The sequence below is a fragment of the Dromiciops gliroides genome, chromosome 1 (assembly GCF_019393635.1).
Source record: "Dromiciops gliroides isolate mDroGli1 chromosome 1, mDroGli1.pri, whole genome shotgun sequence".
Taxonomy (NCBI): Eukaryota; Metazoa; Chordata; class Mammalia; order Microbiotheria; family Microbiotheriidae; genus Dromiciops; species Dromiciops gliroides.
The window spans coordinates 237984132-238104754 of NC_057861.1; the positions used below are offsets into that span (position 1 = coordinate 237984132).

A 120623-nucleotide genomic window follows, 5' to 3' on the forward strand; every position below is an offset into this window, starting at 1 on the left:
AACTCTGCCTCACTTAAATCCAATTCACTCTCAAGTCAAGACATCACCCTCCTGATGTCATTGGTCCTCTCAGAGAATAAAACAATTTCTTTTCCTGGAATATTCTCCCTCTGTCTCTGCCTCCTGGCTTCGCTCAGATCCCACCTAAGATACCAACTTCTACATGAAGCTTTTCCCAGTTTTCCTTGATGGTAGTTCCTTTCCTCTATTAACTGTCTATCATATATGTATGCATACATGTGTATATCCATATATTTAGGGAGAGATATACACACATATAGGGGTATTGTGTGTATATACATATACATACCCATATATACCTACACAAACATATATACCTACCTACATCTCTATACAAATATATATATATATGTATATGTATGTGTCTATAGATTTAAAATTTTGTACCTATTTGTTTCCAGTCTGACCCCACCCCCATCAGCCTGTGGGCTCCTTAAGAACAGGGACCGGCTGTCTTTTGCCTCTTTTTGTATCCCCTAGCACTTAGCACACAGTGCCTGGCATTGAGCAAGCCCTTAATAAATACTAGTTGTCATGACTGTTGTTATTGTTGTTTGTTACTGTTACTCGAGGGATGGGCTGTTATTGTTGTATCGTCCGTTGTTAGTTGCATCATTAACATTGTTATTAATCGATGCAGTTGTCCATGCCGGGATGGATTATTAGCTGTTCCCTGTTGTTATTGTTTTTAGTCGTTTTGTTATTATCATTGGCCTCATTATTGTTGTTGCTATTACATCGTTATTAGTTGCATCGTTGTTAATAGTATTGTTATTAATTGTATTATTATTATTAGTTGGTTTTGCTACTCCCGACGTCGGAGCTCCCTTGGGAGGGCCGCAGATCCCTCTATCGCACCCTGGGATTCCCGCCCTGAACGCACGAGGCGGCCTAATGGAGGTTAGGGCTGAAGCTCTGGGGGGGGGGAAGGCCCTAGTAGCGTGACGTCACGCCGCGTCTTGGGGGGAGCGCTCGGTGGGCCCCCCACCGCCTCCGCCGCTAGAGCGCTGCGGCCCTCGCCCTTTTAAGAGCGGAGGCGGCCAGGGTCACGTGGCGCAGAGGGGTGGGGCCGAGGCACCAGGAAGCGGCCTCCTGCTCCCGGAGCTGCCGCCGGGGGCCGCCGCCGCTGCCGCCGCCGCCTCCTCCCCTGCAGCCCCTCGCGCACTACCCCGTGTGTGCCGCGCTGCGCTCGAGCCTCGGGTTCCCCGGGGGCTCGGAGCGGAGCCGCCGCCCGCCGAGATGAGCGAAGAGGAGGACTATTATCTGGAGCTGTGTGAGCGGCCGGTGCACTTCGAAAAGGCGAATCCCGTCAACTGCGTCTTTTTCGATGAGGCCAACAAGCAGGTCCGGGCGGGGCGTGGGGGGGGGGGCCGAGCAGGGAGGGGAGGAGCCGCAGCCGCGGGCGGGGCGCGCGCCCGGCGGGGCGGCGGGGGGAGGGAGAGGCCGGGGCGCACAGGCAGGCTGGGGGCGGGGGGAGCCCCGGGCCGCGCGGGATCTTCACTCGCCACAACCCGAATTTAAATCCCAAGGGCTTCCCTTGCATGCTCTACACCCGGACCCTTCGAGGCCAGCAAGGGGACTTCAGGTGGGGAAACTGAGGCTCAGAGAGGCTAGGCGACTGGCCCGAGCCCGCACAGCCGAAACGCACGAACCTCAGGGACAGTCATCTCCATCGCTGACCCGGACCGGAGCCCCCATAGCGTCCTGTGCTCCTTGCAGCGTCAGCTTGAAGACCTCAAGGGACGGGGAGCTCACTACCTTTCGAAAAGCAGACCGGTCTACTTTGCGATGGCTTGGAAGTTTTTTCTCCCCGGAACTTAGCACCTGTTCCTTGTTCGGTGTGGGGCAAAGAGGAGCCAGGCTGATCCGCTTTCCATAGCCTTTCAAAGACTCGAAAACACCTCAATAGGATCCTAAACTTAAAGCAAAAGGGACTTTAGAAGTCATCATGTCCCAACCGATCTCATTCTACAAATGAGGAAACTGAGACTCAGGGGGGTTAAGCAATTTACCTAAGGTCTTACAACTACCGAGTGTCTGAGGCAGGACTTGAACTCACTTCTATCTACTCTGCTACCTACCTGTCTTCTAAAATAAAGGCAGTCTGGCCCCTTTTCCTGGGTAAACATCCAGTTCTTTTATCTGATCCTTACAGGACTTAAGCTTCCTTATAGACTCCCTCTAGTTTACCACTGCCCTTCCCAAAATGTGGCAACTGCAAGGGAATACAGTACTCCAGATATAGTCTGACTGGGTGTGAGCAAATGGATTATCACTTCCTTAGTCCTGCACACTACACTTCTGCTATTGGAGTTTAAAACTGCCATAGTTGTCTTGTTTGAACTTAAATGTTCACAACCCTTGTATTTTTCCAAACTATTTTTTCCCATTATGTACTTGTAAGGTTGATTATTTGAACCCAAACATAAGAATTTATATTTATTCCGTTTAGATTTTCATTTTACTAGATTTAGCTCAGCATTCTGGCTTCTTTTTGAATTTTGACTCATATCCTGTGTGAAACCCTGATCCTTTCTAGCTGTATACTGTCAGCAAAATGGGTAATCTGCTTTATCCAAGTCCCTGATAAAAATATCCTACATAGAAGGAAGAAGCAGAGATTCTTGGGACACTCCACTAGAGACTTCTTTGCAGGCTGACATCCAGCCATCGACTACTACACTTTGGCTTTGGCCATTCAGCCAGGTCTAAAGTTATCTTTCCTACATTTCTCTCTTTTCTGCACGAATAGCATGAAAGACTTTATTAAATGATTTGCCCAAATTTAGGTAAACTCTGGAATTAGTAGTCCTGTCAAAGAAGGAAATGAGTCTCAAAATCCACAGTGGCTTAAGTATGCTATCTGCCAGCTCTCTTGATGCCCCTGGACATAGTTGATCTAGGCCTGATGACTTGAACTCCTCAAGGATAGCTAGATACCTGCTTAGATTGGGCATTGTCTCCCTCTCGGCCACTTTTCTGCATACTAGTTGTCCCAGGCTTAACATTCCCTGCCCTCCAAAAATTCATGTTCTTTGGGAAGGAAACAACATGTTCATAGAAAGTGAAATAATTTGGGGGCAGCTAGGTGGCACAGTGGATAAAGCACCTGCCCTGGATTCAGGAGGACCGAGTTCAAATTCTGCCTCAGACACTTGACACTTACTAGCCTTGTGACCCTGGGCAAGTCACTTAACCCTTATTGCCCCACCAAAAAAACCCAACAAAAATAAAGTGAAATTATTTGACCCGGTTTGATTTTATTTATGTATTCAGAATATTACTCTTGAGAGCTTCCTATCCCCATGAGCTGACATCCCCTATAGAATTTCAGCCAGGGGGATCCTAATGGTTTTTTTTTCCCCCTGAACACCTTGAAATCTGCTCTCCTGAAATCTAGGGTGCATATTAGACTATTCCTAGTTTCATTTCCTTTTTTACAAACTATTAAGATGGAGTAGTTACCTCCTCTCAAAGTTTTCATCATTTCTACCCTTAGAATGAAACTGGAGTCTCTTGACAAGTCTAGGCTTGTTTCCACTGTATATAGTACTCCCAGATTTGCCAGTTAGTTGTTTGGGTCATGAATGTGGACATCAGTGGCTTTACTGATCTGAATTTGGGAGTGAGTTGAACAGCTTGGGAAGTTGAAGGAATGGGTAGCTGGATTGAGGGGGAGAGTCAGGGATCTGGCCTGGGCAGGAGTGAGAATAAGTACAGAAATGATGATGAGAAGAAAGTTGGAACAGCACTGGCCTAGACACAGTAGTTGGGTGCTGGAGTCTTAGACAAATACTATAGGAAGAATTGGTGCTACCACCCCCTAAGTCTGGGCCCTTCTATTCCACCTGCTCTTGACAAAGCTGCCTCGGTTTGGGTCAAACTAATAGATTGTGCTGAAAGGGATCTTGAAGATCATATAATATTAACCGATTCCTTATTTTACAAATTAAGAAACTGGATGATCAATACCACTTCTTAGTCTCTTGTTCTTCTCAAAGTCCTCAAACCCCTCTATTCTCATTGGGGGGAAAACCCCTAATAATTCCTTACTATTTGCCAGGAGGGGCCCAGAAGAGGCAGTACAGGAAGAAGCCTGAGCTTGAACATTTCTAGTTTCCTATATCCTGAACCTGCATGGCTCCATATTTTCCAGTGTCTAATATCAATTTATTTCTCCTAGTAAACAACTGGTGGAAAATAATGTTCTGTGCTAAGGGATCTAATTTCATCACTGTCCAAACTGAGCCAGTTCCGCAGACATGACTAACTCACTCTTCTTTTTTTGTAAGAGTGCTGCTTGCGTAGAAGTTAGAGAGGGGACTCAGCAGTAGTTTTTAGTTGTATGTTGTTAGTAGTGATGATATTTATGAGTTAAGTCCCACTTTGGTGTCTCTACATGGTAGAAATGTGACCCTCGGTACTCAGAGGAGATACTAGCAGAGAGCAAGCCCTGACAGGTCCAATCAAATCTGAAAGGTTTTGAGTACTGACTGGGTGATGGCCGAGGACCAACTAAATTAAGTTCAGATAGGCTTATCACCAAGTTGATGCTGAAACAATGATTTTTTTCTACCACAACTTCTGAAGACCAACCATTGCATCATCAAAGGGAGGCATCCGTGGAGAGAAGACCCACACCCATGTAATCATGGGTATCTGAAGTATGGAAATAATGGCTTTTAGTTAAACTCTCAATCAGGGTTTTTAGAAGTCAGACTTGTGAGATTGGAAGGTCCCAAGTGCCCATTGGTCGGCCTCGGAGGCCAATAGTAGGGAATAACGATTTTTCTGCCAAAACAATGGTTGTCAGGGTTACTTGTGGGTGGACTATAGGAGGATCAAGAAAACTTCTGTTTTCAGCTTTAATCAACTTCTCTGGGGGGTGGGTGGAGGAGACAGTGGTACCGTGGTTACGCCATTTCCTGGAACCAGTTCTTCCTCTTCCAGCTGATGATGACTTAAAGAGTTGCCATGATAATGTGGCCCATGAGGCCTCCGGCCTGCGGGGTGGGCAGGAAAGGAGAGGAAAGGCGCCGTGTCTCAATTTCTCTACAACAAAGATTTGAGCAACAGGGTTTAATTTGAGGAATAAAAATCAGAACAATCCCTTTCAAGTCCTCTCACCGTTGGAATTAACTCCAAGTTGGCCCAGTTATGAAAGAAACATTTAATAAAAGCAATTGATCCTAGGAAGGGGCAGGTTCAAATGATTGTACAGATGGCAAGCCAGCCAGGAGGTAACTAACCTGGTGGATCTCTTTAACCCCCCCCCCCCACTCCCTCCCTTATTTGACCAACCTCCCTTACTTTTAAAAGCTTCTGAAAGTCTTAAAAAAAAAAAAAGTCAGACATGTTCCATTATTAGTTTTACAAATGGAAACCAAGTCTAGTGAAATGTTATGCTGTGTTCCAAGTCTATAGGAGAAACCAGTGATGGATCATTCTCCATTTCCTCATCATCATGTGTAGTATGAGATGTTAACATGATAGTTCTGATTTTTTGAGCTGATGTACTCATTTCCCCAAAACACATTTGAAATCTCCCACCTATCAGTGTGTACGGTTTGTCTGGTGAGAAGCATTTTAGGTTAACTCTATCAGAAGCCTCAAACATGGTAAAAACATACACCTAAGACTACTAAGCATGGAATAAAACCAAAATAGTGCTTTTGGACTGTTGGAATATCCTTTGAAAAGTCAGACTACTAAAAATAACTTCAAACCTTTTTCAGGTTTTTGCTGTTCGATCTGGTGGGGCTACTGGAGTTGTTGTTAAAGGACCAGAGGATAGGAATCCCATCTCATTTAGGTAACAGTATGAACTGCATCATGGGCTTTTTCAAATGAATTTCAACACTTAAGGAAAATGTGGTGATTTCCTTTCCCACCATCCCACCTCCATTCTATAATAGAGTTAAAAATTTCTATCCCTATGTGTCTTCTCTTCAACTGAGACAACTTGTTGGGTTTGCAGCAGTCCTTGGGATGAGGGAGTAGGAAGGAGAATTTGAGTGCCCACTCAGTAATGCTGGAAATTAGTGTCCATGGGGACAACCGTTGGTGGGTTTGTTGACCTCCAAGAACCTCTTATCTCTGCTTCCTTATCTGGCTCAGGTCTTCCCTCAGTATTTGGTCTGTGAAGAATGTTGGCTGACATTTATATAGCAATTTACATTTCACAAAATGCTTTACATACATTATCTCCTCTGATTCTCACAGCTACCCTGTGAGATAGGTTGACAATTATTATTCCTGCTTTAGGAAACTCTGAAGGAGGTTTCTATGCCAGTGTTTCTTATGTCACAGTATAGTAAGGAAACGGTGATTCCTTCCTCCAACATTTGACTGTGGTTATTGTAGAAAAAAAAATGATTCTTACTCCACTTACTCTGGACCCTCAATCTGCCTCCTTGGGATAGAGATGGAAGACTTGGATCTAGGGGTGGGTTGTATAGATTAAAAATTTGAAGGCAGGAATCTTGTCTTCGAAAATGTTGGTTAGGATATAGGACATCCCTGAATATGGGTTGTATCTCTTTTTTTTTTTTTTTTTTTTGCGGGGCAATGGGGGTTAAGTGACTTGCCCAGGGTCACACAGCTAGTAAGTGTCAAGTGTCTGAGGCTGGATTTGAACTCAGGTACTCCTGAATCCAAGGCCGATGCTTTATCCACTGCGCCACCTAGCTGCCCCATGTATCTCTTTTTAAAAATTAATTTATTTAAAAATTTTTTTTCAATTACATGTAAAGATACTTTTTGTTCCAAACTTTTCTCCCACCTTCCCTTCCCTCCCCCCCGAAGCCAGTAAGCAATTTGATATGTTATACATTACAATCACATTAAGCATATTTCCGCATTAATCAGAACAAAAGAAAAAAAACACAAGAAAAAATAAACAAGAACAATAACAAAAAAGCAACAATGAAAATGAAATAGTATGCTTCCATCTGCATTTAGACTCCACAGTTCTTTTTCTGAACGTGGAGAGCATTTTCCACCATAAATCTTTTGGCATTGTCTTGGATCATTGCATTGCTGAGAAGAGCCAAGTCTATCACAGTTGCCCATCACACAATGTTGCTGTCACTGTGTACAGTGTTCTGGTTCTGCTCACTTCACTCAGCATCAGTCCATTTAAGTCTTTCAAGGTTTTTCTGAAATCTGCCTGCTCCATCATTTCTTACAGCACAATAGTATTCCATTACATTCATATGCCACAACTTGTTCAGCCATTCCCCTTAATTTCCAGTTCTTTGCCACCACAAAAAGAGTAACTAGGTTGTATCTCTTTTAAAGGAGAAACTACCTTTTATTAAGCACCATGTTCAGAAGTACTTATTAAGCACCTACTGTGTGCCAGGCACTGTGCTGACTGCTGAGGATACGGATAAAAAGAATGAAATAACTCTTTCTTGCAAGGGCTTATGTTTTAATGGAGTTATTAAAACAGGATCTTGATCCACTTGGGTTTTCTACAAATTAAAGTGGCGCCTTAGAGAGCAGCTAGGTGGCGCAGTGGATAAAGCACTGGCCCTGGATTCAGGAGGACCTGAGTTCAAAGCCAGCCTCAGACACTTGACACTTGCTAGCTGTGTGACCCTGGGCAAGTTACTTAACCATCATTGCCCTGCCCCACCCCCCCAAAAAAAAGCAAAGTAAAGTGGTGCCTTAGAAAATCTTACGTTGTATATCTGTTAATAGGAAATAGCTTCTAAATTAGATAGAAAAATTAACTTTCCTTTCTATTAGGTTCTGCTAATAATTGCACTAAGATGTTTAGATAGAATTACTTAGATATTTAAAAAAATACAATCTCAAATGTAATTTGCTATAGTTGTTTTGGAGTTTTATTGATGCCCTTTGTTTTTCATTCCCATGTCACTTCTCTGATAATAACCCTCCTGATAAAAGGTCTCAGTAGAAGCTTTTCTTGTCAAAACAAACAAAAATCAAACCGTTTACCAAAACCAGCTGATAGAGCAGCCATGTTTGACAGTATGTGCAACATCTCCCCAATTTCTCAGGGGAATGGAGTACATTTCATTATGTGCCCTCTGGAACCAAGATTGCTCATCACATTTCATCTGAGTGCATTTGCATTTTAGTGTTATTTTTATTCAAATTAATAAAGTCACTGTGGGTATTGTTTTAATGGCCCCTTTCCCCCTGTATAATGGCTCATTTAAGTCTTCCAACATTTCTCTGAATTTCTCACATTTCTCATTTCTTATGGTATGAAAATAGGACATTTCATTTATATACCACGATTTTTCAGCCATTCACCAACTGATGGACACCTATCTTGTTTCCAGTTTTTTTGCAACCACAGAAAGTGCTGCTACAAATATTTTAGTATATGCGGTACCCTTCTTTCTGTCTTTGATCTATGGTGTATATTACCAATAAGGAGATGTCTGGACCACAAGGAGTGAACAGTTTAGTGTCTTTTCTTTTTCTTTTTCTTTTCTTTTTTTTTCAGGGCAATAAGGGTTAAGTGACTTAGCCAGCATCACACAGCTAGTAAGTGTCAAGTGTCTGAAGCCGGATTTGAACTCAGGTCCTCCTGAATCCAGGGCTGGTGCTTTATTCACTGCACCCCCAACTGCCCTGTTGTCTTTTCTTACAGAATTCCAAATTGTTTTCTAGAACAATTTAGATCAATTCATAGGTCCGCCTATGTTATCCATGATGTGTTAGTGTGCCAGCCTTCCCATAATTCCTCTGACATAGACTGTTTCCATCTTTTATCTTTTTGGCCAGTTTGAAGGGCATGCAGTAAAATCTCAAAGTCATTTTAATTTGCTTTTTTTTTTTTTTAGTGACTTGAAGTATTTCTCCTCATGTTATTGATAATTTTCATTTTGGGGGGAAATTTCTTTATTCATGTCCTTTGACCATATATCTACTGGGGAATTGTTCTTAATCTTAGAGGTTTGTGATAATGCTCTCTACATACATAACCTAATAACATAGGTTATTAACTTTTTATTGGAGGTACTTGTTGCAAAGATTTGTCCCCACTCAGCAGCTTCATTTCCATCATAGCTGCATTGATTTTGTTCACACACAAGTTCTGATTTTATATAATCAAAATTATGTATTATCCTTTCTGATTTCTAATACCCTCTGCTTATGAATTCTCCACCTAACTATAGTTCTGAAAAGTGTCACCTTGATTTGTCTAATTTTTGTAATGATGTGACCTTTTCTATTTAGGCTTCTTGTCCATTTGGAGCTTACTGTGGTATATGTTGTGAAATGTTGGTCCAACCTTTATATCTGTGAAGTTGCTTTTCAGTTTTCCTATCACTTGTAGTATACAGGTTTATATTCAAGTACACAAGCTCATAAGAGTTTGAATTTGGGGGTTTATTGAATGCTGGGCTAAAGGGACCTTTTGCTTCTAGGTATTGTTTGTCTGATCTGTTGCATTGGTCTACTTTTCTATCTCCTCTATAATAGAATCTATTTCCACATTATTGCCAATTAGAGTTTTTGAAAAGTGATTCTACTGTGAATCTGTTGCTTGTCCTAAACATAATTTTAAATTTAAATTAAAGCACTATTCTTCCTGAATATCTCTAATATCCTCTGGAACAGTAATAATCCCAAGAATTCTCTGCTTCCACTGAAGTCTTCCTGTATTCTTTCTTTTCAAAGGATGGAAGACAAAGGGGAAGTGAAATGTATCAAGTTTTCCTTGGGAAATAAGATATTGGCTGTTCAAAGAACCTCAAAGACTGTGGTAGGAATCCTTCTTGAATTCTGTGTGAAGTAAGGTGCATTAGTGAAATGTTAGAATCATAAAAAAACGAATGTTGAGGGAACCCTTACCTTTTTGATGAAATATATATGTTCATGATGCATGATCTTAGATCCTATGAATCTTCTGGAGATTAGAGAGGCATTTGGTTAAACAGAATCCTATGGCCTAAATAATTTGTCATTTTGTGAAGTCTAGGCATTATTTTTTAATAATCTAGTCTTCCTGAATGTTATATCAGTCTGAATGTCACACATAAGCTTTTTCTAAGCTGACAGGAGATCCAAGTTAAGGGTACCTAATGGCACACACTTAATGGGGTAAAAACTCATAATTTGGAATAATAGGAAGAACTTCGAATTGATTTATAAATATCAATTCATTAACTTTGTTGTGTATGGCCATATACTACCTCTTATAGTAAATATCTACCAGAAGAAACTATTTTTCAGAACCAGGTTATTCCAAGTAGCAATGGGGTGATTGGATGAATATTATTTACTTGAATTGGGTGTTTGGGAATATATGTTTCCATATTATCTTCTTCATATATGAACCTTCTGAGTTTATTTTAATAGAGTCCATATAGTAATTAACAAAAAATGTGGTGATTTTTTCCCAAAGTTGAAAATATAGGTAAGTTCCTTCCACCTCCAAAATAACTGAGGTTAATCATTTGTTAAACATTTTCCATTAACATGCTGTAGAATATTAAAGAATAAATGTGATTGAAAAGTTATTTTATTTTCTCTTAAATGTTATCTGGAAAGAATGGATCTGTATTTTTTTCCCAAAATCTATAGTAATCTTAAACCATAATTCACTCCAGCAAGCATTTAAATGCCAAAACTACACTGTACAGTGAGGAGATCACTGACTTGGCATCAGAGGTCTTGGGTTCATATGCTGCCTCTGTCACTTACTACTTTTGTGACCTTGGGCACATCACTTAACCTCTCTTGGCCTTAGTTTCCATATCTATATAGTGAGATGGCTGGACCAGATGAGCTCTAGAGGTCCTTTTCAACCCTAAATCTGTGATTCTCTGAAATGCACCCTCTTTGTGAAAAGCCTTAGGATGAGGGAAATCCAAATATGAATAAGACACAGTCCCTGACATTGTGGAGTTTCTCACAGAATGGAGACTGTGCCACTCAGATTTCTGTTTTGTTTGCATTTTCTTGAATATAACACTGGCTTAGCTGCTGAGTAAGAGGTGTCAGCATTTTTCGGTATTTGACTTTATTATCGATGTTGTCATGTCATCTTTTTCTGTGTGTAGACAGTAAGAACACTTCTGACCTCGCTCTTACTGCTGGCACCCCCAGGATCCTGCTTCAGAGAATTAAGAGTGTGCATTTTTTCTCTTTTAGGATTTTTTGAACTTTATCCCTGATTGTCCTCAGCTGGAATACACACAAGAATGCAAGGTGAGTGAGTGTCTTCAGTTTGATAGCCTTGGGCATGATGGTTCCTTGAGTCTGCCTTTTTAGAGTGATCTGGGGTAAAACAGTCTTTATGACACAATCAGCTAGAAATTTTTAGCATGTATATTTCACCTGTGCCTCTACTCCTGCATTCTAGGTAACACTCCAGAAATTTAACTTTGGCTTTGTTTTCTTCTTCCTCTGGTTTTTGTTCACTTAGTCAGCTTCACTAGCTGGTAGCTGGGTTTAGTGGATTCTGACCCAGCAGTGGCAGTGTGGATGCATTGGGGGAGTTGGGGGGTGGGGAGGGGAGCGGGACGGTTACTTCCAGGAAAACTGACTGGGATTGGAGTTCCATTAGGGGCAAAGGAGGCTCTTCCCCCCCCCCCCCCCCCCCCCCCCGAGCATTTACTTCTTGAGTGAATCAACTCAGCCAAGTCCTCTGTAGAGGACCGAGAGCCTTTCTTTTCAAGACTAGACCCATTTAACTGTATTGATCCTATGGCACCTTTCTTTACCCCAGTTGAATTCTGATTCACTATTCATTTAATTTCTTTTTTTTTTAATGAGTTGCTAGACTAGATTAAGGAAATGTCACTGAAAGAGTGAATTTTTATTTTAGCAAAACATTTGACAAAAATCTTCCATGAGGTCCTATGAACAAGGTGATAAAATGTGTTAGATGATCCTACATTTAGGAAAAATTCATAACTAGTTGAGTGTGTCCCCAAGGAGTGTGGGGTCATTATTTCTAGTAGTGTGCCACAGAACTTTGTCATCAGCCCTGGACTACTCAGCTTTTGTTTTTTTAAATCTGCATGGATAAAGAAATAGACTGCTTATCCAATTCATGGTGGATAGCACAATTAGAAGGGATTGTGTGTGTGTGTCTATGTGTACACATACACATGGACATACACACGTATGTAAAATAGAATAAGGTTATAGAACAGGATTTCTTAATCCTTGTTGTATTGTGGATCTCTGTGACCTTCTGGGGAAGCCTATGGACTCAGTTAAAAGAATGGTTTTTTAAACATATAAGATAAAATACCTCTTATTACAAAGGAATCCAAAACTATGTTAAAATATAGTTATCAGAATACTTTAAAAAGTAAAGACCCCAAGTTAAGAATCCCTATTTGGAAAGACCTTCAAGGTCTAGAAGGCCTAGTCTAACAAGATGAAATTTAATCAGAAAATGTACAATCTTTTACTTGAAAATTTTAGTTGTACAGTCAGTTGAAAAGCACTTATTAAGCATCTGCTATCTGTTAGATATGGTGCTAAGCACCAAGAGTGACTCTGCCCTCAAGGAGTTTACATTATGCTGGAGAGATGCAGCATTTTCACCAATAAGTAAATACAGGATGCTCTCAATATTCAGCTGGATCATGGGTCTAAGTGATTTGGGCAGTCCCTTCAATGATACAGGACAGGGACAAATAGTTGTAAAGTGATGGGAGGAGTACGACTGACTTTGGGAATCAGAAGATGTGGCCCCTTGAATCAAGTAGCCCCTGAGCTGAGCCTGTCAAGCTAGGATTCTGCCTGACACATGATATACACTTAAAAAAATGCTTTTGTGAATATTTGGATGGATGAATAGAGCCTCTGCTCAAATAGTAACACAAACACCACGACAGTAATGACAGCTAACATGGATATAGACTTAATATGAGCCAGACACTTTACAGTTATGATCTCAGCCCAGCGCCTACAGAGAGCTAATACAGAACATTGTATGGGCAGTGTGTGAGAGCTGTACAAAGCACTTGGAGAATTTGGAGGAGGGAGAGAGATGACTCCTTGATACAGTGGCATCAGGAAAGTCTTCAGAGCAAAGGGGCGTCAACCTTGGGTTTTGGAGGTTTGGGCTTTGGTTCCATAAGTTAATAAATTACAAGTTAATGGGATTTTTTTTTAATAGCAAAAATTGAAGAGAGGGTTTTATGGGATTAAGAGGATAGCATAGAACAAAGACATTGGTGTTGAGAAAGGTCAGGGCCTTCTGGTGAGTTTAGGTGAACCAAAGAACAGTGGGTGGCAGAGTCAAGTAGAAACAACCTGCTGCTTAAGATTGACTTGGAAACCCACAAATTGACTTGATTTATTTTGTATTGTATTTTTAATTATTTCAACATTTCCCAATTATGTTTTCATTTGTTTTGGGGAGTGTGATGTTTAATCTGTTATAGAGTATATGAAGGGAAATGGTACAATATAAACTTAGGGAGGTAGGTTAAAGCAAGACTATAGGACTTTAAATGCCACATAAAAGGGTTCAGACTCTCTTCTGTTAACATCAAGGAGTCACTGAAACTCAGCAGCAGATCTGGACATTAGAGATTAATCTGGCTGAGGTGTGTGGGATAGATTGCTGCAGGGATGGAAGCATCATTGTGTAAACACAGTTGAGAGATGGGATGGGCCTGGCCTAGTGGCTGCGGGGATGGAAGAAGGGAAGAGGAAAAGATAGAGGATTTGGATGCAGAAAGGAAAGAATCCTAGGTTTTGAATCAGGGTCACTTGGACAGTAGTGGTACAGTGAACAGAAATAGGGACGTCAGAAGAAGGAGCAGGTTTTAAGGGGGAAAATGATTTAAAATATAAGCTTCTTGAGGGCAGAAACTTGTGTCTTTGTGTCCCCAGTGTCTAGCATAGTACCTTATACACAGGAGGTACTGAATAAGCATTTGTTTAAATATCGAGTTCTATTATGGCCACGGATATGGCCGTAGGAGTCTTTATTCTGGTTCCACAGTGGGCATCAAACATGGGGCCCTCCACACTTCTGTGTGGCCTGAATCAGATTAAAATGCATTTGGGAGGGGGCGGCTAGGTAGCGCAGTGGATAAAGCACCAGCCCTGGATTCAGGAGTACCTGAGTTCAAATCTGGCCTCAGACACTTGACACTTACTAGCTGTGTGACCCTGGGCAAGTCACTTAACCCCCATTGCCCTGCAAAAAACCAAACCAAAAATGTATTTGGGAAATATTTAACAAAATAAATAAAAAACCAGCAAAAGATGGATAATATTACATTTTATAAGTAAGATATGTGGCCCAAGGGGATCCCCATGTGTGGTTTAGTGCCACCTGTTTCTATTTGAATTTGATCCTGCTGCTCTGAAGCTTAGCAGATGTAGCGATGGTGATAACTCTAGTAGAAGTCAGGGTTATCACATTCTGCTCAGTCATCATCCAAAGGGTAGACATGTCCATGGTTATCACTGAAGAATCCAAGACTGATTTTGAAGATAAAAAAAATTATTACAAATAGTAAAAATGGTACAATAATTAGCAATTAAATTTAAGGTATTTTCGTGACATTATAGTACTGCTTCACTAAAGGGCCAGTGATAAACTATATACTGTTCTGAACCTTTGATAAAAGTTGTAAGTACATTTCTAGGCTTAATAGTTACATTTTATGGGAAGCTTTAAAATAAAATGTATTTAAGTTTTTTTAAATCTATTTTTAATCTGTTGTTTTATTAAGACGAAGAATGCCAACATCCTAGGATTCTGCTGGACCAGTTCTACTGAAATAGTCTTCATAACAGATCAAGGAATTGAATTTTATCAGGTAATAATGACTGTCGGTGAAAGGAAAAGTTTGGCAGCTTTGTTAAACTTAATCTTGGATCTGTTAAGATTCCAGAGTTACAGTATTAGCAATAAGTCTGTGGCTTAATTTTTAATTCAGATCAAATATTTTAAATCTTCCTCATGTTGGGCATTCTAATCATTTTAAAAATGAGATTTTATTGATGTCTTTTGTTTTTGTACATCACCATAGTTTCCTCCAGTACTCTTCCCTTTCCCTTTCCAAGACAGCCATCCTGTATAACAAATATTATTTTTAATGACAAATATGAAGAGGAAAAATATCAGCGTACCTAATCAATACATTGAAAAAAGTCAAAAAATGTGTGCAGTGTACACACTTTTTGGACCTTTTTCCTCTACAGAGGGGTTAAGTGAGGAGACCTTCTCATATGTCTACTTGGGAGGCATGTTTGTTTGTAATTTTTTTTTTTTTTGGTGGTTCTTTCTAATCATTTTCAGAATCTTATCTTGGGTAGTACTGTCAGATGAAGAGGAGGAAATAAACATTTATGTAGCGCTTACTATGTGCCAGGCGCCATATTAAACCTTTTTTACAAATATCTCATTTGATCCTTACAATAAACCTGACAGGCAGGTGCTATATTATCCCCATTTTACAGTTGAGAAAACTGAGGCAAACAGCTCGTGTCAGGACAGATTAGAACTAGGGGCTTCCTGATTCCACTGTACCACCAGTTGCTTCAAGAAAAAAGAAAGATTTTTTTTCACCTATGTGTCTATTATGGTATAGTTTTAGGAGAGATGGATTAGGACTCAGGAGCTTTGGGCATGAATCCTGATTGAATACTTCCTAACCTTATGACTGTGAGCAAGTCACTTAACTTATTAAACCAGAACTTTCCCCATGTCAGTATTGAGGGTATGGTAGTCAGATTGGCACTGTATACCTCACAGATTGTTGTGGGGATCTAATAAGATTATGTATGTGAAATAAATATTTTATGGACTATATAATATAATGATATATTATGGCATAACGTGTTATAGACTATATAACATTGTGGAATATATGATATAATATAGAATTATGCATTATGGAATATATGCTATAATTACATGTTATGGAATAATATATATTATATATGGAAGCATTTTATAACTATAAAGCTTTCTGGATAAGCTTTTATTATATAACCTGTATGTTTAACTTCCTGCTCTTTATCAATCTATTAAATCAGTCTTCTAATACTGAATGGTTCTTTAAAGGCAACTTTAATCCTTGAATTTTGTTTCAGGTCTTACCAGAGAAACGAAGCTTGAAACTCCTGAAAAGTCAGAATATCAATGTAAATTGGTACATGTATTGTCCTGAGAGTTCAGTCATTTTGCTGTCTACCACTGTCCTTGGAAATGTCCTCCAACCTTTTTATTTCCGAGTAAGCATGACATTGTGTTTTAGTTAATTTTTTAAAAAAATGAAAGGTTACAATTCCTCCCCTTCCCCAAATCACGTCCCAATGAAGCACCTTCTTTCAAAGGGTGTTTCTAGCCCAATCGCAGTATGACTTTGTGCCTCTAGGGGGCATCCTTCCAGCTGTGGTTTCCAGGAAAGCTTTCATTTACAGTTACTTACATTCCGCTGTGAGCACAGCACTGTAGCAGATGCCTTAGGGAGTTGCAAAGTAAGTGGAAGACACAATTAGTTATCTGTCCTTAAGAATCTTACAATAAGAGTGTTAAGATATAGGAGGTTTAAAAAACTTTTCTAAAAATTATTTGTGTTTTTCTAAAATAGGCTGGAACTATGTCGAAGCTATCCAAGTTTGAAATTGAATTGCCAGCAGCACCTAAGTCAACTAAACTCAGCCTTTCTGAAAGAGATATTGCAATGGCTACAATGTATGTCTGCCTGATGAGAATTCCTTTTTATAATTGTTTCTGGTGATTTAAATTATGGAAGAAGTACTCCCCTGCCGGGTGCTGAGCACCCAAGTGATTTTCAGATTCCAGCCCTGCCACATTTCTAGTTTCTGAGGGTAGCGTGCTCAGGAAAATACTTGCCAGATGTGTGACTAAGACCGTCACTTAACCTCTTGGAGTCTTGGTTTTCTCATCTCTAAAAGGGGTCTGTCACACTTTCACTACCAACCTCAAAGGGTTGTTGTGAGGATCAGTTGAAAAGAGGTCTCTAAAGTACTTTTCAGACTTCCGAATGCTCTGTTCTGTGTCATTTATGCTGCATCACCATTGCATAGTAGAAATAGCACAGGGGGCAGCTAGGTGGCTCAGTGGATAGAGCACCGGCCCTGGATTCAGGAGTAACTGAGTTCAAATCCGGCCTCAGACACTTAACACTTACTAGCTGTGCGACCCTGGGCAAGTTGCTTAACCCCAATTGCCTCGCTAAAAAAAAAAAAAAAAAAGAAATAGCACAGGACTTGGGAGTTAAGAGAACCTGGCTTGAAGTAAATAGTGGGCTTTAGAAAGATGTGAGCTCCCCCAGAGGCTGAGTCTGCTGCCTTATTGAGTCATGGAAGTGGCCCTGCATTCTGAAGGCCATGACAGGTCCTGTCACACTGGACCCAGGGGCAGACTTAGATGTCTCTTGTCTGAGGATTGATTTCTAAATGTAGAGCGTCTCCTCACCAGGTTAGCACAATATGATCAATTTTTTTGGCCAGAAAAGTTCTTGAAGATCGTCTTTTGAGTTGAAGAGGGGTGCTGGTGCTCCCGCATTGAGGAAATCCCAGGTCTTTGACATTTTATGATGATTCACAATAATCATTGTCTTGGTTATTATAATCATCTTGTGATTCCTTTATTCCCCTGTAAATATCACTGTTCTTTATAAATATGGAAAATGCTATTGTCTCTTCAAAACCATATGGTAATCTCAGAAATCTAAAAAAAAAAATACAAGGAGATGGGATAATGATTATTGTCATCATAAAAATAAGTATATCCATTATTCTTTTGAGTTTAAATATCGTGTTTAATTTTCACAAATAAGAAAGTAAACCAAGTTGTGTCACCTGTCATGGAAGAGAGCCATTCTCTATTTTTAAAAAGTCCTGACTTCCATTTCAAAAACCACCAACTACTCAGTTGGTTATTGTCTTTTCTCTAAGTTCTTTCTATACCAAACACTCAGTAATTCAAGAAAAGTTTGTGAAATGGGGGATTTCTCAAGTGTGAGATGTGCCTGACAGTTTTCTCACTCTTCCCTGACCAGCTACGGGCAGCTTCACGTGCTTTTCCTGAGGCATCACTCCCGGACCTCGAACAGCGCGGGTGCAGAGGTGGTGCTATATCACCTGCCACGGTGAGATGCCAGCGCCTCCTGCCCTCCTCTCTACTTTGGTTTTTAAACTATGGGGAGAAAAAAAGAGTCTGTTGATCTAATTTTTTCCTTCTGTTGTTCCATAGAGAAGGTGTCTGTAAAAAGACCCATATATTGAAGCTGAATAGAACAGGGAAGTTTGCATTGAATGTGGTGGATAACCTGGTGGTGGTTCATCATCAGGATACCGAGGTAGGATGTGGATGCCATGGAAACGTGACTTTAACTTGGGCTTCTAATAGCTAGTGCTGGATTTTTTTGTGCTTGAAAAAGCTTTGAATGTGTTTGTGGTGGGTAAATAGTCATTAAAAAAAAATTTCTTTTGCTTAAGTGCACTAAAACCATCCTTATGTTAAAAGAGTTTGACTTTACAGATATAAATTTGGGGTGTGTGGTTTGATTACCCCCTCTGTGGAGTAGAAGGAAATAATAACTTTTTCATAAAATGATACGTATGAACTTAAATATATAAGATACTGTGATATAGCTATTCGGTTTGGGTTCTTAGATGGTCAAGTGGCATAGTGAAAAGGGTGCTGGACTTAGAATCAAGAAGACCTGAGTTCAAATTCTGCCTCAGATACTTGCCAGCTGTATGACACTGGGCAAAGCACTCAACTGCTATCTGCCTCGTTTTCCTTATCTGTAAAATGTTCATTTTACACAGTCATAACACCAACTCCCAGGGTGCTTGTGAGGATCAAATGAAATAATATCTGTAGAGTGCTTTGCAAACTTTAAAGTGCTGTATAAACGTTGGCGACTATGAAAATGATGAGGGCTGTCATCTCTCATGGGAACACTATGTTTCTGAAACATTAAACTGTGAAGAGAACTCTTCAGATTGAATACACATCTTCAGATTGAATACACATAATGATTATGAAGCAGTCCTGAGCAGGCTTAGCACATTAAGCATGAGTGCTGAGTCCTATTTGGTCATTGACTAATGGGGGGAGGGCTTCAGACACTCGATTTCTTTTTCCCCATTTTCCTCATTTCTAAGATGTGCATGATAATCCCAGTACTTTTTTCTTGCCAAGGATGCTATGAATGATATACAGGACAATGCATTGAGGTCTTCTGAGGACGATGTGTACAAATGCAAGATACATTATTGATGAGAGCAGTGAATAATTAAAATTAAGCCTTTAGATTCTAGTTCCCTATATATTTTATTTTATTTTGCAGGGCAATGATGGTTAAGTGATTTGCTCAGGGTCACACAGCTAGTAAGTGTCAAGTGTCTGAGGCCATATTTGAACTAAGGTCCTCCCGAATCCAGGGCCAGTGCTTTATCTACTGTACCACCTAGCTCCAAGCCTTTAGATTCTAGAAAGACAGCCATCTTCTCTAGTCTATCATATTGTCACTAATTCTTAAATCAGAACCAACTTAATTTGAGGGTAGAATGCTTGTACTCGTGTCAATGGTCTTCAAGCCTCATGGTAATAGTATTCATTGAAGTGTGTCTAGGTGGTGTAGAATAGTACAGGCAGCTTCCAGCTGTATCTATTTTGGTGTCAACAATCTTCTTTTTCCCCTTCCCACTTTAGACATCTGTAATATTCGACATCAAGCTAAGAGGAGAATTTGATGGCACAATTACCCTGCATCACCCTGTGCTTCCAGCTCGATCAATACAGCCCTATCAGATCCCTATGACAGGTAGAATTATTTAAATACTGTAGAGAAGCATTTCATATTTCACCAAAGATTGTGTATGGTTGTATTAGAGCCGATGTTATATGTTTACCTTAATCCCTTCAGGTGCTTAGTCAAGGTGGTAATGTATATTTATACATTGCCAATCTTTTTTTTTTTTTTTTTTACTGGGCAATGGGGGTTAAGTGACCTGCCCAGGGTTACACAGTTAGTAAGTGTAAAGTGTCTGAGGCCGGATTTGAACTCAGGTACTCCTGACTCCAGGGCTGGTGCTCTATCCACTTCGCCACCTAGCTGCCCCATTGCCAATCTTATTAGGTTTGCATGCAAGGGTTTTTTATCCTTCTTTAAAAACATTAGTTCTAGGGGCAGCTAGGTGGCGCAGTGGATAAAGCACTGGCCTTGGATTCAGGAGTACCCGAGTTCAAATCCGGCCTCAGACACTTGACACTTACTAGCTGTGTGACCCTGGGCAGGCCACTTAACCCCCATTGCCCCGCAAAAAACCCCAAAAAACCAACCAAACAAAAACCATCAGTTCTGTATTTGCCAAAGTATAAGGGTCTCTAATGAACCAGGTGAGAATCCTATTGTACTTAGACCATTTATCCCCACTCTCAACTCCTTTTTTCATTTCTTAGTGCCATGGTTTTTTGTTGTTTTTGTTTTTTCTTGTATGGGGCAATGAGGGTTAAGTGACTTGCCCAGGGTCACACAGCTAGTAAGTGTCAAGTGTCTGAGGCTGGATTTGAACTCAGGTCCTCCTGAATCCAGGGCCAGTGCTTCATCCACTGTGCCATTTAGCTTCCCCCTAGTGCTGTGGGGTTTTTTTGTTTGTTTGTTTGTTTTGGTTTTGGTTTGGTTTTTTTTCGGGGCAATGGGGGTTAAGTGACTTGCCCAGGGTCACACAGCTAGTAAGTATTAAGTGTCCGAGGCCGGATTTGAACTCAGGTACTCCTGAATCCAGGGCCAGTGCTTTATCCACTGTGCCACCTAGTTGCCCCCTAGTACTGTGTTTTAAGAGGAATGTTGTGGGGGAAGCTAGGTGGCACAGTGGATAAAGCACTGGCCCTGGATTCAGGAGTACCTGAGTTCAAATCCGGCCTCAGACACTTAATACTTACTAGCTGTGTGACCTTGGGCAAGTCACTTAACCCCAATTGCCTCACTAAAAAAAACACAAAAAACCCCACAAAAAAACCCAAAGAGGAATGTTGTCAAAGCCTGGAGGATGAGGGGACTGGAAACCATTTTTCATGAAGAGCAATGTTGGGGAAAAGTTGGACTTTTTATCTGGAGAAGAGGTAACTAGAGAAGCTTGCTTTCTTTTAAAGATCTCTTTATTTATTTTGTTAAATAGTTCCCAATTATTTGAAAAACATTTTTTTAACATTCATTTAAAAAAAAATTTTGAGTTCCAAATTTTGTCCCACCCTCTGACCCCATCCCCATCTACTGAGGCTAGCAATACATCAGTCATACATGTGAAACCATCTAAAACATTTCCATATTAGCCATGTTGCAAAAGAAAACAAACACACACACACACACACACACACACACACACACACACACCTCCCTTTTCCCTCTACCCCAAATAAGGAAGGTTTAAAAAGTATGCTTCACAGTCCATCAGTTCTCTGCAAAGGTAGATGGCATTTTCAACATGGTCCTTTTAAATTGGAAGCCAGACAACTTTCTTTATATATTCAAAGAACTAACCTATGGAAAGATTGGGCTTCTTACTCTTTTCTTTCTGTAAATGCCACCCTTTGGAGTTATACATCTCCCTTTTGCAAGCAGATTAAATCTCAGGATAGGAAATAACTTCCTAATGATTAGAGCTCTCCACAAGTTGAACAGAATACCTCATTGGAGAATCTTCATTAGGCATAGCTAGGTGGTACATTGGATAGAGTACTGGCCCTGGAGTCAGGAGGACCTGAGTTCAAATCCGGCCTCAGACACTCTGCACTAGCTGTGTGACCCTGGGCAAGTCACTTAACCCCAATTGCCTCACCAAAAAAAAAGAGGGAGAGAGAGTCTTCATTGCTAGAGGTACCCACACTGAGTTGGTTGTCAGAGATATTGCAGATGTATAAGCTATATCATATTGCTTGCCGTCTTGGGTTGGGGGAGAAAAATTTGGAACTCAAAAGCTTTATAAAAATGAATGTTGAAAACTACTTTAAAAATAAAATGCAATTTACAGAATACATCTATATTACAGCAGGGATCCCTGCATCAGGGAAGGGATCAGACTTGGTGGGTGTCGAAGGTTCCTTTTACTGTCTCCATTGTCTTGTGATTCTCCATGTATGGAGTGTCAGACCTTCTTAGGGCCAAGCTGTCTGCTCTCTTTATTGTAGGTGATTCAGCTCTCCACAGCTTCTCAGTTTTCTTGAACACATTTATCCTGCTAGTTGCTTGCATCTTTGGCTAACATCAGAGAGCTTGACTGCACAGTTGGACCAGAAATGGGGGGAGGGGTGGAGTTCTCCTTTCAGGAATTGTCTTTCCCAGTTCCCAGAGACTTGTGTTAATGCTGTAGGAGGAGTAAAACTGCTGCTTTGGGTTCCTTGGCACATTACTGAGCTATAGGAGAAAAGGGCATAAGGAGTGAAGCCAACCCACGGTCATGGGGGCAATTATTTAGATAATTCAGTCCACAGAACTCTCACTTTTCTGTCCAAATCATCAACAATATCTAAACTGGGTTTCTCTGGTTCATTTTCTCAGTCCTCTTCATGTGTTTTATAGGACATGTAAATGCTGCTTTGTTAAGTTTCATATATAGTAAACATACCATAGCAGCTTTGAGCTGTTTTTCTAATGGTACAGAAAAATATGCCTTAATCGGTGCTCATTCTGCTCTGTTCTGCTCACATGTCTTTAACCTTGACTAAGTGCCATTGTGTATTTAGGAACCATGTTTTCAGCTTTTCTGTGTTTTTTCTTTCAAAAATACAGGTCCTGCTTCTGTGACCAGCCAATCTCCTGTTCCCTGTAAACTCTGTATCCTTTGAAAAGAGCAGTTGACCAAGGGACCCTGACCCTGGAAGTGAAGTATTTCTCTTTTTGTCTCTCTGCTTCATCTCCCTGCTTAAATTAGCCAACATATAACCTCCCCAAATGATAGGAATCTTTGTAAAAAGCTTTCATTACAACAAGATGAGGAATCCTCTTTGAGCTCTCAGGTGTGCGGGGGTTGGGGGGGGGGGTGCCTGTTTTTAAACATAGACAAGGGGTAGATGTGTGATAGTTGTTCAGTGACTCAAAAAGCACATACTTAGTGCTTACCATGTACACACTGTGCTAAGTCCTGAGGACATAGATAGAAAATCAACAAGACTGTGTTACCCTGGGCAAGTCACTTAACCCTCATTGCCCTGCAAAAAAAAAGAAGAAGAAAATCAACAGGCCCTGCCCTCAAGGGGCTCGAATTTTAAATGGGAGAGACAACACATCTGGGAGGGTTCCACTCCAAGACAGGTGAAAAGGTGCAGAGGGCCCAAGGGTGCAGTGATTGGCAGGTAGACAGGCCCAGGTCACCTTAGGGTATATCAGTGGGTCAGGTAGCAGCACATGGGGGCCTGTGGATAATAAGACAGCCCAGAAGATTTTAGGGTACCCTTGCACAATAGACACTAAGGCCTGCTGACCGTCTTGGTAGCTCCCTGCTCATCCAAAGACTGTGAACCTCCTCACAGTGGCAGTGAGTGCATCGGGACCTGGCGCACAGCCGCTGGTGAGGGGGGTCAGAAGCAGTGTGCATTCCTTCACTTTTTGGAACTTCCCTTGACATTCAGATTCATCATCCTGGATTGTCTTTCAGCCTGACATCATCATCAGTGCAAGTCAGGGTAGGTCAAAAGGCACAGTCATTCGTTATGATGTGTGTGGATTTGACTCAGACACTTGACACTTACTAGCTGTGTGACTCTGGGCAAGTCACTTAACCCTCATTGCCCCCACAAAAAAAAAAAAGAACAAATGAAAGAAATGTCCAGATCAATCTCTTTACTTACTGTGAAATCTTCATGAGGTTTTTCCAGAGCTACCTTGTTAGAGTCATAGTGGGAGGAGAGATACCAAAACATATTATCTGGGATTAGTGCTATTTGTCAAGGACTTTCTCAAATCTCCAGGCCCTTCCCTGGATAGCGTTCAGTAGGTGATGGGAAACTGAAGCTATGATTGACTGAGTGCTACCCAGCCCCCTTGTTCAGAAAAAGAGTACCAATAGTATACAGAGTATAGAAGCATTCATTCCTACTTAACCTTTCTGCAGTCAACGGGGTTGGGTTTTGCTTGACCTAGTTTTAGGAATTGTCAAAACATTTAGAAGTAGGGGCAGCTAGGTGGCGCAGTAGATAGAGCACCGGCCCTGGAGTCAGGAGTACCTGAGTTCAAATTCGGCCTCAGACACTTAACACTTACTAGCTGTGTGACCCTGGGCAAGTCACTTAACCCCAATTGCCTCACTAAAAAAAAAAAAAAATTTAGAAGTAGGTCATGTATGCTGTGCTAAAGTTTAAGCCCTAAGGTCAATAGGTATTGCCCTGGGCAGCTAGGTGGCACAGTGGATAGAGCACCGGCCTGGAGTCAGGAGTACCTGAGTTCAAATCCGGCCTTAGACACTTAACACTTACTAGCTGTGTGACCCTGGGCAAGTCACTTAACCCCAATTGCCTCACTAAAAAAAAAAAAATAGGTATTGCCCTGAATAACTGAGATAGCTCTTTCAATGAAAAAAACCCAACATGGTAACCATTGTGATTTTGAGGATCTACCACAAGAATTCAGTGAAATCAAGTTGTGTTTGTTGCTTTAGCCCTGGTTCAGATCAAATCATTAAGCCGTTTCTTAAATCTAGGCTACCTCTGGACTCTTCAGGTAAAGCTGCAGCCTGTAGTCAATCTCTTGCTAGATAAAGGAAGGCTGATGGACTTTCTTCTCCAGAGAAAAGACTGCAAGATGGTCATTTTGTCTGTGTGTTCACAGAGTAAGTTTGTGCTTACTAATTTCTTCAAAGGCTTTAAATTCTAGACATAGTACTGCATGATGAGATGCAGGGGTTGGAGACTGAGATGAGCTTGGGGAATAGCAGATAGCCTGATTTGTGCAGAATATTGAAGGGGAGTGTTATCACAAAAGGGAGCCAGGCTGCAGAGGGCTTGCAGGCAGTGAGCAATCCAAGAATTGGGAAAGACAATGAAGTCAGATTTGAATATGGCAGGGAGGGGGATGTTAGTATCATATTCATGTGGGGCAGCTAGATGGCGCAGTGGATAGAGCACTGGCCCTGGAGTCAGGAGTACCTGAGTTCAAATGCAGCCTCACTTAACACTTACTAGCTGTGTGACCCTGGGCAAGTCACTTAACCCCAATTACCTCACTAAAAAAAAAAAAAAAGGTACCATATTCATTAGTCCATTCTTCTCATCCCAGAATTGAGGTCTTTGCCACCTGCCACCCATATTTGGATCCTGGGCCACATTTTTGTACCTTGTCACCCCTTAGCAGTAAAGGCACAGAAGAGACTTCACAGAGTTACTTGGTTTTAGAGTAGTTAAGAAGGAACCAACTAGGATGGTTCTGAAATCAGAAGAGTAAGGGAAGTCTGAATTTGGGTACGTCTGCTGTAGTGAACTCTTATCTGTTGTTCAACTCTAAAACAATAAGACCCTCTCTCTCTCTCTCTCTCTCTCTCTCTCTCTCTCTCTCTCTCTCTCTCATATATATATATATATATATATATATATATTTATTCTCCAATCCCCTTGTGGCAAAGAGAGTGGATAGCTCATCAAGTACACTTGATGAATCTTCTTTGGATTATATTTCAGTTACCCACTCTCTTTGCTATGAGGGGATTGGAGAATTTTAAAATATCATGAGTGTGGCTAGTCTTTAAGATTAGATTTATATTTGTTTGGTTTAAAGAGTTTACATTCTAAAGAATATTTTTATGTATATATGAATGTGCATCTCTTCTAGTGTTAAGTGAATCAGACAGAGGAACATTGCCTGTGATTGCCACTGTTTTTGATAAACTCAATCATGAGTATAAAAAGTACTTGGAAGCCGAGCAGAGTTACACAATGGTAAGTTATTTATACTGTGGTGAAGAGATTTCCCCCATTAAATATGCCCATGTCTCATTTAAATAAAATTCACAAATCAATGCTCTTTAAATATATTTAATCAAGTTTAAATTAATGAAATACAATTATCTTGACTTTTCTGATACTTCTTACATGCCATCTTACTTTATGTAAAAATGTGTGATTCTGTAAAGTCATTCCTGTATCTAAACCAAAGGAGAAGGCCCTGGATTCAGGAGAACCTGAGTTCAAATCCGGCCTCAGATACTTGACACTTACTAGCTGTGTGACCCTGGGCAAGTCATTTAATCCTCATAGCCCCACACCAAAAACAAAAACAAAAAATCTATTCAAAGGAGAAAGCTATTATCAATAATAGTCTGAGGAGGCTAAAACACCCAAGGATTTAAATGAATTCAATCTATTTTGTTTTGAATATGTTTGTGACTTTGTGAATACTATCTTTTACCAAATAAAAGTTGTAACAAAAAATTAAATTATTTTTGTCCACCAAACTGGAGAGTTATGAGCCTGGCCCAGCATAGATCCTTGAAATTAAAGTGGATCTCATTTTATTTAGTAACCTCTCCACTTCTAGATTTCTTATGTAGTTATCTATTATTCTGATTTTATAGAACATAAAGCTGAAATTTTGATTCTTTTATCATAGTGTGCCTCTATCTTCCAAGGCCAAAATGGATGGATATTAGAAAAATTAGAAAATAAATGATCACATTTTCCCTCACTCCTATTTTCAGTTGATAATCTATTAAAATAAAGGGGTGAGGGCAGGGAATGGTCAGTGCTAAGGTGCAAGACATAGTATCACGTGAGAAACCGGAAGGCCATAGGGGGAAAATATATATATGTATGTATATGTATATATATATATATATATAAAATATAGACTATAGAATAAAGGGAAGGGGGTAGTAATTGGTATAATGACTGAAAATGTCGGTTGGGTAGAGATGATGAAAAGCTCTAAAGGCCAAACAGAGTGTTGTAGATTTGATCTTAGGGGAATTTATTGAGCATAGGGAGGTGACACAGTCAGATCTGCATTTTCAGAAAGCTGTGTGGCTTGGAGAGAGTGGGCAAGAGGCCGGGTAAGAGGTGCTGAGGGAACTAGGGTCGGAACTGTTCAAGCAGAGACAGATGTGAGACCAGTCCTGGAAACAAATGACAAGAGGTGACATCTGATCAGGTATATGTAGGGTGAAGGAGAGTGACACAGGATAATGCTAGAATTGTAAACCTGGACAGAAATAGGGAAATTTGAGATGGGGGGGGGGGGCGGGGAGCAGGATTGAGTTCTTTTCCAGACACATACATATGGGATATTAATTTTGAAATCTCTAATAGGCAGCTGGAGATGTGCAAATGGAGCTCAAAATAGATCTGGGAAATATATATATAGGGATAATTGAACCCATGGGAGAGCTGATGAGGTGACCAAGCAAGAGAATGGAAGAGGGCCCAATACAGAGCCTTAGGGTACACTCACTGTTATCAGGGGAATGATGTGGATAATGAGCTAGCAAAGCCATCATGGGGGTAGGAGAAGAGAGCAGATGTTAGCTCAGATAATAGCTCCCCAATATGAATTTTTCAGTGGTTTCATTAGAATTCCTAGTCCCAGAATCTTTTCAGAGAGAGAATATACATGATAGCAAATACACAAAATTGATGAACTCCAAGATCAGGTGGTGGCCACCTAAAAGAAAGAACTCAGAGATCAAATTGTCACATTGTTGGCCAGTGTTACCAGTAGCCACTGTGCTGGAGGAATGTGGGAGAGCCAGGGTGGTCCTCATTAAAGGGTCAGATCAGAGCACTTCCATGGAACCTAGCTAGAGGAACAGACAGCTGAGCTCCAGTGAGGGCAAGGCTGAGGAGGGGTGAGTGGGTGTCCTCTTCAGAGTTTTGGAAGGCCTGTGCTGAGGTGCCACCACACAGGTGGCATTAGTAGGAGGGAAAGAGACCATTGGAGACCTGAACAGCTTCAGGCTGGGAATGGGTTTATTCCACACTAATATTAACTACCCAGAAGTGAAGGACCACAGTGAAATCTTCAGGTTTAGGGATGTTGCCACTGAGGCAATTATTCAGTCTATAGATTGCGATTGTAAAACAATTGAGAACTTATAATCAGCCCTTGAAAATCTGCCTCACTATTTAATGTCTTACATCCATCCCCACCTCCTAGTCTTGCTGCCTAGAACAAACAAGTCTCACCTGACTATTGCAATAGCCTCCTAAAACAGGTCCTTCCCACCCTCTCCCTCCTCTGACTATCCTTCCCACTTACACCTGTTTACTTTTTTTAATCTCTACTTCTGGTCCTGCTTTGGCTCAGAGTACTTAAGCAGTTCCTCATTGCCTACATAGGGAATAGGGATTGGACTTGTGATTTTATTGGCACAGAGTACTCTCAGGTCAGGGAGACCCCTCTCCTGGTGGAGGTTAGCACCTTCTCTGCTTTGAGTTACCTGGAGTAATGAGCAGTTAAAGTAACTTGTCCAGGATCATAGAATCAGTATGCTTCAAAAGCAAGATTGGAATTCTGCTCTGACAGCTTCAAGGCCAGCTGTCTCCTGTGTCTTGTTGCTTACCCACAAAATACAAAGATGTGCCTGGAGGGGCAGCTAGGTGGCGCAGTGGATAGAGCACCGGCCCTGGATTCAGGAGGACCTGAGTTCAAATGCGGCCTCAGACACTTAACACTTACTAGCTGTGTGACCCTGGGCAAGTCACGTAACCCCAATTGCCTCACAAAAAAAAAAAAATGTACCTGGTATTCCAGGTCTTCCACTCTAGCCCTAACCCACCTTCCCAACCTCACCTCACACCCTTACCATGTGTAAACTTGATGGTCATCTTTCACAAAGCTTTCCCTGATCCAGTCAGTACCGAATGACCTTACCCCCTAGGACCTCCCACTTTTCCTACAGTATTTTTCTGATAGTCCTGTCATATTAAGAGACCTGATTGAGGGCAGGAAATCTTAGCTACGTTTTGGACCTAAGGCTTCATTTCAGGAGACATAGTTAGTGTTGCTTTTTGAAATCTGATATAGAGCTGGGAGGGACCTTCAGAGGTCACCTATCTAGTTTGGCCCTCTCTTGTGAGGGAGCAGTTCCAGGGAAGCTCAGTGATTCACTCAGTGTCCCCCAGTCAGGAGGTATTGATGGGAGGAGGACGGAAGCCTAGCAGGCACATCCTGACTCCAGCCTTCTTCCCACTCCACCAGGCTGCCCCCAGTCATAGGGCCCCCAGCATATTCTCTTTGTCTTTGCATCTTGAGCTTATTGTGGGTAGGGTCTCTTGCTTTGATTAGTGGGCTGGTTACAAACTCTTCTTTTCCTTCTACTTTAGGTAGTAGAAACAGGGCAGAGCCGCAGCAATCCCCTTTTAAAGAGACCTGTTCGGACCCAAGCTGTTATTGATCAGTCTGATATGTACACTCATGTTCTTTCAGTATTCACAGAAAAGAAGGTTGGTACATAAATTTTTTATTTAGTCTGTCCTTTGCTCAGGAAATAGTATTCCCAGAAATAAAAGAATTAAGGAAGCAGGTCAATTTGGTAATATAATGTTTCCAGTACCTTCAGTTAATCACAAGAGAGCATTTGGAGTGGTTTCCATATACAGGGTGATTTAGCAGAAATAGGTCTCCTCACAAAAAGGTCACTTGTGTTGACCCACTCTTTGGTGGGGTGAGGGGAATGGAGTCCTGGTCAATAATCTTGAGTAGCAAAACCCAGATCTGAATTGTTAGACTCCAGTAAAGAAGATGACGCTATTAATTCCCTCCTTATTTTATATTGATCCAGACCTATAATTTTACAGCTCCTCCCATAGTTCTATTAACATGAAATCCACTCTAGTAAATTTTTGTTCTTTTTTCTTTACAGGAGATACCTCATAAGTTTGTGATAGCAGTCCTAATGGAATATATTCGCTCTCTTAACCAGTTTCAGATCCCTGTTCAGGTATTTTTGAAGCAATATTTATTGCCAAATTAAATATATAGATTTTTTTATAACTTTAAGTGCCACAATTAAAAATTAAGACTGTTAGTCTTAAACAGTCCTTTTATCCCTTCTGGGTGTACTAAAGGAGCAAGAATGCTAAGACCACTTTCCTAAAAAGAGCAGGGCCTTCTCTCCGGCCTCAGTCTGTTCTTTTGTAGTCAGTCATTGTCTCGTGCAAGGCAAGCTGCTGTCTCTCCCCTCCTCCCCAGGGAGAACAGCCCCTGACCTCTTTCTCTTCCTCAGCATTACCTACATGAACTCGTCATCAAGACACTGGTTCAACACAACCTCTTTTACATGCTCCATCAGTTCCTGCAGTACCACGTCCTCAGTGACTCAAAGCCTTTGGTAGGTGTCCTGTAACCTAATGACTTTGTTGTTAACTTTTGATTTCAACTATTTCTTAGTCACATTTGTGTTTAAGTTGAAAATTATCTGAAAAACTTTCTTCCAGGCCTGTCTGTTGCTGTCCCTAGAGAGTATTTATCCCCCTGCTCATCAGTTGTCTCTGGACATGCTGAAGGTAAGGGTGATTGATAGTGTGGTTGAAGATTACAGCCAGGAATAAAGATCTGCTTGCATTTCTGCTGCCTCTTTTCTCCTTTCAGAGGCTTTCCACTGCCAACGATGAAATAGTAGAAGTTCTTCTTTCTAAGCACCAGGTGTTAGCTGCCCTAAGGTTTATCCGAGGTATTGGGGGACATGACAACATCTCTGCTCGAAAGTTTCTAGATGCTGCAAAACAAACTGAAGATAATATGCTTTTCTATACCATATTCCGCTTTTTTGAACAACGAAATCAGCGTTTACGAGGGAGCCCAAATTTCACACCAGGTAAGAGTAATGAAAAGCAACAGAAAATGAACAAATTCCTTTGGGAACTCACTGTTTGAGAAATTATATATACACTATATCTCTTTTTTTTTTTTAAACGGGCCAATGGGGGTTAAGTGACTTGCCCAGGGTCACACAGCTAGTAAGTGTCAAGTGTCTGAGGCCGGATTTGAACTCAGGGACTCCTGAATCCAGGGCCGGTGTTTTATCCACTTTGCCACCTAGCCACCCCTACACTGTATCTCTTAACAAAAGAAAAAAGGCCTCCTTGAAAATTAATTAGTAGCCAAGTTTTAGTCCCATTCTCTTGTGAGATAAGTCTCCATCTAATAAATCTATCTAAGGCTTAGCCAGTGATTCACTTAAAAAAATTATTTTAATCCAATAAAGTAAAAGCTTATGGAACCAGTTGTAAGGAGAATTGAATAATGGATTTTTTTTTTAATGGGCCCAAGAAATTCAGCTAAACTAATATTAGCATCTCTACCAGTTATACCAAACACGAACTTCAAGAAGATGGTTAGAACGGTATATTGTGGGGTGGTCTGTTTCCTTAGTTCTGATTGATTGCTCCAACTTCAGCCTGTTTCCTTTAGTTCCTCAGTGGTACTCAGTAGTAAACAGCTTCTCTGTACACAGAGCTGAAAACTCTCTTCCCTTAGGCCCTTCAACATTTCTGACTCATAGCTTTTACCTTGGTTCACAAGCCTATGAACCTGTGATCAGTAACATTCTAGGTTAACTTCTGAAAATCAACTGTTAAGCCTTCACTATTCTCTTTTACTTGCAAGTCAAGGCAGAAAATTAAAAGTAAGCGTGCTTTTTTGGTAGTGACAGGTTAGTCGTACATTTCTCCTTTCCTCTCCAAATAGAAAGAAGGATTATCTACTTACCTAGTTGTTTCTATTGACAAAGTTTTTCTATTAAGTAGTTGTGAAGTTACATTGAACATACTAGTGTCTTGTACAGAAAAGGAAGCTCAAAGCTTAAGAAAAACATAGCATTTTATTAAAGAAAATAAGTTAAAACCCCTCATACATACGTACCAACTGTAAGTGTTCATTCTAGTGTCATTTTCCCCCATCTATTTTTAATTTGTGAAATCCCTCCAAATAGTGACCTAACAGTATTTTTTTTTCCCTTTACAGGAGAACACTGTGATGAACATGTTGCTTTTTTCAAACAGGTTTTTGGAGACCAAGCTCTAATGAAGCCTACAACTTTTTGAAGTCATTTGCTAGTTTTTACAAAAATTGTACAAAGTTAATTTATTGCATTAATAAAGCTCTTTGAACTACAAAATGTTATAAAGTGTATATATGTATGTGTATGTACACATATATATACAATATTCTGGAAGGTTACTAAAAATATGGTACAGAATTTGTATGAATGGCTTTTTCCCTAAAAGTAGAGGGAGACAAACTTGCATTGATTTGTTTTTTCTTTAAAAAAAAAAAAGTGGCAGTGAGCAGTCTATTCTCATACCCACCAATATTGGCCATCCCTTTTGGCTTGCTGAGAAGTTAGATATTTCTTCTAGCTTCTCCAAAATGTCTTAGTGTCCTACTGATGCGTCAGATTTAGTAATGGTGCTTCACAAGTCCACGTTGAGCATTCCTGAGTTTCCAATCCACATCTGAAGCTGTTGGTGTGAAATGGTGGTGATGTTCAGTGATGTCAGTTCCCAGAACACCATACACCATGATGTCCCACACTAAACCACATGACCTTTCTCAGCCACCCAGAGGGCTAGAAGTTGAGGAGCCGTTCTCGTTCCGTGCCTCTGTTTCGTTCTTGAGCAGCTTGACTTCTAGCTTTATTTACTGATGGCCCTATAGAGGGGAAGGAAAATATGTTACAGTTACTGGGCTGTCAGCCGAGTCTGTTTCTTCTTGGAAAGTAGAACCATTTTAATAATATGAGCTAAGTGCTATTATTATCCCCATTTTACAGATGAGGAAAGTGAAGCAAAAAGAGGTGAAGTCACTTGCCCAGGATCACACAGCTAGTAAGTGTCTTGAGGCCAAATCTGAACTTGGGCCTGGAATGCTAAGGCCACAGGGTTCTGAGTTGACTAATTTCATCTCTTGTTCTGAACCTGGACTTTAACTCCCTGGTTACTAGGCAGCTGAACATAACTTAACAGAAGGTGAAGAAGAACATGTCAGTAGAAGCTAACTTGTCTTCTAGCCCCATTTTAGTCTTTAGGAAAATGCTATCAAGTAAAACTAGTAATCTTCCTTTTCATCCTCTTCAGTCATGCTTTGCTGAGGCTGGTTCACACAGTGAATTGGTCCAAACTCAGTTGACTCCCACTAGGAAAACAATGACTCAGTTTAAGCCCCTACACCTGAAAAGAGTTAAAGGGTAAGGATTGGGAGTCATGGCAGAGAGGCCTCTACATCAATGTTGTTCTTCTCATCTCCCCAAAGTAAAAAGGCAAAAGGGGTGGAGAGGGGCACATTAATACCATTACAGCATTTGTGGCACCATGAATGATATGTCTGCATATTTATTCTTCACCAGTAATTTATTCAAGAATGTTAAATGTTAGAGACCAGTTGGTGCAGAGTCACATTTAACCAGAATTTGATGAATATTTCATCTAGGGTCATTCTTGATTTAAGACCATGTAGAATTACTGGGGTTTGGCCTTGTAACAAGTAACAGTTGTGGCAACAAATCCCTCATGTAAAAATGAGAATTCCTTAAAGTGAATACTAAATAGCAAATATATATATATATATATATATATATATTTTAAATGCTTTTGTAACAGCAAGTTTTTCTAATTTTAAACCCATAAAAACAATTTCAGGACCCTTACCTATGTAACTAAGTAAGACTGGAAGGAATATTAAGCCATGGGCGGCTCCCAACAAGACCATAGCTAAATACATCCGAAAGTAAAATATCTGGAAAATTTGAGATCTGGCAAAGGCCAACACCACGATCCCTCCAAATTTTGTTAGTGTAATTCCACTGAAAACCTAAGAGGAAACAGAGAAATGTTAGAAGCAATTTATCAATGTAAACAACTGCATACCCCTTCTCCAGCCTCAAATGCACATATCCCATAGGAGTAATAATTTAAGAGTAAGAGGTCAATTTAACATTTTACTCAATGATCAAAGGCAAGGGGGCAAGAATGACGTAAGCATTTACAAACCACTGATAATCCCAACTCTCATTTAAGCCATTAGTTTTAAATCTGCCCCCTACCCTCAGTCAAAACCACCAAAGTAATGTCACAGACTGAAAGCACAGACTGATTTACTATGTATCCACCTTCAGTACTTAAGGAGCACTGGAATAGATGATATGACAGAATTGAAAGTCAAAAGAAACACAAAGCATCAATGATGTGCAGTTGCTTTGTACTAGGTATACAAGGATAAAACAGTCCTTAGTACCCAAAAGCAAAACCTAATACTGTATACTTAGGGGGTGCAGAAGAGGAGAGTAGCAAGTGATACAAACAATACAAGTCAAAACTAAGTAAGTGCACAGAAGAGTTAAAACTGGTATGAATGAATCCAGAGGGGAGAGTTTAGGGAGTACTTTATGGAAAAGGAGACACATGAAATCTTCCCTTTCTCCAACTCAATAGGCAGCAACCTAGAGTAGAGCACCCAGGCATGAGAAACGGTGTACACAGGCGTGCAGATGGGAAAAGGCAGCTGTGCTGGTATGGCCGGGGTTTTGAGTGAGGCTGCCCATGAGACAGAGACCTAGAAGGAACCTTGAGGGGCTGTCTGCTCTCCAACCCCAACGTCTGACAGATGAGGAAACTGAAACCCAGAGGTAAGAGCTGATTTGCCCAGGATCACACAAGGCATGATCAACTGAGTAGTAGTGTTGGAACTTGAACCCAAGTCCTATGACTGCATTAAAATAGGTAAAAGGAAGTGAAAGAGGCTGTGGGGTTCAATGGGAAGAACACGGAGTGGAGTCAGAAGACATGCGTCTGGCTCTCTAGGCCTCATGTTCCGCACCTGCAGAGAGATCACTTGTGAGAACCTTTCCAGTTCCTGTTTTGGGTCTTATGCCAGAACTTGGCTGGCAGAAGTGGAGAGGCAGCAAGAAGTGTTACAGATGTCACGACATCCAACGGCCTTTTTTTGTCTGTATCTTCTTTGTACCCTGTAGCATTTGACATGGGAGACACCACTCCTGCTCCAACTTCTGAGACACTGTGGCTTTATACTCGACCGTGCCTCCTCTTCCCTCATCTTCTCCACTTCCTTAAACAGGAAGGTTCCAAGGTTGTGACCAGGCCCTCTTTGCTCTACATTTTCCCCTTGGTGATCACACTCACTCCCATGGCTTCAACGATCACTTTTATACAACTAACTCCCAAATCAAAAGGGAGTAATGACCTTTTCCTGTTTGAAAATTTCTACTTTATCTCCAAATCAATTATGTTCCCATTTTACCCAAACTCTAAATAGAAAAGAATTTACCCATGAACCAGCCATCTACTGGGCACATACAATAACCTGTACCTTATGTTTTCTAGCCATAAGAATGAATTCCAAGGTTCTGTTTGAACACTGAATTATGAATTACCTTCTTTGAACCAAGCCAAGGTATCTTAGGAGCCACATCAGCCAAACTGAAGCATCTCCCGTGAGTGCTACACTGAGATTTGTTAGTGAACAAGCATTTATTAAGTGCACAGTATATTCTAGGACCTGTGCTGTGTGTTTTGGGTATAAAGGCAAAAAACAAACCCTAACTTCAAGAAGCTCATGTTGTAACATGGAAGACAACATGTAAATAAAGAGGTACAAAAGCAAATATAAATATACTAGGTGGAAGGTCATCCGAGAAGGGAAGGCACTAGCAGGTGCTGTAGTTGGCATTAGGGGCACAGAGAGTGGGACTAAACGTTTCCTGCCCTGGTTTCTTGACATCTCAGCCAACTGTCCTAAGGGCTAATCAGAATACTTACACAACTGCCCATGTGAGACAGTGCCTCCTCTGCACGTGCTGCCCGACTCCCCTTCATGCTCATGGTAAATGCTCTGGTTATGTGACTACAGAACTCCACAGAGATACCACAACTCTGCAATGAAAAACAACTTTATTGATGGGGGGCCTGAAAATGACCAGTCTTTTGTCCACACCCCTCCACTCCCCAATCTGGAGCTTAAAAGGAGGTTTCCAGAGCACCGGGTGGCAAATTTGCCCTAAGTGTCCCACTCAGTTGTTGCTGTTCTTCATCATCACCTCATACCACCACTGCTGCCAACAAAAATCACACGCCCAATATGGCATTAGGTTTGTTTTTGCTCAGGGGGCCAGTGCAGACCTCACAAGAAAACCACTGACAGCTGTGATGAAATAATGGGATTTCACAGACTCAAAGACCCACCTGGAGAGTAATCCCATTATTTCATCACATTTCATCTGAGAAAAGACTTCCAAAGACTTATTTTTTACTGTTTCATCAAGGAACACCTGTTCCTAGAAGAAACAAAGTGGGGAATGTGATGAAATAATGGGATTTCGCAGATACTCAAAGACCCACCTGGAGATTAATCTAGACTGATTAATCAAGTGAGAATGATTGACTGCTGATTAGCCTACTTCAAGTTAACTGGATTGTAATCACACCTGGCTAGCCCTTAAGAAGGTATTGTTCTCAGAAGCTAGACTGTGAATTCAACTTGAGAACACTCAAAACCAATGGATTTGGATGACACCAACCAATCAGCTTGAAGCAGTGTGTAAGGACTGCCTCTGTTCCAGACCTATTAAAAGCTTCCACAATCAGCTTGCTAGAGAGTTCCTGATTGAAGCAGGCTCATTGTGGAGGACTTGAGGAAGAATCCAACCAGGCTGGAACTCTAGGCTAGATAGGCCTTTTCTTAACTTTCTGAACTCCGTGTGAATACCTGTATGCTTTAATAAATGTTTAAAGCCCAAAGACTGGTGCTAAAGCTCCTAATTTAAGGCAATCACACAACATAGATTTTAAACATCACACAGCCAAAATAGACATGGCATACTCCAGGCTTGACTTTTCTATATGTTTTGTTCCCAACTACTAGAAACAGTGGAAGATATCAAAGTGCTTAGGTACTTTCCCCTTCTTTATTTGATCCATTTCTGAATGATAATGTTTTGCGATATTTTAATCTTATTCTGGGGCGAGCTAAACCAGTGAGGGGTGTTGGAACTCTTAGTGGGGATCTCAAATCTGTCCCCTACACTGCACCCTGCTTTTCTAAAGAGCACATAACTAGAGCTGGAACAAGCAGAAACTACTACATCTATTGTTGTATGCTGAAAGGTTTGACAACGTTAAGAATAATTCACAAACATAGCCACAGAACTGACTGGATGTGTATATGTATTCATCAATTTGCCATTGTTACACATTAATACTTCAGCAGCACCTTTATGAGAAGGAATAAAGGGTGAAAGGACAAAAAAAAGTCATATTTCCAAAGTAGCTCTTTTCAACAATCCTTCTATTGGTCAATCCTAATGTCTTAATCAATTTTCTCTAGTTACCAAGAGCAGGTAGCAGTTTTCTCCTCTTACCACTTTTCAGACTTATAAGGCATCCTTAAAAATAATCTGTGGGTACAGAGGAACACAAAACTCACCATTACCAAGTTGACCAAGGAAACAGCATTCAGACTGATGCCCCAGAGCCACATAACTCCAAACATGTTGACCAAAATCATAGCAATTGTAACACACATGATCACTGCAGACCACAGATCACAGCCTAGGAGTACTGTTGTAACCAAGAAGACTGCTCCCAGGGACACACCCAGGTTAAAGATGGTGTCATCCACGATGGTCAGGTATTGCTCATAGAAGACGTAAAAGACACTGTGTGGAGAAAACATGAAACTGTAATGATGGCATGGGTAACTTTTACTTTCTTCAGTTGTTCTTGGTTGACTACCTCTAATGCAACAAAAGAAGTACAACTTACCATTTAAAATGTGGGGCCTTTTTAATAAAGTTTTGATATAACTTCTCAATCCTCTACAAAGTTTATTTCAGAAGAAGTAAGCAAAACCTGCTAGCCTAACAGTGACTTATAGATAACCCACTGAGTTGTTCATTTTTGCAGTTTACTGATGGTTAACAGAAAGGCAGACTATTCTTACTTTAAATAAAAAGGTTTGCAGTGTTTCTCTAAGGCAATTAGGTTGAAACTTTAATCTTTTAAGAGGACTGATCTGAAACCCATTGAAAAGTTATCCAAAATATGTTTATTTGTTTTAAAGCAAACTTAACAAAAGTGCTGTGGCACAGCAGCCGAAAAAAGCCTGGCCTGGGTTGAATCCTGCCACTGATTCAAGTCGTTATGTGATCCTGGGCAGCCTCTCTACAGCCCAGACAACTCTCTAAGAAGAAGTTACAGGCAGTTACTCATCTGTATGGGGGAAGGCATTTCCACAGCGGGGGTTCTCCTTGCTAATAAAATTTAGAAGTCTGGGACCCCCCTTCCCCCAACTTAACCCACACTATTCGTGAAAAGGGCCACCCCTATCGTGCTTTGCCTGACACGTTACAGTCTAACCTGGAGCCCACCTATTGGTAAATACTGAATTGTGGCTGCCAAAGTTCCCCAGAATACCAACTTTTCTCCCAAACCACCTGCCAGAAATGAATAATTTTAAGGACCAGCCAAAGAAGGCTGGTCTGCTGCTCAGAAAGGAACCAAAGCCAATAAGCAGGAGCTTAACATGGCTTACATGCCAGTGAAGGAGGGAAGGCCTATGGCCCATAAGACAATGGACTGAGGCTGGATTTTTATTTACTTCTTAGTAAAGGCCTCAGTCTCTTCATCTGTAAAGTGGGGTTAATTTGCTACTTCACAAGGGCTGCTGCAGCAAAAGCACATAAATCTTAAAGCACTATCTATACATGTGAACTCCTATAGGGCTGTTGTGTGTGAGGGGTGTGAAGCAGAGAAGGACCTAAGGGGATATCTAGACCAATCCCCTTATTTTATACAGGAAGCAAATGAGGCTGCAAGGGGGTCACGCAGCACGAAATCTGAACACAGGCCTTTCTCATTCTGAGAAGCTCGGCCAGAGAAATGCAGTCTGTTCCTCGTTCATAAAGGCCAGGACCCCATGGAAGGAAGTTATTTTAAAAAATCAAAAGCAATCAAAACCCAGCCCTTCACATCTGTGTAACACGATGCTTTTTCAAAGCCATTCTATATGCATCATTTCATTAGATACTTGCAACAACCTAGGCCAGGTGGATAAAGTGAATATTAATATACACTCGACATTTGCCAGATGAAGAAACTCAGTCTGAGAGAGAACAAGAAACTTGCCTATCACCCAAAAGCTAGTGAGCGGCAGAATTCCTCCCATTAGCTGAACTTTGCTGCCTGTCACTCAAAGAGCAAAACAGCAACAATTCAAATACAGGGCACCCTGGATTTAGAGGTGGAAGCAGCCCTAGGGACCACCAAACTTGATCCCCTTCCTCTTTTACAAAACAGGAAACTGGGGGCCCAGAAAGGTCGAAAGACTGGATGGTCAAGTCACAAGGCAGCAGAACTAGATTCTAACCCAGGTCCTGGGACTCTCTTCAGAGGTCTTTCCACCCCATACCGTCTCCTGACACCCCAAGACAGAGTGCCTATCCCTATCAGAGGATGACTTAAGAAATGCACAAATTGTGGCTTGTGGACTGACAGAAGTCCAACCTTACCTGTATGGAAATACACGGTAGTTTTTGTCCTGGAGACCCATGCTTTCAGTGATATTAGTGGCCACCATCCTTGCTTTTCTCATGGCATCAATATAGTCAGAGGAAGTATGAAGCACAGTATGATAAGTCATAAAGTACGTGGCTCCAACCTCAGTGTCATTGTTTTTGATGTGAACGGCAGAACCGTAAGATGCATGCCCCCTGGGAGGGAAAGAGCACAGATGATCACTAGGGTAGACAAGCAGCATTCACTGCATCCTGGATGGAGAATTAGCCTGAACACTGAATAAGCCACGTCTGCCCTAAACCACTGAGTAATAAATAGGCCAAACTGTGAATTCTAAGGGTTGGAAATCCTACTGATGGAGAACCAAATGAGTGTTTAAGCATATATTCCTTCTGCAAACCAGCTTTTCCTTGTTGTTTTGGGGTTTCAGACAAGTATGAGTATTAAAATACTAACTTGGAATGTGGGGCAGCTCATGATGTTTTCTTTACCTCCAAAAAAAGCGAGGGAGGCAAGGTTAAAGACTCTGTAAAAGTTCTATTTTAGTGATAATCTAGAAGACATATATATATATATATATATATATATATATATATACATCGTTGGGTTCTAGAATGCACACACATACACATAAATATGTAAACACACACACTTTGAAAGGCAGTATGTAAAAATGGTTTTAGCAAAGGCTCTCAAACCAAGAAAAAGTTATTAAACTTTCAATGTTAAAAGTAGTAGTGGTGGTAACAATAATAGCAATAACTGCTTTCATACAGCACTTTAAAGTGTGCAGAGGATTTTATAATTATCTGTTTTTATACCCTACAAGCTGGGTGCTATTATTATTCCAAGAGTCAGCTAGGCAGGGCGGTAGATAACAATGCCAAGCCTGGAACTAGTAAGAACTGAGTTCAAATTTGGCATCAGACACATACTAGCTCTGTGGCCTTGTACAAGTAACTTAGCCTCTGTCTGCCTGTTTTCTCCTCTATAAAATGGGGATAATAATAGCACAGCTTCCCAGGGTTGTTGTGAGGCTAAAATGATTTAATATATTTGTAAAGTGTCCTGCAAATCTTAAAGCAATATATAGTTGTTGGCCATTATTCTTTTTTCTGGACAAGCAATTTTAATTTTGACTTTCTGCCTCTCATCTGCCTCATTTTTCACAGGGGATGGGCACAGGAGAATCTGAGGGGAGAGAGGAAGACCGCCACCACAAGGCTGTCTAGAAGAAAGTGCTGCTAGTCCAAGCTCTATATTGAAACTGGAGTAGAGACAGAGCAGTGGAGACTCCCAAGACCCTTTCAACGGAACTGTGAGGTCAAACCTAATTTTATAGTCATACTGGGACATTCAAATTTCTGAGACGGCAAATACCGATAGCTACAGCCCACATAAACAAAACAGCAATAATTTCTAAGAGCATAAAGGAATCCTGAAACCAAAAAATTTAAGACTCACTGAAAGAGGCCAATGGCACTCACCCTTTGCCACATTTAGGATTAGGGTTATCAGAAAGAAACATAGGCAGAAATTTCATGAAGTCTGCGCCCTGAGGTCTCCTTTTGCCCTCTGGAGTCAAAGGCCGACAACGAATACAGGAAGGGTCAACAACTAGAACCAACATCAAATAAAGCAAGGTTTAGAAGTAAAGTTTTGCAGATTTTGTTGTAAAACATTCATAAACCACAATACTGATTATATATACATGTATATGTATGCATACACACATATATAAAGCATATACATACACCCCTATTTTTTTGTTTTTCAGTCATTTTAGTCATGTCTGACTCTTCATGACCCCTTTTGGGATTTTCTTGGCAAAAATACTGGAGTGCTTTTCATTTCCTTCTTTAGCTTATTTTATAGATGAGGAAACTGAAGCAAACAGTGTTTCTGAGGCCAGATTTGAATTCAGGTCTTTCTAACTCCAGGCCAGGTATACATATATACATATACATACAAACATCCATGCATGCATATATACATATATATACAGCATACATATACACACATTCGTATACACACAACATACTTATAGTATACAAACATATAGTAGGGCCAATAAAGAAGCTGTAAGAAAATTCTCTCATCTGACTTTTATGATATGTGACATTTGTCAGTCCCATAGTATAAATTAATGTGGGTGGTATCATTAACAATAGCCATAGTAAAACAGTTTGTTGAGAGAAAACAACAGGACAGACAGAGATCTATCTACCTTCTGCTCCAGTACACAAGAAAGATGGTATAGGAGGTAGATAACTGGACTTCAATCAGGAAGATGTGAATTCTAGTCCTGCCTCAGATACTCACTGGCTGTGTGACCCTGGACAAGTCACTTGACCTCTCTCGATCCATTTCTTCATGGATAAAATGTAGGTCATAATGGCATACCTCTTAGGGTTGTTATGGGGATCCAGAGTGATAACACAAAAAGCACTTTGCAAACTTTAAGGTACTATACAAATGCTTATTATTTTTATCATCAAACCTTTAGCTAACTCTCTAAGCTTCCATGGCCTGTCTGCAACAGGGTAAACAAGCTCATTCTATCTCTAAAACTTCCATGGACTTCCATTCTTCAAAATATACCCTTCTACCTTGCTACTGGAAAGGACCTCAAATGCTAGTTATCAGAAGTTTAATCTCTAGGTTGTTGGGTTTTTTTAAAAAAAACTATGGGTATCTAACAATGCCCCAATTCTTTTTTTTTTTTTTTAAATGAGGCAATTGGGGTTAAGTGACTTGCCCAGAGTCACACAGCTAGTAAGTGTCAAGTGTCTGAGGCTGCTTTTGAACTCATGTCCTCCTAGGTTCATCCAGGGCTGGGCCCGATTAATTCTTAAAACAGACAAAAGGGGACAGTGAAAAGAAAACTGGAAAGGAGCCTAAAGAGAGACTTGCTTGGGCCTTCAGGTGGTCATGCTGACCATCAGCCCTGCCACTCACTACTCTTTCAGACTGGACAATGCCCTGCACAACTTTACCATTTCAGTTCTGGAACTCACCCTCTTGGGGTCCCCACCCTGTCCTGACTGGCCAGTACCTGTATGTCTGGGTGGTCCCAGCCATGTTCCACATTACTCCCTATGTATCCATCTGCCACCTGCTCTGGTACCACAGGCAGCTCCTTCATCCCTCTCCCCTTCCCCACTCCCTTCCTGTTCCAGCTTGAAATAGCAAAAGAAATGGGACCTGTAATTTCCAGGACCTGTGATCCCCACTGGTATATGGCACTAAATAAGGGGCGTCCTCTACCAATGCAGGTCAGTGCCTGAAATTTATGGTCTTATATTTACAGAACACTGACAGGTTGGGGGCAGCTAGGTGGTGCAGTGGATAAAGCACCGGCCCTGGATTCAGGAATACCTGAGTTCAAATCCGGCCTCCGACACTTGACACTTACTAGCTGTATGACCTTGGGCAAGTCACTTAACCCCCATTGCCCCGCAAAACAAACAAACAAACAAACAGAACACTGACAGGTTAAAATATTTACCAAGGATCATAAATGCTAAATCTCTGGAAAAATAATCTAATCTAATTAATACCATCCCACTACTGGAAAGAGGATGCTAATGTGGTGGCTTCCCTCATTAGCCATGTGACTTTCCAAACCCAAATACCTTATCCTTGGCCACCATTTCCCTCCATGTGCTCTCTCCCCCATTAGACTATAAGCTTCTTGAGGGTAGGCACAGTTTCACTTTCACACCTAGACACTAAGCACTAACATAGTGTTGAGCACATAGTTACACTTACTGAATGCTTTTTCATTCATTCATTTATAGGGTCCTAGATTTAGAGCTAAAAGGGATCTTAAAGGTATATTAGACTGACCTTCCTCATACTACACACAACTAAGGAAATGGAGGTTGAGAAAGGTTAAATGACTTGCCCTAAAATCACACAGAAAGTAAACGTGGCAGAATCAGGCCCTAAATCCACATTCTGATTCCAAAATATGGAACCTTTTACTGCCATAACATGTCTCCTGGCAAGTTAAGCAGCATTCCAAGAAATAAGGAATTTTCTCTTCTTCTTTCAAAACAAAGGAACAAATCAGTTGTTTCTAAAGTGTCAGTTTGGCCTATGATCCATTGAAGAAGGCTGTTTGGGATGGCAATTGAGAAGTAAGCCATAATTGTCTAATTTTAGCCCATGAAATATTAAAATATCTCCAAAGAAATGACACAGGAAATTAGAAACTGGTTGAAAGCTGTCACTCTAAGCCAGTTAAATTTTAGTAGGTTATACGAAACTTTTCATTTAATAAAAATAGCAAAATTAAAAAATTTCAAGATGAAGACTTTGAGAGGGTCTTACCTGACGCATTACAAAACTGGTCTGTCATATTATAAATCCGGCAGCAGGAAGACTGGGGTTTAATCCAATCAAAATAATCATCAATCCAGGAAGAGGGAGCAAAGCCTATCTTTGTGCTATGGGACACAAGACAAATTAATGGCTAAGATGACTAAACATTATTTTATCACTTACTTAAAAATCAATTTAGGGCTAAATTAACTGCCTAAAGTTCTGGTCAATGACAGCTGAAACAGAACACACAATTTGCCTTCTAATTACCCAAGCAAATGAATTTTTCACTAGAAAGTGTTTCAGGTTTGTTCTATCACAGTGATAGAGAACAATGCAGTACTTACTAATTGTCTAGTTCTGCAGCATTAAAAATTTGCTGCACAAGCGAATTGTTGTTACAGCCCATTCCACCACACACCATGTTCTGCCCTTCTAGAGAGGTATAGTCATGTCCTTCTTCTACCACAAAATACACAGGAGGACCTGCATGTAGGTACTGGTTCAGAGACTTGAAATAATCCAGTACATAAGAGTCCTTTAAAAAAAAAAATGACCACACAACAGATTAAAGTAGAGAAGAGGCAAGGTAAAACTCAGGTAAGAATCATTAAACAATCACATGAATCCTGCAAAATCATAATGATCAAACAGTGCCAAACAAGAGATGAGAAGCCACCCCACTCCCAAACTTTTTTGCAGAAGTCATGGATTATGGATGTGGGGAACATATTTTTTAAATAATGTTAGTTTTGCTGTACTAAGGGATGACTCTCCAAGAAGGGAAGGATACATGAGAAATGTAAGTGATGTGACATCATCTAGAAATTGTTTGATACTAAGAGATATCAATAAAAATGTTTTCTAGAAAAAGAATTTTTTTTTCTTTAAAAAAAAAAACAAGGTCATCAGGAAGCTGTTGAATGAAGACTCCTTTGGCAAAGATGCTTGAGAAAAATGGGAAGAACATCTTATCAACATTCAAGTTATATGTTCCTCCTATAAGTCTTGCTATAAGCTGACAAACTGGTTGCCCATGCTGTTTCCAGGTCTAAGGGAAAAGCTATAGTGAATAATGGGGGTAATCCATGTTTGCAGATCTTCAGAGTGACACCCTTAACACTTGTGAAGGCAGCCTGTAATTGTATTTATCAGTTGGCATTTTCCCTCTGTATAAATTTTCTTGGTTAACCAATTGAATCATGTCAAAATAAAACAAATCTTACTTCGGGCATTGAAAGAGACTGATCCAAGCCAATTTCCACTTTGTTGAGAACTGCTATACTGAATGATAGAATACCCACAAATACAGATATCTGTAAGAGAAAAAAAAAGGAGTGGTAAGCACAGTCTCTCCACAATTAAAAAAACTCAAAAAATAAGATCTGAACTGAAGAACTGGACTTTCCTATAGGAGAAGTCAATGTCTAAAGGTCATGTAATGACTATGTATTTCTATCTGATGCCCGGAACAATCACAAATGCACCACAGTCAAGTGTCATCAGAAAGGCTAGAAATTTAACAGGTTCTTGTTTATACTTGTGGGAAGCTACAAGCCTGGAAAGATAGGCTTAATATCAGCCATTCATTGCCAGAAGTGTCCAATTTCTTACAAGGCATTTGTTTTGATTACATGGTAGCAAGTCTCTATTAGAAGAGGAAAAGGGAAAAACAAACATCTGCAGAAGGCCATACCACAAGAGGCCGCATCCAGTCCTTCAGCAGAAGTGGAGAGAAGGCATTTTTGAAAAACTGGAACAAACAGCTCTCTGATGGCTGGGGGCTGGTTCTGTCTTCAGCTATTCTGACACAACACAGAATGTCCAATTTATTTTTCTGATTGGATGAAAAGAAAGAAGCCACCATAAGAACATTATCTGTTTACTGTCATTTAGAGAGAGATAAATGAGGCTCATTTACCACAATTAGTTACCTTACCTCTTGACGCTTAATGTCCAGTCCCAAGAGACTCACAAAACAAGTAATTTGAAGGAGGAAGTCAATGAAAACAGCCATTCCAGCAAACAGAGAAAAGGTTCGAACAGCTGGCATGGTCGACAACCCCCCTATGGGACAACAGGAAAGGAGAATGGTCATTCTTGTCCCACATGTATATTAGCTTTACAATGAACCAGTTACTTGCCATTTCTGATATGACTATGGCAAATGAGCCTGACATAGCAATAAGAAAGTTCCCCCAAGAAGTGAGAAAGATGCTAAGATTAAGAAAAGAGTGTTTGGGGGCGTGAGGGGCAGATTTTATTAAGCTCACTGTGCCTATATTTCAATTCAAAAAGAGGCCTGGTCTTTACCATTTTGTACTAGCTCAATTTTATTCCTGTATAGTCATAGGAAGAAATACCTTCCAATTTTGATTTGGGTGCTTCTACACAAGAATCTTATTTTTAAATGATTGGGAAAGTTTCACTTACATTTGGGGAGTCAAGCAAAAAGCAGTAGACCAAACATGTATAGAACTCTCCCAGTGCTAGAGTCAGCAAACATTGTGACACAAGCTTGCTCAGTTGGGTTTTTTGTTTGTTTTTTTGTGCATACTCTCAGTAACAGTGGACTGAGAAAGTTTGTTTAAAGGAGGTGAAAAGTAGTATCAACACAATCATGTGGTCAGTGGACTACTTCCCCTATTTAACTCAGTCCAGTAAAAAGCTGGATGACCTTGAGCAAGGTGCTCTGAAAGGCTCTGAAATGTTTGTATAAAGAGGCTCATAATAGGGGTGGTCAATGGGGAATACACTTTGTAAATGTCAAAATGCCACAAAAATGTATTGTAAGATATTTGTTACAAGTGGGAGAAGGGCATGCTTTACATAGAATATCCCTCTAATCCCCAAACTTAAGCATCATATCGTGAGCATAACTACAAAGAAAGGAAGATAATTCTTTTGAAACCCACCTCCCACCCCAATCACAATAAAGTATTCTGATGACATGATGAATATTACAAGGAGGCAAAAAGAGGGGCATTCAGATGCCTGATTGCCCAGGCTCAATATAAACAAGGGCAGAGCTATGTGAGAAGTAATTACCTAAGAAAAAGGCTACAGTCTCTGAAAATGATGACAGGAACATGCTTGGAGCCACTTCCCCCAGGATCCTGCCCAGTTGTTTATCCAGCGTTTCCCCTTGAAGGCGTTCATCTCTCTGAAAGATGAAAGAAGATCTTTTCTCCCCAATTGACTACAATGTCTTTCTCCACAACTCCCTAAAGAGACATTGCCGACTTTTAAAAGAATGAAAAAATCCTTAATTTTAATTCAAGATGAGGATTTAAAAGTCTAAATTTCCTCCCCTTCCCAAGAGAATATTAATAGTAATTCAACCCAAGAGGTTCCTGGAGACCCTGCCCCCTTAGTACACAGATAAGAAAAAACAAGAAGGAAGTTATAGGATCACCAAAGTAAAACAGGAAGGGCCTCAGAAACCAATCAGTTCAACCCCTTCATTTGACACAAGAAACCAAGGCCCAGAGAAGTGAGATGACCAGAGATTACATGGGTATTTAAAGCATCATTGGGATCTGAGCCTATTATTGGATCCAACCAGGATCTGGACAAGAAGAAAGGAAATAGGACCAAAGTCTCCAACCTCTATAGCAAGCATGCCTCCCTTATTCTCTCTCCTGTGACCATTCTTAAAATCACATGCAGTTTACATGTATTATTTTATTTCACAATTATCTGGGTATATATAATATGCTCTGTGGATTTCAGGAGGCAAAGGCTTCTTAACTAAACATTTATCTTCCACTGTGCTTTGCACACTGTGAGTGCTTAAAAAACATTTGCTAAATCAACCCTGTGATGATGCATCATTATATAACATTTCTACCTCAAGCTTCTTTATCTTGGATACCACGAGAGATTTCGGGCAAAGAGTATGTCATATTGGCCACTGGCTAGAAAACAATCTTTGTAACAAAGGTTTATTTTATATTAAGGCAGAGACAGTGTGGTAAATTGGACAGACTGACTGAACCTGAAGTTTCAAAGACCTAGTTCCAAATACCGCCTCGGACACTTAGGATCTGAGTGACCAAGGGACAGTTATAATTTACATCTGAGCCCTGGTTTCCTGATCCGTAAAGTCTGACTAATGCCTATCACATCTATTTCAAATGACTCAAATGAGATAACATGCAAACTTTAAAATGTGTTATTATCGTTGACCCCTTTCTTCGGTGCTAACGAACCCACACTAGCAACCATTAGAGTGTCCAGATAGAGTAGAATTTACAGACATATAATGAAAAGACAGTAAGTTTCGATTAAGGCATTTTTCTTCTTTTCAATGTGTTTTCAAATAACTTCAAAAATGGAACCAAATGGCAAGATTGGTATGTATGGGTATACCTGCAAGGTCTGAACCAGAATAAAGATGTTGTCTACTCCAACTGCAAGCACCAGGAATGGGATGACTTCAATGACAATCAGGGTGAGGGGAATTCCAATATAGCTGAAGAAACCTAGGGAACACACTACTGAACTGAGCACTATCAGAATACCAGCAATGCCCAGGGATATTTTAGAATCGACCTGAAAACATTAATAAAAGAATGATTAGTTTAGTTTTTGCTGTGTCATACTGGACAAACCCAAGTAAGGAAGATTTCAATGAATATACAAGTCCTCTACCAGTGGTAGATGGGAAATGTTAGGTCTCCCCCAGCAACAATTATATTTTACAACAGTATAAGCTGGGATTGTAAAGAGATACCTCTGTAAGTTTCCTTGTTTATAAATGCACAATTTACATATAGCCCAATTAAAAAAAAAATACCATAATGAATAAAGAGAAGTGATGTAACAAAGAACTTTGTTCTTTACAAATATGAAACTAAATTTATCTGCTTTAAATATAAAGATTAATGTATAAAAGATACCATAGAAGATTTAAAAGTCTCAACAATATTAAGGACTATATGAAAACTCAATGATATCACGTATCAGAAAGCTACTACAGTTTTTTATTTCAATGAATACACTAGTCTACATCTATTAGTGATAGACAGGAAATATATTTGGTTTCCACCTCTCATAAATATTAAGAACTATATGAAAATGATATCACATACCAGAAACCTACGACAACTTTTGATGTGTCCTAGGGCGATGGAAATATATAAAAACATGACAGCATAGCTAATTAGAACAGTGACAACATCCCCATTACTTTCACGATTTATCTCATCTTCAATACTTCGTTCAGCAGAGAAAGAAATAGTCAGGTTGGGATTTTTGTAGTTTTTTACAAAGCTGATAAATCTAAAAAGTAAATAAAAAACAGCAAAGAAAAGATTCTTAGGATTATTGATTTAGAACTAGAAAGAGACCCTACAGGTCATTTAATCTAACCCCTTCATTTTACAGATCAAGAACCTGAAAAACCACAAAGATGAAGCCTAAGATCTTACTACCTTACAGATAGTAGTACTAAGTGACGGAGCTAAGATTTAAATACAGGTTCTAGGTACTCCAAATCTACGCCTCTTTCCATTATACGAACATAACGTCTAAACTTTCTTCCATACTAGGTTGTGGACTTGGTCAGTTTCTGGTCATTTAAAAAACATATTCAAAAACAGTTCAATCGGATTGCTTAAAAAAATAAAAAGCTTTCCCTCTTAGATAGTAAAAGATGGAATTTTAAAGTCTGCTATGTTGGGAGAAAAAAAAGGATATAAAAGTTTAGAATAGGTCATCATTTTCAACAAGAATTTAGAACTTCAAGTGTAGATTTTTACCCTCCAGTCTACATAATAGCACCAAGTAAAGAAAAAGAAAGAGGATCTAAAGTTATCTGATCACTAAGAAATACTGAGAATAGCAAACTAACTGTTCAAAGATACAAGGAGCTTACTTAAACTTGGCAAGAAACTTACTCCTTTTCCCAGGCTTGGGCTCTCTGTAGCTTTTCAGTGTTGTTGTAGTAATTATTGACAGGAAGGGTAATCACAAGAGCAGTAGCATTATTATAGTTTTGATCTATAAAAAAAACACACAGTAATACAAAGATTACAAGCTTGAAGCTGAGGAGACTCCTAACAAGAGAGCTCATAACCTAGTGAAATAACCAAAGCAGTTTACTGGCAATAATTCCTATGTATCAAGAATGGGACAATTTGCTAGATAAGTCTAGAGTTCAGCTTATGAATTAAGACTCACCTACCCCAAAGGAGCCAAGTTCTCATTTAGCAGACAAGTATTTAAGACTGCAGGTCAATCTTTCCTCACTCACATGGGGATGCCCAAGAACTATTATTGGCTGCCTCCCTCTGCAGAGGAAAACCCTGTCAAACCTCTTGTAATTAAACCCCAGGTGCTAAAGATGCCATGACCTTCATTGTACCACTGCACACGGGGCAATCTGCTTTGATGTGCTATGGGAACTAGCAAAGAGGAAATTAAAGCTGTAGTTTCTGTACTTAAAAGCCTTGAGTGGCATCCATATGGCTGAATTTCTTAGCCAACCAACTCAGAAAAAGAAGCTAACCTTACTGTTTCAGTGCTGAAGCAAAACATACTTCCTGAAAGAGACTATGGAAGCTAAGGACTACAATCTCCCTCTATTGGGTCTTATAAACATGTGAAGTTTTAAAAGAATCTAATTCATAACTGGAAAAGAGAACGAGGAGGAATGGACAGATCGTAAAGTTATAGTGACATTTTATGTGCTGATATTCATTTTAACACAAGTAACTGCAAAACAGGTTGGTTGTGCTGATGTAACAATAATAATGTTAATAATAACTCAAGTTAAAGAAAAAATAAAACATATGCCTTGAATTCATGAAACAAGAAATTAAGCTTTGATATCCTAAATTAATAGCTGCCTTTGGGATCAACCTGATATAATTTAATCCCCCACAGGAAAGTGCTTACCATCGTAGCCTCCTAAGACAAGCCAAGGGAAAATAGGCCCACCAAATGTTCCCAAACAAGAATCATGAAGCTCACTTGTATCATTCAGAGAAGCAGGCGCCCTGACAAAAATACCCAAAAACAATTGTTATCCATTTGAACAAGGAGAGAAGCCAGGGTAAAGTCACAGGCAACACACACGTGGGGTTATGAATTAAATGAGCCCGAGGAAGACAGATATGTCCTCAATTTTGTAAATATAACATTCAGATTATGCAAACAAGTATGTAAATGCTGAGGAAATAAATGTTCCATTGTTAAGCCCTTGCCATAGCAAAGTGGCCTCTACTTGAACATTTGGAAAATACTGGTGGCATGAAATTGAGTTGTTTCTTTGAATGGCAAAAAGCTTCTGAAGGAGCTTTCTGGAGTAAACTCAAAACCAGCATTCACTATTTCAGCTCTAATTTCAGTGAAGGCTCTCAGGTACCAAGTAATCAGAAGCAAGCCTTGAGGTAAGTAGCCAAGGGACCTCAAAGGGCAACAACTGGCATTGATGGGGGTTTGAAAGTTCACAGAGCACTTTATAAACATGAGGTCCTACAGGTTTTTCATACCCATTTAACAGAGGTAGGAAGAAGATTGGTTTGAACCAATGTCACACACAACTGGTACTGGGGGTGGCATGCAGACCTTGGACTCTCCTCAAAGTGTTCTTTGTACTTGCAGAGCCAACTGTCTGCACTACTTCACCATATGTGATAAAGGACTTTGAAAATTCAAAGCAATAGGGCACGTACTAAGACATCCCAGGCATGTTAGTAGGCACAACCAAAGCTAAGAGAATAAAGCTTTCAGAAAGATGTATGCTTGCATTATCTTTTTAAGATTAGCACTTTCTTGAAAACAAGGTGAATAAAGTTGGAATTCACTGAGAAACCCAAGGTGCATACACACACACACTCTCAAAAATCTCAATCTCTCTCTCTTGCTTCAGTACAAAAAATACAGAAATACTTTCAGCAAAATGTGACCAAATCTTATAACTAAGTTCTTGGGAGACATTTCTAAGCAGCGACACATTCAGAGATAACCAGACATATGTTTCCTTATTTCATGTTTCATCATATAATAACTATAATGACTCAAGAAGCAGTTTTCAGAGTCATCTGGTAAATTGGAACTCTTTCCTTCACCCCATGAGTTCAAATATCAAGTTTATCTATCTTACAGATTACCAGGCAACGTCTAGCATCTCTCTGGCATATTCCATATCTGGAAACCTCTTTGAAAAGCTGACCCAACAAGTTCTTATGTACTCATTTGATATCACTAGCTGTCTTTTTTACTTACCGAAGAATTAAAAGGAGCCACTTCTTTAAGACAGGTCATTTCTAGAGCCAATTCATTCCTTTTGCTCCTTTAAAAACTAACCCAACAATTCACTGTACTAATAGACTCATCTGACCCCACTAGACCTTCTTACTTAAAAGGGCCTAAAAAGCGTTTACTTCTTAAAAGTCATTTTCTCATGCTAATTCACCGGGCTGAAAAACTGTCTCAACAATTCTCTGTATTTATGTACTCACTGGACACTTCTATACATCCTCTATACTTAAAAGGGTCTGAAAAGCTGTCATTATTTTTTTGAGACTGAGTCTCCCTGTGTTAGAACTCAGGTTCAAAGTGCAGCAGCTACTCATGGCCCAATCCCAATACTACCTATCACGGAAGCTTTATCAGGCTGTTTTCCTAACCTGGGCTGGTTCACTTCTCCTTTGGCAGCCCAGTCATCCTGCTCCTCAGAGGATTCTCCATATTCTTCTCAGGCCTACTGTGGACACTAGATTGGCTTTGGCCTCACAGCAGCTCAGAACTCCTAAGCTCAAGCCAACCATGGTTCTCAGCCTCCTCAGCAGCAAGGACTATAGACATGCACCAAAATGCCTAGGATACTTCTCAAAAACAGTCATTTTCTCAGAGACCAATTCACTCACACCCAATTCACCCTCCTTACCGTGTACAGTATAAGAAGTGGGTGTGATAATCTGCATGGACAAAGAAGTCGTCTTTTTTTTCATGGTCCAAAACAGAATGGCTGTTCTGGAAGTAATTTAGTACACTCAGAATGGTACAGTTGTTGTTGTAAGGAGATAAGGGGGCGAAACAGATGTCCTGAAGCATCACTGTTTCATTATTGTAAGAAGCAGTAATGTGCTCAATGGCTATCTGTAAGTCTAGCACCTGGAAGAACAGAATCACATTTACATTAGATAATTAAGTAACAGTTGACTAACATTTTGATAATTTGTAAGAATCAAAAGATGGAAAGCATAAGTTCCCCTAGTTTAGAGGTTCTTAAAACGTTTTTACAATGGATATCTTGGGCAGTCTGGTGAAACCTACACACCCTTTTTTCACAAAATGTTTTTAAATTCATATAATAAAACACATAGGATTACAAAGAATTGCAAAATTATATTGAAATACTATTATCGAAATGTAAAAAAACAAAACACAGAACCCCTGCCTCAATCTATAAGATGAGAATTATAGTTGAAGCAGAATTCTCCCAAGTATGCAAACCAAGGCCCAGAGTATTCCTTGAAATATGGAAAATTAGACTGTCTTCCTGGACTTCACATTTTAAAGAATCATAAAAGTGGCTATTCTAAGGTAAGGACCAAATGGCTGAAGGTACACAGTTCCTCAGAGAAGCAAAAAATTAGAGAAGATGGCATCAGCAAAAATAAGGAAACACCCATCAGCCCTTAAGAAAAACAACAACCAGGGCAGCTAGATGGTGCAGTGGATAGAGCACCGGCCCTGGATTCGGGAGGACCTGAGTTCAAATCCAGCCTCAGACGTTTAACACTTACTAGCTGCGTGACCCTGGGCAAGTCACTTAACCCTAATTGCCTCACAAAAAAAAAAGAAAGAAAGAAAAGAAAAGAAAAACAATAACCACCTCTTCTGACACTGTCAAACCTTCCAAAACCACCTGGGGCAAGGAAGTGCGGAACTTTTACCAACAACCTGTTCTTCTGGGTCCTTGTCCTTGCTAATGCAGATAAAAGTATGCACAGACATAATTTGTATTCAACAAGGTAGGAAAGGGGGAAGTGTTAAACTAAACATCCTACTTTCTGAAATAAGGCTTTACACTTTTCTGCTGCCATCTCCTTTGAAGCTTTATAACGCCTTTTTCTAAGAGATCAGACTTGCTAGTACCTCGCCCCCCCAAAAAAAATTACTTTGTATTTACCTATTTTATGTTCATATCTACTTCTGTATATAAATTTTTGTTCTGTCCCCAAGACAGGGGGAGCCACACAACTTTTATCTCTATATCCCTAGAGCCTAGAACAGTGCCTGGCACACAGTACATGTTTCAAAAGGGCTGCTTTAATCTGATGGCATTTATAATCAGGACTCATGTTTGAGAAGATTAAAAAAAATGGAACTGTATAAAAGGGAATTGGATGATTCATCCACAGGTACAGTGTAGTACAGGATAGTTTGGGATGGTTTTTAAAACCCTCCTGAAAAGGTGGGTGACATCTCTGATTAAATACAGGAAAAGCTAAAAACCAAGGATTTCAGGACAATTGCTACCAACATGATCAATATGAAATAAGCTTCCTTCCTAATAAGTTTTAGAAGGCTCATCACTTTAAGAAGCTATTTAAACTAGTGACCAAAAAAAAAAGGAAATTAATCATTGAGAAAATTCATGTGATGTTTTAGTAAATAAGTTCTTTGGGGGGGAGGGGGGGAGGCAATTGGGGTTAAGTGACTTGCCCAGGGTCACACAGCTACTAAGTGTTAAGTGTCTGAGGCTGGATTTGAACTCAGGTTCTCCTGACTCCAGGGACAGTACTCTATCTACTGTGCCACCTAGCTGCCCCAGTAAATAAATTCTTGATGAAGAAGGAATCACTGATAAAGTCTCCCCTTGTTCAGATACATTTTCCCATGCAATCTCAATAAAAAGGCAAGTTGGAGCACAAGAAGTACCTTAGAGTGGGAGCCACCATAAAACTCTACTGACTTTTTAAATCACTGAGTAGAAAGGACATATGTTTACTTGAGAATCTGGAAACATGAGAATGTCTTTGCTAATGCATGAGTAGGGCTGGACTGCCATGCTTTCAAGTAAAGGACAGAGAAGAGGCCTCCAAGCCATGAAGAAGTTCTGGGTTCAAGTCCTACCTCTGACATATAGTGGCTATGTGCTCCAGGCACATTGCTGTGGCAATTCTTCACTAGGAGCTGATGAAATTACAAGTCCAGTTCGTGCCCACTCCCCCCAAGAGGGCCTTCCACTAGGATGAACTCCCAGGACTGACATTATCAAACAGCAGATTACCTGGTGCAGGATGCCTTTGTCTAGAGGGGGCCCAAAGGGAACATCTGCTCCTGAAGGATATGGCTCGTAAATGTGTTGGTTAGTGTGTGGAGCCCGGATTATAAGCTGCTCGGTACGGAAGAAAGGTCCAAAATGAGTGTCAAAATATTCTTTCTCCTGGTGAGCTTGGCTGTCAGGAGCAGACCAAAGATCAACTGGATTGGTAGTGAGTCTCATAAACACCAGACCCGAGCAGCACACTGTGATGAAGACCAGGGAGCAGAAGATGACGGGTACTGGGTTTCGAACACAGAAAGACCCCCATCGTGTAAACCCTCGTGTCAAGCAGCCCTCAAATGCCACACCGAGGTGATCCCAGCAGGAGGCCTCCCCTGGAAGAGCGTGAGAGGAAGGGAGGTTGGAGGTTAAGAGCCAAGCCATTCCTGAAATTTGTAACAGGAAATATGTTAAACTTCACACAGCAAGAACTGGATGACTACTCACAGAGGGGTGGGTCAGTGATGATGGATACAAAATCTACACTCTCCTTCCCAGAGGTGGGTGATTCATACCCTCTCAACCCAGGAGAGGCACAAACTTAACATAGAAAGAATCCCCATACTAAAAATTATTTTTTTCATAAACATGATGCCTGTTCACCCATATAGCTTCAACCCCGCTTTATTTTTCAAATCCCAAATATGCATACCTCGATCACTGGCATTGACAGAAAAGGCTATATTGCCATCAATAGGTGTGTACTCTGAGACAAAATACCGTTTTCTGCAGGGGGAGAGAGTATAAGCAATATTAATAAATTGTTAATTATGCTGTGATTCTGAAAAAAATTACTCTGAAATCACTATACTCCCACAGAAAGCCTTCCAGTTTCTTCTTCTTTGCTCATGAGTATTCAACTTTCCTCCATACTTATCATACAAAAGAAATCTTTTTTTTTTGCATGTGTTCTTTAAACAGTTAACAAAATCAGAGTTTCTTTTCTAAGTCTTCAGTCTAAAGTCTGCATCTCACAAATTTTAGGCTTTCATTTTTAGGCAAACACTCAGAAACTTGGGGGGGGGGGATGGAAAATGACAAAAAAGGAATTTGAATTGATTTAATTCTGATGGCCTGGTAGTTTTAGCACATAATAACCAATAGAAAACAGACACTCCTATGAATTATACATAATTTTTAAAAAATGGCTAAGTGCTTGAACAAGCCTCAGAACACTTGCTTAATAAAAATTCATATTCTGTATTAATAACTCAGAAAACTGTTTCCTAAACTAATTACTATAATTGACACCTAACTGCCATAAGAAAATGAACAATGTCACATACAAGTTTGCTTTATTTTCTCTCCTCAGAGGAGATAAAAAACACTTAAGTCCTTACCTGTAGCACCATATTATAAAAAACATTCCAAAAAACACAAGCAAGAATCCCATGTAGAAGATCCACATGATGACATACATGGCGTCCAAGCCAAGTATCAGCCAAGGAGCAGGAGGAGGTGGGGGCTGGGGTTTGGGCCCACAAGTAATGGAACAATCCTGACAGCTACAAGGCCCAGTTGTATCATCCACTGACTCATTACAGCCTTTTGTGGCATTGTTCATTGGTTCCATTCCATAAATAGGGTTATCTAAGAGATTAAGTAATGTTGAATTAATACATTTTAACAAATAAACAGATTAATTAACAACACATCTTAACAGAATGAGAACTTGATTTTATTTGAGAAGCTGGTTTTAAAATAACAACTCACACAAAACAACCATTTATATATACCTGCATACACATATGTATATACACATTCTAAAAGCACCAGAGGAATACTTTAAGAAACCAGAGTCATATAAAAAAAAGTCTCACTCCTCTAAGGGCCTAAAATTCCAGCTATGATGTCTAAAATTTAATGAGTGGTTGCTGTAAATTAGAAGCTTTAGCAAGAGTTTAGACTTTTAAGTATTTAATAAAGCGCATCAGAAGTTGGTGAGGAGAGAGAGAGAGAGGTAAAAATCTAACTATCTCTAAGAGTGCCCCGCATCTCACCCACCAAAGCTGAGGTCAGGAACCCAAAAGGCCCTCACCTCAGTGGCTTCTCCCAGAACCTCTTGTGAAACAGGAAAGAGGGCTGTCCACACATACATAGCTCCAAGCTAACTGTCTGATAACTTTGATTGACACAACTAACAAGCGGTAACTTCCTGATGCTAAAGTCACATGCTTCCAAGTCATATGCTTTCTCTTCATGGCGGAGCTTCCCTGCAATATCTTTCTCAACAGGTTGGTAGCACTCTAAATCTCACAGCCCCTCCTGTGCTTCATTCAAAAAACATGGTTTCCTCACATGAAGCAATAACATTACAGATGCCTAGGACTAACAAAGTTAAGGGAATGAAAAGAGACTTGATTTACCTCTCACCATCTCTTCCTCCTGGCACTCCCAACCCCGTCCCTTATGATTTAACAAGTGAAGGCACTTCCCAGTGAGGAGATTCCCCTCTACCAGGATTTTAGGAAAATGGCAAAATAGGTCAGAAAACTTTTGGTTCTCCAAAATTTCCTCCACAAAAAAAGACAGAACATTGCCTCAGAGCAGCAAAAATAAATACAGGGCAAAGCTCCTAAGATAATATGAGAAGATCCCAAGAAGACCTGACCTCCACCTCCAGGGGAGGTTCTGCCTGGGTGAAGCACAAACACCTCAGACTGATTCTGCAGAATCATCAAACATCAAGCCCTGGAGGAAGCTAGGCAGAGAGGCAGCCACAGCCTTAGAAAATTTCATCTCACAGATGGGGGGGAGGGGTCCGATGGTTGAGCAGGAGAAGATTGAAAGACCTTCCACTGTTGAGGGAGGCCAGCACAGCTGTGCTGACCAGATGTCCTGGGCTGTGACTCCAGGGAGAAGGAGCTAGCACACATCCAATGAGTGCAGTAGCAAGGGGTGGGGACCCTGCAGGCTGCGGGCACCTGCCGGAAAGCAGCATCCCTGGTTTCAGTTCTAGGGTAGAGAGGACAGTTGTAGTTTTCAGGGACCAGAGGGACCACAGGGAGCAAAATCATTTTCCAGACAAAATTACTAATATGGAAATGTTTAATTGCACATGTACAACCTATATCTGATTGCTTACCACCTTATGGAGGGGGAAAGGGAGGGAGGGATAGAATTTGGAACTCAAAACTTTAAATAGAGAAGTCAAGAAGGGTAAGGAATGAGAAAAGGTTATCAGATTTGGTAATGAGGAGAGCACTGGCAATTTGGTAAATGGAGAGCTGAATAGTAAAACCAGAAGTCAGATTAAACAAAGTTTAGATGCAAGTGAGAATAAAGGAACGGGAGGCACTGAGAATTGACATTTTCAAATTTAGCTGAAAAGAGGGTGAGAAACAAAGGCCTGAGACAAGCAGGGATTGTAGGCTGTGATGAGTGTTGTATTTTTGTTTGTTTTTAAAAGATGGGATGGGGCAGCTAGGTGGAGAACTGGATAAAGCATTGACCCTGGATTCAGGAGGACCTGAGTTCAAATCTGGCCTCAGACACTTGGCACCTACTAGCTGTGTGACCCTGGGCAAGTCACTTAACCCTCAATGCCCTGCCAAAAAAAAGGGGGGGGGGGGAATAGACCTGGTTTGTCTTTAGGCAACAGAGAAGAAACCAACAGATAAGGAGAGATTATAACTCTGAAGGGGGGGATAGTGGAGACAGCCTTCTGGAGAAGATGTGAGGGCACAGGACCAAGGGTACTACTAATTCTCTAAAATTATAAATTGCTATAAGCACCATCCTATCCTCCATAAACTGTTCATGATGTACAATTAAACTTGGAACCAGGATTCAATCATTATGCATATCCTTAGACTTCCTTCTCCTTCACCTCTTAAATTCAATCAGTTCCCAAATGCCAGTGAAGCTCTCTCTGCTTTACCTTCACCTACTCTACAGTACAAGGCTTCATTACTACCCACCTGGACAAGTGCAATGGTTTCCTATTAGATCTTACTGCTCCCCTTTTCTCCCCTAATCCAATTCATGTACTGTCAGACGAATCTTCCTTATGCCTATACCTATTTGTGTCATTCCTCTGCTCAAGTCTTCAGTGGTTGGTTCCCTACTGCCTCTAAGTTTTGATTCCTATGATACTCAAGGCCCACCATAATCTGGCACTACTCTATCTGCCCATGACTTGTGATGGTCTAATTAAACAATGGTTACCAAACACATTCTCTGTTTTTCTTCTGCTGTCCCTTAGCTCAAGCTATCCTTTATGCTGAAACAATTCTTTATCCCTCTTTTAATCTATTCATTTCTTATTCATCTTTAAAAATCCAACTTAACAAAAAAAAAATCCAACTTAAATATCGTATCTTCCAGACCCTCTATCACTAAAAACCTTACCTTGGGACCTCACAAGTCATCTTGCTTCTCTTTAATGCAATTATATAATCATAAGTATTATAGTAATTCATATAAATGTCTTATCTCCCTACTACCATGTAAACTCTATGAAGGCAGAGACTGTACCTTGCCTAAAGTCTGCCCTCTCTAAAGTTGTTAGTGATCTTTTAATGGAAACATCTAATGGGCTTTTCTCAGCCCTCATCTTTCTTAGCCTTAACTCTCTTCTTTCTACATTCTCATAATACTACTCTCTCCTCTCCAGTAAGGATAAAAGAAGATCTAGCAGCATCTACATTAAAGGACCAGAGAGCATGAACTATGACATTCCAGAGGGCAAAGAAACTGGGACTACAGCCAAGAATCATGTACCCAGCAAAACTGAGTATAATCTTTCAGAGGAAAAAATGGGACTTCAAGGCATTTGTGATAAAAAGACCTGAACTGAATAGAAAATTTGACTTTCAAATACAAGACCCTGGAGAAGCATAAAAAGATAAACAGGGGGGCAGCTAGGCAGTGCAGTGGATAGAGCACCGGCCCTGGATTCAGGAGGACCTGAGTTCAAATCCAGCCTCAGACACTTAACCCTTACTAGCTGTGTGACCCTGGGCAAGTCACTTAACCCCTGTTGCCCTGCAAAAACAAACAAAAAAAAAACCAAAACAAACAAAAAAGATAAACAGGAAAAAGAAACCACAAGGGACATTAAAAGGTTAAACTGTTTACATTCATACCTGAGAAAATAATACTTCCAACTCATAAGAACTTTTTCAGTACAGAATACACAGAGGACATGGGATAGTATTTGTAAAGCATTTATTTTTTGTGTATCCTTGTTCTTTGTGGAGCAAACAGGGTGGGTTGTCTTATATCTGGGGCTGGATTTGGGCTCTGGGCCCCCTGGGCCCAAGGTTGGTGCTTTGTCCATTGTGCCAACTAGCTAATCCATGATGACATCTTTAAAATAGGGTTGAGGGGTAGGAGGAATAGACTCAGGGAAGAGGAAGGGGAGAGGTGGCTCACATGAAGGAAACAAGAAAAAAGCTTATGGAGAGGAGAGGAAGAGGGGGAAGGAGTCAGGGAGAGAGTGAACCTTACTATCATCAGAATTGGCTCAAAGAGGAAATAACATATACTCAAGCAGGTACAATAATATATTTTTGCCTTGAAGAAAAGTGGGAGGGGAAGGAGATGGTGGGGGGGGAAGAGGGGAAGGAGGGATGGGAGGTTTGGGGGAGGGAGCTGCAAAAAGCAAAACATTTTTGAGGAAGGTGAAGATGTTCTGCACAACAGCACATGTACGACATATACTAAATTGCTTGATTTCATAGGGAGAATTGAGGAGGAGAGAGGAAGAAAAATTTAGAAAACAGAATTAGCTCAAAGATTTTCTAAGTATAACAACATATCATCTGCAAAGTGATAGTTTTGTTTCATCACTACCTCTTCTAATTTCTTTAATTTCTTTTTCTTATCTTATTGCCATAGCAAACATTTCTAGTACAATATTGAATAATAGTGGTGATAATGGGTATCCTTGCTTCACTTACACACACAGACACACACACAGACACAGACACAGACACAGACACACACACCCACCCACCATTGTACTGGGAAAGCTTCTAGCTTATTCCCCATTCAGATAATGCTTGCTGATAGTTTTAGATAAATAGTTTATTTTAAGGTAAGCTCCTCTTTTCAATTCTGGTTTGTGTGTTGTTGTTGCTTTTTGTTGCTAATGGGTTTTTTTAAATCGTCACAAAAAGTGCTATTAAAAAGTATTTTGGGGGCAGCTAGGTGGCGCAGTGGATAGAGCACCAGCCCTGGATTCAGGAGGACCTGAGTTCAAATCCGGCCTCAGACATTTAACACTTACTAGCTGTGTGACCCTGGGCAAGTCACTTAACCCCAATTGCCTCACCCCCCCAAAAAAAATTTTATGTATAAAATGCTACTCTCTCCTGGTTCTCCTCCTACCTATCTGACCACTCCTTCCTAGTCTTCTGTGCTAGCTCCTCTTCCAGGTCATGCCCTCTGACCATGGAGTGCCCCACAGGGCTCTGTCCTGGGCCCTCTTCTCTTCTCCTGCTATACTAGCTCACTTGGTGATCTCATCAACTCCTATGGATTCAATTATTATCTCTATGCTAATGATTCTCATATATGTTTATCCAGCCCCAACTTCTCTGCTGGCCTCCAGTCTCACACTGCAAAATGGATGTCCTATAGTCACCTTAAACTCAACATGTCCAAAAGGGAACTTGTTATTTTTCCCCAAAAATTCCCTATTACTGTTGAGGGCACCACCACCTCCCAGTCTCCCAGGTGTCACCCTCAATTCCTCACTCTCTCTCACCCCTCTCCATATCCAATCTGTTGCCAAAATCTATTGGCTTTACCTTTATAACATCTCTCTCATCCATTCCCTTCTCTCTTCTAACACTGCCACCACCCTGATGGAGGGGCTTATCACCTCACACCTGGACTACCACAACAGCCTGCTGGTTGGTCTCCAGTGCAATGAGGGTCTCCCCACCCCATTCCACCCTCCACTAAGCTGTCAAAGTGATCTTTCTAAAGTGTAGTTCTGATCATATCATCCCTATTAGTCACTAAACTCTAATGGGTCCCTATCACCTCCATAACTGTGATGATTAAAAAGATTCAAGAGACACAGTTTCTGGGTAATTTAATCATGTTATTAATAAGACCACCACATTATTAATAGAAGGATGGTCATTTGGCCTTCTCTCTCTTAGACCAAAGACAATCATGGCAGCAGATGGCTCAGGGCTTATACATTCTGTTGGAAGACAAGTTGCAAGGAATTCTGATTGGTTAACACAATGGGAGGTGGGGGTCTATTAAAATGAGGGGCTGAGAGTAATATCATGTCACCCTTAGACAGAAAAACTATATTCAGACCACCCCCAGCATTGGGCAAGTGAGACAAAAGAATCTGTCTCCACCCAAGCTTAAGTAGAACAAAAGGGTTTCCTTGGCAGGTTGGGATCCAAGTTCAATTTCATTATCAGCAAAGTCCTTCAAGAGACTCAACTTTTAAAATCAGGACTTTTAGAAGGAGATAATTCTAGATTTTCCCCAAATTATTGGCTAATAACCATTTCTCTCATAATTAAATATGGCATTCAAAACCGTTTATAACCCACCCCCCACCCTTTCCATTCTTCTTGTACCTTAAAACCATTCTATGGACTCTTCAATCCAGTAATAATGGTCCCCTTTTTGTCCCTTTGAAAAGACACTGCACTGAAATCCCAAATTGGGACATTTTCTCTAGTTGTCCCTCATGCCTGAAATCTTCCCTCTCCTCATCTCCACCTCCTGGATTCTCTGGCTTCCTTCAAGTGCCAAATAAAAGCCCACCTTCTCCAAGAAGCCCTCCTGATTACCCTTAATTAGAGTTCCCTCCCTCTGTGCACGGTTTCCTATTTATGCTGCAGAGAGCTTGTTTATACATAGTGACTTCACACTTCCCCCATAAGACTGGGAGCTCACTGAGAACTAGAATGCCGAATGCCTTTCTTTGTATCCCCAGCACAGTGCCTGGCACATAGTAGGTGCTCCATGTTTGACTGAGATTAAATAAAACTGTCAATATTTCTTTGTACACAAGAGATAGGATTTTTTAAATGTTTCCTGAATTGAATTAGTTCTTTGAAGAACAATACTAACTAATGTTCTCTTCTAAGGAGTTAGCATAGGGGCTGACTATGGGAATGACACTAGCAAGGTGCCCCTCTTGTTTACTATTAGCATTTTATTTTAACTATGTGCCCTTTGTCCAAAAAATCAGAAACAAGACACTTGTTTTGGAAATCATTTTAGAGTTCACAGAACTATAGCTACAGAATGAAAAGGGCCCTTAAAGGCTATCTAGTTCAACCTCTTCTTTCGAAGGCTAAAGGTCTGGCCCAACACCACACAGCATAGTTGAGTTCAAACCCTGGGCACCAGACCAAAAGTCAGCATTCTTTTCACTATACCACTAACTACAGAATTTGTTAAGTCTCACACTACAAATTATAGGCACAAGGAACCAAATTTATATAATGTCAATCACTCTCCCAATCCATTCTGTTTATACTTTGGCATCAAAACAACAGATTTTGAACATAATTGACAAAGAACAACTTTGCCCTACCTGAGAAAATAGGTGTGATGGTGAAAGGGGCTTGGCCATTATCTTTATTGAACATGTACTCAATCCAGTTGGTAGCATTGCAGTCTTTAGCATCTTTCCCACACAGAAGCCCCAGGGCTTTATCATTACTTGATGGGGCCTCAACATCCCGGCAGGCGTTATACATGGCTAAAAACCAACAATGGCAAAAAAAGGTGAAAAGGAACATATTGCTTTAGTATTCTAGAGCCCATGAGAACAGGATGCAAAACAAAGTGAGCAAACAGCATACAGGATCTGCACTCACTGTCAACAGCTCCCACACGCACAACTTATTCCAGGCAGAACCAAAGCACATCAACAGAAAGGTAGAAACTAGGTGGGGATGTCTGTGCTTCCTTTTCTCTGGGCAGTATGTGTAAACTGTCCCTGACTCATTTTGTGCTTCCAAATAATAAGGAGAAGTAAGCAGAGCTCACTATGAGCCAGAGGCAGAAAAGAAATAACCAGACTAGCAGAGTCTGTCTCATCTCCAAGGTGCTTCAGGCTCAGAATGTACACAGAAGGAGCCTGGCTCAATTTCAATCGAGAGCTTTCCAAGCATCCCAAACCTGACAGCACCATATAAATACCAAACCACAAAAAAATAAGACCTCAGCTTATTTCCAATCTGTTGTTTTCTATTAGAGGCAGCTAGGCAGCACGGTGGATACATAGAGTGCTAGATCTGAAGGAGACATCAGTCTGAATGCAGAGTCAGATACTTACTAGCTGTGTGGGTAAGTTACTGAACCTCTTTGTGTTCTAGTTTCTTCCTCTATAAAATAGGGATAATAATAGTACCTACCTCACTTGATTGTTCTGAGGCTCAAATGAGAACACATGGAAACTCTGAAGTACTAAATAAATGGTAGCTGTTATTATTATTGTGGTGGTGATGGTGGTTGTTATTCTGCAATCATCCTTTCACTCAAAGGACAAAAGTAATATGCAGGGGCAGCTAGGTGGTGCAGTGGTTAAAGCACCGGCCCTGGATTTAGGAGTACCTGAGTTCAAATCCAGTCTCGGACATTTGACACTTACTAGCTGTGTGACCCTGGGAAAGTCACTTAATTCTCATTGCCTGGCACCAAACAACTAATAAATAAACAAAAGTAATATGCAAATCAGCTAGCACTGAAGCAGAGGTCTCCCAATTCATCGATACTCTCTTCTATATTAACTTACCATCAGCAAAGCTCTTTCCAATGTAATACTGTAGTCCATCTACATTTGTTTTGGTCTCATTTGTGGTGGGATCAGTATAGTTTGTGGTAGCTGTAACATTCAGAAACTGGCTTTGTTGAGGGCTGCAGGTTAGCTCACAAAACAGGTTCAACAAGTTGTAAAAACAGGATGGACACCTGAAGAAAAACCCAAGAGTAGGTCATGTTAACCAAATTATATGGCATACAGGTGAACGAAAATGGATCTATGGATGAGAAAGCATCAGATTCCAAATCTCTACTGGTTTTTTGAATAGTTTCATGGAAAGAAAAAATACTTCTTCTATGTACTTATCAATTCATCTAGAGATATAGTTTGTCTTAAAACTAGAGGGACTTAGAATCATCTTCCTGCCAAATGTCAAACAAAGACCATAAAGAAGAAAAAGAGGTTTAATCTAGTAGGTTCTTAAATTTTCATCCTATAACCACCTAATACCAATAATAATTTTGGTTTCCCCAGGTCCCACCTCACCTAGGCCTCCCTCAAAAGTGTGGTCACATTCCCAAGTTTGTTATTTTAAAAAGATACTTCCCTCTTCAGATTGTATAAATCTTTCACTTTTTACTAAAGATATCCATGAAGATAACAGTTAAGAGTTTTTCATTAATTTTTTGAGGCCTAGTTTATGTGAGTCTTCCCCCATCCCAATTGTAAAAGTAGCCTTGCTTTACTTCTCTCTCTCTTTACTTTTTCTTGCTTTATTTTAATTGGTAACTAGGTTTTTGGGGGACAGCTATCATTCCTGTTGAAGAATTAATTATGTAGCTGCCTGGGTGTCCATAAAAAGCCCACGCACAGCAAAGAAGCTTTTCTACACTGTGCATGTGGCAGCAAGTCTTTTGGTCGGCTGCTACTGCAACCACAGACACGTGAATGTTCCAATGTGCTGAGTCAGCAGAAATTGCCTCCATTCAAAGTTGGCTTTGCACAATTCTGGAGTTCACCCCATTGTCTAAGTGAATTATTCTCCAGGGCTTGAAGAACTACTTTGGTTTACACACTCTTCCCCCTTGGCTTCCACCATTCTCTTTAGCTTGCTCCCTGGTCAGAAAGCCAACTCTTCTCTATTCACCTATCTGAACTATCTATGCCTCTCAAGTATTACTTTGGTTTCTAATCCAGGACCTTTTAAAAAAATATTGAAACATTTATTAAGCGTTTTTATGGTACAGAGCATAGTGCAAGGCACTGAGGTAGGTACAAAATCTAAGCGGAACACAATTGTTATGTACTGAAAATTATATACATGAGGTGAGGTATAAAACAAAATAGGAGGTAAGTGAGGGGGTGCAAGCAGGAAATCCAGTAAAGAAGATGAAGAAGGGCTTCATGTAGAAGCAGGCATCTGAGCTGCACTTTAAAAGGTTGAGTAGAGGGGCAGCTAGGTGGCGCAGTGGATAGAACACCCGTCCTGGAGTCAGGAGGACCTGAGTTCAAATCCAACCTCAGACACTTAACACTTACTAGCTGTGTGACCCTAGGCAAGTCACTTAACCCCAATTGCCTCACCAAAAAAAAAAAAAAAAAAAGGTTGAGTAGGAACTCAATAAGGAGGGAGAACATCCTAACCAGAGGAAACAATCAGTCAACAAGCATTTATTCACGTTTATTAATGCCTTACTTTATGCCTGGCACTGTGCTAAGTACTGGAAACACAAAGATAAGCAAAAAAACAGTCCGTGTTCAGGAGAGGGAAATAATGCGAATTATTAGAGGCTATATCATGGGGGAGATGACATGTACATATTTAGGTACATAGTGTGTGTGTTTATGCATGTGCCTGTGTATATTCATAAAAACAGACATATGAATGTATGTATGTGTGTACATCCATAAACATACAAACACACAGAGGTAGAAATCTAAAGGGGAAGACAGTAGCTGGGGGACAATGAAAGGTTTGCTTCAGAAAGTGAAATCTGAGCCAGTCTTCCCAGGGATTCTAAAAGAGATAAGGAGGGAAAGTATTCAGGACCTGGGGAACAACCAGTGCAAATGCACAGTCAGGAAGCAAACAGTCATTGGTGATGAACGGCAAGTGGGCTAGTGTGGCTGATCACAAGGAGTGTGTGCTGCCAGGTTAAAAAGAATCATCTATATGGGCTGGAATGTCGCAAATGTGGAAGAGAGCAAAAGAGAACAGGGCTGAATAAGTATGAAGGGTGGTGCCAGATGATCTAGGCCCTGAATATCACACAAAGGGGTTGTGACTTAATTCGGCAGACAAGAGGGAACCACTGAAAATCTTTAACAGATGACTGAAGGGACTAGATCAATGTACAAGGAAGAAAGGGCAGAGGAAGCTGGAGCCGGTGGAAGAGATTGGAGACTCCATTTCACTAGGAAGGTAACAATGAAGACTCATACTAGGGTGGCAGCAGTGGCAATATAGAGAAGGCACAGACACAAGCAGTTACAGGGACAGCAGAGAGGGATCAAGTAACCTGCTAGATTAGAGAGGGAAAAGGGTCCAAGAAAAACTTCAAGATTTTATAACATCAGCAAGTAGATCATGACAGCAATGAAAAACAGTAAAATTAAAAAGAAACACAGGTCTTGGGTCAGGTAAAGAATATGTTCACTTGAACAACTTGTTTTTAAAACAAACAGCTTTGAAAGACCCAAATTCAAATCCCAGATCAGACATTTACCTGGCTGTGTGGCAATTAACCTCTCTCTACCTGTTTTTCATCTATAAAATGGAGATAGTAATGGCACCTACCTCCCAAAGTTGCTATTGTGAAGATCAAATGAAATACCATGTACTGCAAACCTCTGTAAATCTTAAAGAACTACATAAACACCAGCGATGTTGATTTTGATGATGATGATAAGGGGGATAAGGGTCTAGCAAAAAAACTGTTATTTCAGAAACAGAAGAAGTGCACCTATTTTATACTGTAGAAAATGATATTCAGACATAACAGTTCAAGTATGCGGTAGTATGGACATTAAGAACAGGAGGTAATGCCCAAAGAGGAAAAAAAATGGTGGCCTAAGGGGGGTAGGAGGACATGTAAGTCAGACCTTGTCACTCATTAGTGGAATTTGCATCATTATTTTTGTTATAAAAGAAAGGTTCTGGAGTAAGTTAGGGGAAGGGAAAACGGGTCGGGTGAGCAGAGAGACAAGAGGGAAGTGATCCTAGTACCAAATAAAACAAAAACCAAAAAAAAGTCAGTAAAATATTTTTAACAAGTAAGGTTGATCTTCTTTACGGTTTTTCTGTCTTTATGGCAGTGACCCCTTTGTTTCTCTCACCTCACTTTGTAGCTTATTTGTTCAAACCAGGCACTCAACAATCTCACAAGTGATGGTCTGCCAACCACTCTGATTAATCTGTCCATAGAGATTGGTAATGGTGAAAAAGCTAGTGAAATGAGAGCACCGTATATTGATTCCAAGGATATGGATTCAATGCTACGTTTGACTTTTTCTGTGTCCCGGTGGCTAGACCACATGACCTCACAGGTACTTTTGAGGGCTGAGATGATCCTACAACTGAACTTTAGAATGCTGATTAAGAACTTTTGACAAGATACCAGGCTTTCCCAATGCAGGAGAATAATTAATCTGGTTTTTTATCTTCAATGTACTAACTACAAATAACTACAAATTATTGGGAATTATTTTGAAATTGCTTCTAATACAACTATATCAACATACAGAAGCCACTCTATGATGGTTCCGAAGACCTTCAAATTGCAGGTAGCTTGGGGCATGTTAGTTTCCATGTACATCGATGCATACTTTATTGGAATTTTGTTGGTTAAAACAATGAACTCTGAAACCCTGCTTTACATGAGGGATCAAAGGAACAAGTCAAGTGGGAATCTTTAGTTCTCACATGACCAAACAAACACGCATCAGCATCAAAGCTTTTGGGACCTTAGAAAAAATCTCAAGACGAAATTGCTTACAACTGTCAAAGTTCAACTTTACTTAAGGATTAGGAACAGAGAATAGAGATCCAAATCTAAAACAGTGTGAAGAAAAATATGGGTTGTTAAGGATACAAAGCAGTTAAGCACAAAAGGAAATGAGTCATGGCTATAAGGAGAAAATATCTAATATGGTTGTTAAAGGTTCAAGAACTATCTGGAAACCAACTCTCTCCCCCTCAAGCCGGTACAACCACTAGTTTGAAATCCCCAAATCCCTAAATTATGAAGAGCAAAGTACAGTCAATATTATTCAATAAGAATTTGTGAAATGCCTACTCCATATACAGCCCAGTTCCCTGCCTTCAAGAAAGAAGTTCATGTTCTGGCCAAGATTTCTGGGGTGGAGTCAAGATGGCAGAGGAAAGGCAGTGAGCTCTCAAGCTCACAACACGATCACTCCAAAAAACATCAAAATAATGCCATAGGACAATTCCTGGAGCAGAAAAATCCAAAGAAGAATGGAAGGTTGGAAGGAGGGAGCTGCTGTGCTGAGACAGGAGTGAAGCCGAACCCCACAGTCACCCTGACACAGATCCAATCCCAGGAAGGCCTCACCAGAGAAGGAGACCCCCAGAGCCTCTGAATCAGCTGAAGTGCCAGTGTTGTCTGGAACTAAGCTCACAGTCTGGTGAGAGAGCTGAGCCCTGGGCAGGGGGGAGATTACAGGGGTCTATGCTGGTGCTGAGGCAGAACTTAGGTTTTTCACCCCTGCTGGGAACCAGGAGGTAGGCTTGAGTAGCAGTGGCTCAGGTTGGGGAGGGGCACAGGCTCAATGGAAGTGACAACCACAGCACACAAAGCTGGTTGATTAGCAAGTTGGTCTGAGGTCATGTATGTACCAGGGAACAGGCCAGGTGAGTGAAGAACCTGATTCTCCTTAAATCATACCACCTGGGACCTTCTGAAGCTTGGGATACTGCAGCCTGAAAACAGTGCCCCCACTTTAAGGAGCTAAAAGTCAAGTAAAAGAAAGGCAAGAGGGGGGCAGCTAGATGGCGCAGTGGTTAAAGCGCTGGCCCTGGATTCAGGAGTACCCGAGTTCAAATCCAGCCTCAGACACTTAACACTTACTAGCTGTGTGACCCTGGGCAAGTCACTTAACCCCCATTGCCCCGCAAAAAAACCCCAAACAAACAAAAAAGAAAGGCAAGATGAGCAGACAGAGAAAGGTGAGGACCATAGAAAGTTTCTTCAGTGACAAGGAAGATTGAGGTGCACCCTCAGAGGAAAATGTCAACATCAGGGCCCCTATATCTAAAGCTTCCAAGAAAAATATTAATTGGTCTCAGGCCATAGAAACACTCAAAAAGGACTTTGAAGATAAAGTTAGAGAGGTAGAGGGAAAAATGTAAAAAGAGAATTGAGGGTGATGTAGGAAGGCCATGAGACAAAAGTAAACAGCATGAAAAGTCAAATTGGCCAAATGGAAAAGGAGGTACAAAAGCTCTCTGATGAAAATAATTGCCTAAGAATTAGGATTGAACAAATGGAAGCCAGTGACTTTATAAGAAACCAAGACACAATAAAGCAAATCCAAATGAATAAAAAATAGAGAGCAATGTGAAATATCTTCTTGGAAAAACTGCTGACCAGGAAAATAGGTCCAGGAGAGATAATTTGAAAATTAATGGTCTACCTGAAAACCATGATCAAGGAAAGAGCTTAGACATGATCTTCCAAGAAACTGTCAGGGAAAATTGCCCTGATATTCTAGAAGCAGAAGGTAAAATTGAAATTGACAGAATCCACTGATCACCTCCTGAAAGAGATCCCAAAAGGAAAACTCCTAGGAATATTACAGCCAAATTCCAGAGCTCTCAGGTCAAGGAAAAAATATTGCAAGCTGCCAAAAAGAAAGAATTCAAGTACTATGGAGCCCCAGTCAGGATAGCACTAGATCTAGCAGCTTCAATATTAAAGGACTGGAGGGTAAGGAATATGATATTCCAGAGGGCAAAGGAATTGGAATTACAACCAAGAATCAAGTACCCAGTAAAACTGAGTATAATCTTTCAGAGGAAAAAAATGGGACTTCAATGAAAAAGAGGACTTTCAGGTATTTGTGATGAAAAGACCTGAACTGAATGGCAAATTTGACTTCCAAATACAAGACCCTAGAGAACCATAAAAAACTGGACAGTTGGGAGACATACCTAGGGTCGTGCAGTGGGTCTTGTGTCTGAGGCCTTGTTTTGGCTGGGATTCCCCTGGTTCCAGGGTGGATGCTTTATCCACTGTGTCACTTAGCTGTCCCATGATGACATCTTTAGGGTTAAACTGAGGGGTGAGGGGAATGCACTGGGGGAGGGAAAAGGGCAGAGGTAGCATGGGATGAAATCCCACATGAAAGAACTAGGGAAGGAAAGGGCTTATGGAGTGGGGGAAGAGATAGGGGAGGAGCAGGGCAGTAAATGAATTTTACACTCATCAGAATAGGCTCAAAGACCTTAATCTCATCAGAATTGGTTCAAGGAGGGAATAACATACACACTCAACTGGGTGGAGTAACCTATCTAACCCTCCAGGAAAATAGATGGGGAACTGGATAAAGAGAGAGGGGCAAAAGAAGGGAGGGAAGATTGGGGGATGGGATATACAGAAACAAATCCCTTTTGAAGAGGGATAGGGTGAAAGAAGATAAAATAATTATTATGGGGAAGGGAATAGGATGGAGGGAAGCAGGTAACAATAGTAATAGTGAAAAAGAGAAAAGGGAGGAAAATTGTACAAAACATATTTATAGCAACTCTTTGTGATGGCTAAGAATTGGGAATCAAGGGAATGTCCATCAATTGAGCAATGACTGAAGAAGCTGTGGTATATGCTTGTAGTGGAATGGTTTCGTGCTATAGGAAATGACAAACAAGATGATCCCAGAAAAACCTGGAAAAACTCATATGAACTGATATATAGTGAAGTGAGCAGAACTGGAAGGACATTGTGCATAGTGACAGCAGTATTGTTCTATGAGCAATTGTGAATGACAACTACTCTCAGCATTACAATGATCCAAGGGACTAATGATGAAGCATACTATTCACTCCCCTAGAAAGAAGTGATAAAAAGAACACTTGTGGATTGTACATATATAACCTATATCAGATTGGTTGCTGTCTTGTGGAGGGGGGGAGGAAAGGGAGGGAGAGAAAAAAATTTGGAACTCTAAATCTTATGAAAATGAATGTTGAAAACCACCCTTACATGTAACTGGAAAAAATAAAATAAATGTTTGTTGCACTGGGGAAAAAAAAAGTTCATGTTCTCCTATGGGCAGCTAGATGGAACAGTGGATAGAATGCTGGGCTTGGCATTTACTAGCTGTGTGACCTAAAAAAGTCACTTAATCTCTTCCTGCCTCAGTTTCCTCATCTGAAAAAAAAAGAATAGTAATAATACCTGCCTCCCAGCACTGTTGGAAGGATCCAATGAGATAATATTTTTAAGGTGCTTTGCAAACCTTAAAGAGCTATATAAATACTAGGTATTGTAATATAAAATATATTCACAGCAGATATGTAGTGGGTTCAGCAAAGGGGTTCTAGAAACTAGTGAGTTCAGAAAAAGACTTTTAGAGGAAGTTGTAACTGACCTTTGAAGGGAGACAGGGATTCCAAGAAGCAGAGGTGAAGAAAGAGAGCTAGGGAACAGCAGTAAGGCAATTTGGCTGAAATATAGGGCACACTGCTAGGTAAGGGCTTATGGAATATTAAAATTGGCAGGCGTGTGGAAAATGGATTGAAATAGTGAATAACTAAGAGAAAGGAGACCAATTAGGAGGCTATTTCAACAGTCCAGGTGAAATATAATGAGGGTCTGAACTAGAATGGTTCTCATCTGAGCAGAAAGAAAAGGACAGATGTAACCATTAAGAATTAACAAAATCGGGGCAGCTAGGTGGCACAGTGGAAAGAGCACTGGCCTTGGATTCAGGAGGACCTGAGTTCAAATCTGGCCTCATACACTTGACACTTACTAGCTGTGTGACCCTGGGCAAGTCACTTAACCCCAATTGCTTCACCAAAAAGAAGAAGAAGAAGAAGAAGAAGAAGAAGAAGAAGAAGAAGAAGAAGAAGAAGAAGAAGAAGAAGAAGAAGAAGAAGAAGAAGAATTAACAAAATCGGGGGCAGCTAGGTGGTACAGTGGATAGAGCAATGGTCCTAGATTCAGGAAGACCTGAGTTCAAATCCAGCCTCAGACACTTGACATTGACTAGCTGTGTAACCCTGGGCAAGTCACTTAACCCTCACTGCCCTGCAAAAAAAAAAAAAAAAAAAAAGAATTAACAAAATCTGGCAATAGATTAGAAATGAGGGAAGAAGAAGAGTGAATAGAATGAATGAAGCAAATGAGTAAGTGGAAGGAGAATGGGGATGCCCTTAATAGAAATGGGAAAACTTGGAGGGAAAGGTTTTAGATACAATAAATTTGAGAAATCTATGGGATGTTCAGATGAGGATGTCCAACAGGCAGTTAGCAATACAAAAGTGGAGCTCAGGGTTAGGATTAAGGTTATAAAGATGTAGGAGTCATCTGCATAGAGGTGAAAACTGAATGCATGAGAATTGGTGAAATAATGGAAGGAAAAAATGTGGGGAAAGTAAAACAAAACAAAAACCAAAAAACCTAAAGCAAGTTGGAGAATCCCAAATTCAAACTCTCAAAAAATACCCCGAAACCTAACAATTACTAGTTAATCTTCCTTTTCAATTAGTCATGACAAAAATTAATTTCCTAAATGTTCTCTGTGACTTGCCACCCTTATCAACTGGATCCAACTGTCAGTTTAATGGTTTATGAAACATTATGGCAGGGGCAGCTAGGTGGTGCAGTGGATAGAGCACCGGCCCTGGATTCAGGAGGACCTGAGTTCAAATCTGACCTCAGACCCTTGACACTTACTAGATGTGTGACCCTGGGCAAGTCGCTTAACCCTCACTGCCCTACAAAAACCAACCAACCAACCAAACAAACAAACAAAAACATTATGAGGTGCTTGTCTTCCTACTTGTCAGGGTCATGCACTTACCTGGACAGAAACTGTAGAGGCAGCTGCAAATTATTTTTCAGTGTCTGAAGTTGTTGTATGTCACAACAAAGACTGACATTATCAAAGAAGAAGCCTGGACAGAGTTCCTTTTAGAGGACAGAAAGCAAACATAAGCTTGTAGGGTCAGTACAGTACAGTTAAAACAGAGGTACCAAATGATGGTTCTAAAAAAGCTTATTTCATAAATGATTTTCTTTTTTAGTTGAACAGGGTAAAAATACACATACAATAATCACTTTTTAAAACTTCCTAATAACTTTTAAAAAATGAGCCAGAAAGTGTTCAAAGAGATTCAGGGAGGAGACCTGTTATAAAGCAGAGGCCCTTGGACCTAGAGTCAGCAGATCTGGGTTCAAATCCTGACTCATACGCTGTGTGAATTTGGACACAATCTCTTGGCCTCAGATTCCTAACCTGTAAAATGAGAGGATGGGAAGACAAGGTAACCTCTAAGGTTCCTTCTAGCTCTAAAAATCCCTGTACTCCTATGACCTCTGGATCTAAGGGAGAAGAGAAAATGTTACTTCCTTTCTTTTTCTTTTACCAATTTCTTTCTTGGATCGGTACTGCTTTTCTCTAGCCTCTGGCTGGTCTCCTTGCCTTAAGTCTCTCCCCACCCCAGTCCTATTTTCTATTCAGCTATCAAACATATTCCCATAGCAGAGATCTGACCATGTTACACACTGCCATACCCCAATTCAATCAACCCCAGTGGCTCCCTAACTCCTCCATGATCCAATACAGAATCCAATTTCATGTTCAAAGACATTTATTAACTGTATCCCATCCCCCCCAACCCCTGGGCAACTTTTTCTGGTCTACTTACAGCTATCCTCCAACAGGATGACACTCAAACTCCAGACAGCACTGATTTTCACTGGTTGTTCCCCATACCTGGAATTCTCACCCCTGACCTCCTTCAGGTCCCTGCTAAAATTCCACTTTCTAACAAGAAGCCTTTCCCAAATCCACTTAATGCTGTGGGTTATCTCCATTTATCCTGTGTATATCTTGTTTGTAGTCATTTACATGTCTCCCTCATTAGACATGTACTCCTGAAGAGGGACTATTTTTTGCCTTTCTTTGTAACCCCAGCACTTGGCACCGTGCCTAGCTTGCTGACTGGCTGTTTACTTGCTCACATAAAATGAACAACCCTAGCTAGAGGAATATCCACTTCTTTTACTAGCTTCTCTTAGAAGGTAAGAGAAAGAGCATATATATACCTTCATCTATGCTGACTCAAGAGATTCCACCTCGACACAGTGACTACTGACTATTCCCCTCAAATTTAGCTATTCCCCAGTTACTTTGTTATATTTCTAGATATTAAGGGTCTTAATGAAGGAAAAGTAACCCATTGTTCTGCTAAGGATCTAGTAACCAAAAAGTTGGGATTTCCTATTGCTTCCAGGATAAATTACTAACTCTTCTCTTTGGTATATAAAATCTTTTATGATCTGGTTCCAGCCTACCTTTCAAGGCATATTTTACATTATTCCCCTTTATGCAGTTTACATTTCAACCAAACTGACCAACATACTGCTTATACCACATTCCATCTCCCATCCCAAGCCTCTGTTCAGGTTCCTCATACCAGAATACAATCTTAACCAAAAGAACTTCTTGTATCTTCTGTCAAATGGCCATCACTTAAACATCAGACACTTAATAGTCTCTAAATAATGCCAATGACTTATAACTGATATAAGCATGCATACATGTATACATACATACATAGACATGTATCTCTGAAAAACTGAAAAAACAAAACCCTAGCACCTTAAGTCCTGAGAATTGGGTACTACTAGGTATTTAATGATCTTCCCTGTGGATTCCTATCAAAGGCTCAAAGATCTAGGGCAGGCGTTCCTAACTTGGTGGGAAATATTCCAAAAGTAGTGGTGTTAATGGGAAAAAAAATGTCAACTAGATAAACTGATAAACATCTAACAATATTATGATGCAAAAAGTTACATACCCAACAGTTTAATAAAAAATTAATGACTTTATTTATATGAGTACACTTGGTAACTATCTAGAACTTATTTCCTTTAATATTGAGTATTAGGGCCCACATAGGTTTTAATGAAAACCAAGGAGCACAGGGGCCAAAAAAAAAAAAAAAAGGTTGGGAACACCTGGTTTATGGTTAAGTTTATATTTAATGAAAATTATTCCCAATTTTTGTTAAAATATTTTTTTGTACCTACATACGATATAATATACTGTGACCTATGCTCTGAATATCCATAACAATGATGATGATGGTGGTGGTGGTGACAGCTAGCACTGGTAAATCACTTTAAAGTCTGTGAAGTGTTGTATAAATATTATCTCTTTTTGTCCTCACAATAACCCTGGGAAGTAGTTGTTATTATTATCCCCACTTTACAGATGAAGAAACTGAAGACAGAGGTTAAGTGACTTGCCCAAGGTCACAGAGCATGTACATATTTGAGCCTGGATCTGAACTCAGGTTTTCCTGACTCCAGGTGCAGGGGTCTATCCATTGAATTACCTATCTTATTATTTCATAATATAAATATAACATAATAAATAATAAACTCACCTGCACCAAGTCATATCCATCCTTTGGCAATGGTTTTGGTGGCCCTGAATATTCACAGTTGTATCTCTTACCTTCAGATGTCATGCCACACTCTCCATACCAAACACAGGATTGTGAAAATACCTAAACAAAGAATCCAAAATTCTGTAACCAAGACAAATCCAGATAACCTTAAGGCTAAAAAAATATTTCAACAATAAGGAGGACCTGAAGTCTCTCTATAGGTATTATGATCTATAGCAAAGGTTGTTAACCTAGGTTCTATGAATTTTTTTAATCATAAAAGTATTTTATTATTTTCTAGTTACATGTAGAGATAGTTTTCAACATGTTTTTATATTTCTCGTTTCGAATTTTTCTCCCTCCCTCCCTCCTCCCCAAGACAGCAAGCAATCTGATATAGGTTATATATGTACAATCACATTAAACATATTTCTACATTAGTCATGCTGTGAAAGAATTAAAGCAAAAGGGAAAAAAAAGAGAGAGAGAAACAAAAAAAAAATAGAAGTAGTATGGTTCAATCTGCATCTAGATACCACGGTTCTTTTTTTCTGGATTTGGAGAGCACTTTCCATCATGAGTCCTTTGGAATTATCTTGGACCATTGTATTGCTGAGAAGAGTCAAGTCTATCACTGTTGATCAATATACAATGTTGTTGGTACTGTGTACAATGTTATGATTTTTTTTTGGGGGGGGGGGGCCGGGGCAATGGGGGTTAAGTGACTTGCCCAGGGTCATAAAGCTAGTAAGTGTCAAGTGTCTGAGGCCACATTTGAACTCAGGTCCTCCTGAATCCAGGGCCGGTGCTTTATCCACTGCGCCACCTAGCTGCCCCATGAATTTTTTTAAAAAAATGTTTCTATATACCCTGGGCAAGTCACTTAAACCCTTGTTGCCCCGCAAAAAACAAAAAACAAAACAAAAAATGTTTCTATAACTACAGTTCAATAGAACTGATTTCCTTTGTAATCCTATGTATTTAATTTTATGCATTTATAAACATCATTCTGAGAAGGGGTCTATGACATAAAAAGATTAATATCCCCTGATCTAAAGACTTGAAGGTGCTCTACACATGACAGATAATTTTTTTTTTTAAAGTTGGTCTTCCCGGGTTTTTGTTTAAGTACTTAGGCAAACATTTATTGAAGTATTCATAATCAGAATTCTGATTTCCTATATCCAGTAGTGGTACACACATAAGGAAAGCTATTTAAAGGAAGTGATATTTACCCACTTTTCTATTTAGGGCTTTCTTAAATATTGATATGGGGAATAGGTAGTTTCAAGTGTGAAGAGGGAAGATTTGCTAGCAGGAGCAGATCAGCCAGGATCAGAAGAAGGGAACAAGAGATGAATCTCTTATCCACAGGTTCATGACATAAGGTTACCCAATTCCTCAATCCCTCATTACACAAGGAACTAAGGGATGTTTTAGATACATTTGGGTTACTTAAAACAAATAAGCCAAGAGTAGGAAGAAAGCAGAATGCAGGTCTAGGCATTTAAGATCAAAGAAAACAAAGGTTGTTCATGTCAGCAGCCTCAAGGGTATCACTTAATCATTCAAGGCAACAAATCTCTTAAAAGTTTCTCAAGAGCCACTCACATTCCTCATGTGACAGTCACAAGGCTATTTAAAAAAAATATCAGAAGGAAGAGGGTGTAGTTTGAAATAGTCCAGTAAAGTTTCAATTCTAAACTGTGGTGGCAGCACCCTGAAATCAGAGTTACAGAAAACAGCCTCAGTGGCAAGACTGACAGTGAAAATTAACCACAAATGTTCTTCAACCCTGTCACAGAAAAGAGAAACCACTAAGTATTCATAAAGCATATTTGACCATTTTTTGAAAGTAACTAAAGAAAAACTAACAATCTGCTTGAAGTAACTTCAGGCAGGCATACTCAATCTATTATTCATCTACTAGTTTCTTTATTCTACAGATATTAACAGCAGAGAGGATTGTGCTGGATGGCAGGGGAAACAAAGGTCCTTATATAAGCTCATTGTGCTCACAATCAAGAGGATATATATTATACTCAAACTCAGTATAGTATGAAAGAATACATAAGTGAAGCACAAAGTTACTAATATGGAAATACTTTACATGACTGCACATGTGTAACCTATATCAGATTGCTTACCATGGTGGGGGGAGGGTAGGGTAGTATTTGAAACACAACTTAAACAACAATGATGAATGATAATAATTATTTTATGTATAATTTGAGGGAAATAAAATATCATTTTAAAAGAATATACAAAGAATACATAAGTGAATTTATAAAGTATCAAACAAAGTGCTATTGCTAGATCAAGTAAGAATGGAAGGAAAAAAGAATGGAAGGGGATGAGAAGGGAGAATATTAATGGCATGTAAATCCTATTTCTAAAGCTCTAAAGTCAGTATTGGTCAATCCTCAATGACAAAATAAGATTATTTCTTAATAATTTTAAAAACAGATCCAAGAAATAAACTGAAACAGTAAGACTTTGGAGGGGCAATGAGGGTTAAGTGACTTGCCCAGGGTCACACAGCTAGTAAAGTATCAAGTGTCTGAGACCGGTTTTGAACTCAGGTCCTCCTGAATCCAGGGCCGGTGCTTTATCCACTGTGCCACCTAGCTGCCCCCAAAAGACATTTTCAATATATTGATCAGTTTTGCAGATTTTATTTGTTGTATCAGATAGCTGTCTGGGGCCATCCCGTATATTGAGAGGAAATTTTGATGATATATAAAAATGCATCTTGGGGGGGGGTGTTGTCGAGGTAATCCAGGTTAAGTGACTTGCCATGGATCACACAGCTAGTAAGTGTCAAGTGTCTGCAGTCACATTTGAACTCAGGTCCTCTTGGACCAGGACCAGTGCTGCCTCCCCACTTTTGCCAGATTTTTTTTTTTTAGATCAGCCCTGAAAAGTGTGGAAAGGCTAAATACTTGTATCAGTGCAAAAGGATAGTGTGAACTTGCATGTGAGCATGCGTCATGAGCTTGCATACCTCAACAAAAATTTATTTAAAAAAAAAAAGAACAGTAACAACTAGTTGATAGACTATCAAAGCAGTCAGTATCACATGGTTTTGAAAGCACATTTTTTGGATGAAATTCAAGGCAAGTTTTGAATAAAAATTCTTTTCCTTCTGAGTCACCAACTAGCACAAGTTTAGGCTACAAGGGAAAATATATTCAAACAAATGCATAAGTAACATTCATTGCATAGTAATCAATCTTTAGGAAGTGGCTGCTCCCCTATCCTCCCCACCTATTTTAAATACAAAGAAATTCATTTATTTTTTCCACAAATCTATATTTACATTTGAGGGCATGAACTTGCTCCTATTGTGTAAACATAGGAAAAAACCCTAGGCTTTCAAATAAAAGTCTTTATCCATTCAAGGATGTCAAGAAAGAAAAGCAAAGGTTTAATTCAAGAGCAGAAAATAAAGCTCAACTATTTAGCCACAATAACACACAACATTTTTCATACTCTCAAGTTTACCTTAAGTCAGTCTACCCCCAAAGGTTACTAAACATATGGCCTTAGCAGACACAACCTTCTAGAGGAACAGCAAACCTGATTATTCCACTCAAAGATGTAACATTATGGGAATTTAATGGCTTAGTTCCAAAGTCACCAAACTTGCAGAGTAAATCAAGGCAGTGGTAAAAACAGGTCAAAGTTTTTACCTTCAAAACATCTCTTATACACACTCTTTTGGGCCGACTGACAGCTACCATACTAGTTTGGGATCTCATCATCTTCTCCCTGAACTATTGCAATGGCCTTCCACTTGGTTTTTGACTCCTCTCTCACACCCCATCAAATTCCTCCACACAGCCTCCAAAGTGATTTTTTTAAAGCAGATCTGACCTTGTCATTCCTCCCTCCCTCTCCATTTACTAAATAAATTCCAGTGGCTCCCTATCACCCCTAAGATAAAATATAAACAAACCCCTCTGTCATCTAGAGCCCACCTTCTTAAACTGTAGGTTGAGACCCCATATTGGGTCATGTAACTGAATGTAAAAGATTATGTATACCTATTTTACATACCCATACACCCAGGGTCATGTAAAAATTTTCTTGGTGTGAAAAGGAGTTGAGAGTGGAAAAAGTTTAAGAAGCCCTGATTAGAGCTTCTTCACAACCTGGCCTCTTCATGTCTTTCTACTTTTTTACATTATCTATAATGCAGCTAATTGGTGCAGTGGATAGTGCACAGCCTAATCAGAAAGACTCATCTTCCCGAGTTAAAATCTGGCCTCAGAGACTGACAAGTTGTATGACCCTGGGCAAGTCAGTTTCCTCATCTATAAAATGAACTGGAGAAGGACATGGCAAACCACTCCAGTATCTTTGCCAAGAAAACTCCAAGTGGAGTCACAAAGCGTTGGACACGACTGAAAAACAACTCAACAACAACATGGTTCCAGCCATCGTGGGCTACTTGCTGTTCCTCATGCAGATGCTCCATCTCCCACCTCTGTGCCCTTGCCTGAAATGCTCTTTCCCCATTTCTGCCTCAAAGAGTCTTTGGCTTCCTTCAGGACTGAGTTCAATGTCATTCTTTGGAAGAAGCCTTTCTTTGGTGTCCCCAGATACTACTGCCTTCACTTTGCATCTACTGTGTGTGTGTGTGTGTGTGTGTGTGTGTGTAAAATATCAGATATACATATATGCATGTTTGCGCGAGCATATATACATGTACACACACATAAACACATGTACATAGCTATATACAAAGACCTTTTATGCATGCTGTCTCTCATTAGACTGTAAATTCCTTGAAAGCAGGAATCATTTTCACTTTTTATTTATATCCCCAGTGCTTGCACAGTACAGTTGTCTGGCAAATAGTCAACCTTGATAAATGCTTGTTGATTATTGGAAATAAACAGGATGAGTTTAGCAAACTCAATTTCTTCCTTTAGTTCAACACTCGAGCACATCAAATTGGTCAGAGTACTTCAATCTTTTTTCTCATTCCATTCTGGACACCCTACTTTAAGTGAAGTTACGGGTACTGATAAAACAGCACTGCCAGAAGGAGGGTGGCCAGGAGAGCAAGAGGTCTGGAAACAATTACATATGAGAAATATCTGAATGAACTTGGAAGGGTTAGCCTGGAAAACAGACCCGACAGGCTGTCTTCATATATCCAAAGGGCTGCTGAGAGGAAGAGAGATTAAACTTAACACTGCGGGACTAAAAAGAGGACCAAAAAAAGATCCGTGGGTAAGAAGTACATAAAGGAAAACGAATTCTGACTTGATGTACAGAACTTTCTAAAAATAGAATGGGGGTTCTTCATGAAGTGGTGAATTCTCTACTGCTAGAAGTAGTCAAGGGGGCAGACACCACCTTACACAAGGAAAGGCCAGATGACCACTGTCAGGGAATCTAAAGAAGACTGCTGTTTAAGGTAAAAGGTTGAATTAAGCCACTGAATTCTCTTTCTACTCTAAGACATCAGGAGCTCAAATACTTTCTTTGACATTTTAGATGCAAAGCTATCCTTTCTGTGGTTTACATGACAGCTATATGTTAACTCTTTTGCACATTCTACCCCCCAAGTCTAAGAAACACCTGTGGTATATAACAGGCTTGCTAAGATACACTGACCTAAGGCTTTAGAAGAAAAGAACTCTCTGGCAGTGCTTTTGAAATATTTCACACACACATACACACGCACAGCATGTAGGCACACACACATACACATGCACTGATGGTAGGCATCATGGAAGCTAAGGAGAGTAAGAGCTTACATTCCAATAAGAAGGCCAGGCACTGAGGGCTATGATATTTCAGAGGAAGGAGAGATCATTTTTAATCTGTTCCCAATTAAGCCTTTGTTGTAGTTGTTTCAAACAAGAATGAGGCTAGCTATCCATATGGAGAGGCAGTACTCACAAGACCAAAAAAAAATCCTTATTTCTATAGAGGGCTCACTATCCAGTCACTCAGATTTACAATCTCTACCTTTCCCCTACCCCCTACCCCTCCTATCCAATCAAGTGTCCGCCACAACAGCTCTCATATTCACCTTCTCTCAACTCAAACATCCAGTTCAGGCTTTCATCACATGATGCCTGGCCTTTTTTTTTTTTTTTTAGGATGCAGCTATTAATCTCCAAGCTATCCTTGCTCTAATCCATCATCCATACAGCTGCCAAGTTGATATTCCTATGTGGCAGCTCTGGCTATATCATTTCCTGTTCAAGTCATTGAGTCAATAAGCATTTTTTTAACACCTACTTTGTATCAGAAACTGTGCTGGGGCAGCTAGGTGGTGCAGTAGATAGAGCACTGGCCCTGGAGTCAGGAGGACCTGAGTTCAAATCCAGCCTCAGACACTTGACACTTACTAGCTGTGTGACCCTAGGCAAGTCACTTAACCCTATCTGCCTCACCAAAAAAAAAAAAAAAGAAACTGTGCTAAACACTTGGAGATACAAAGAAAGGCAAAAGACAGGCCCTGCTCTCAAGGAGCTCATAGTCAAATGGAGGAAACAACATGGAAACAATTATATACAAACAAGATACACAAGATATATATACAGGATAAACTGGAGATACAACAGAGGGAAGCTTTAGCAGTTCTTTACCATCTATAGGATGCAATATATATATATATTCCTTCCTTTGATATTTAAAACCCATGACAATATGGGGCTAGGCTCTATTTCCATTTTGAATTCACATTATTCACCCTTACACATTCTATGTTCCAGCCAAACCGGCCCACTTGCTGGTATGTAACATTCAATATGTGACCTCCAAGCATCTGCACACACTACTCTCCTTGCCATGTCTTCCTCACCTCTGCCTGCTGGCATCTTTAGTTTTCTTCAAGAGCTGCTCAAGAGCCACTCTCTACAAAAGGCCTTTCATCCCAGTTTTTAGTATTCCACCCCACATATTATCTTATATGTATTTTGAATTGATTTGTCTATTTTTTGCTTATCCCCAGGAGAATTAAACTCCTTGAGGGCAGGGACTGTTTCATTTTCCTTTGTATCTGCAGTGCCCATCACAATGCCTCACCTATAGGGGTGTGCTCAAAAAATGCCTGTTTAGTGAATTAATATGCTAGAACAGAGAAAAGTCACCTAGTTTCATGAACAATGTTTCCAAGAACTATTGGGGAACCATCATTCTGGGATATTATTTTTTAAGTAATGTTACAAATTATTTGGAGTATACAATAATACTAATGTGCACTAAGTTAAAAGGTCATACAGCTCTTGTATTTTCTTTTTCTGTGCGTGTGTGTGTGTGTGTGTGTGTGTGTGTGTGTGTGTGTGTGCTCTAGTGTTTTTGTCAGGGGAATGAGGGTTAAGTGACTTGCCCAGGGTCACACAGCTAGTAAGTGTCAAGCATCTGAGGCTGATTTGAATTCAGGTCCTCTTGAATCCAGGGCCGGTGCTTTATCCACTGCACCACTTAGCTTCCCCTCCAGCTCTTGTATTTTTCAAGGAGCACATTAATATGGCAATGGTTATGGGGCAGCTAGGTGGCCCAGTAGATAAAGCACCGGCCCTGGATTCAGGAGGACCTGAGTTCAAATCTGACCTCAGACACTTGACACTTAGCTGTATCTTCCTCCTCCTCTTCCATCATAATAGCTAACATTTATATAGCAGTACTATGTGCTAGGCACTGTGTTAAGCACTTTTCAATTATCTCAACTGATACTCAAAACAATCCTGGGAGGTAGGTTATTATTATCCCCATTTTACAGATGAGGAAACTGAGGCAAATAGTGGTTAAGTGATTTGTCCAAGGTCACACAGCTAGTATATATCTGAGGCCAAATTTAAACTCAGGTCTTCCTGACTGCAGGCCTTCAGACTACCCACTGTGACATCTAGTTGTCTCATCTGTAAAATAAGAGGGTTGGACTAAATGGCTTTTAAGATCTTTTGAAACTTCAAGTCTATAATCCTTCAATTACCATAGAACACCAGCTTATGAAAGTAAACAGAAAAAAGAGAACTGTTCTGAAGCACCTTATAAAATCAAATCTGACAGTTTCCAATTACAGGGCACATAATAACAATAAGCAACTATACCATAACAAGTCAAATTAAAATGGATCTTTTTTAAATGAGCATTTAGTATTTATAGCCGCTCTTTTTGTGGTGGCAAGAAATTGGAAATTGAGGGGTTGCCTATCAGTTGGGGAATGGCTGAACAAGTTGTGGTATATGAATGTGATGGAATTCTCTTGTGCTGTGAGAAACGATGAGCAGGAGAAGTTTGGAGAAACCTGGAGGGACTTGGATGAACTGATGATGAGTGAGATGAGCAGAACCAGAAGAATATTATACACAGTGTCATCAACATTGTGTGTTGATCAACTGTGATGTACTGGATTCTTCTCACCAATACAATGGTACAGGAGAGTTCCAGGGGACTGATGATGAGGGGGGGTTCTCCAAATCCAGAAGAAAAAAAAAAGGAACTGTGGAATATGGATGCTGATTGAACCATGCTATTTCTTTTGTTTTTGGTGCTGTTGTTTTTCTATTTTGAGGTTTTTCCTTATTGCTCTGATTCTTCTCTTATGGCATGACTGATGCAGAAATGTTTAATGTTGTTATGTATATGTGTATATGTGTGTATATGTATATATATGTGTATGTGTGTGTATATGTATATATATATACATATACACATCTTATGTAAACAAATGCTGAAAGCTATCTCTACATGTAACTGGAAAATAAAATAATACTTTTTTTTAAAATGAGCATTTAAATAATTTTGTAAAAATTCCAAATGCCATTTTAGGGGTTTTTTGTCAATACCATGAGACTATTTTTTAAAATTCTGTTGCAAAACAACCTAGTTCTACTACTAAGGTTAAAATCCTTGTAGATAAAGACTTTGTGCTTTGATCAACCCCAAGTAGGCCTTAGTACAATGCTTTTAATGTGAGGTACCTGAGAAAAGGACTAGACTGAGTGAGTAAAAGGCCAAGAATGAAGGACTAAGACTTATAAATTTGAATACTTATGAGATTATGGTGGCACTGGTCTTAAGGCTATGTCTTAAGAATATTTTATGAGATGATGGAAAATGTTCTCCATATCTAGAAAAAAAAAGAACTGGATTCTCAATGCATATTGAATGATACTGTTTCTACTTTTATTTTGGGGGTTTTTTTGAGGTTTTTCCCTTTCGTTCTAATTCTTCTTTCACAACATGACTAATGCAGAAATATGTGTAATGAGATTGTACATATATATTTTACATCAGATTGCTTTCTGTCTTGGGGAGGGGGGAAGGAAAAAAAGTTGAAACTAAAAATCTTATGAAAACAAATGTTGAAAACAATATTTACACATAACTGGAAAACAAAAAATACTTATGAATAAAAAAAGAAAATCAAGAACAAAAAGAATATTCTATGAGAAACAAAAAAGGAAAATAAATGTTGGAGAAGATGTGGGAAAACTGGAACATTAGTGCATTGTTGGTGGAGTTGTAAATTCATCCTACCATTCTGGAGAACAATTTGGAACTATGCCCAAAGGGCTATAAAACTGTGCATACGGGGGCAGCTAGGTGGCACAGTGGATAAAGCACTGGCCCTGGATTCAGGAGGGCCTGAGTTCAAATCTGGCCTCAGACCCTTGACACTTACTAGCTGTGTGACCGGGGGCAAGTCACTTAACCCCAATTGCCTCACCAAAAAAACAAAACAAAACAAAAACCAAACAAAAAAACCTGTGCATACCCTTTGACCCAGCAATACCACTATAGATCTTTATCACAAAGAGATCATAAAAAAGGGGAAAGGACCCACATGTACAAAAATATTTATAGCTGTTCTTTTTGTGGTAGCAAAGAATTGGAAACTATGGGGATGCCCAACAATTGGGGAATGGCTGAACAAGTTGTGGTATATGAGTATAATGGAATACTACTGTGTTATAACAAATGATGAGCAGGCAGATTTCAGAAAAACCTGGAAAGATTTACATGAACTGATGTCAAGTGAAGTGAGCAGAACCAGGAGAACATTGTACACAGTAACATCAACATTTTTTGATGACAGACTTAGCTTTTCTTTCTTTTTTCTTTTTTTTTCAGTGAGGCAATTGGGGTTAAGTGACTTGCCCAGGGTCACACGGCTAGTAAGTGTTAAGTGTTGGAGGCCGGATTTGAACCCAGGTACTCCTGACTCCAGGGCCGGTGCTTTATCCACTGTGCCACCTAGCTGCCCCAGACTTAGCTTTTCTCAGCAAAACAATGATCCAAGACAATTCCAAAAGACTTATGATGGGAAAATGTTTTCTATATCCAGAAAAAGAACTATGGGGTCTGAATGCAGATAGAAGCATACTGTTCTCACTTTTTTTGTTTTTTTCTTTCTTGTGGGTTTTCCCTCTTGTTCTGACTCTTCTTTCACAAAATGACTAATGTGAAAATATGTTTAAAATAATTGTGCATATATAACCTATATCAGATTGCTTGCTGGCTTGAGGAGGGGAGGGAAGGAGAAAAATGTGGAACTCAAAATATTACAAAAATGAATGTTGAAAACTATCTTTACATGTAATTGGAAAAAATACTATTTAATGAAGAACAAAAAATAAAATAAAAAGAATATTTTATGAGAATATCCAAAGACTTTTATGCACAGAGGCAACAATATAGAAAGATATACAAATACACAATTCAAGGTAGACTGCAGCAACAAAGAAGTTTATTCAGGTCAAGTGCCATAAGAAAATCTGAGAAAGGTGAGATCACTTTTAGCTGGGGAGATGGCATTTAAATAGAATATGAATGAATGTTAGAATGTTTCTATGGGAGTATCTTTTCATCTCAGCCTAGGCTTTAGGACCAAACCATCCATGTGCTGGGATGCATACTGTATTATATATACACTGCCCTTTAAGAATTTTTAAATATTTCAAAATTCCCATTCTGATGAGACACAATGGGCTAGTGAATAAGAGTCACAAAATCTGAGCAATGACTCCAGTTCCAGCTCTATGCAAGTGGTCCCTGGATCATTTTAACCTATGCCTCAGTTTCCCTGTCAAAAACTGATATAATTCATATCTCCTATCTTTACCCCAGGCTATAATGGGATATACTTGGGGTTAAGTCAAAAGAAAGCCATTAAAACAAACCCCAAATTTATAAATTGTGCAGAGATTTAGACTTTTTAAACAGATATATCTCAGTCAATAAATTTTTATGTGCCTATTATATGCAAAGTATTATGCTGGACACTGTGAGATAGGAAGATAAATAAAACAGTCTGCCACCCTCAGAAAACTTATACTCTAATATGGGAGATAAAAGTTACATAAATATCTACTTAAGACAGCATGTGATAAGCTCCCTAAAGTGGTAAAACCAAAGTATTATTAAATAGGAGCTCAGAAGAGAAAGATCATCACTTCTGGACTTAGGAGTCAGAAAACCTGAGTTCAAAACCAATCTCAAGCACTTACTAGCTATGTGACCGTATGCAAGTCACTTAACCTGTTTCCTTCAGTTTCCTTATCTGGAAAATGGAGATAATAATAGTAGCTACCTTCCAAGGTTCCTGTAGAGATTAAATGAGATAATCATTGTAAAGTGCTTAGCACAGTGCCTGGCACATAGTAGGTATTATTGTAAATGCTAGTTATTGTTAGTATTATTATATTCTACTTCTAATCCTTACTAGTTATATGAACATGGGCGAATTATTTCTCTGAGCTTTGGCTTATCTGTAATTTAAAAGAGAACATACATGAAGCACTTTGAAAAGTTTAAATTGTTATAGAAGTGTCAATTATTACTATGACTGAGGCAGGTAGAAAAGACTCCATGGAGAAATCATATTATCAATCTGAGCTCTGTCTGTCTTAAAGAATAGGGAGGATTTAAAAGGTGGATCATTCAGGGATATAGGCAGGGAGGAGTAGCACTCCTGGGATGATGAGGGAGTAAAAAGAGGGAATGGACCAGAAGCCCAGGAAATAAGAAGCGGGTAGTTCAGCTGGAGTGTAAAAAAGTTGGGGGAAATAAGGTTGCAAAAGTAGGCTGGATACACTCTGAATGTTCAGTTGAAGGCTCTGTTTCTAAACCTGAATCAGTAAGCACTGATTTTCTTGAAGGAGAAGCCCATCCTACTTTTGCAAATAACGTGAAACAAAAATTCTGACAAATATCCCTAAAATGTAAATGGGGCAAGGCTTCAGAAACAGAGATGGTGTTGTTTGGATTACAACGAGGGATTCTTTGTTCTGTGTAATACAACAGTAAGTATCACAAAGACCTATTCAGCCTGTCTCTATCCATCTGCGTCTAATAAAAGGTCATTTTCTTTGAATTACTAATATATGATATTGAGGTTGAAATCTCACTTCCTCCCCTCCCCACCAAAATGAAAATAAGGTACAATCTATAAAAGTATCAACTAAGGGAAAAAATGTTGCCCTATTTCAGTGTTTCCTCATCTCCCACCTTCCCAAGTCAAAAGGTTAAATGATCTAACTTTCTTCCTATTATCTATTGAGCTGGCTCAACTTTCAACTTTGCTAAATCCCATTTTCCTAAAGAAAGAGCTCATGAAAGTGATTTGGAACTAAGTTCAATGTTATTAAACTGTGAATACCCTTTGATCCTTCCATACCAATCCTAGGCCTATAACCCCAAAGAGATTAAAGAGGAAAAACACTCGTGTTTTAGCAGCTCTTTTTTTCTTGGCAGTTAGATGATCCATGATAGAGTGCTTAGCCTGAAGTTCCCTTATACCTGAGTTCAAATCCTGTCTCAGACACTTATTAGCTGTGTGATCCTGAACAAGTAACTCAAACTGTTTGCCTCAATGTTTCCTCCTAGCATAATCATGTGGATCAAATGAGATAATATTTATAAAGTGCCTGGCACATAACAGGAGCTTTATAAATGTTAGCTATTTTTTTTTAATAGCAAAGAACTAAAAACTAAGGGAGTGCCCATCAACTTGGGAATGACTGAACAAACTAAGGTACATGAATGTAATGGAATATGATTGTACCATAAAAAATTATGAAAGAGACAGTTTCCATGAAACCTGAGATTTGTATAAATTTACGGAGTAAAAAGAACCAAGAAAGTAATGTATAAAATAACAACACTGCAAAACTAACAACTCTGAAAAACTCTAATCAATGTCATGAACAACCATGATGAAGCATACTATCTATGTCTTGTCAGAAGTGCAGAAACATTTCTTTGACATGTTCAATGCAACGATTGGAATGACGCCATCTGCTGGAGACTATTTTAAGCCTGGCATACTGCATGAGCGGTATATATTGTTTAAGTGTGGGAATGCTCATATCCCATCATTTCTCTATTCTTTTACGGTAATCCCCATAATTATCTCAGGTGTCATGATAAATACAGTATTGAATTTGGCCTTGACACCTGTTACCAATTATATTAGATTTAAAAATTTTTCATAATGGCATGAGGATAATTAGGCAGATGATGCAAAAAGTGATGAAACAACGATAAAATTATTTTTTAAAATCAATATCACAGCAATTGTCTTCTCAATTTATTCTCCACAAGGGGGGACTATAGTAATATTAAGTTTTAGAGAATGTTTCAACTTTTGTTTTATTATGTTTCTTGTGTAATAACTAAGATTCTGAATTCCCTTAGACATGTTTTTAAGAACTTTCATTGTTTGATTTGATTATTGACAAAGCTATTTTAAAGTTGTGTTAAGCTCAATTTTGTAGGAAATTTTCCTGTCTGATTACCAGCATCCATGCATCAACCCCTGAAAAAACTTCCATTCCACGACTACACCCAAAGGAAATCCCAAGAATTATCTGAGAAAAGACTTTCAAAGACTTTGAATGAACAGTCAAAATTAAATTATTTTTTAAAAAGAAATGGCTCCAAGCCTAATGTTGTTATTTTGTTTGGCTTATCAGCTGTTAAAAAAAAAAAAAGAGTTAAGCAAGATCAGCCTCTTTTCCTTTCAACCCCCATCTTCCAAACCCACGGACAGATTTATTGCCAGGGAAATTAAGTTGCCACTCCTAAAACTGTCATATAGCACTCCTAAACAGAAGTGAGGCTTTGTTTGTTAAGATTGTACTGACAATTGCCACAGAACCTTAATTTAATTAGCAAGCCATTCCACTGGACCAAAAGCCACCTCAGTAATAGCCAAGTTGTTTCATAACAAAAGGAATGTTGTAAGGACTATCATTATGTTAGGATTCAAAGACCTTAGTAGCACAAATGGCAAATATAATGCCACTTATCGAGATGGATAGATAAGAAGCAAACTGTCTCTCTCCGCCCTCCTTGATCTTTACAAGGATATTTGGTCCCTTTGTGATTCTAAGTGGGGGAAAAAGAAAAAAACGATCTTCACCTTTCTTGAAAAGCATAGTATGAGTGTGTTAAAAAAAAAAACACCAAAAAATGACCAAAATAAAGACAACTCTTTATGGTATACAAATCCTCCCAACTAGGTATAGTAGCAAATGGATAAGGGTTGGGGTATCCTACCCCCTTTTAGTAGAAATGTACTAGTATATACTGTTCTCAAGAAAGGGCAAACCACAATACTCAGAAGTTACACATACACCTGCTATGAGGAAGCTTCCCCTTGACTCTCCAGTTTTTCAGCTTTTGTAGAGGCTGGTACCAACCTCAATCTTCAAGGGGAAAAACACACCAAAAAACAAGGCAAGGGGCAGCTAGGTGGCACAGTGGATAAAGCACCGACCCTGGATTCAGGAGGACCTGAGTTCAAATCTGACCTCAAACACTTAACACTTACTAGCTGTGTGACCCTGGGCAAGTCACTTAACTCTCACTGTCCTAAAAACAAAACAAAACACCACAAGGCAACACAGTGGGGGTACTTTATAAATTTTCATCTAATACTTTAGCTGTCTGTCAACTGTGACCTCATAAATGGCATTTTTATTTTAAAAGTGTGTGTATTTGGTTTCAAGTGTTACCTTAAACATAATGGCTGGGTGATCCTAGAAGTTGCTCTAAGCAACTCCCAAGGTGTAAACCTTCATTGCTAAAGGGAGTTTTCTCACCTGTGAGGTTCCAAAACCAAAGAAATCACAGATCTAATAGCTGTGGGTGGGGTGGGAATGTCCCAATGTTAGTTATAAAAAAGAGACAAGGACAGAGAATCCACATCCACCTGCTTTAAGATACTCCTCCATTTCACTAGGTTCAAAGTGCTTAGCACCCCCTCTTAGGAAGCTGTGATTCCATGGCCACTCCCCCCCCCCCCCGTTAAAAAGGCTAGAAAAATCCTTAAAAGTATAATGAAATGCCACTTGGGTAAGATGGATAATAAACATTGGTCTCTCTCCTCCTTCCTTGATCTTTAAAAGGATATTTGGCCCCTTTGCGATTGGGCGGGAGAAACAATCTTCACCTTTCTTGAGCAGCCTAGTATGAGTGTGTTAAAAACTTGATTTAAAAAAGAAATGACCAAAATAAAGACAGCTCTTTATGGTATACAAATCCTCCCAACCAGGGTATAGTCGCAAATGAAGCAAGTCCCAGGTGTGACATTAAAATAACATTTGACAAATCTGAGGGCAGTGCCTCAGGTTAACTGCATGTTACACCAGAAAGAGCAGTGAGTGACCTGGGAATCAACAAGAATAAAGTTCTGGATCAACTCTCCCATTCATCATCCCCATGTCTTGGCAAGTTACTTCTCTTGGGACCTTAATTTTGAGACCTGTAAAAAAGGTGAGTAGGACTAGATCAAAGGTTATTAACCTGCTGCAGAGGGAGAGGGGGCAGTGTCTACGGACAGATTTCAAGAGATAGTGAACTTAAGAAGGTCAAAAAAATTAGTCTTTATTTTCACATTCTAACGGAAATTTAGCATTTTCTTCAATTATTGAAAAACATTCCGACAAGAGATCCACAGGCTTCACCTGACAGCAAAAGGAGTCTACAACACGCCGCCCCTCCCTCCCCCCAAGAAGGATTAAGTGGGAGCTGTGTGTCACAAACTTGTCACCCAATGTCACCAAGCCTACTCATTCCTTCCGAAGCTAACCCATTTGACTAGATATGATGGAGAAGCAATAAAAAAGCAGGCTGGCAATCAACCCATCCAAAAGCCTGATAACGACCCAACTAGCACGGGGCACTTTTTTCCTTTTAGTTTTGCCTTTGCTCTCCACCCTCCCCTCCCCACCTCTCTTCCTCTGGGCCTTTCAGACAACTCTAATCTCCAAATCGAGGGAGAGGATTAGCTGAGAGAGCCCTCAAGCCAGTGTGGGCAGGACTCGGGTCACCACAAACACCCAGCAACAGCCTCCTCTCCCTCAGGAGGGGAGAGAAAGAAAGGAGGAGAGAGAGGAAAAAAGAGAGACGGAAGAGAAGGGAGGGAGAGGGAGGGGGGAGAGAGGCGGACAGACGGACAGACAAGACAGAGACTGGAGAGAAGGGAAAGGGAGAGAGACTGGAGAAAGAGAGGGAGAGAGAGAAGGAAGGCTAGAGAAGGGGAGAGGAAAAGGAGAGGAAGGGAGAGAAGAGAGGAGAGGAAGGGGAAAGGGGAGAAGAGGGAGGGAAGAGGAAAGGGAGTGGAAAGGAGAGGGGAGAGGAAGGGGAAGGGAGGAGAGTAGGACAGGAGGGGAAGAGGTAGGGAGGTGGAGGAAATGGGGGGAGGGGAGAGGAAGAGGGGAGAGGACAGGAGATGAAGAGAGGGAAGGATTGGGAGGAGGGTGTGTAGGGGGTGCAGAGGGAGGCGAAGGCGGAGGGAGATGAAATGCTCCCCAGGGCCCCTCCTAATTGCTACCTGGCTCAAAGAGGCCATGGTGTTGGGGGGTGGGGGAGCAAAGGAGGAGCGCACCCCCCAGCCCCGATGGCGAGCGAGGGTCAGAAGCCGGAACAAGGATGAGAGTACGGCACGTCCTGGGTGCAGGGACCACAAACGTCCGCCCCGAGTCCCCGGAGCCCCCCTCCCCTCCCGCCCCGCGTAGGTGCCAGGTCAGGGAAGGGGGTACCCACCTGCACCGGACAAAGCAGCGCCAGGCTGGCGGCCAGCAGCAGCCCGGGGCAGAGGCCGAGCGCCCTCATGATCCCGCAGTCGTCGTCGGCTGCGGTCACCGTGGCCCGCGGGGGGAGGGGGCACGGGGGTCACGCGCGCCGCGCCGAGCAGGGCTCTCCTTAAGAGAGACTCAGCAGTCCCGTCCAGGTCCCCGCGACGCCGCCTTTGCTCGCACCAGAGTTTTGTAAACCCGGGTAGGCAAAGGGAGCGAGCTCAACGCGCAAGTCAGGAAGGAGGGAGGGGGGGGAAAGGAGAGGGGGGGGTGTCGTGGCTCCTCCTCCCTCAGGGTGGGGCTACGCATGCGATCCGCCCCTTGGGCTGCTGCTGTTGCGGCTTCAGCGGCCCCCGAGGGCGGATGTGTGGCTCGCTCACGCCCCGCCTCCTCTTCCCTCACCCCCCAAGAGGGCGGAACCTCGCTCCACAGAGCTCCTCCCCCACACACCCCCAGCCCCTGCCAAGCACCTGCCAGGACTGGGGAAACCCAGCTGCTGCGGGCGCCATCCTCTGCTAGAAGCTAAAAATGATCTTCCTCTCCGCCAATACCCCTAGACCTCCTTAGGTGTCTCCCCGGCCCCCATCACTCTCTCCCATTGCATTATTATAATTCTCTGTGCAGACGAATGTTCCTAGGGACTTCATTTTTCCTTTTCTATAGTGACATTTCACCTTTTCTGGGGAGAGGGAGACCAGCTATTCCGAGGGTCCTGCTACAGCCTTCTTACTTCTATGAAAAGTGGTGGGTGGTGTTGAGTCTGTTTCTCTCCAAATGGTATCTCGCAGCAATTGTTTTGAAAATGAAAACCTCATCAACCCAAGGGAAATGAAGTTGTCCGGATTCAGGAGCAGTGTGGTTATAAAGGAAAGACCACTGATGTGAGCTAGGAGACCTAGAATCAAATTTTGGCTCTGAGTGACCTTTAACAAATCATTTTCACGTCATTTTCATTTCAATCCAATAAACATCTATTAAACACCTGCTAAGTTTCAGGTGCTGTGCTAAGCGCTGGGAATACAAAAAAAAAGAACAAGCAAAAGACAGTCAGTCTCTGCTCCCATTGAATTAACGGTCTAATGGGAGGAGGGACAACATGCAAGCAAATACATACAAAGCAAGCTATAGACGGCATAACTGAGAAATAACCAAAAGAGGAAAGGCACTGGAATTAAGAGGGGTTGGAGAAGGCTTCCTAAAACAGATAGGATTTTAGTTGGGGCTTAAAGGACCCAGGGAGGTCAGTAGTCACAGCAGAGGAAGGAGAGAATTCTAGGCGTGGGGGAACAGTCATAGAGAGGAGAGGAGGGGAGGGAGAGAGGGAGAGGAGTGGAGAGGGAAAGGGAGAGAGGGAGAGGAGTGGAGAGGGAAAGGGAGAGAGGGAGAGGAGGGAGAGAAAAGGAGAGGAGAGGGAGAGAGGAAGAGGAAGAAGAGGGGAGAAGGACAGAGGGAAGATAGGAGAGAGAGGAGAAGAGGGGGGCAAGGGAGGAGAGGAAGGAGAGAGGGAGAGGAATGGAGAAGGAGAAAGGGAAGACAGAGAGGAGAGGAGGGGGCAGAGGAGGGGGAGGGAGAGGATGCCCGCTTAGTTTTCTTATCCGTAAAATAAGGAGGTTTAACTAGGTGACCTCTAACGGGCTGTCCCGCTAGGGAGCCTCTGATCCTGCCCACACCACGCAGTTTTATTTACTTATACAATAACACAAACACAACTCCAGACAGGATACCCGGTCCAGTAGGGACACTCCTAGAGAGCTTGACGCATGGTGGCCTGACCGGTGATGTGAAGTTATCAGACAAACCCAAAGCTAGAGAGGAGCTAGTCATTGGCGGAAGGGAGGGAGAGGGAGGGGCGGGGTGGAGAGAGAATGACTCTCCACTGGAGTGAGTGACGCTTTTGATTCTCCGTGCCAGGTATCTATCGTGTCCCTGTTTACAACTGACTATCAAAACTCCCCGAGAGCTCGAAACAACACACCATTTTTTGGTAAAAGTTTGCATTGCTGTTTCTAGATGGGGAGCTTGAAAACAACTCAGACTTTTGGCTCGTTGATCATTCTGGTTTGGGGGACAAGGAGATTGTCATCAGCCACTTAAATCATTATGTTAGACCAGGGCTTTCAAAACTTTTTTCACTCACAATCCCTTTCCTCCTGAGAAATTTTTACGTGACCCCGAGCATAAAGGTATAGAAAATAGGTATACATAACCTTTTACTGTTGCTAAATTTTTTGAGACCCTCACATCTGGGGTCGTGACCCACAGTTTAAGAAGCTAGGGTGTCAGGGAATAAGGACCCTTCGACGTCATCTAGTCTAATCCTCTTTTTTTATTTAAATTTTGAATTTTTTTTAATTGAACTTTAAAAATAAAATGGATATATCTACATAAATGTAGAACAGAAAAAGGATTGTATGTGAAACTGTAAATATCTATTATGTACAGATAATTTTTTATTTTATTATTTTATTGGGGGGGGGCAGGGCAACGAGGGTTAAGTGACTTGCCCAGGGTCACACAGCTAGTGTCAAGTGTCTGAGGTCGCGTTTGAACTCAGGTCCTCCTGAATCCAGGACTGGTGTTCTATTCACTGCCCCACCTAGCTGCCCTAGCTTTTAAAAATATATTAAAAACTCAATATGTAACTTTCAAAGTTGTACTTTATGATTCTTTCTGGCCTTTTTTCTGTTTTTATGAATTAATAAAAAACTGACTTTTAATTTTTATTCTTTCTTCTTCTTTTCTTCTTCTTCTTCTTCTTCTTCTTCTTCTTCTTCTTCTTCTTCTTCTTCTTCTTCTTTTTTGCTATCCCATACCTCTCATTCTGTCTCCTCCCCTCCCCTCCTTCCCACCTCTGGAGAAAAAAAAAAGCAAACAAAACCTCGGTAGCAAAATTTCAAATTCAAGCAAATTAAACTCCCACTTTGGCCATGTCTATCACATCTATTTCAGGAAATGTTAACCCACTCATTTTATAGTTATGGAAATAGTATCAGAGAAATAAAATTACTTGACCAAGGTTAAAAAAAAAAAGTTAACATTTCTTTACAAAGTAGATTACTAGTTGATTTCTCCAGAGTCACACATCTGATAACGATCTGAATCTGCACCAGAATTTCCCTTGCTCCAAGTCCAACACTATCTAAAGTCTCACTTATCAGATCCAAGATTTGCATTTGTGTAATGGTGATACCAATGTAAAAACATTTTCACCTACATTTTGCATCCTTGTGGTGACACTGTCCCCCCCCCCCCAAATTTCAAACAAATTGTTTCTTGCAGCAACCAAAAAATTAGTGATGTGCTTTTTGTAGTTAAGGACATTGAGGTAAGGTTGCCTTTTCCCAACAGAGGGCCAGGAAAAATGAGGTCAGATTATGCTAATATAATACTCCCTCTGGCCTCAATCTTTCACCTCCCATCAAACTGGAAGTTTTCAGTCTTCAGAGGGGCATGACTGCTTTTCAGGGTTCTTAGGTAAGCCTGAATGGTTTTGACTTTTGACAGTGTTGCTCCTAAACTCCCTTTAATTGTTTCTCATAACCAATCTGCCTGGTGAACCATGTTAGCTTTTAGAAGAGAGTATTTACTAAGAAGATATGGCAAGAAAAGTTAATTCATTATGTTCTCTATATTGCCATCACTCATTAAGTTTGAATCCATTTTCCCTAGTGACCTCAAATTGGCGTATTCTCTCCTTGTACATGTAATGTCCCTGGAGAGAGTGGGTTCAAATTAAAGATGGTGATGATACACGTGTATAGAGAACCCATTTGGTCGAGGAGTACCTCCTAGGAGTACTGGCCCTGGAAGTCTTATCTCCCTTTGTGAAGTCCTTGTGAAGTTGCCCTTAGGTGCACCTCTCCACTGGACTATAAAGATCAGTGCCTTTCATAAGTCTCAAGCCAACACTTCTTTCTGTCACAAAGAGTTACTATCCTTGAAGCTGCCATCACCCTCAGATGATTTTTTTTCCCATCTACCTGCAGGTGTTTCCTCTGTCATCAGCCTTTACCATTCCAGTGGCCACTGATATTGACTCCAATCACTGGTGAAAATTCTGCTGGGATCTCAAGATATGATAAATGCTCAAGATCACCTAGTCACTCTCCTCTTAGAATATTTGTTTTACCTAAGATCAGAAAAGAAAAAAGAGAAGAAATCGAGATCTCTGTTGGCTAGGTGAGAGATAGTCCTTCCTCCTACCCCAGCAGCCCACAGTAATCCTTGCCTTACACAGCGTCACACATCACTAGAAACAGGCTACCAAAGTTCTATCCACTGAACTGGAGACAAGTAAGGAATATTTGACAATGCTCTGTGTAATCAGGAATACAGTGGAGTTGGGCAGCTAGGCTGGCATAGAGTGCCAGGCCTGGAATCAGGAAAACTCAGCTTCCTGAGTTCAAATCTGGCTTCGGACATTTATTGTGTGAGCCTGGACAAATCACTTAACTCTGTTTGCCTCAGTTTCCTCAACTGTAAAATGAGCTAGAGAAGGAAATGGCAAACTACTCTAGTATCTCTGCGAAGAAAACCCCCAAATGGAGTCATGGAGAGTGAGCAATAATTAATAGTGTAATCAGCTTGAAGTGGCTCAAGCCATTGTTAAATTTTTAGTGTAAATATTTATGGATAAAGCACTGACCCTGGATTCAAGAGGACCTGAGTTCAAGTCCGACCTCAGACACTTGATACTGACTAGCTGTGTGACCCTGGGTAAGTCACTTAACCCTCATTGTCCTCATTGTCCTTAACCCTCATGTGTAAATATTTACATCTCAGAAGCTGGCAAATGCTACAAATCAACTTGGTTTATCTTTTTTGCCAATTTCTAGACTTAATAAAGTAATGGAGAAAATATTAATAATGCAAATTAAACTTAAATTGTGTTGGGCATATATTTCCTTATTTATTTCTATTAAACATTTACCAGCACATCTATCTATCTATCATCATTATCATCATCACCTATCTGTGTGTATTGTGTATATACATACACATACAAGTACACATACATATTTAGAATATATGTATATACATGTGTGCATGGATGTTTGTGTGTGTGTGTGTGTATCAACATGCTCTAAGAACTATGCCCTATTTGGTCAGAACTGGTAGCATTAATCAGAGCCAGGCCTCAGCAAAAATGTATTCAGGGTCTTTTGCAACAAGTATCTCAGCAATCTTCTTCCTTTCAGGTTTCAAGTTGTGTATTGGAATGGAGTCTCCTCCTGGACTTCTTACCAGGATCTTCCCTATTCACTGCTCCACTGAGCTGGAACAGAGAAACAGCATAGTGTAATAGAAATAATAATATGTAATATATGGCACAAAGTCTTAATTCAGTTTTAGCAAACCTCAAGTGGGGTTATTTAAAATAACCATATATATATAAAATTGAGGGGATGTCCATCAACTGGGGAATGGCTGAACAAGTTGTGGTATATGAATGTAATGGAATTCTATTGTGCTGAAAGAAACGATGAGCAGCAGGAGTTCACAGAAACCTGGAAGGACTTGCATGAACTGATGATGAGTGAGATGAGCAGAACCAGAAGAACATTATACACATTATCATCAGTATTATGTGTTAATCAACTGTGATAGATGAGATTCTTCTCACCAATCCAACCATACAAGAAAGTTCCAAAGGACTCATGATGGAAAAGGCTCTCCAAATCCAGGAAAAAAAAAAAAAAGGAACTGTGGAATATGGATGCTGATTGGACCATACTATTTCTTTTGCTTTTGGTGCTGTTGTTTTTCTGTTTTGAGGTTTTTCCTTTTTGCTCTGATTCTTCTCTTATAACATGACTAATGCAGAAATATGTTTAATGTTATGTATATATAACCTATATCAGATTACCTGCTGTCTAGGGAAGGGGGGGAGGATGGAGAAGGAGGGAGAAAAATTTGAAATTGGAAATCATATATAAACAAATGTTGAAAACTATCTCAACATATAACTGGAAAAATAATAAAATACTTTTATTTTTAAAATAAATAAATAAAACAAAATAACCCTATATAAAGGAAAACCATTGCTTGCTTCTCAGATGAAGAAAACGACAAATATTTATTCCCTCCTAAAATAATAAAAGAGACTAATAATATTTAATTTATATTCACTCTGTATACTGTTTCACACAAGCAATATGATATATATATATATCTTAATAAAAATATAATCTCATTCTCAACTTTTTATGGAGTTCAAGTTGAAGCAGTCTAAGAATAAATCAATATCATGCTATTTAAAAATTTTTTATCTTAAAAGAATTTTATTATTTTCCAGTTACATGTAAAGATAGTTTTCAACATTTTTTTTTTTTAGTGAGGCAATTGGGGTTAAGTGACTTGCCCAGGGTCACACAGCTAGTAAATGTTAAGTGTCTGAGGCCGGATTTGAACTCAGGTACTCCTGACTCCAGGGCCGGTGCTCTATCCACTGCGCCATCTAGCTGCCCAACATTTATTTTTATAAGGTTGAATTCCACATTTTTTTCCCTCCCTCCTTTCCCTCCCCCCTCCCCAAGGCAGAAAACAATCTGATATAGGTTATATATGTACACTATTTTTTTATATAACATGTTTTATAGACTCTTGCAAAAGTGGATAAAATAACTGCTTTTTACAATTGGATATAAGACCACCTTCTCTTGGCCCACCGGAATCATCTTAAGGTAAATGTTGTAGCAGTCAGGAAATAAGAATGTGGATAAGAACCTTGTCTACTGTTTCACATGATTTTGATTCCTTCTGCTTGGTTTCTATTTTGAAAGCTTTTTATTCCACAAAGCTTGGAGATTATGTGTGTTTTGGAATGGAGCTGTTTAGTAAGGGGTAGTCCTTAAATTTTTGTGTCAGGGTTATGTCCAGGCATACAAGAGTTTGGTCTGTGATAATGCTCCATTTCCAATGCAGTTTGTTAAATCCTCCAGGATCTTTTGATGTCTGTGTTATTTATAGCACATGAATTTGTCATCAGTCCACGGAAGCTAGTGAACCTCGAATGTGTAATTCTAGACTCTGGGTCATTCTTACTATGTATTTGTTAGGAACGAAAATTTTACAGCCTGAAGTGACTTGTCTGGTTTCTACCATTTCCTTGTATAATCCTCATTGATCATTGAGTTCCTTAAGTATAAACCTGGTCCTAAATTGCCATCATAAAATCTTCTATTATCATAAACAAATTCTGATGACTCAACTATTTGTTTAAACCTTCCTTGCTAACTTATTGTTGGCCAAGTTCAATGATCTGGCACTATGCCTTGGGTGACATGCTTAAGTTTTTGATTCCTCTAAAATCTTGGCAGTTTCATAGGCTCCACCCCAAGGCAAATCACTTTAGATCACAAGTGATGATGGTGATAATGATGTTTTTCTCTTTCTCAAAGGGGTTCAGTGCTACTATTCTTTCATGCTTAAAGTTCTATGGACTTTGCACGGATAATAAAATAGCTGGGGTTTTGTTTTGTTTTGTTTTGATGTAGTTGAATCAACTACTTCATTGACCAATTAAAATTTTTTTTTTAACTTTTCATGTCTTCTTGGAGCATTTGCTTCCTTCTCTCCCCTATCTCCTTCAACTTCTCCCCTTTCTCTCCACATAAACATATACACTCTCAACCTACCTATCTCTGTGCATGTATTCCCCTCCCTCTCAACAGAAGGTAAGGTCCTTGAGGCAGATTATGTCTTTTCCCCTTTATATCCCCAGAATTTATCATAGTGCCTTGCACATAGAAGATTCTTCATAAACGTTTGCTTATTTGAATTCAGTGATTACATGAGACAAATATGTATTAAGCAACAACTGTGTAGAAGGCACTATCTGCTAGGTACTGGGGATATGAAAAAAGAAATGTCAGTCTCTGCCCTCAAGGAAGTTACATTCTGGTAGAGGTGAAGGTAAGGATGATACATTGTGATTTAAACATAAATTTACTAGATTGTAAACACCATGAAGATCATAGATTTTGAGCAGGAGGGGACCTTGATGAAACTGGACCCACAGGAACCTTTTTTAATACTATATTAAACACAGTATAATCAAAAGGTGTCACTAAAAATATTTTTTAAATATTTATATTATTTTTTATTATTTTATTTTTTAAGTTTTTAATTTTTAGCTAATTAAAGTTAATTTTTACATTTTAGTTGCTTTTACTTTTTAAAAAAATTATTTAGTTGTTCATTATTTTTTTTTATTTTAATTTAAATTTAATTATTATTTTTAAGGAGAATAGTTATAATAAAGTGTTGGGGGGCAGGAATTAGATGGAAATACATAAGTAATAATGGGTGGGAAGATACAGAGGCAACTTTTAAAAAATTCATTAGAAGTGTTAGACCATGAAATTAATGAGGGAAATCAGAAGGGGAAGAACAACACAGATACTGTTTTAACATACCAAATACCAGAAAAATCCCTATGATTCACAAGTTTAGATGCAAATGGGTTTTTGGTACAGACTGTCCTAATGATTGGAATGACACCACCTTCTGGAGAGCTACTGTTGGAAAGCTCCACCATGAGGAGAAGGCATCTGAGGGCAAGCCATGCAGCTTTTCTTTGGCGTCAGGAACGGTTGCTGGTGGGAGGAAGAAGGGGCAAGGCTGGCTCTTTTGCCTTTTTTCCCCCGCCAGCATTCACTTCCTCCTTCATGTTCCCCTCCCAGAAATGGGAGGTTCTTCAAGCTGATTGACTAGCATTATTCAAATTCATTGGTTCACTGGACCCAAAGGTGGTTTCGATGTAAAGTTCAAAGTTTTTAGCTTCTGAGAACAATACCCTCTTAAGTACCAGCCAGATGTGCTTACAAGCCAGTCAGCAGTCAGTCGCTCTCACCCAATTCAATCAGTTTAGATCAATCTCCAGGTGGACCCCTGAGTATCTGCTAAATCCCCTCATCTACCACATTCCATTATCTTGACACATTGTCTTCTGAAAGATTTTTGAGTTAAGAAAACTCACCTTGCAAGAAAATAGAGCTTTGTAAAATATATATATATATATATATATATATATGCATCACTTAAGAAAGATATTGGAGATTAATTTGGGTTTACTACCAAGAATGCTTGATACAAAACATTGCCTGCCAAAACCTTGGGTTCTGTTCTCAAGTTCTGACCCCTGGTTGGTTTCCCTTCCTCAAGTCTCTCCCCATTCCAATCCATCCTCCTCCTAGTTCTCAAATTAACATTCCTAAAAAGCCTTACCTCTTCAATTCTGAACCCCCTAATGTCTCACTCCAGACCTTCCCACCTCCTCTATTGGGCTCTCTAGAATAGCTGCTCTGTAATTATCAAACTTCCTTTCATCTTAAACCTCTTCCTTTCTCTCTCCTTCCATCTTCTGACTCTCATTGAAACATAGCTCTCTCCTAAAGACATTACTCCCCCGCTGCCTTTTCTAGTACTGGCTATGCTTTTGATGTGGGATGGAATTTGGGGTCAAATTGTGAGTTGTCCCAAAAGAATTACAAAACTCAGTGACTCAGTTTCCCAAGTTTTATTGCAATACTGTGGGTGACCACAGGGAGAGAACCAGTCTCATTATAATAATCTCTACCTTGGGGAGGTACAAGGGAAGGTCTGTTCTACTCATTATAATATTCTCCACCTAGGGGTGTTACAAGGGAGGGCTTATCCTAATTTGGAGTTCCTGGGGGTCCTAAGCCAACCCCTGAGGCGGGTACCTTTTTCAGTGGAGGTGTGTTTTGGGGGTTTACACATCATAAGGTGAATCTGGGGACAAATTTGGCCTTTTCTGTGCATGTCTCTTTCTGATTCCCATGGCTAGTTTCAACATATAATCATTTTTCATTATAATTTCTATAGGTTGTCTTTTTCCTTTATTGTTATTTTGACCTGACCTGTTCTGGTCCGTTATGGATGTTGATCACTATGGGTATGAGAACCTAACATAAGTTATCCATTAACTGGGATCTGACTCCCTTTTAGAGCTAATATCTGTATTAAAGTTTGGGTCTTGGGTTTTTCTATTAACCCTTTTTTCCCTCCTACATCACTTTCTCTCCCAACCCACTGACTCACTAATAATGGTGGGGAAATCAGAATACTCCTTGTTTCCCATTGATACTTCCAGGCTTCCTCTCTGCCATCTTCATTAAGGAACTTCTCTTCCTTTAAGGTTCGCACTATCCAAATTTATCACACAAACTAGATATTGGCAGCTATTATCTATCAACATTCAAGGCATTCTCCCTCCCTCCTCAACAAGGTCAGTGCCTGGCTGATATTTTCCCTCTCCTCTCCATCTCTTGCACTCACACTAGATGATTTCAACATACATATTGAAATATACAAATACTCTAACTCCACAGTTCACCCATCTTCTCAGTTCCTATGATCTATACTTCCACTCTACCTTACCTCTGCAAGCATGATTATACCCTTCATCTTGCCAACACCCAGAAGTATTCCATTTCCATGTTCATGCATTCTGGAATGTCTTTGTCTGTTCATAATCTTTAATCATTCCATCTTTCCCATTGCCTTATAACCCCTAACCTTGCTCTTCTTTAATGTAACTTTCTGTCTTGCTCTCCTCTACCAAACTGTATAATAAATTTCTTTCTAAAACTATTTCAGATATTGGGGTTTGTTTTACTAAACACTTATAACCTAGATGTCATCTTCAACTCCTCATTTTTTTCTTTTCTTTTTTTTTTTCTTCACAGGGCAATGAGGGCTAAGTGACTTACCCAGGGTCACACAGATAGTAAGTGTCAAGTGTCTGAGGCTGGATTTGAATTCAGGTCCTCCTGAATCCAGGGCTGGTTCTTTATCCACTTCACCACCAGCTGCCCCAACTCCTCATTTTCAAGACACTTTTTTTTGTGTGTGTGTGGGTTGTGTGTTGGAGTGGGGGTGGGGGGCAATGAGGGTTAAGTAACTTGCCCAGGGTCACACAGCTAGTATGTGTCAAGTGTCTGAGGCCGGATTTGAACTCAGGTCCTTGTGCTTTATCCACTGTGCCATCTAGCTGCCCAACCCCCAACTCCTCATTTTCAACCCCAATATCCAATCAGTTTCCAAATTCTGTTATTTCTATGTTCACAGCATTTCTCATATACATCCCCTTTTCTCCTCTGACACTCTGCCACCAACTCAGGTGCAGGTCCTTATCATCTGAGCCTAGACTATTGCACTAACCTGCAAGTGGGTCTTCCTGCCTGAGGTTTCTCCCCATTCCAGTCCATCATCCACTTACCTGTCAGACTGATCCTCCTAAAGTGCAGGTCTTACCAGGTCATCCCCCTCTCTTCAATCTACTCCAGTGGTTCCATAGTACTTTAGGATCAAATATAAAATCCTTGGTTTGACTTTTAAAGGCCCTAACAACATAGACCTTTCCAGTCTTTTTATGCCTTATATCCTCTCCCCCACTCATCCACTTATACCCCACCCCCAGACATAATATGCAATACAGTAACCTTGGCCTCCTTACTGTTCCTCAATCAAGACACTACATTTCCTAACTGCAGACACTTTTCAATGTCTATCATCTGTGCTTGTAACACTTTCCCTCTTCATCCCTGCTTCCTGCCTCCCCCTGGCTTCCTTCATGTATAAACTAAAGTCCCACTTTCTCTAAGAACCCTGTCCTAGTTAGTCAACAATCATTTATTAAGCACCAACTATTTGCTAGGCACAGTGCCAAGCTCTGGGGATACAAAAACAGGCAAAAACCCCAAAACCAAACCAAACAAAAAACAGTCCCTAGTCTCAAGGACAGCTCTCATAGTCTAATGGGGGAAACAACATGCAAACAGCTATCTACAAACTAGACATATACAGGGTAGACTGGAGATAAACTCAGAGGAAAGCACTAAGATTAAGGAGGACTGGGAAGAAGCTGAGACTGTGGCTGAGTCTTGAAAGAAACCAGAAAACCTAGGAGGCAGAGATGAGAGGAGAACACATTCCAGGCATGGGAAATAGTGAAAGTGCCTGGAGTTGGGTGATGGAAGGTCCCGTTCAGAAAACAGCAAGATCAGTGTGTCAGTGGATGTGTATGTGTGTGTGTGTGTGTGTGTGTGTGTGTGTGTGTGTGTGTGTGATGAGGGAGAGAGCTTTTTTGTTTTTAAATAAGCAAAAAGACTTCTTTTTATCCCATTGGAAGAGGGAAATTAGACATTAGATGGACATTCTAGGGTCTACTCTAGGACAGTGAATCCCAAAGCAGTGAGGCTAAGCCTTGATATGTAATAGTTATGACTAGATAAAGAATCAGGCAGTGAGGTGTAACAGCAGTGGTGAAGCACAGCAGCCACAGCAAGGCAAGGTTGCCTAGTGACAAAAAGTCTCCTTCATAGCTGGGCTTTCTGACAGAGAGGTGGTTCCTTCTAGTGCTTTCCTGAGCTCAAGTCACTTAGGGATCTACTCTATCCTCCACTCAGTTTCCAGAGTTCTTTTTCTGATTTGGAGGTCTGACCATCAATCAGGGAGGTTACCTCCCTGCTCATTGAGCCCCAGTGGCTCCCTATTAATGCTATGGTCAAATAGAAATCCTTCTGTTTAAATTTTAAATTTCTTCACAATCTGATTCCCTTCCTACTTTTCAAGTGTTCTCATACTTTATTTCCCTTTACTCACTCTAAGATCCACCAACACTTGCAAAACTATTTGCACTTCCTTGAGGACAACACTCCATCTCCTTCCTGTTTCCATGCATTGTACCGGCTATTCCCTATGCCTAGAATTCTCCTCACCTTTGTCTTCTGGTTGCCTTTTTGTTTTTTTAATTCAAAAGATAATTTATTGAAGGATATGAAAAGGAAGTTATGAAAAAAAGAAATGAAAGTTCTCAACAAGCATATTCATTTGTGATCCAATTCATAAAAAAGGGAAATGAAAATCAAAATAGCTTTTACATTTCACCTTTACATTCAACCCATCAGATTGACAATAAAAATAGCAAACATTAATATAGCATTTTAAAGTTTACAAAGAGCTTTACATATTATTTAATTTCATCTTCACAATAACACTGAAGTAGGTTGTTATTCTCCCCATTTTATAGATGAAAAAACTGAGATTAAAAGGTTAAAATTATTTGACCATGGTCACATGGCTAGTGTCTGAGGCAAGATTTGAATTCAGGTCTTTCTGACCCTAGACCCAGCCCTTTATCTACTTATCTACAAAGATGATAAAAGAAGAAAACAGTCAATGTTGGAGTGGTTGTGGGAAGCTATGAATCGATCCAATTATACTAGGAAAGTCACTAAATCCTGGTCCGGCTTTACTACATTAAGCATATATCCATACCAAAGGGGAAAATACCATATATACAAATAAATACATAAATCATAACAGCACTTTTTATAATTGGAGAGACTAGAAGGAAATTGAGTGACCGTTTATTAGGAAACAGATAAACAAATTATTGTAATTTAATATTATTTCTCTTCCAAAGAGAATTATGTATATGAAGAATTCAGAGAAACTTGGGGAGACTAGTATTGAATTTATATAGACTTGAGAATGCAGAATGCTTCCTGGTTGCTTGTAAAATTTTGTCATCCTTTCCCCCCTTTAATTAGTCTATCATTTTTGTTTTTTTCAATGAACATTTTAAGAATTAACTTGTCCCTTCCGGTCTTTCTCACCCAGAGTCAACTGAGCAAATTTTAAAAACAAACAAAAAGCCCTCAATACATAGCTTCAAAGTCTGGCAAAACAATTTCTCAAATTAGACACATCCAATAATGTGTGTCTCTTTCTGCATTTTAAGTTTGTCACCTCTGTGTCAGGAGGTGAGAGGCATGTTTCATCTTTATTCTTTTGTACTCTTGGTTTACCATTTTATTGGTCACAGATCTAAAGATTTTCAAAGTTGTTTTTCTCTATTGTGTTGTTATCTTTATATACACATACACACACACATATATACATATATATATAGATATATAAACTGTTCTCTGAGTTCTACTCACTTCTTTCTGAATCAGTTCATGGAGGTCTTCTCATTTTCCTTTGAAACTATCCATTTTATTTCTTCATATGGCACAATAATATTCTGTTACATTCATATGCCACAATTTGTTTAGTCACTTTCCAATAGAAAGCTATCCCCTTATCTTCCATTTTTTGGTTACTATGACAAAAGTTGCTATAAATATTTTTGCACAAATATGTCCTTTTCCTCTTTTTTAAGGAGTAGGCCCAGGCCAAAGATGTTTTCATCCCTCCCTAGGCTATACTGCTGATTCATCTTCACAAGGCTCTCTCTACTATGCCATAAAAACTTCTTTACCTTGGAAGCTCACTATACCCTTGGACTAATTCTTACATTGGAAATACCCTCCACCCCTAAGGCCTAACCTTCTGATTGGCTGGATCCTCTTAGAATCTCTAATTTAAGCAGGAAGCCTAGACTCAAGATCACTTGGTCCCATTTCAGGCTGCACTGCTGATTCTTTTCCACTCAATTTTCTTTATGGGCAAGAACTGTCTTTTGGTTTTTATTTATTTTCAGCACTTAGTATGGGGCCAGGCACATAGTAAATGGCTAATGAATCTTGTCAACGGACTCACTTTCTTTGATTTCTTTAGTGTATGTGCCTAGAAGCAGTATGGTGGCATTGAAGGGTATGCTCAATTGGTTAATTTTCTGAGTATAGTTCCAAATTGCTTTCTGGAATGGATAGACCAATTCATAGCTTCACCAACAATGTATGAGAATGAGGCATAGTCAAATGGTGGGCAAGCAGGAAGACTACTACTAATTACCCTACCGGATCTCTTCCACAAACATTTAGAAAATGAACCACATCAAATTGTTATCAGGAAATCCAAGAAAAAGTCATCATGAGGCATTTTGCCAGCCAGGGAAGTTTAGGGAGACAGATAGGTCTGTGGATACTGGGGACAGGGTCTGTTCAGGAGCAGTCTGGCATCAGCCAATAAACATTTATTAAGCTTCTACTATGCTCCAGGCAAAGTACTAAGTGCTAAAAGCACCCCATACATGAAGTATTCCGTAGGATTTGAAAAAGAGCCAACACAGGGCTTGAGGGCAGGAAGCAGATCCCAGGGCATCTCTGAACTAGGGGTGAGGAATGAATGCCGTTTGACAGCTGTCTCCCACTACCCAATTCTGGGTTGGACTAAGTGAGGAGAATCTACACTTATAGGTAGTTGAGAGCAATGGTTGATAGTGAGTTCTAGCTATGTACTGATCAAGGAACAAGTTTTTAAGCAAACTATAACTGTGTGGCTTTGATACCAGGAGCAGAGTGTGGACTCAGTTCTAGCCTCCAACCCAGGGTGGAAGCCTACAATGGAAAAAAAGAGTCAGGAGTCCCAGACAAAGGGGACCTTTGAATCTACAGAGTCTCTCAGAAGGCTAATAGTGATTGAGTCTAACAGCAGTCTACTGCAGTTCTCAATTAAAGACAAGCCAAGATTCCCAAACCTAGGTAAGATAAGGAAGGCAGTTGGCTGACTTTGACCCTGATCACACTACTTTAGAGAATTGAAAGCTTGCAGACCCCTCTAGTCTGATCTGTGAAATCAGAAGGATGTAAGAAGACAAAAGGTCAGGGCAGGGGCAGCTAGGTGTCGCGGTGGATAGAGTACTGGTCCTGGAGTCAGGAGGACCTGGCCACAGGCACTTAACACTTACTAGCTGTGTGACCTTGGGCAAGTCACTTAACCCCAATTGCTTCACCAAAAAAAAAAAAAAAAGAAAATTAAAAAAAAAAAAAGGTCAGGGCAGACATTCTCCCCAGAAAGTATGTAGAGTCCAGCAGTAACATGAAGTCTAAGTCAAGAAATAGACTGGAGGAATGATTTAAAAAAAGAATCATCCCATAAAGGGCTATTTTAACAACAGGGAAACTCAAGACACAAACCCAGAAGAAAGAAGAGAATGATTTGAAAATATCTAAAAAAAAAAAAGTGCTGCTCAGACAGAAGTCCAATCAGAATGCCTGAAAGAATTAAAGCAAGAGTTTAAAAAATATCTAAAAAATTATTTAAAAACCCAAATGAGAGCAGCAGAGGGGAAAAGGGAAAAGATGAGAGAAAGAAATGAAAAGAGAAGTTAAAACTTTTAACAAGAGATACAAAACCTTACAAAAGACAATGATTCCCTGGAAATTAGAGTGGACCAAATAGAAGCTAATGACTCCCTGAGACAACAACAAATATTAAAACAAACTCAAATAGCTGAAAAATAGAAAAACATGTGAGATATCTCATTGCAAAAACAACTGACCTAGAAAGGAAGATAATTTAAGAATCAATGGGGAAAAAAAAAGAATCAATGGACTACCTGACAGCCATAATCAAAAAGAGTCTAGACATCACATTTTTAAAAATCATAACTGCCCAGATATCTTAGAACTAGAGGAAAAAATAGAAATTGAAAAAAATCCCTCCCAAAAGTGACCTCTTGAAAGAAATTCCAATATAAAAAATCCTAGGAATATCATAGCCAAAACACAGAGATTCCAGGTCAGTGAAGAAATACTGTAATCATCCAGGAAAAAAAAAAAAAAGAATTCAAGCACTGAGAAGCCAGAGTTAGTATCATATAGAATTTAGCAGCTACCACTATAAAGGAGAATAGAGCTTGGAATAAAATATTGCAGAAAGCAGAAGATGTAGGTTTGCAATCATGAATAACTTACCCAGAAAAAAACTGATTAAAATACTAGAGGAAATATTTTAACTACCTTTAATGAAACAGAGGACTTCCTAGCAGTACTGATGAAAAGACCCAGAGCTGAGTAGAAAATTTAACATATAAACATAGGAATAAAGACAAGCATATAACAGTCAACTTAAGTGAACAATCATAAGAAACTAGACAATGTTAAACTTTACATTTTTATATGGGGAGATCCTGCACTGACCCCCTCAGAACTCTATCATAATCAGGGGCCATAGAGGGAGTCTATCTAGACAGAAGGCCTGCAGTTGTAGTGGGATGAAGACCCTAAGAAACTTAGACCTTAAACTTTAGCAGAAGAGAAGAAAGTAAAAATAATTCCTAACCTCAAGGAACTCATTAAAAAATACACACACACACACACATATACATATTTATATATAATTTATTTCAATCAGCAAAAATCTGCTTTCTCTCCATGCTACTGTGACTCTTTCCCTTAATTGAGAATGAAAGAAAAACAACCCCTCTCCCCATAACAAACATGTACAGTCAAGCAAAACAAATTTTTGCATTGGCTATGTCTAAAAAATATATATGTCTCATTCTACATTACACCTTTCTATCAGGAGATAGATAGCATATTTTATTATTTAATCCTCTGGAATCATGGCTGATCAGAACTCCTAATTCTTGTAAATTTGTTTGTTTTTAACATATTGTAGTCATTGTATTAATTGCTTTCCTGGTTCTGTTCACTTCACTCTGAATCAGTTCATACAAATCTTCTCAGGTTTCTCTGAAACTATTCTCTTCATTATTTCTTATAGCACAATAGCATTCCATCATATTTGTAACTTATTCAGTCATTCCCCAGTTTATGCGCACCCTCTCAGATTCCCATTCTTCATCACCTCAAAAAGAGCTATAAATATTTTTGTAGTTATCCTTATTATTTTTGTAGTTATTCATAGTTAGTATTTGTTTTGATTATAGGCCTTTCCCCTAAAATATACCCTTCTTCTAATTCTAGAATTCTTATTTCATTAATACAAAACATTTTAAACTCCTTTTTTGTACTCTTGCTTCATTTCTTCTAGGATTCTAGTAGAATTTGTGCCCAAGCTGTGTTTTTCTTTAAGGCTTTGTATATAGATGTTTTGGAGTCATTCTCTTTTTCTGGGTTTGTGTCTTGAGTATCCCTATCACCATAATAGCTTTTTATGGTGTTTTTTTTTTTCCTCTCACTCTTCTAGACTATTTCCTGCTGCTATTTTGGGGGAGGGTGGGGTAGGACATTGAGTATTGTGTTATTCCAGGATGGAGATCTGCAAGCTTTCAGTTCTCCCAAAGTGGTATGATCCTGGGCAAAGTCTGACTGCTGCCCACCTGGTCTGAGCTCTGCAAGTTCTTGACCTGGGTTTTTATCAGAATAACTATTGACTGGCTTTGCCAGATAGAACTACAGGATCCCCTTTGGTCTGGATTGCTGCACTGGTTATTCCTTTGCAAGCTTCAAACTAGCCAGAGGTTGGAACTGCTCTGCCCCTGTGGTAAGATTCACACTGCTCCTGTTTGGTTCTGAACTTGATCCTCTCAGGGTAGGGCCTGTGGCAGTTTCTTACTTTGAAATGACATCCCTGGACCTTTCTGCAGCTCACCCTGTGACCTGGATTTGAGTAGTGGCAACAAAGTTGGTACCCGTTCCTGCATGGAGGCCTACATGTGTTTTGGACCTTCTGTGTGGTAGTGCTCCATTCATAGTGTTCTCCAGCCAGACCTCTTTCCCGGTGTCCACAGACCTTCCTGTCTGTCTCCTATGCTGACTTGCTCTGGGAAAATGACTCATTGTCACTTTTTCGCAGATTTCCTCATCAAGATTTATTTGCTCTTGTGCATTTTCTAGATCTGTTTGGAAGAGCTGGGCTTAAAAAATATTTTTTTTTGGGGGGGTAGGGAATATTGGCTGCCCTATTTCCTGCTATTCCACCATCTCTGTTCGGCCTTTTTCATGCTAACTTTCTAACTGTGGAGACAACATATACATAAATAGGTGCATACAAGATAAATGCAGGGTAGAGGAAGTACAGCTTTGAAGGTGAAGGCACCAGCAGCTGGGGGCACCTGGGAAGGCCTCATGTAGAAGATAGTACTTGACCTGAGCTTTGAAGAATTGTAGAGATCCTTAGAGGTAGAAATGAGGAGAGAGAGCATTCTGGGCATGGAGAGGCAGTGAGTACAGGGGCACAGAAATTGTACTGGTTCCCTATTGGTTCTCTATTACCAATGTTTTGGTAAGAAAGGAAATTATTTTCCCCCCACTTTAGTAGGTTTTTTGTTTTGTTTGTTTTTGTGGGGCAATGATGGTTAAGTGATTTGCCCAGGGTCACACAGCTAGTAAGTATCAAGTATCTGAGGTCACATTTGAACTCAGGTCCTCCTGAATCCAGGGCACCACCTAGCTGCCCCTTTTCCCCCCACTTTAAACATGTTTATTTATAGTTTTGGGTTTCAATTTTTAGCATTCTTTCTCTTCTTCCCCTTCCCCTTCCCTGAGGTGGTAAGCAATCAAATATGGGTTATACATATATGATTAAGTAAAACATTACCATATTAGTCATTTTGTACAAGAAAATGTGAATAAAAGAAAAAAATGAAAGAAAGTGAAAAATAGCATGCTTCAGTCTGTGTTCCATCAATATCAGTTCTTTGGAGATGGAGAGTATGTTTCATTGATAGTCCTTTTGAACTGTCTTGGATCATTGTATTGCTGAGAATAGTTAAGTCACTCACAGTTCTTCATCAAACAATATTGCTGTCTCTGTGTATAATCTTCTCTTGGTACTGCCCACTTCACTATACATTAGTTCATACATACAAGTCTTTCCAGGCCTTTCTGAAGTCATCCTGCTTGTCATTTCTTATAGCACAATAATATTCCATCACTATCATAGATCACAGCTTCTTTAGCCATTCCTCAATTGATGGGCATTCCTTTGATTTCCAATTCTTAGCCACCACTAAAAGAGCTGCTATTATTATTTTTGTACAAATAAGTTTTTTTCTCTTTTTGGGGTATGTCTTTGGGATATAAACCCAGCAGTGGCATTGCTGGATCAAAGAGTATGCATAGTTCTATAGCCCATTGGGCATAGTTCCAAATAAGCAAGGAGATTATTACTAGACCCCCTCAGGAAGTTAGTGTGAAACATTTTGAGAACCTTTGTTCTGTAAATGCTCTTAAAAATTCACATTTCCAGTGAGCTTAGCCTAGCAGGGATCTCATTTGAACTGACTTTGGCCAATCATGACTTCAATGCCAATGGTTAAGAATGAGTCAGAAATGAAGCTCCTTGTTTAGACTTACAGTAATATATCATTAACCCTACTAAGAACATTTGAGTCAGTGACTAATTCAGTCATGAGTTGTGATGATTTCAATACCGCATGTGCTATGCCTAGTGTAGGAAATGCAGGCCTTCCCCCTCAAAGTTAATTGAAACTATCTGGGGAACTTAAATGTCTGGGAGGTGAATTCAGATCCAGCTGGGAATAGAAGCAGGTGCTTATATACACAAATGGGGGCCCGGCTCCTCCCAGTCTAAGAAAGGGCTGCCTCCCCTCCCCCATCCCCAGAGAACTGAATCACATGATGAGGGAGACCCAAGGCTGGTCACATGGGGGAGGAGTTTAGAGACCTGTCTCTGTGTCGCCTCCCCCCATTGGCTACACTACATTCTAGCATTTTTTTTTTTTTTTAGGGAGGCAATTGGGGTTAAGTGACTTGCCCAGGGTCACACAGCTAGTAAGTGTTAAGTGTCTGAGGCCGGATTTGAACTCAGGTACTCCTGATTCCAGGGCCACTGCTCTATCCACTGCGCCACCTAGCTGCCCCTTACACTATGTTCTGATTGGCTAGTTTTTGGTGCCAGTGTCTTGGTGAAGGGAGGGGCCAGTCACAGAATAAAAGGGGCTCACAAACCTCCATTTTTGCGCCATTCCATTAGGGAAGGGGCCCATTCTCGCAAGAATGTAAATAAATTTTTTTTTCTTTTTCTTTTTTTTTTTGGTTTTTGGTGAGGCAATTGGGGTTAAGTGACTTGCCCAGGGTCACACAGCTAGTAAGTGTCTAAGGTTGGATTTGAACTCAAGAAGATGAATCTTTCTGATTCCAGGCCTGGCACTCTATCTATCTAGCTGCCTGTACCACTTAGATTGGGGTGAAATAATAATGTAAAAGCTCCTGATACAGCATCATAGGCTTCCCTTTTTAGTATGGGGAAATGTCTCATGCTAATTCATTGTTGGTGGAGTCATGAGCTGATTCAACCATTATGTAGAGCAATTTGGAACTATGCCCAAAGGGCTATAAAACCATACATAACCTTTGACACAGTTATACCACTACTAGGTCTGCATCCCAACAGAAATAAAAAACAAAAAGGAAAAGGACCTATATGCACAAAAATATTTATAGCATCTCTTTTCTGGTGTCAAAGAATTGGAAATTGAAGGGATGCCCTTCAAATGGGGAATGGCTGAAAATGTTGTGGTATATGATTGTGAAGAAATACTATTGTGCTATAAGAAATGAGGAGCAGGATACTCTCAGAAAAACCTGGAAAGACTTACAAGAATTGATTCAAAGTAAAATGAGTTAAACCAGGAGAACACTGTATGCAGTAACACAAAATTGTAAGATGATCAAAGCTACTTTCAGTGATACAATGATCTGAGACAACTCTGAAGGACTTATGATAAAAAATGCCATCCATCCCCAGGAAAAAAAAACTGATGGATTCTGAATACAGATTGAAGCACTTTTTTTTCCACTTTCTTGATCTTTCTTGTTTTTGTTTTTGGGTGGTTTTTTTTGGGGGGGAGCTATGTTTTCTTTTACAACATAAATAATGGGGAAATAGGTTTTGCATGACTACACACGTATAATCTATATCAAATTGCTTGCCTTCTCAATAAGGGGGGTGGGTAGGGAGGAAGAGAATTTAGAACTCAAAAATTTAAAAACATGTTAAAAATGTTTTTTACATGTAATTGGGGAAAAATAAAATACTAAATAAATAACTTTTTGAAAAAAAGGAAAGTCTCTGCTCTTATTGGTGTTAGAGATAGTCTTGTCCTTTCTGGGATGCCAAGATAGTGATTGGGGAGCAAAAGAAGGGAAACAAAATAAGGTGTTATCAGCTCCTTCAACATCTACATCTATGCTTTGGAATCTCTGAGCTCAGCCATAGGTTGAAGGCGATGAGAGAGAATATGAGATTTGAATGTTTCCTGATTTAGAATAGCTAACAAGGGGAATGGGGAGGGTCTTATCCATGAGCCCAAGTAATATAGATAAGTTTGAATCACTTATAAAAGAAATTAAAATTGAGGAAAGAGGGATAGACTGTCTTGGCTGGTTTTAGTAGTGGAAAGCAAAAGTAAGTATTTCATACTTACCAGGTACTAGTCAAAAGATGGGGGCATGAATCTTCCCAGAAAGTTCTGTCTCTTTAATTGCCGGGCTGGTACCAGGAGAATCATTTTGGATGATCGTCTCAGAGAAAAGAGACTTGTGGGAATTTTATGGCTTATTCCTCAGGATTACACATGTGAAGTGCTATCGTGGATTGCATAGGGAAGGAGGAAACTTTCACAAGAATTCTAATATTGAGAAGAAAAAGGCCCCAGCATATCTAGATGTAGGCAACCAATACACGCATATGTTATTCAGTAAGCAGTATTGACTCTTTTTCAGTGCATAGAATAAAGTTGGCACTTATATTTGCAAAAAATACCAAATAGCAAACATATCCATATATATGTGTGTGTGTGTGTTTGTATATATATATATATATATATATATATATATATATATACAAACACACACACATATATAAATATATATATATTCTTGAAAGGGGCATAGAGACTAAACATCATTGTAACATTTAAAATTTTGTTAGCTATTCTATAGACCCTTAACCTGCAGCAAGCTGCTCGTAAAAAAAAGTTATTCCTCTTGTTTTTCTTTTCTTAAGAGGCAGCTGGAGGCAGCTATGTTGGTAGAGGGCTGGGCCTGGAGTCAGGAAGACCTGAGTTCAAATATTACTTCAGACACTTACTAGTTGTGTGACCCTGGGCAAGTCACTTAACTTCTGTTTGACTTAATCCAATGGAGAAAGAAATGGCAAACCATTCCAGAATCTTTGTCAAGAAAACCCCAGGGCAGCTAGGTGGTACAGTGAATAGAGCACCAGCCCTGGATTCAGGAGGACCTGAGTTCAGATCCAGCCTCAGACACTTGACATTTACTAGCTGTGTGACCCTGGGCAAGTCCCTTAACCCCAATTGCCCCGCCAAAAAAAAAAAAAAAGAAAGAAAACCCCATGGAAAGTATAGTCCCTGGGTCACAAAGAGTCAAAGACAACTGAACAAGACCAAGAGGCATCTAAGTAGCATAGTCAATAGTGCTGGACAAGGAGTCAGGAAGATTTGAGTTGGAATCACAGAATCCCTAATTTTCCTAACAGAATAGCTCATGTGAGGCCTTTCCAGACCTCTGAGGAGTCAAATGCCTTTCCCTGCTGCAGTTACTTTGATTTTCATCATATTTGCTTATAGAAGAATGAATTTTCCTCAAGGACGAGATTCATTTTATTTTTGTCTTTGTATTTCCAGTGTCTGGCAGATTTATTTTTTCCAACCACATTTGTGATTTCTGTTCTGCAAGGACCTTTCTTTATCTATACAGATTGTAGCTACTGGGCAACTTTTAGTCTAGAGAATGGCCTAGGGCCCTGATCTGCTATGTGAAATACATTGGGTCCCAGCCAGTATGTGTCAAAAGTAGGATTGTCAAGTCCATGCTTTCTTGATTCCAAAGCCAGAACTCTATTTACTATGCAAAGCTACTCATTCAGTACATGCTGTTCAGTTGTGTCCAACTCTTTGCGATCCCATTTGGGGTTTTCTTGGCAAAGATACTGGATTGGTTTGCCATTTCCTTCTCTAGCTCATTTTACAGATGAAAAAACTGAGGCAAGGTTAAGTGACTTGGCCAGGGTCACACAACTAGTAAGTGTCTGAGGTTGAATTTGAACTCAGGAAGATGAGTATTTCTGATTCCAGGTCTGGAACTCCATCTATTGCCCCACCTAGCTGCCTCAACCCTCAGCACACTGTAGGTGCTTAACAAATATTTAATTGAAGGGGCAACTAGGTGGCACAGTAGATAAAGCACAGGCCCTGGATTGAGGCATACCTGAGTTCAAATCTGGCCTCAGATACTTGACACTTACTAGCTGTGTGACCCTGGCAAGTCACTTAACCCTAATCGCCTCACCAAAAAATATATATATATATATATATATTTAATTGAACTGAATCATCCTGAAATCTCCAACCATGCCCTCTTTAGCATTCTAGTCTAACTAAGCAAGTAACAACTAAATGGTTCCAAGACAAATAAAGGTGAATCCTAGCTGAGCATTGACTGGTTTCAGGCTAGTCTTAGAAGAGAGCTTTTCTACCTCAGCTTTTGAGTTCATTTTTCCAGATTCGTGAAGGTCATCAGAATTTATTCTTGTATGATGGGTATTCAGTGAATCTCGTGAACGTGGGGGTCACTCTTTCTGGATTGCTGACCAAATTAAAAATTAACACAGTTCATTGGGACTGTAAGCATTTTCTGCACAATTAAAAATGCAAGAGTGGGTAAATTTGGGTGAAACCAGGATGTGCTTGTTTGCTGGTAGCATGGGTGGTGGAATTCTGCATGTGAGTCCACTGAATAGCCTAGAACGTAGGCTCCTCATGGTGACACGTGGCTACCCTGGAATCATTTGTGGGAGGCGAGGAAGCCACAGTGACTGTGCTTTCCAGATTCTGGGGGAACCATACAGTTTATAACGCTGCTGTCTGACAAACAGGAAGTCCTGGCAAAACACTGGTTTATTTCACAATGGAGAGCCACAGAAAAGGCCAAACATAATTAAAAGGTAGTCAGTAGTTCCTGTTTCTCATGTCTTTTGGGGTGGGGGGTGGGGGGTAGGGCTGGAGGACTAGTATTTGAGTATCTCACTTCAAGGAGAGGCTGAAGCTGACAGGTGGAAAAAGGTTATGCCTGAATTCAAATCTGCTTAGGAGCAGTGGAAAGGTTAAGCATAGTAGAAGTAATAACAGGCACATTCAGGTATAATGATTATGATAATAACCAGCACTTACACAGGTCTTTAAGGTTTACAGAGCACTTTACACATGGTATCTCATTGCATCCTCACAACAACCCTGTGAGGTAGGTGTTATTATGATGCCCAATTTACAGATGAGAAAACTGAGGCTAAGATACTTATTCAGAGCAACCCAACTGGTACAATATTCAAACTCAGTTTTGTTTTTTTTTCTGACTTCCAGCTCAGGGATTGTTCTACTTTGCCAGCTAGTTGACTCTTCACGATCTATTAATGACCCAAGACAATTTGTGTATTTAATACCAGGGTTAGATTATCTATACAAATTGTATGCTACTAAAACAAAAACAGCTTCTAATTTTAAAAAAAGTGAATGCAAACTGTAGTATATTCACTTTAATTTTAATTGTAACATGAAAAATGGATCACAAGATATGCTGTTGTCCAGTCATTTCGGTCGTGTCCAACTCTTCTTGACCCCATTTGAGCCTTTCTTGGCAAAGACATTGGAGTGACTTGCCATTTCCTTCTCCAGCTCATTTTTACAGATGAGGAAACTGAGGCAAACAAGGTTGCGTGACTTGCCCAATTCTGACTCCAGGCTCAGTGCGCTATCAACTCTGCAGCCTAGCTGCCTGCCTTTTTGTCTATCTATCTGTTTATCAATTTTTAGAGGACTTATTATTATGAGTTCTCAGGATAAAGAACTAACTCATAAAGCACCAGCCCTGGATTCAGGAGTACCTGAGTTCAAATCCAGCCTCAGATACTTGACACTTACTAGCTGTGTGACCCTAGGCAAGTCACTTAACCCCCATTGCCCCACAAAAAACAAAACAAAACAAAACAAAACAAAACAAAAAAACTGAACAAAGAACTAACTCAGTTGTTGCATAAATCAGTACCTAAAATATGAGTTTTTGACCTTCAAGAACAGGCTCTGGTAAGTTAATTCATGTGGGTATCTTGCCTGGTGGAGCCAACATCGAATAGAGATCCTCTAATCTAAACATAGTACCCTTTCAAACTTCAGCTAAGAGAGATTCCAGTTAAATTATGTTTGAAGTTACTATGTTCTCTTTTAAGCCTTTAAGTCTGTTCTTAAGTGTTTTATCCACTTGATCAATCATACATGCCCAGGAGAGCAAATCTGAATGAATATGTTTAGGCTTGTGATTCTTCTTCTATCCTTTATCTTTTGGATGTTCCTAGTCAGGATTCATATCTCTAGTGATGCTATTTTGGTCTCTGTGGGACATTAGGATCATAGAATTTCAAGCTGGAAGGAACATAAAGATCATTTAGTACAACCATTTGTGTTTGTTTGTTTTTTTAATTATTCAGGGGCTAGGCTGGGTTTTCTAAAATTATTGTTATTTATAAATTAATGGCTATTTATATAATAATGGCTATTGCACCAGTTTTTGGTAGTAAGCTTTTATTATTAATTAATATTAAATATTAGTCAAGAATTGACCGCATGGCAGTTAACACAAACAGAAAAGCCATAGCACCGTGTTGTCTCTCAGAAATCATATGTTCTCTTCTTTTTCTGGGGCAATGAGGGTTAAGTGACTTGCCCAGGGTCATACAACTAGTAAGTGTCAAGTGTCTGAGGCCAGATTTGAACTTAGGTCCTCCTGCATCCAGGGCCAGTGCTTTATCCACCGTGCCACCCAGCTGCCCGAGAGCATATGTTCTCAAGGAGAGTTCAGAAGCCCCAGTTACCTACTCTATTCTAAGAGAACCCACTCCAAGGGACAACTGGTTCAGGTAAAGACGGTAAGCCAAGATCGCGCCAGCCTTGAGCCCCTGGTGGTCAAGGCTTTTATCCTCTTTTGATTGGGGGAAGGGGGGTGTGTCACTATACACTGATCAAAGCTAATTGGTTAGCATCATTCAACTCCACTGGTTGACGTGACCTGAAGGTGGTCCAAATTAAAATGATCTCTACAGATGACAACAGGGAGAAGTGTCCACTCAGTTCACTGAGCTAGTCAAAAGAGTCTGTCTCCATTCTTATTGTTCCCTTGGGCTCACCCAGAAAGAGATTAGAACTTCATACAAGAACTGAACCCTCTGAAATGTGTGGGGGTGGGGTGGGGAAGGAGGGATTGAAACTGGGTCTCTGGGTCCCCAAGAAATTTGTTATTAATAATTACTTTCTCAACTTGCTACTTTACATCTGAGGAAACTGACGCTCAGAGAGGTGATGTAATTTGCTCAGTCTCACAGCTGGTCAGTGACAGAGAAAATACTGGAAACCTAGATCTCATTATTTCCAGGGCAATACTCTG

At 40.0% G+C, this 120623-nt stretch overlaps 2 protein-coding genes and 1 non-coding gene across 5 annotated transcripts; 2 read left to right on the forward strand and 1 right to left on the reverse strand.

Annotated features, from left to right (window-relative positions):
- The first annotated feature begins 1093 nt into the window (after positions 1-1093).
- On the forward strand, positions 1094-32067 carry RMC1 (regulator of MON1-CCZ1). Of its 2 annotated transcripts, XM_043988380.1 has the most exons (20): positions 1094-1365; positions 5757-5833; positions 9685-9769; positions 11161-11217; positions 14718-14804; positions 16084-16224; positions 16584-16687; positions 18021-18110; positions 18215-18320; positions 19685-19796; positions 22764-22808; positions 23603-23656; positions 24670-24798; positions 25794-25900; positions 29279-29398; positions 29818-29895; positions 30181-30285; positions 30392-30460; positions 30546-30771; positions 31920-32067. In XM_043988380.1, exons 1-20 carry the CDS (start codon positions 1261-1263, stop codon positions 31997-31999), a joined length of 1977 nt encoding a protein of 658 aa, XP_043844315.1. In that variant the 5' UTR covers positions 1094-1260; the 3' UTR covers positions 32000-32067. The 2 variants fall into 2 exon arrangements, with proteins under 2 accessions (XP_043844315.1, XP_043844323.1); XM_043988388.1 differs by lacking the exon at positions 9685-9769 and having other exon boundaries at positions 1326-1365.
- Positions 32068-32458: 391 nt separating this feature from the next.
- On the reverse strand, positions 32459-93692 carry NPC1 (NPC intracellular cholesterol transporter 1). Of its 2 annotated transcripts, none has more exons than XM_043988370.1 (25): positions 93449-93692; positions 76424-76546; positions 73831-73937; positions 64819-64994; positions 63613-63780; positions 56432-56681; positions 55744-55817; positions 55056-55426; positions 52704-52930; positions 50708-50808; positions 49708-49810; positions 48901-49090; positions 48179-48361; positions 46856-46970; positions 45747-45874; positions 45504-45644; positions 45034-45123; positions 44155-44345; positions 43817-43932; positions 40969-41098; positions 39475-39675; positions 37392-37623; positions 35729-35842; positions 33602-33764; positions 32459-32606 (listed from the first exon to the last, which is right to left on the reverse strand). In XM_043988370.1, the coding sequence occupies exons 1-25, from the start codon at positions 93515-93517 to the stop codon at positions 32524-32526; spliced, it is 3846 nt and encodes a 1281-aa protein (XP_043844305.1). In that variant the 5' UTR covers positions 93518-93692; the 3' UTR covers positions 32459-32523. The 2 variants fall into 2 exon arrangements, with proteins under 2 accessions (XP_043844305.1, XP_043844297.1); XM_043988362.1 differs by having other exon boundaries at positions 55056-55477.
- On the forward strand, positions 65385-65495 carry LOC122737414. The gene has a single exon (XR_006354251.1). It is a non-coding gene; the product is annotated as a U5 spliceosomal RNA (small nuclear RNA).
- Positions 93693-120623: the final 26931 nt, after the last annotated feature.

Coding starts and splice junctions, on each gene's coding strand:
- RMC1 (XM_043988380.1), top strand. CDS start 1,261: ATGAGCGAAGAGGAGGACTATTATCTGGAGCTGTGTGAGCGGCCGGTG. Junction 18,111..18,214: donor GTGCTATATCACCTGCCACG/GTGAGATGCCAG, acceptor GTTGTTCCATAG/AGAAGGTGTCTGTAAAAAGA. Junction 29,896..30,180: donor AGTTTCAGATCCCTGTTCAG/GTATTTTTGAAG, acceptor TCTCTTCCTCAG/CATTACCTACATGAACTCGT.
- NPC1 (XM_043988362.1), bottom strand. CDS start 93,517: ATGAGGGCGCTCGGCCTCTGCCCCGGGCTGCTGCTGGCCGCCAGCCTG. Junction 49,091..49,707: donor GCCCAAGCCTGGGAAAAGGA/GTAAGTTTCTTG, acceptor TTTACTTTTTAG/ATTTATCAGCTTTGTAAAAA. Junction 32,607..33,601: donor AGTCTTACTTAGTTACATAG/GTAAGGGTCCTG, acceptor TCCCCTCTATAG/GGCCATCAGTAAATAAAGCT.